Source organism: Rattus rattus, chromosome 18 (assembly GCF_011064425.1).
Source record: "Rattus rattus isolate New Zealand chromosome 18, Rrattus_CSIRO_v1, whole genome shotgun sequence".
Classification (NCBI taxonomy): Eukaryota; Metazoa; Chordata; class Mammalia; order Rodentia; family Muridae; genus Rattus; species Rattus rattus.
This window is the reverse complement of record NC_046171.1, coordinates 1259886-1399230: the sequence shown is the minus strand read 5'-3', so window position 1 is coordinate 1399230 and position 139345 is coordinate 1259886. Positions and strand designations below refer to the sequence as shown.

General features: G+C 51.0%; 5 protein-coding genes across 13 annotated transcripts; 2 read left to right on the top strand and 3 right to left on the bottom strand.

Moving 5' to 3' along the window:
• Positions 1–33686: 33686 nt before the first annotated feature.
• Icoslg (inducible T cell costimulator ligand) lies at positions 33687–43253 on the bottom strand. Of its 2 annotated transcripts, none has more exons than XM_032888889.1 (7): positions 43039–43253; positions 41253–41308; positions 40297–40656; positions 38464–38757; positions 36877–37038; positions 35181–35210; positions 33687–33772 (listed from the first exon to the last, which is right to left on the bottom strand). In XM_032888889.1, exons 1-7 carry the CDS (start codon positions 43047–43049, stop codon positions 33717–33719), a joined length of 969 nt encoding a protein of 322 aa, XP_032744780.1. In that variant the 5' UTR covers positions 43050–43253; the 3' UTR covers positions 33687–33716. The 2 variants fall into 2 exon arrangements, with proteins under 2 accessions (XP_032744780.1, XP_032744781.1); XM_032888890.1 differs by having other exon boundaries at positions 41253–41305.
• Positions 43254–47627: 4374 nt separating this feature from the next.
• Positions 47628–62221, bottom strand: Dnmt3l (DNA methyltransferase 3 like). Its single transcript, XM_032889182.1, has 12 exons — positions 61968–62221; positions 61504–61593; positions 61225–61269; positions 60038–60117; positions 59843–59955; positions 59073–59244; positions 56309–56396; positions 55279–55373; positions 53715–53790; positions 53241–53380; positions 51431–51516; positions 47628–48078 (listed from the first exon to the last, which is right to left on the bottom strand). The coding sequence occupies exons 1-12, from the start codon at positions 62086–62088 to the stop codon at positions 47916–47918; spliced, it is 1269 nt and encodes a 422-aa protein (XP_032745073.1). The 5' UTR covers positions 62089–62221; the 3' UTR covers positions 47628–47915.
• A 6781-nt stretch (positions 62222–69002) lies between these two features.
• On the top strand, positions 69003–84044 carry Aire (autoimmune regulator). Of its 8 annotated transcripts, none has more exons than XM_032888765.1 (14): positions 69003–69189; positions 69482–69656; positions 69891–70046; positions 70432–70506; positions 70962–71075; positions 72577–72713; positions 72906–72986; positions 74768–74883; positions 75928–76027; positions 77109–77285; positions 78903–79024; positions 79120–79225; positions 82024–82092; positions 83775–84044. In XM_032888765.1, the coding sequence occupies exons 1-14, from the start codon at positions 69055–69057 to the stop codon at positions 83853–83855; spliced, it is 1644 nt and encodes a 547-aa protein (XP_032744656.1). In that variant the 5' UTR covers positions 69003–69054; the 3' UTR covers positions 83856–84044. The 8 variants fall into 8 exon arrangements, with proteins under 8 accessions (XP_032744656.1, XP_032744658.1, XP_032744659.1 ...); XM_032888767.1 differs by having other exon boundaries at positions 69055–69189; positions 74771–74883; positions 83775–83855; XM_032888768.1 differs by having other exon boundaries at positions 69055–69189; positions 72577–72725; positions 74771–74883; positions 83775–83855.
• A 14423-nt stretch (positions 84045–98467) lies between these two features.
• Pfkl (phosphofructokinase, liver type) lies at positions 98468–120899 on the top strand. The gene is made up of 22 exons (XM_032888686.1): positions 98468–98651; positions 102693–102766; positions 107524–107601; positions 108167–108356; positions 108838–109003; positions 109419–109463; positions 109690–109798; positions 111634–111729; positions 112802–112894; positions 113862–113987; positions 114679–114743; positions 115394–115457; positions 116267–116413; positions 116828–116898; positions 117346–117433; positions 117976–118128; positions 118496–118660; positions 118829–118890; positions 119159–119270; positions 120089–120188; positions 120272–120377; positions 120588–120899. The coding sequence occupies exons 1-22, from the start codon at positions 98567–98569 to the stop codon at positions 120733–120735; spliced, it is 2343 nt and encodes a 780-aa protein (XP_032744577.1). The 5' UTR covers positions 98468–98566; the 3' UTR covers positions 120736–120899.
• Positions 120900–123961: 3062 nt separating this feature from the next.
• Cfap410 (cilia and flagella associated protein 410) lies at positions 123962–130211 on the bottom strand. The gene is made up of 7 exons (XM_032888866.1): positions 130052–130211; positions 129038–129056; positions 128282–128328; positions 126971–127200; positions 125713–125884; positions 125234–125309; positions 123962–124357 (listed from the first exon to the last, which is right to left on the bottom strand). The coding sequence occupies exons 1-7, from the start codon at positions 130126–130128 to the stop codon at positions 124229–124231; spliced, it is 750 nt and encodes a 249-aa protein (XP_032744757.1). The 5' UTR covers positions 130129–130211; the 3' UTR covers positions 123962–124228.
• Between the last annotated feature and the right edge of the window lie 9134 nt (positions 130212–139345).

Genomic DNA, 139345 nt, shown 5'->3' with positions numbered 1-139345 from the left:
GTTCGCAGACACACCAGGTAGGGACCTGCCTACTGTCCAATGGGCTTTATCTGAGCTGGGGACATTGATCATCCTGCTGACATTACCCTGCCTGTGTTTTACGTTTGGGGGTATCTATCACCTGTGGTCCACATGCCCCGTCACACCCTTTTCCTACCTTTCTATGCTTCCAACAACTTGATGGCTAGAATGTTCTGCCACCTAGAAATTTCACCCCAGGAGCTGCCACAGAGCCCTTGTGGCATGCCATGAAGGCAGAAGCAGCTGAGGCACTCTATTCTGAGGCCTCCTTGGCTCTGTGCTCCTGGTCACTCTCCTTCCTTGAGCTGATCAGTCACATGTGTAAGGATTTCTGTGTCCTCTCTTCTCTGTCTCAGGCATCAATTTCTTCTTTGTGTTGGTATCTTGTTCTGGAATCGCTCTGCATTCCTCAGTAGACCTTGCCTGGGGTGATTTGTGTGGTAGCTATGACACTGGGAGAACCTTTCTAGTACTTTATTTAGCATAGTCCCAGCTGGAATCTGCACAGAAGTGCACCTAAGAAGCTTCGACTGGACAGGAACTGTGTGAGCTGGTAGGAGTCGTGTGGCTAGAGCGCTGGAGTGCTCTCATGGAAGCCCGAGGAGCTGCAGACCAGGAGACTGAGGCAGAAGGATCACAACTTTGAGGTGGCTGAGACTACACAATGAATCCCTGTATCAAGACAAATTTAAATATGTGTTGTGTATGCATGGGTATAACACACATGTATGTATGTATGTGTGTATGTATGTGTGTATGTATGTGTGCTTATATGTATTATGAAATGTATGTATGCTTGTATGTATGTTTGTATGTATGTGTGTATGCATGTATGTTTATATGTATGTATGAATGTATGTTTGTATGTATGTATGTGTGTATGTATGTGTGCTTATATGTATTATGAAATGTATGTATGCTTGTATGTATGTTTGCATGTATGTGTGTATGCATGTATGTTTATATGTATGTATGAATGTATGTTTGTATGTATGTATGTTTGTATGTATGTGTGTATGCATATGTTTATATGTATGTATGAATGTATGTTTGTATGTATGTATGTTTGTATGTGTGTTTATATGTGTGTATGCTTATATGTATTTATGTTTGTATGTATGTGTGTGTATGTTTATATGTATGTATGTATATATGTATGTATGTATACATGCATGTATGTATGTATGCATGTGTTTTGTTTTGTTTTGTTTTGTTTTGTTTTGGTTCTTTTTTTCGGAGCTGGGGACCGAACACAGGGCCTTGGGCTTCCTAGGCAAGCGCTCTACCACTGAGCTAAATCCCCAACCCCGCATGTGTTTTTTTAAGCCAAGTTATCTTGGGCTATCTCTAGTCCTTATAATAACTATTAACTTTCCACCCTGTCATCTATTATCCTTGTAGCAGCCAATTATGCCAGATCAGACCCATGGAATGCATGCCAAGCCCAACAGGCTCTAACATACCAGCCCTCTAGCTAGGAATGCGATAATATCCAGATCCCGTAAAACGCTTTCTCCCTGTGAAAGACAACACCCAGTCTTTAGGAGAGATGTTTGCCTCTTGGTAGAGCATCCCAAGACCTTCATCGGTGCCCAGAGAAGTCACTGAGACCATTGATTATATAGAGAAAAGGTTTCTTCTGGCTCCCAGTTTTGGAGGGCTCAGTCCACAGACAGTTTACCTATGGCAGAGGAGCACATTAGCATGTGAGGGAGTGGCCAAGCAAGATGGCTCCCCTCAGTGACCTCTGACCTCCGCTAGGCTCTACCTCTAAGAAGTTTCATCTCCAGCCAGGTAGTGGTGGCACAGGCCTTTAATCCCAATGCCCGGGAGGCAGAGGCAGTTGGATCTCTGAGTTCAAGGCCAGCCTGGTCTACAGAATTCCAGGACAGCCAGGGCTATACAGAGAAACACTGTCTCAGAAACCAAACCAAACCAGACAGTTCCATCCCCTTCCAATTGTGCCAAGCCTTCAACATTGCAGCCTATAGTGTAAATTGTACTATCATAGGTCAATAGGGGGTCTTCCTCTCTTTTTAACGCCTAGAAAAAAAATTAAGCAAGATGAAAATATCCACTTAAAAGGCAAAAGTCAGGAGCTGGTGAGATGGCTCAGTGGTTAAGGGCACTGTCTGCTCTTCCAGAGGTCCTGAGTTCAATTCCTAGCAACCACATGGTGGCTCACAGCCATCTGTAATGGGATCTGAGGTCCTCTTCTGGTGTGTCGGTGACAGACTGCTCATATACATTAAATGAATGAATGAATGAATGAATGAATAAATAAATAAATTTTTTAAAAAAGGCAAAAGTCAGGCTGGGAATATGGCTTTGTTGGCAGAGTGCTCATCAAGCATGCACCAGATCCTGGATTTAGTCCCCAGGACCTTGTGAAACACGGGACACAGTGGCTCATATTTTTAATCCTAGCTCTAGGGAGGTGGGGACAGGAATGTCAAAGTTATTCTTGGCTCTGCAGGAAGCAAATCATCTCTATAGAGACCCTGGGCACATTCATACACACATGTATACAGGTTCATACACACATGTGTACAGGTTAAAAGTCCGGGTGCAGGAACGAGGAATGGGTTGAGGAGCTGCTGGAGAGTGAACCAGGAGGGGGATAACAACTGGACTGTAAAAAACAAAAGATTAAACAATAATAATAATTTTAAAAATTTTTAAAGAAAAAAGATTTAAAAGCTGGAAAGAAATAACGGTCAGGTGTATGCTCATTAAAGGCAGGCCTCTGCTTGCCTCTGTGGATGCTAGATCACCTTCATGTTGCAATGTCACAGCAGTCTGTCTGGTCATTTCTGTCTCCTTCGTGCATCTATAGGGTAGTCTCACCTGTTGTCACCAAGATCTCAAGAGTCCGATGCTTCTAGCCTGCGTGAGACATTGAGCTGGGTCCCCAACCACCTGTTAGACCAGGTGAGTCATGAGCCATTCATTCTGGGAAGGATGGCCTCACAGGCTAGGAGGAGGTCATCAGTTGCTCAACTTTCACTCAATGAGTACAAGTTGTCACTCGTAAAATTCAGTCAGAGAGATCATAGCTCGTATCACCCAAAAACGTGCTTTATTGAAGCAGCTTGGGAATGTTACCAGAAAGTGTTTCAGTTTAGTTTCCTGTTGCACCCTGACACCACTCTGACAAAAGCAACTTAAAGGAGAAAGGGCTTCCTCTTGGCTCACAGTTCAGGGGCGTACAGTCTTTCACGGTGGAGAAGTCAAAGTGTCAGGAGCTTGAGGCAGCTGTTTGCATGGCATTCACAGTCAGGATGCAGATCGTAATGAATGAAAGCCTTGGATGGAACCATAACTTAATGGCCTACAGGGAGTTGGCAGAAGTCTCCGGAGGCAGGGCCTGGCAGGTGGTCATCCAGGTGTGCTGTTGAGCATGTCCAATCCTGGGCCTTCTTCCTTCCTCCACCCCTTCCCTTCCTCCCTTACTGGAGTTCATATCCAGCACCCACGTGTAAAGCTGGGTGTAGCAGCAAACACTTGTAACCCCAGTAAAGAAGATGCAGAGACAAGAGGATCCCTGGAGCTTGCTGGCCAAATTGATGTGCAGTGAGAGATCGGGTCTCAGAAAACAAGGCAGAGAGCAATCCAGGAAGTCACTGGACATCAACCTCTGGCCTCTATATGCCTGCCATGAATATGCACAAGCACCCCCATCCAACAGAGAGAGAGGGAGGGGGGGGGAAGAGAGACAGAGACAGAGAGACAGAGAGAGACAGAGACGGAGATGGAGACAGAGAGACAGAGACAGAGAGAGACAGAGACAGAGAGACAGAGAGAGACAGAGATGGAGATGGAGATGGAGACAGAGAGACAGAGAGAGACAGAGACAGAGAGACAGAGACAGAGAGACAGAGACAGAGAGACAGAGAGAGACAGAGATAGAGATGGAGACAGAGACAGAGATGGAGACAGAGAGACAGAGACAGAGAGAGACGGAGACAGAGACAGAGAGACAGAGAGACAGAGAGAATGGTCTAAAGATAACCCACATTGTCGGGGCCACTGGGACAGCCTTTGAAGACATAAACACCCATCCTATGATATCCTATGATCCTAGTACTTGGAAGGCTGAGACAAGAAGATTACCGTGAGTTCCAGGCCAGCCTGGGCTACAGCGTGACACCCTGTCTCCCATGTAGAATTCGTCTGCAGCCATGAAGCTGCTTACTGAAGGAGCAATATCTCAGGTTTCACAGGAACAAAGAGTCAGAGCTCAATGACCTAGAAAGCAGAGACCTGATTCTCATTAGGGGAAAACGCAGGGTTTAAGAGATGATAACTCGTTACAATTAACAACAGATGCGCAACATTTAAAAAAAATGAATACAACACTGGGAACATGAGGGCTGAGGTCCAGAAGGAAAGATCAGACCTTGACACTGGAAATGGACAAATGTGTTCTCGGGCAACAATGAGAGCTCAGGTTCCTGTGAGACCCAACCTTCCCCACAGCTAAAGCTGGGATTTCTCATTGAAGGATTCTCTGCTTTGGACTTGAACGAGATCCTTCTCCACCACAGCTCACCCTAGCATTCCCTCCTGCTATTTTAACAGAATTCTAAACCCGACATTTTATTTCTTTCACTACTCCAAGCCACTTGCTCAGAGGAGACTCTGGTGTTAGCTCCTTTTCACATCTGCGGGGCTCCCTCCCTCGGGAACATTCACACGCACAGCCTTTGTGTCAGGTCACGACCATACCTCCTCAGGCAGCTGTCAAGCATCTCTGAGGCAAACCCAGCTTCAGCTCTCACTGTCCTCTCCCCCGAAAACCCCCCATCTGTGATGTCATCTGCAAAGAGCTTCCTCCGTTTCTCTGCTGTAAACCTTCTAGGCTGTAACCTCCTAAACACCCTCAGTCACAATAATGGGTTCTTTTTCCTTTTCTTTTCTCCCTACCTTCCTTCTTTTTTAATTTTGACCCAGCATTGTGTAGCCCAGGCTGGCCTGAAACTTGCTAGGTAGTCAAGAATGATCTTGAGTGTCTGATCCTTCAGCCTCCCGAGAGCTGAGATCACAGATATGTGCTACCTACTTTATCTGGTTTATATGACCTGGGAGCAGAAGGCAGGGTCCAATGTGCTGGGCAAACATTTTACCAACTGAGTCACATCCCCAGCCCTCACTGTTGACAGCTTCTGTCACACACATTTTAATGGCCCATGAGGCAGTCAAGGAAATTATTCGTCCTCCCTATTACCAACACACACACACACACACACACACACACACACACACACACACACACACGTTCTAGAATGTTGTCCAACTTATTATTTGAGCCAAGCTCGGCCGGTCAGGCAAGTTCAGAGCCATTGTCTCGGTGACCCTGAGCTCTGTGTTTTTGCCTACTTCTCCTCAGTAGGCTTTCCTGTAATGTTTTAAATTCTCTTACATATTGATTTCTCAAGGTTTTTAAAGAACTAACAGGACATACCAAACAAACCAGTAGTCCCCTCGAACACTCTGACGGATCCTGCAAACCACTTTTTGACCTGGAGACCACTCCCAGTTCACTTTGCCATCTTAATGTGGCCTTACAAATTACTTAGCCTCCTTCAGTTCAAAGCCACGGTGGCAAGAGAAATAATAGGTAAGTCCTCAACGTGGCTTTAAGATAACACAGGAGGGTTGGCGTATGCATGGTCATGGTAAAATTGTTCGTTTCAGTGTGGCTAGTTTACGCCAACTTTGGATGCCTGCGAGAACTTGTTTTTTTGTTAAGATTTTTTTTTTTTTGTGCATGTATCTCCCCCCCCCCCCGTGTGTGTGTGTGTGTGTGTGTGTGTGTGTGTGTGTGTGTGTGTGTGTGTGTGTGTGTGTGTGTGTGTGTGTGTGTGTGTGTTGTGTGCCTAGTGCCTAGTGCAGAGGCTGGGTCCCCTGAAACTGGAGTTACATACAGTTGTGAGGTGCCACGTAGGTATCGGGAATTGAACCTACATCCTTTGGAAGAATGACCTGTTCTAACTGCGGAGCCATTTCTCCAGCCCTGCCTGTGAGAATTGAACATTTTCAAATGAAAATAATACAAGCTTACACCTAGGTTATTTTCAGTTGTGTCCAAATATGGGAATTTACCACCTTAGAGTGCACGGTTCAGTGGCATCAAATACACTAACGCCAAAACTTCCTTTCCTCCCATCCTGACAGCTGCCCCCTCTCACCTCTCAATGTCCTACTATAGGGGCTTCATGTATGTGGAGTCACAGAACATGTATCCTCTCGTGCCTGACTTATGGCTGGTTCATCTGCGCCAGTGGTTCTCAACCTGTGGGTCGGGACCCCCCCAAACGCCTATCAGAAAACATAGCTTATTTACATCATGATTCCTAACAGTAGCAAAATTACAGTTATAAAGTAGCAACGAAAATAATTTTATGGGTTCGGTGGGTCACCCCACGGTGAAGAACGGTATTAAAGGGTCACAGCATTCGGAAGGTTAAGAACCACCGATCTGTGCCACGGTGCGATGGAATTCCCTTCCTTTACCCGCTGGCTAGCATTCGGCCACTGTCGTTCCGCATTGCGCCTGCTCACTCACCCAGCAGCCGCACCTGCTTGCTTCCCAGCCTTCTGCTACGTGAACAGCCTTGCTGGGAGTGAGGGCTACACGCAACCATTTGAACCCCTGCTTTCAATTCTTCTGGGTCGGTACACAGAAGCGGAAGTGAGTCACATGGGTCTATTTTTATTTTTTTGAGGAACTCTCAGTTTCCATGAGAAGCCAATCTTTACCGATCGCCATCCTGACCTTGTGCAGCCATGCTCGCTGCGACTTGGATTTCCATTTCCCCAATGACTTCCCCGGGTGGGATTTTCACCCTGGTGTTGGCCGTTTGTCTCTGGTCTCTGGAGCTATTCGCATTCAAATCCTCCACCAAGTTTTAAAATTATACGCTACCTGTGAACTCCTTCTCACATATGCGACTCGCAAGCGTTTCCTCCATTCCACAAGATGTTGCTTCACGCCTGTCAGTATGTTCTCTGGTGAACAGGAGTCTAACTTTGCTGGAGTCCAGTTTATCGCTGGCATAGCTTGTACTTTCTGTATCGTATCCAGGAACCATTGCCAAGTTTTTTGTTGTTTTTTTTTTTTTTTTTCCTACGCTTTTCCCAGCCTCCTTGTTCTTCCATTTAAAGGGTTTTTGTTGTTGTTTGGTTTTTTTGTAGGGGTGAGGGGCGTTTGGTTTGATTTCATTTTTCACATGGTCTCTTGTATCCCAGGCTGGCCCCGACTCTCAGTGTAGCCAAGCGTGACCTGAAGCTTATTCTCCTGCTTCTGTCTCTGGAGTGTTGGTATTCCTGACGTGTGTCCCCACGCTCAATTTATATGCCACTGGGTTTGAACTCCGAATCTTGCGCTTGCTAGGAAAGCAACTGGGCTACGTCCCCAACCTTCTATCTAAGAGTTGTACAGCTTCAGCCCATGCACAGAGGACTTAGGTCCATGTTTGTAGTGTGACATAGATTCTGTCTATCCCTTTGGGATAGATTCTATCTATCTGTCCCTCTGGGGACACTGAAAGGCTTGCCAAGCCACAGTGAGCTATATCCCCAGACCCCAGCCTTCTTCTGGAGACTTCTGTGTTATTGTTTTGTTCTGTTTCTGGTTGTGAGTTTCTAGCCAACTATGGAGATGGGATCCAATGAATGTTTCATTTGTCAGAGTGCAGCTTGGTTCTGCAAGTCAACTCACTAGGAGACAGGCAGGGTGCTGGATGGGTGCGTGCCAGAAGCAATAAGAATCCAAACCAGATGGTTATCATCTGGCCTGCCTCGGTCCCTTCTGCTCCTATCATTCTTAATAAAACGGGGAAATGTTACCCATTTGGATTTTATTGCCTTTTGTAAATTCCATCCATTCCAAAGTGTCTTAAGCCTGCCGGCTCCTTCTGCCTGGTTTTCTACTCCTTCATCCCTGTCTGGATAGCTGGCAGCACTGTCCTGTGTCCTTCTCTGCTGCCATGATCGTCTTGTCATGTCTACACATGTGTCTTTATGGTTCCTGCCGGGGAGAGGAGCCAGGCATTCATGAACCTCCACCCTCCCTAGCGTCCCCTACATTAGGTGCAGCAATGAATCTGAGTACAGACCATGGCCTAGGGAGGGGATGGAACCCCAGCCTCGGAAACCAATGGACACCGTGCCTGGGTGAAAACTTTGAGATCTAGAGGGCGGAGCCTAAAGTCCCAAAGATTTGGGGGGCAGATGAGGTAAGCTAAAGTGGCTACCTGAGAGATAAGCCTGTATTGGCCAAACCACTAATGGCTTCCCTGGGGGATGTCCTGTGGTTGTCACTGTGACGGTGGGTGGTCTCCTGAGCTGGTCACGCCCACAGTGACACGCCTACTCCAACAAGGCCACTCCCACTCCAACAAGGCCACACCTCCAAATAGTGCCGCTCCCTGGGCCAAGCATATACAAACCATCACACATACATACATACATACATACATACATACATACATACATACATACGTACGTACGTACACACACATAATTCAAAATAATCTTTTTTAAATGTTTGTGTGTGTGTGTGTGTGTGTGTCTGTATGTGTACACACCCACACACTCACATGAGTTTGCCTGCAGAGCCCAGAGGAGAGCGAGCGAGAGATCCCTGGAGCTGGAGTTACAGGCAGTTGTCTGCTGCCAAACATGGGTGCCAAACAAATTTGAATCCCCTGCAAGAGCAACAAACACTATTAATTGCTCGCCCATCTCTCTGACCTCTACACTTTTTTATTTAAACACACAAAGGAACGTGAAGCTCTTACAGAGACCTGCGCTCTGTATCCCAGCACCTCCTGCCTCAGCCCTGAACCCACAGTAAGGGTTTGCACGGAGGCGCTTCTGCTGGTTATTTCTTGCTCATTCCCACCTTCAGATGTGACTAGGAAACACGGCTTGAAGTGGACAGTGAAATTCATTTGTAGCCGGTGAATCCCACAGTCCACACCTTTACCCCAGTATCTAGGACCCTGCAAAAGAAAAAGGTGCTGTAGATAGGAGTTCCTGGCGATTCGAGGATGGACATTAGCTGGGTAGTCCAAGTGGCTGATATTCTCACGAGAGGAAGGCAGAGAGGCTCGGCACCAGAAAGAATTCATGAGGATTAAAGAGCAAAGGATGCTGGGATGCCGTCCCCAGGGAAGGAGGAAAGGCCACAGAGCCTTGGGACACAGGGGATCCCCGCATGCTGGAGAAGGCACAGCAGTGACTGTCCTGGAAATCTACAGGAGCCCAGCTCGGTCCACAGCATGACTCCCTACGAAGGTTGACTTTGGACATCTGCCCTTGGGAGCTGTTGAATGGTGGCCATTCTCTATGGTTGCAACTAGAAACTAAACTGTTAAAATCTCCGCTAAATGCTCTTCAGCGGCCTGAGGATGATGTCTATGATGTAGCTAGGGGCCGAGCATCTGTCTTTCAGCTGACAGCTTTTGCTTATGAATCCTCAGCAAAACAGTGGCCTCCAGCCCAAACTCCTAGTCGCGTTTATTTGACCACTTGAAAGGTTAAGAGGTTATCGTTGTCGGCTTGCTGTAGAAGGGCCTTCAAACATTGTATTCCTGATGGCTACCGCTGAACCGTCTGGGCAGGGGCTCCTTCCTTGTAACGAAGTCTTCTCAGCTTGGTCACTGCTTAAAGGACTAGAAAACAGCATCTCCCAGCGGTCCAGGCGGATGTCACCCTGGGGATAGGGAAAGCAAACACGGTATTTCTGGGACTAAATGAGTGGGTGGGAGCTGGATTGTAATAGGTTGCCTTAATGCTGCTTTTATTCTAATGCTAATTTGGGTCCCGCAAAAGTGTTTGCACGGGTGGGTCTGCAGGTAGCTTCTGGGAACCTGCCCCCAGTTAATTCTGATTGGTAAGACCAGCAGCCAATAGCTGGGGAGAAGAGAAAGAGAGAGGCGGGGTTTAGGTTTCCTGGGCTTGGGACCCTGAGAAATGAGGAGAGGAAGAGTGGCTATACCTCTGGAGAGTATGCAGGAGAGAAGAGAGCAACCTTGGAACAAGAAGAACCGTTCAGGAGGGAAAACCAGAGCTACCATGGAAAAGGGCTAAGAGAGCGAGGCCCGGAGGGCTTGCACAACTGGGTCAAGAGTAGCCAAAATGGAACATAGAAATTAAGTAATAATGAGGGTTATGGTTAGAAAGTGGATTCTAACAGCATGGAGGGTAGTCAGTTACCCAGCTATTGTGCCGCTTAAGACCTATTAGAATATAAAGGCTGTGTGCGTGTGTGTGTGTGTGTGTGTGTGTGTGTGTTGGTTATCCGGGAACATAAGTGGTCAAAGACGGGAAGGAACCCTCATGCTGTGATTTATTAAAATATTCCAACCACGGTGGTTCATATCCAAGAATCCCTTGACCCGTCTTGTGACCCTCAGGGGAGAGCTCTGCAGAGTACAAGTATCCTGCTCGCAGACCCACTTAACTGCGCCGACCAATGTCCCACACTCCCCTTTTCAGATACAAAATTCCTTGGCATGGTGAGATCCGGTTCATTTGTTATCATTCCCGAGACTTTTAACCAGGAAACAAGAATGGTGCATGGTGGGGCTGGAGAGATGGCTCAGTGGTTAAGAGCACTGACTGCTCTTCCAGAGGTCCTGAGTTCAAATCCCATCAACCACATGGTGGCTCACAACCATCTGTAATGAGACCTGATGCCCTCTTCTGGTGTGTCTGAAGACAGCTACAGTGTACTTATATAATACGTAAATAAATCTTAAAAAAGGAAAAAGAATGGTGCGTGGTGACCTGTAAATCAAAGATAAAAATCTCCCACATGCTCATGGTAGAGAACTTTTCCAGCCTGACTGGGACAGGCACCACCTGTGACGTCCTTCAGCACCCACATGCCCAGCATGTTCACTTTCCCAGACTTGTCTAGAGATCCAGGGAACCCCCAACCGGTATATCTGCACCATCCAGAGTCATCCAGAATGCTATGGTTGCAGGGCAGTGTCCTTCTTCTCCCTATAAACACACAGTCCTAGAGGGTCCGGGTTACCTCACCTCAGCCTGTAAAGACCCTGCTTTAGTGAGTACAGTGCAGCCTCAGCACCCCTTTCCGTCCTACTCTTCTCTTCCCAGAGCCCCAGACCCACTCACCTTCCAGAAAAGGTGTCATCTGGCTTACCTATCTGCCTTAGTTAGGGTTTTGCTGCTGTGAACAGACACCATGACCAAGGCAACTCTTCTAAAGGACAACATTTAATTGGGGCCAGCTTACAGGGTTCAGAGGGTCAGTCCATTACCACCATGGTGGAAGCATGGCAGCATCTAGGCAGACATGGTGCTAGAGAAGGAGTTAACAATTCTAGCTCTTGTTCTAAAGGCAAACAGGAGAAGACTAGTTTCCAGGAAGCCAGGAGGAAGGTCTTAAAGCCCATACCACAAGGCCACACCCACTCCAACAAAGCCACGCCCACTCCAAAAGGCCACACCTCCAAAGAGTGCCACTCCCTGGGCCAAGTGTATTCAAACCACCACACTATCCTTCTTCCTATGGACTTCAAGGCTCATGGCAGCTGTGGTTCCTCTTGCTGTGCTGAACCATGTCCTTAAGCGTTATTTAGAAGAATGTTGGAGGGACATTTTCCCAGTTTGCCGTTGGCTGTTACAGGCCTAAATCTACCATCATCTCTCATAGTGGCTTGGTTGAATTTGAGTGCTTCTTAAGGAGTTCTGAACTGCTACAGCAGCCCTAATTCCGGGGTAATAGTGCCTCCTCTCTCCCAAGCCCAAACCCATTATGGACTGTTTCTTGGAATCTTTCAGCATCTCCTGGCTCCCCCTTACTGCTCTGAAATTTACAGATGTGTCTGGTGGACTTCCATGCATCTGCTTCACCACGGACTGCCTATTCACCCCTTACCTGGAAACCTGATGCTGTCCATGCTTAGAACCCCCCCCTCTGCACAGCTTTGCAGAGCCCCGATACATGTACACTAGGTGCAGGCTTGGGGGGCTTTAATAAAACACTGGGTGCTGCGGTAGGGTGGATCATTGCACAAAGATTTCTTTTGACTTGTTTATCTGGTGGCTTCTTTCTTGCTGCCAGAGACCTAGGGTGGCACAGAGCATTGTGTGGTGAGAGACAGGTGTGTGTGTGTGTGTGTGTGTGTGTGTGTGTGTGTGTGTGTGATCTGTTCTGTCTCTCTGTCTCTGTCTTTCTCTGTCTCTCTCTCTGTCTCTGTCTCTGTCTCTGTGTCTCTCTGTTTCTCTCTCTCTCTCTCTCTGTTTCTGAAACAGGGTTTCATGTGTCCCAACCTGGCCTCCAGCTTAATACATGACTGAGGAGGCCCTGGGTCTTTTGATCCTCCTGAGTGCTGGAATTACCAGCATATGCCACTGTACCCAGTTCATGAAATGCTAAAGATCCCAACCAGGGCCTTCGTGTAAGCTAAGCAAACACCAGGTCAATGAAGCTACATCCCCAGCCCTCTCTATCCCTCCTTTATGAAACCAGTAGGATCAGATCCTGGGCCCTACGCTGATGTTGCTGTTCTATGTCATACTCACAGCCTCTGCTGCAAACTCTCCTATTTCTCTAGCTGGGATGTTTACATGGGGAACATCGGCCTCCTGGACGTATCGTCTCTCCCTTGTTCACGGTGAGCTTGCCTTCACTGTCAGCACATGAGGCTCCATGGAGATTGCACTGTAAGCTTCCCACGTTCTCATCCAGCTTTCTCCCTTTACCCCAACCTCTGCCTTCTTTACAACTCCAGGCAGCCATTGCTGCTGGCTCAATCTGGACCCTGTGGTAAGGACTGCTCTGGGACTTTCTGATGGGGCTGGAAAGAAGAGGGTGCTCTACTTCCCAGAACAAGGATGAAAGGCTCATGAAAAGTGCCTACTGTTAGAGCCCAAAGGTCTATGTCCCCGAAAATCATATGTTGAGATTCTTAACCCCTACAGGGGTAGTGCTAGGAGGTGGGGGGGCCTTGTGAGTGATAGGGTCATAAAGGAGAAGCCCTTCAAGTCGTTAGTGACCTGATCCAAGATCTAGGGCACTTGTTTCTCTCATCTTTGCCAGGACAGGACACAGTGACACATGGTGCACCCTTGCCAGGCACTTGGCCTCCAACTTTTAACCTCCAGAGGTGCAAGATATAAACTCCTGATGTTTGCACACAATCTGTGCGGTGGGGCCAGGATTGTTTCTCGTCTACATCAGATCCAGCTACCTACCCCAAACAAAGCAAAAATAAATAAATAAATAAATAAATAAATAAATAAATAAATAATAAAATAAAAAAATTTTTAACCATCATGGCAATGCAGAAGTGGAGACCACACACTTGGCATTAGTTTTTTTGTTTTTTGTTTTGTTTTGTTTTTGTTTGTTTGTTTCTTTGTTTTTAATTCAGACACCACTAAGGAATGGGGGGCCAAGGGGTCAGAGATGCCTTCATCTTGCGTGGTTGGCTTGATCTCTGTCTTAGTTAGGGTTTCATTGCTGTGAAGAGACGAGGTGACCAAGCAACTCATTTTTTTTTTTTTTTTTTGGTTCTTTTTTTCGGAGCTGGGGACCGAACCCAGGGCCTTGCGCTTCCTAGGTAAGCGCTCTACCACTGAGCTAAATCCCCAGCCCCGACCAAGCAACTCTTATAGAAGACAACATTTAGTTGGTGCTGGCTTACAGTCTCAGAGGTTCAGTCCATTACCATCATCATGGTGGGAGCATGGCCCGTCCAAGCAGGTAAACATGGTTCAGGAGAAGAAGCTGAGAGTCCTACATCTTTATCCAAAGCCAAGAGGAGTCTCTCCTGCAGGCAGCTAGGAGGAGGGTCTTTTCTGCACCAGGAGCCCTCAGAGCCCGCCTACACAGTGACACACTTCCCACAACAAGGCTACACCTATTCCAACAAGGCCGCGTCTCCGAACAGTGCCACTTCCTATGAGCCAAGCATATTCAAACCACCACAATCACCATCCCGGTCCTGTCTCTACAAGGAGATTCTGAGGGACCCTCATTGCCTGAGACTCCACATGTTCTCTGTCCCCCTGAGGCACTTACACAGCTAGAAGATACTTCAGGAGACTTTCAGGTGCCTATGGGACATCTGAAATGGGACACTGACCGTGACGGTCAAGGCCTCAGATCCCTTAGCCTTGAATGGGATGAAATGGTGTCAGCGGTGTCCAGACCACAGATCCTTGTGTGATTAGGAGGCTTGTCAATGCCTCACAGCACCTGTTACAGAGGCTGTACCAAGGTCCACCTAGAGTTCTGGTTCCTTCCACCCCTCGTCATCCCAAGAGACTGGAACACAGTTGAAGCCTTCAGAACTCTAGTCCACACAGGAAGAGGGAGCAGATGCACGAGACCTGCCCACGCAGATGCTTCCTCCGCCGAGGCAGGCTGCAGAGGGACACTGCCGTCATTGTGAGAGCAGAGAAACCCACTCACTTCTCCTAAAGTCAGCTTCCTAATGCCGTCACAGAATTTCCTCTTCCCACACTTCTTTCCACAGCCCTCACTGAGCCCCAGCCTGATCTCTCTTGCAAGGGTTGCAAGGGTTACTGGCCTCGCCTGGGTCTTCCCTTTTCCACCAAGAAGCTGCTCTCCCACAGAGAGCGGAGACTTAGAGCCCCGCTCACAGGCCCTCTGGCCATTGCATAACAAGACTTGCAAATGAGTCTTCAATGATGCAAGCTGTCCCTCTAGGCATCTGGGATTGCTTGAGTGCCTTGGGAGGTGCTAGGACTTTTCCTGCTTCTGCTAGCACTAGACTTTCTCTCAGGACTCTCTAGTTGTGATCTCCCTGAACCAGAGAATTTAAACACCTGCCTCTCAGTCTTCCCTGCCTAGCATGTAGTACATGCTCAATAAATGCCTGTAGATGGGTAGTCAAAGCAGTTAGACTCTCTGCGAGGAGAGTTTTGGGCGTGGTGGACATCAAGCTGTGCAGGGTGGGGGAAGGGTTTTCTGTTTTCTTTATTGGGAGCCATGGACACAAGGCCTTAATAGTCAGGAGAAGCAAGATTGCAAACTTGGAATGCCTTTCTCTGGGGAACAAATCCTTGGCTCTGGTACAAGGGCTTCGAGTCTAGGGAAGGTCACATGCTCTCACAGAGCTCACAATCCTAGGGCATCCTCTGAGCTACTGACTCACTACACAATGCAGTCCCGGATTACTGAGCAAAGCCACCCAGTACCTTGGGTCACACACTTGCTGACCAGACTCTGCTGAGCCCTTGACCACAACCAAGAAGTGTGGCTTATGGTAAGAGCCTCAGAAAAGGAACCCAGGTACTATCTGCTGTCCACTGAGCCCAGGAGAGGTTGATTCCAGGTCATTCTTTTTTTTTTTTTTTTTTTTAAGATTTATTTATTTAATATATACACTGTAGCTGTCTTCAGACACACCAGAAGAGGGCATCAGACCCCATTACAGATGGTTGTGAGCCACCATATGGTTGCTGGGATTTGAACTCAGGACCTCTGGAAGAGCAGTCAGTGCTCTTTTTTTTTTTTTTTTTTTTAAAGATTTATTTCTTATATATAAGTACACTGTAGCTGTCTTCAGACACACCAGAAGAGGGCATCAGATCTCATTACAGATGGCTGTGAGCCACCATGTGGTTGCTGGGATTTGAACTCAGAACCTCTGGAAGAGCAGTCAGTGCTCTTAACCACTGAGCCATCTCTCCAGCCCGATGCCAGGTCATTCTTACCCCTCACCTAGGCCAGCTACAGTTGGGAGTTACAGCCTCAGGAACTGTCACTCACCTGCAATGCCCACTGCAGAGTAGCCATGGAGTTTCCCAGCCCTACAGGACAGACGGTGCCTGTATTAGTTGCTTTTCTCATTGCTATAGCAAAATACCTGACAAATACCTGATGTGAAGCAAGAAGGTTTTTATCCTAGCTCACAGTTCCAATGGATACAGTTCATCATGGAGGGAAAGGCCACTGGCCACATGGCAGCTGCAGTCAGGAAGCAGAGAGAGAGAGAGAGAGAGAGAGAGGGGCTGGCTCTTGGCTTGCTTTTTTTTTTTTTTTTTGAAGTCCAGGACCCCCCAAGTATAGAATAGTGCTGCCCACAGTTAGGGGTGAATATGGGTCTTCTGACATCAAATCTAGAAAAATCCTTCACAGACATTCCCAGAGATTTATCTCCTCATCTGTCAAATGACAGTTAGCCTAAACTATCGCAGAGCTCCAAAACCTGGTGGACCAGTCCAACCCAACTGGTCACATCTGTCTGACAGCTGCTTCGGTACTGACCACTCCCCATCCCCCACCCCATCCCCACACTGTACTTCCTGTCCAGCCTCTTCCACTTTGAGCCACATAAACTTGGGGCTCATTCGTTCCCCCTTCATCTTCATTCATTAGCCCTCCAACAGGTCCACAAAAGTGGGCTGTCCTGGCTGGAGTGAGGCCAGTAGGTCTGCCTTCAGGGCATGGTGGACTTCAGGGAGAATGGCCCATCTATCAAGGCATTGTGGACAGCAGTGTCTGCAAGTGGGTGAGAGGAGATGGAATAGAGTCCCGGCAAGCACAGGGCACTGTGGTTAGGAGTGTCCCCAGAGAATCAAAAGCCTTCCCTCCTGGGGAAGTGGGATAGCATCTCTACCTAACTCTAAGCCAGCCGTCCTCACCCTTCCTCATGCTGAAACCCTTTCACACAGTTCCTCATGTCGTGGTGACCCCCGACCATAAAACTATTTCACTGCTACTTCATAACAATAATGTTGCTACTGTTATGAATCATAATGCAAATATCTAACATGCAGAATAACTTGATATTCAACCCCTATGGAGGATCACAACCCACAGGTTGAGAATCGATACTCTAAGCTAAATACCCATACTCCTTGACTCCATGTAAACTTTTTTTTCACACACCTGACCAGTTTCCTCCCTTAAAATGAACCGAGTGACTACCACAGAACCCTCCTTAGTCTGTCTACCTGGTGGTCACGATTCAGTCTCCTTTCAGAGGTTGTCTTTTAGTGTGAATAGCTTAGGGATGGTTAAGTGGGAACTCCTGGGTCTCCATGTTAAGTGGGAACTCCTGGGTCTCCATGTTAAGTGGGAACTCCTGGGTCTCCATGTTAAGTGGGAACTCCTGGGTCTCCATGTTAAGTGGGAACTCCTGGGTCTCCATGTTAGGTGGGAACTCCTGGGTCTCCATGTTAAGTGGGAACTCCTGGGTCTACATGTAATTGTTAACATTGATTAGCAACTTGACAGGATCAAGAAGCACCTGGAGACAAACCTCTGGGTGTGTCTGTTGGGGAGTTGCTAGATTGGGTTGTAGCTAGATTGGGTTGTAGCTAGATCATGCTACTTTGCAAATTCTTCTTTCTTCTACCCTTTCAGCCCCCTAACACTAGATAAGAGAGAGAAAAAAAGGATAAAGAAGAAAGGAAAGAGACCCTCGCCTAAGTCAGGGGTTGTAAAGGAAACATTATTGTTAGCCTACTTCCTGCTAATTAAGGGTGTTGAGTTCTTTGGGGCAAGTTTGATCTTTGCAATCAGGATATCTAATTTCTTCTTGCTGTTTCCTCTTTGCCCACACCTACTTAACAAACCGTGACCCACAACAACCAACCAAAACCCAGTCCCCTCTCAGGGCTCGAGCATGTATTTATATAATAATGACTCTGAAAAGTTCTCAGAATTCCAAATGTCCCACAATCAAAAGAAACTCTCTGCAGCTGGCAAAGTCACGCCCCTGCTAGAGCCCGAGGCAAATCATAGTCAGCTGCTGTGGACAGTCTGAAGCGGCCCCACATCCCCACACCTGGGATTAAAACGAAAACATATTCTTATCATATTTCTGTGTTTTTTTTTTTTTAAAGAAACCAAAACTTCCAAAATTATCACTACCATTGGGTGAGTTGAGGCACAAAGATATAATAAATTAAGTGTGGGGAGCACCATTCCATGGGCTGGAGTCCTGGACTGTGTAGTAGCTCAGGTCTTGAATTCCAGCACTGGGAAGGCAGATACAGGTAGATCTTCAAGATCAAGGTCAGCCTGGTCTACAGTGAAGTACCAGGACAGACAGGGCTACACAGAGAAACCCTGTCTTGAAAGTTGAGAGAGAGAGAGAGAGAGAGAGAGAGAGAGACTGCCATTCTTTCTCTGCCATGAACTTGAACTGTAAACTAAAAAGCCCCTTTCTAAAAAAAAAAAAAAAAAAAAAACTTCCTTAACTTCCTTAAGTTGCTTTTGCCCATTATTTTGTTTCGTCCATAAAAAAGTAACTAATACATCGCCCAGGCCCTGTCCTGACCTACCCAGGGGACACATCAAACCGAAAGAGATACGGTCCTGTGAACAAGTTGGTTTCGGTCTGGGGAAGCCCCCGGATGTGCGGCCTTAGAGGAGACATGCACGAGTAATCTCAGGAAACATCGGTGACAGGCATGACCAGGTATCAGCTTGGACGGACAGGGTCACTGTTAATATGGCCGGCTCTGTGTTCCTACAGTTAACCTATCGGGTTGACCAAATACTCACTACCCGGACCTCCTGATTGGCTGCTAGCCCCGGGCAGTGACTGGCTACTGTGGCCTCCCCTTAGGGCCTCTGCAGTATGCTCATAGCTGACTGACAGCAGTCCGTCCTTAGATAGTCAGATATTGGCCCATCCTTTCAGGAGGCTCACTCGGTCGCAGGACCTCTCTCTACATCTCCTTGCCTCGACAGACCCCGAGAGCCTTGGGCCGAAATGGACTGGCCATGCAACTGCCCCGTTTGAGCTGCGAGCCAGCATCCCTTGGGAGGTTGCCGCCGCCGCCGCCGCCACCGCCGCCACCCCGTCTGCCTGGCCGCCCACACGCAGATGCGCTGCGGTTGTTTTCTATTTCCTCTTGAGTGCTTGGTGGCACCTGTGCCACATGGATACCATTGACCCGATGTGGGAGGAGGCTTCTAGGGTGAAGAACCTGAGGCAGATTCAGCCTTTGTCTGACAGGAACCTGCCGTCCAGGGTTACCATCCAGGGTACCCCATCTTCCTGACCTTCTCGTAAAACTCAGGTTTGCTCCCGGAGCAGAACACCAAACATGAGCTCATAAAATGCCAGGGTCAACTGCCCCAGCTCTACAATGGCTATGGTTTTGCCCCTAAAGTCATGAACAATTCCAGGCCTGAATGACCTACTGGACCTGAGCTTCCAGCCAAGTGGGACCTGTCACCTCACTCTCTATATAGTAAAGCTGGAGTCACAGGGGAGTTTTCCCAGGGATTCTGAGGCCTGAAGGAGCTGGGTGGGTGTCTCTTGAAAGGGGATCTCAGAGCATTGGGTGAAGGGAAGAGACACCTAAAAAGTTAGGAAGAGGGCCCCCTCCAACAGCACGGGAGGGAGTACGTGCTGATCACCTGCACAACCCTGACATGTTGGCCTTGCCCTACAGAGGAGTGAGCACTGTGCTTTTAGGATGAGAGACAAAGGCAAGACATGAGGACCTCATCCGGGGGAGGTGGCGATGGCAGACAGAAATTGCAGATCCTCAAGGCAGGGATGCCTGGTACAAGGATGGTCAGGTGAAGAAAGCCCACTCGTAGACATGCCCTCCTGTGGAATATCTACTTCCATACCTTCAGAGATGCCCACCTGCAGGATGCACACATGCCCATCTATAAGGTAACCACTCATACAGATGTCCACCTTCATGATGCCCACTTACACAGTTGCTCATCTGCAAGACGCCCACCTGCAGGATGCCCACCTGCACAGACACCCACCTGCAGGATGCCCACCTGCACAGACACCCACCTGCAGGATGCCCACCTGCACAGACACCCACCTGCAGGATGCCCACCTGCACAGACACCCACCTGCAGGATGCCCACCTGCACAGACACCCACCTGCAGGATGCTCACCTGCACAGAATACCTACCTGCTCAGGCACACAGTCTCAGACCTGAGATACTAGCAGGTAGTTTCCAAGCCCACCTGCACAGACACCACCTGCACAGATGCCCACCTGGACAGACACCACCTGCACAGATGCCCACCTGCACAGACACCACCTACACAGAAGCCCACCTGCACAGTCACCTGCACAGACACCAACCTGCACAGACACCCACCTCCACAGATGCCCACCTGCACAGACACCACCCACCTGCAGGCTGCCCACCAGCACTGACACCCACCTGCAAGATGCCCATCTGCACAGAATACCTACCTGCTCAGGTACACAGTCTCAGACCTGAGGTTCTAGCAGGTAGTTTCTAAGCCCACCTACACAGTCAGTCACCTGCAGGAAGCCCAAGTGCTCACACACAGCACCTGCACAGATGCCCACCTACTCACACACACAGTCTCAGACTTAAGGAAATAGCAGGTAGTTTCCATGTCTTGTCTGATCATCAAGAATCAACAGATTTGAGAAAATTCCCAGGCCTCCGGTAAGCCGGAGGCTCTGGGTGCCACCTGTTTTCCAGGAACACAGTGGTTGGCTGGGAGCCTGCCACCACCCACTATAGTGAAGTTCAGTATAGCCCTCTGGTGGGTAGACCTTAAACCATGAGTAATCTGAGTCTTTGGACTTTCTATCAGTGGGATATGGTGACTTCAGAAAGGAACCCAGGGCCTGCTGCGCCCCCCACCACTTCCAGAACCTTGCCAATGTCCTTCCAGAACACAGCACCCATTCCAGAATGCTTAGGAATCTGGAGCCTGCCACTAAACAGCTCAGGTGGGCACAGCACACCCACCACCACCAAGAATTCACACCACCATGGCTGAGGAGACAGCAAAATAAAACTTAATCCAGGAACATGAACAGGAAAAGAGCATTTTACAGTAACCTCATGCCAAGCCGTGGTTGTGGTTAATGGAGCAGATCCATTGCATGGCTGACATTCAGCCCAGGTGGCACTGCCCAACCCCAGCCCAGCCCCCCAGCCCCACGCAAGAACTCTCGCTCCAGCCTCTGAGTCATGTCTGGCCAGCCCTCCTGGAGTCGTCTGTCTGTCTGTCGGTGAGGCTTTTCCCAGATCTCTAGCCAGGCATCCCTCCAAAGCAGAGGGTGTGACTGTCAGACTCCTGACAAGTTCTCATCCCCAGGACTGACAGAAGCTGATGAATGAAGTTTCAACAAACATCAACCCTCAGATAGCCTTACAGAAAACAGAAGCGCTCCATTTCGACCTGCCCTCTGTCCTAGTCTCCAGAGCCCGTGTAATTGATGCTTAGCTGATTTCCTGACTGACCTGACATTTTTATTTGTCCTACATCTCCTATACCTAGAACACTGAGTGAAATGAATGAATGAATTAGACAGAAGAGTGCCAATAAATGGGCAAGCAAATTGGTGTGATGAGTGATGAATGAATGGGATCTGAATGAGTATTATATGAATGAATGACTACTGGATGAACTAATGACCAATTAATTAAAGAGCTCGGGATGAATGAGTGCTGGAGGAATTAATGAATGAACGGAGAGAAGAGAAATATCCTGGATCTTTGGCTCAGGGGAACAAACTGGCGGGGGGGGGCGCCTCCGCGGAGTGTCGGTAGAAACTGTCATAAACAAAAAGGGTTGGGTTTTTTGTCTGTTACTCTTTAATTTTATTTTATGTGTAGGTGTGGATTGTCTGCAAGTATGTATGTGCATGCCATGGGGGTGAGAAAAGAGTGTCAGATGGCCTGAAACTGGAGTTACAGATGGTTTCGAGCTGCAATCTGGGAACCAAACCCAGATTCTCTGGGAGAGCAGCCAGGGCTCGTAACTGATGTGCTATCTCTCCAGCCCCACAAAAACGTTGGGTGGGGTTTTTTTGTTTGTTTGTCGAGGATGGGGGTTGGGTCTTTCATTTATTATTTCTTTTTATCTCACGCGCATCGGTGTTTTGCCTGCATGCGTATCTGTGCGAAGATGTCGGACCCACTGGAACTGGAGTTACAGTTGTGAGCGGCCCTGCGAGTGCTGGGAATTGAACCTGTGTCCTCTGGGAGAGCAACTGGAACTCGTAACTGCTGAGCCATCTCTCCAGCCTGTTTTTGTGTTTTTTTGTTGTTCTTGTTGTTTTAACAGGACTGATGAAAATTCTCTTTTATCAAGCCAGCTGCTGTCATCCAAACCACAGAGTGCCCGCGAGGCCAGAGCCTAAGGCTGTTTCCTGAGAAAACAATAGCATATGGGGCTTCATCCAAGCAAGCGGCCACTTGCAGAAGAACACAGGCATGCTGCTCAGGGAAAGTGGGGCTTTGGAACTGAGCCATTTTTTTTTCTTTTCTTTTTTTTTTTGGAGCTGGGGACCGAACCCAGGGCCTTGCACTTGCTAGGCAAGCGCTCTACCGCTGAGCTAAATCCCCAACCCAGAACTGAACCATTTTTAAAAGTTCATTCAACTACCCAAGTAGAGGGCTCTAATGTAAGAAGACTCCCGGGCCAGTTGTACAGGCGAAGCTTTATGGTCACTGGGACACGCCAAGACCTAGATGCATAGTTGGGGACGTTCTCCAGCCCTGAAGGACCTCAGAGACCAGGGAGCAGGGTGAGCTGGGAAATTTCCAAACCAAAAGGAGAACCCAGCCTGGTTTGCTGTGCCTGACAACTGGAAGCTGCCAGTCAGGTCCTAAGTCCTGTGGCCGATATTGCCATGGTGTGTGTGTGTGTGTGTGTGTGTGTGTGTGTGTGTGTGTGTGTGTGTGTGGTAAGGGGAGCTGAGGAGTGGGGTCAGGCAGGTGCAGGACCATCCTGAACATCACATGCTCTTCATGACTGTCCGCACTTCTCCTACTTAAGGACCAGCATGCTGGGAAGCAGTGTGCTATGACTCGGTCCTTGGTGGTGGTTGCCAATTACATTGGGTCAAAGTCAGGATTCCCCAAATCCAGCCCCGTTGACCTCTGCCTGGGCAACCATTTGTGCCTCTCTGTGACATCAAGATGGGGCTACTCATGAGAAGACAGTCTACTGCCGCACTGTCCTTAGGGTCCTGGGGGGCCCAGCAGAAGAGTGGGTCCCTGGGAGGACACCTGGCCTTCATTTTAATGCCTGGTCCCTCCTGTCAGGGGAGGGAGCGGCCCTAATCTCCTAGCCTTCTAATGCTAGGCTACTGGTAAACCCACTTATGCTGGCACACCTAAGGCCTGGCGTGTTCCCCTGTTCCAGAGCTGGATGCCTTTGACAGGTGGTCTTTGGCCCCAAGCACCTGTGCTCTGCAGGGCTCTTCCTGGGTGCTCCCAAGCTAAACATCTTGTCATTTTTCTGTCACTCAAGGGGCTGAGTTCAGTGGATACAAGAATGGCAGATGCTGGGCTGGAGAGATGGCTCAGAGGTTAAGAGCACTGACTGCAACCAATTCCCAGCAACCACATGGTGGCTCACAACCATCTATGAATAAAATAAATAAATCTTTAAAAAAAAAAAAAAAAGAATGGCAGATGCCAAGAACCCATTCACCCATCTCTGTGTGCCAAACGCCTTCAGAACATCGCCAAGACTCTCCTTGAGCCCTGTCAGATGGAGTTGGTCCCAGCTGGCAATGGGTACCACTGTTCCGAAGACCCTCAAGATTTATTTATTTAAGTACACTGTCACTGTCTTCAGACACACCAGAAGAGGGCATCAGATCCCATTACAAATGGTTGTGAACCACCATGTGGTTGCTGGGATTTGAACTCAGGACCTCTGGAAGAGCAGTCAGTGCTCTTAACCCCTGAACCATCTCTCCAGCCCCTCAAGGGGATTTTGACTCTGTAGATCTTCTCATCCGAGCCCAGGTAAAAGAAGAGGAGCGCTCAAGACTCTCACCCAGGAGTGACCCTGTGTCTGTAAACCTTTCCTCATGGCTTCCCACAGAAAATGAACACTCTGGCCCTACCAGGCCAGTGAGCGTTCTGACACCTTTGACCATTTCCTGATCACTTTTACAGAGATTCCCCAGCTGGGCAAAAGGACACCACCTGGCTGTCCACAAAGGGTCTGTCTTCTGGGATACCCAGCCCCTTGCTGGGTTCAGAACCCTTAGACCTTTGCAGGAAATGAAACTCCCACCAACACCAGCAGGCTTTGAGACCTCAGCAGAAAGATCTTGTCCTACGCGGACCCTGGGTCTGCGAAAGTGCCCACTTCCTCTTTCAGGCCTGAGACGCAGACAGGAACTCAACATCAACTGTGCTCACTCCTGAGTGTCAGGCCCAGAACCACGCGCACACACACACACACACACACACACACACACACACACACACACACACCGCACCCTCCCGCTCTTCCCACCCTACCAAGCCCCAGTGAAGTCCTCAGTGAGGTGCCTCGGGGATCGAAAACATTCTAATGCCGATCCCTTGTCCTGACTTTTCAAAGAGGAAAACAATTCCAGCCATCTCCTTCCACATCGCAAAGGGACCGACCTTTGACCTGTACCCAAAGCATCACGCAGACCTCATCCTGTACACAGCAGTTCCTCAGTGTGCCCTTACTGTCTCATAGTTGCCTTGTCCTTGCTGGGGACCTTAGCGGACGAGTGCTAGAAGATGCCTGGCTTGCCCTATCTCAGTAGGTGCTGCCTGGACCATCCCAGCCTCCAAGAGTCCAGGCTAGTTGCTTCCTCCTGGTCACTTTGAAGCACAGATAAAAGTGGAGATTGTGACATAACCTTTTCCGGAACAGATCACACTGACTCAAAGGAAGTTCCTCCCCTCCCCCCATTAGTTTATGAATGGAGAAGCCAACCAGTTATAAAACAAAAGCTGAGCATCCTGATCAGGACAGCCCCGCCCCCCAGGTGTAAACGGAAACACCCCTCCCAACCCCCCAAGTATGAGGGGGCACAGCTCCTTCAGCAGAACAGTGCCGCAGCCATTCAACGGCTTGGAAAGTCCCTCCAGGTCTCTGATGCTGGTTTTCAAGCCACAGCTCAGCAGCAGTATGACAACCGTCTTTCAGAGCAATAAATAACAGTTGACCTGGAGCCTTCGAAGCCACAACCCAGATCGGCGGAATCACCGCCCCTGGGGTCTAGCCTCATGGTGGCGTCTGCAGCTCCTGGTATGCAGTGACCAAGAAGAAGTGAGAAGGTGGCTCACAGTTTACTGGTGCCAGTTTGGCCCTAGAAGTTCATATCAGGGGGTCCCCATGAGACTGCCACAGAAACCTCCCTCAACCCAGTTCCTCATACTGTTTGTGAGGTGTCACAAAGATAGGGGTGCTCTCGTCCCTGGCTGTACACGCCGCCCTAAGAAAGCCTCGATACAGCTCGCTGGTGGTGACGATTGGTAATCCCAGCACTCAGGAGGCAGAGGCAGGTAGATCTCTGAGTTCCAGGGCAGCCAGGGCTACACAGAGAAACCCTGTCTCAAAATAAAACAAACCCAACCTAACCTTACCAAATCAAACCAAACCGCCTCAGTACCACTGCTCACAGCCCCCAGAGCCCTCGGACACCCAATGGCTACACTTTCCTAGCATGGTTCCGATACACTTTCAAGGCACCGAAGGGACTGGTTACACTCAAGGCCTCGAAAGGCAACAAATGTATCTTGCCATTCGAAAGTTGAGAGTCGGAGGTGTAGGTGGACAAGAAAAACTAAACCCCACCATCTCCAAGATGGCAGCGTCTCATTCCCATAATACATTGTAAGGAGAAACAGCGGAGGGGAGGGGGAGGCGTGGGGCAGGTACCTAAACAGAACCAATAGGAGGAGGGGGAGGACTCAGTTCTATAAAACCTCCCTCGCCAGTGTTTCCAGGCCCCGCCCATTCCAACCGGATAAAACTTTTATTCCCGCATGCTTCAATTCTTTCCTGGAAGGTCGACTCCTTTTCCTTCCCGGGGATGAAGCCTGGACTCCCTAGACGGCCACCAGTATTCCCACTGTGTTTCTCGGGGACTCTCAACTGGGATTTGAGAAGACTTCTACTCAAAGTTTGTATACCTGAGAAAGACTTGGAAGTGGCACTTCTCAGAGGGGGACCCCCTCCAGCCCCTGCCATGAACCCCCAACCAGCCCTACCCCCACCCAGAGTCAGGAGAATCGGAGCTTAGGGTCTGATGGCGTGGGCGCTTTTGATCTCTTCCGACTGGATGGAGATTTCTCTCGTGAGTACCAGAGCAGAGGCTTATGTAGCCACTTCTAAACCAAAGATTTGGTGTTGGTATTCTGTCTAAGCTCTACCCCCACGGCTACCTGGCAATAGCCAGGTATCCTCCGCCCCACAGTTGCCTGGCAACAGCCAACTGTGCCCTACTATAAAGGGGGCTGCTTGCTCTCTCCTCTCCCTCTTACTCCTCTCTTGCTCTCTCTCGCTCTTCCTTTCCTCGTGCCCTCTTTGTCCCTGTCCCTTTTCTCCCCATCTACTCCCTTGCCGCCCACGTGCCCGTGGCCAGCCTTTCCTTTCTTCTTCTACTCTTCTCATTAAACCTTTCCACGTGGAACCATGTTGGCTTGGTGTGTTCTATCTGGGCTTGGGCCGAGCCCAACACATGGCAGACCGGACCCTAGGGAACCAGTCACCTCCTGAGGAGAGTTGGGAGAGGGCAGGCTTCCCACTCAATACATCTGGGAGAGGTCCACTCTGCTCTAGCGCTTCTTCACGCCTCCCCCACTCTTGGACCCTTAAGCTCCGATTAGCTAAATGTGGGCACCTGGGGGCGGGGCGGGTCTGGGGGGAGGACCTATCTAGCTGTTTCTCATTTCTTGAGCCATTTGTTCTAACACTCGTGCAAAACCTGCAGTAGTCGTGAGATTAAAGGTCAACCGAAGCCTGAAATCCAACTGAGGCCACAGGGAGGGAAATGTTCTGTCTCCATATAGGAAGGCTTCCTCGGTGCTGGCAAACCCCCCACCCCCACTCCCCACCCTCAGGGGCTTTAGTTGTTAACGGGGCCCCAATATGGCTCCTGAAGGTTTGTCCTTGCTCTTCCTTTGAATACTCAAGAGGAAAGGTAGGAACTCGTCGCCTCTAAGTGACTTCACCTTGTGTGAACTCTGAGGGAGTGCCTGGGTGGTAGGAACCTGGTCTCCAGATGCTTTGTCAAGGGAGACAGCCCTGGAATCTCTTTTGTCTTACAGAAGGGCAGTCATAAGCTGAAGGGTTTTAAAAGTGGCCTCGAGTAAGAAATACCAGTAGGTAAAAAAACAACATGTCTCCCCCACCCCCCAGCTGTGAGCAGACCCTGGTGTGGGCTAAGACCGAGATGGACTGGTTTCTGGCTGGGTGAAGATTAAGAGTCAGTTCCAGGTCCCCTATGTTTCCTAAGCCCCTCACAGTGCCTGGAAAGTAGCTGGCAATAAAAATAGCATCCTCAGGGAAGCCTCCGGCAGCAAGAGAGTGGTGCATTAGGTGTGACTGAAACACTCACTCCAAAGTCAGAAGAACAAGAAGGGATTGCAGGCCGGGGTTCTGAAGTCAGACTGCTGTGCACCTGTAGGTGGGTCTCTAGATTGCAGAGATCCCACTGCTGCCCAATTCCCTTGCCCTGCCCCTGGCTTGGCCACTATGGCCAGGGGACCTGCAAGAGGTCAGAGGACCTAGACCTAATGACCAAGAGAGCCCTTGTGGATGTCCTCCATTTGCGCGGTGGACCCTTCTATCCTGATGATCCCTGTGTAGGAAAAGTGGGGCAGACAAAACGGTATCTGGATCTCAACAGGCTAAGACCAGTTATTGGAACAGCAAGGGGCCCCAACCTTTCCGCTGATGAAGGTTGAGCGCAGTCTGAAAGGCAGCTGGGTCCCAGCAGACCCAGGGCTAAGTCACAGATGTGAAGCTTGTAAAACCAGGAGTTGTCTCCCCAGAAGGCGAAGGGCCAATCCCGCCCGTCAGCTGTGGTGGTGAGGGGTTGATAATTCTAAATTCTAATTGTTTTCTCTGGGATTTTTGCAAGGGACTCACAGCTAGAGGGATTTCTGAGTTTGGTGGGTGGTTGGAGTTCCAGGGTGAGGCAGAACCCAAATTCTAGACTTTTTTTTTTTTTTTTTTTTGGTTCTTTTTTTTTTTTTTTTGGAGTTGGGGACCGAACCCAGGGCCTTGCGCTTCCTGGGCAGCGCTCTACCACTGAGCTAAATCCCCAACCCCAATTCTAGACTTCTTAGAAGCTATTTGATAGATTATATCTCCTCCATCGGAGAGATGAGCTGATTTGAGACAGATTATATTAATAAGGGCAGGTTTACTGGAAAGCTGCTCTCTGGTGAGCAAGTTCACTGGCCCCAAGGACCGAGGCCAAGGAAGTCACCACAGGGAAAGGAGAGGTAGCGGAGAGAGAGAGAAGTGGACACAGAGAAGGGGGCATGAGTGGAAGGTGGGAGAGACCAAAAGGTCTAGATTATATAGGGAGGAGCCTCTGGGGGAAGGCAGCCCAGCCCCCTGGGCTGGAAAGTTCAGGGTTGGGGACAGAGTGTGCCAGGTAGGGACTGAGGAATGCTGGGAGAACCTGGAAGCCAGGTCTGCTTTGGTTTGTAAAATGTGCACCTCAGGGCTGGGGATTTAGCTCAGTGGTAGAGCGCTTGCCTATCGAGCACAAGGCCCTGGGTTCGGTCCCCAGCTCCGAAAAAAAGAAAACAAAAACAAACAAACAAACAAACAAACAAAAAACCCGTGCACCTCAGTCCCTTGTCCTGAGTCTGAAACCTAACCATTCGTGGTTGATTTGGCACTGGGATCGCCCCAGTGGAGCCTCAGACATCTGTACAATGGGCTGATGTGTTGTAGCAATGTCTCCTTTCCTGCACCTGGTTCTGTCTCCAGCACTGTGAACTTGGTTCGTGCTCATGGGAAACATGGGAAACATCTTAACCCTGGATTTGGGGGTTCTGTGCTGCTGGAACAGGGTAGATATATTACATAGCTTGTGTTCAGTAGACTCAGTAAGTGGGACTTCGGGCACCTGTCTGAGCCTGCGTGGTCTAAACAGACACGACAGTGGCTTTTATGGCAAATTAAGTGTTTTGAGGCATAGTAGCATCAAATATCTTGGACACAAATAGTCCCTGTAGGGGACCTGGGTCCAAGCGTCGGTAGGGAGAGACAAAATGATAACATTGCCCAGAGAAAGACAAAAGAAACAGAGATGGCAGGGCCCCGAGCCATGGGCAGGTGCAAAAATTCCACCACTTAGTCCAGCCTCTCCCCACAGTGGATGTCACTTGCTGAGCCCAGATGCATCAGGGATTGTGGGTAGAGAAATGGCAATCCTGAGCCAACACCTCTTTCTCTCTTTCATTGCAGATGGGGGAGACTGGTTCCAAGATTCCTCCAAAGTCACCATTCAGATGACTTCTTAAACACCACGCAGAAGTAGACTTTTGGACATTTAAAGAAAAACCCTCCTGATTTTCTTTTCATCAGGAAGCAAGGCTCCAGGATCGCCTGGGAGGTTGTATCAGAGGAGTTGGTGAGAGAATTCTTTTTTTTTTCCTTTTCTTTTTTTCGGAGCTGGGGACCGAACCCAGGGCCTTGCACTTGCTAGGCAAGCACTCTACCACTGAGCTAAATCCCCAACCCCTGGTGAGAGAATTCTGATTCACCCACATCCCCAGAGCTTTCTTGTCAGAGAAACCTAAAGAAACAAAGGGGCTGAGAGTGGGGGTACACACCTTTAATCCCAGCACTCAGGAGGCAGAGGCAAGAGGGTCGATCTCTGTGAGTTTGAGGCCAGCCTGGTCTACAGAGCAAGTTCCAGGGCAGCCAGGGCTGCACAGAGAGACCCTATCTCAAAAAACAAACATACAACAACAAACAAAACCTACAAACTTGGTTGTGGCTACAGGCTTCCAAGCAGTTGGTCACCCCAAGCGTCACTAGGGAGGGTGTCAGTAGAAGACATTCTGTCAGCTAGAGCCTCCTTGACTGATGGACGTTCACGGCACATCGCCCAAACTTCCTCATCTGTGGTGACCTCCAACCATAAAATTATCTTCATTGCTACCTCATAACCGTAGGGCTGCTATTATGAACTATAATGTAAATATCTCATAGGTGGGACATCTGATATCAATCCCCGTGAAAGGGTTGTTCAACCCCCAAAGGGACCATGACCCTGGGTGGAGACAAGGCTCATCTGGACAGATCTAAACGGTTCACTAGGGAGAATGGGTGCTTTGGGTTCAGTCAGTAGTGGACAAACTCAAGAGCAAATCTCCTGCCCAGTGTAAAGTGCTGGGTTCTGGTTTATAGAAAAAATAAGTGTGTATATATATATATATATATATATATATATATTTAACTATATATAATTATATATAACTACATAAATGTAACTATATATGTATTTGTGTATGTGTATGTATGTATGTATATGTCACGTGCTGTTTAAGCGTGCTGACTAGCTGTTTCTGAAGATGGGACTTGGCTATCCCACTTCAAAACCAAACACGTTTGTTTCCAAATGGTCTCCAAAGTCCCATGGAGTCAGGCTGGCCCCTGACTCTGCAACAGGGAGAAAGGAGAAGAGGGAAAGGACCAAAGAATAAAGACATTGTGGTTGTTACTTATATCATGGCATAAAGAAAAAGAGACAACCGGGTAAAAATCCCAGCACCAGAGTATTCTACACCATCCAAAACCCACAGCGTGATTATGGTCGTGCTGTGTTCTGTCCGTGTTTGCCACGAGGTCTTACTTTCCTGGTTTGCCACCAGGAACTTACTGAGCCCCATCAGTGAACGGTATGGACACAGTGTTAATTTATTACGTGTGTAGTTTGGATTCAACGTTCTTTTACTAAGGTGACATCACATAGCACACTGGCTTCTAGGCAAACAACTTCGGCTGTGTTAGCTTGCCAGAGTGTCACAGCTACCCTTGTTGATTGTTGATGCTTCCCATGGCGTCTGGATGTTTTTCAGGAATGGAAAAGAAAAAGCCAGAAAACTTCAGTAAGTTACAAAGGTCAGGGCAGGCTTTTTTTTTTTTTTTTGGTTTTGTTTTTTTTTTTTTTTTCAAGACAGGTTTTCTCTGTGTAACCCTTGCTGTCCTGGAACTGGTGGATCCTTAGACCAGGCTGGCCTTGAGCTCACAGAGATCTGACTGCCTGTCCCCTGAGTGCTGGGACCGAAGGCACCAGCCACCTCTGCCTAGCTGTTACTTAAGAAGCCATCTGGGTCAGGCAGTGGCACAGATGCCAACACTCAGGAGACAGAGGCAGGTGGATCTGAGTTCAAGGCCAGCCTGGTCTACAGAACCAGTTCTGGGATAGCCAGGGTTACACAGAGAAACCCTGTCTTGAAAAGACAAACTCGAAAGAAGAGAAGGAGGTGGAGGAGGAGAGGAGGAAGGAAGAAAAAAAAAAAAAAAAAGGAAAAAATAAGCTATCTGGGAGGGACAGTGTGATTCTGGCCACTCCATGCCAATTTTGAGTCTCGTGTGTGTGTGTGTGTGTGTGTGTGTGTGTGTGTGTGTGTGTGTGTGTGTGTATGTATGTATATATGTATGTATATATATATTCATGTGTGTGTGTATATATATATATTCATTCATACAACTACATAAATATAACTATGTACGTATTTACATACGTATATATCAGTTCGAGACAGGCTCTCTCTATGTAGCCCTGGCTGTCCTAGAACTCACTCTGTAGCCCAGGCTAGGAAGAATGGTGTAGAGTAACAGGGTCTGCATGTTTTAAGTGACAATCAGCCCCCATTGCTAAAAGTGGAGTTTTCTTGTGTCCTTACCCAAGTCTGCAGCTTCCCAACTCAACAGCTGCCTCAATGTTAGCAGCGGTGAGGGGTGGGGGGAGCGTCCTAGTTCTTTGGGAAATCAGTTCCTAGAGCCGGCTTCCTACCCACCACAGCTCAAGGAACAGACCCTCCAACTACTCAAACCCTCAGAGGTTGGGTGGAGCCCTTTGGAAAGAGCTCCCCGGTCTGGGACCTAGAAAGGGACGTCAGGGAGGGGGTGAGGGATTGTTTAGCTCTTGTTTTGTCAAGGGGAGGTGGGGACAAGCAGTGAGTGGTGGCCACATGTGACTAAAGGCCTGCTGGGAGGGGGAGGGGAGGGAGGTGGTGAAATCAGGGGGCCACTCTGTTCTGGGCTTGGATTGTGCTGTTTGAGGCCAACAAACCCCAGGAGGACTTGTGGGAATGTCTGAAGGGAGTGTCAGGGATCTTGGGGAAGGGACCGTCTAAAAAGGGGTCAGCATGAAAACCTCACCAGTGATCAGAGGTGGGGTGGGGGCTCCGGGAATTTCTGATTCAGGGAGTCTCAGGGTGGGCCAGGAGGCTTTAATGAGAGCCACCTCAAGGCTACACCTCCTTGGACTCCTGGCGTCCTCTGATCTGTGGGTGGGACAAAGGATGAAATCATTCTGAGTGATTGTCACAGAGGCTGCTGCCTCATCGGAGGCATGGGTTTGTCCTCTGTTTAAATGGTTGGACTGGGAGGGAGATACAGCAGCCAAGATGGTGCTGGACCAGGTGGGGATGGGTACTCTGTCCAGAGCAAGCTGAACTATCCTAGACCCACTGCAGGGCAGGCTATAGTGGAGAAGAGCCATCTTCTCTTGGGGCTGGCCATTCCAGAGCCACAGCTGTTATCCCAGGCCAGGGTCTCTGTCAGGAATGTCTGGACTGAACAGGTGCCTCACTTCAGAGAGGAACCAGAGGCATTGGATGCGATGAGCTCCAGCTGGGGCCACCTGCCCTGTCCACCTACCAGGTGACCCCCTTGGGACATTTTTGGGGTCTACAGGAAGCTGGGAGAGACCTCTGGCTGTAACGAACTGCCCAGAGTGATGACCTATATCCCCTGAGGAATAGAGCCACCCAGAGTGGTAGCAACATCTGGGCGGATGGAACAAGACACACCACACTGACACAAGCCACCAGATGCAAGGCAGATAGCACATCTTATGTTTATTCCCTTGCCGGGTTTCTGGAAGTCACTATGCCCCATCTACAAACTTAGATAAAGAGTGACCGCAAGGTTCTGGGCTGAAGGAGTCAGAGGTTACAGGGCAAGTCTCACGAATGCTGATGTGCTAGGGGTAAGGGAGGGGAGTGTTCTCAGGATTCCACAGGAAGGTGGGGGACTGCTGGGATCAGCAGTGTGATGGTGACTGTAGGGCCAGTGGTCTATAAAGGGTTCTCAGTGTGACATAAGCAGGAGGCATGGGGAAGGGGGGGGTGCAGTGACTGGTGCCCCACGGCAGCTGGCTGGCTCACTGGGTTGACCTCTTCTAACCCTAAACTACCCCTGATGGGGGGTTGGGGGGGAGTGAAAGTAGACAGAAGAGCCCTACAGATGCACCAGAGTTCCTGGGACAGCTGAGACATGGCTGTGTCCCGGAACTATGGGCCTCGGGGAGGCCGCTAATTCCCAAACATCTGTCCTAGGGGCACTGTACCCCAGCTCCTTGCACCCCCAACTGCTCCTTACGGTCGTTTACTGTAGCTGTCAACTCAAGACCCACAAGGACAGTTGCTGTTCTACGGGTTTAAGTAATGCTTTGTTTGCGAGGAGACATTTCACTGAAGAAGTCGACGTGAAGAAGAAAGAGTCCATGTGGACAGGTCTTCATAATACTGGTCCCCTTGAGCCCGAGCCCAGGGTTCTCACTCCTCGTTCCGAAGATCTCATATATCCATCAGCACTGAGCCCCAGCCATATAGCAGGCCCCGACTGTCTAGAATGTCCAGCCTCTGGGTGGGAAGGAACTTGTCCCCGACTAGGGTCAGATGCTGTGTCCCATTGGTGAGTCCATGCTGCCTACTGCGTCAACCTGGAGCTTGTGCACACCTATGTTTCCACGCAGCCAACTTTGCGGAACCATCTGGAAAACAAAACAGCTAGCTCTATTTTGGCCAACGACATGGAGACCCAGGAGGCAGGAGCTGAGGTCTCCATGGGCTGCTGAGACTGAGTGGAGCTGACCTCTCATTTTGTGTTCAGACTGAAAAAGCTCAAGGCTTTCCAGAAGCTTCTGTATCCACCACAAGTCAGGTTTGAGGGCCTTCAATGATGGAGAAGCACTTGTGTGTGGCAGATGGGCCATATTTTGCCTTGAGACATGTCCCGTTGATGTTGCAAGGCCAAGTGCCCAGCCATTTTGTCAGCCAGCAGCAGGTTTTCTGTAGACAGAACCCCATACATATCCTCTAGGAGGCCCAACGAGCTTGAGACTGAAATAAGGTCAAGCTTCCTCCCTCACGGAAGGTCCTGCAGGAAAACAGTCTCCAGTAGATTCTGTAGGTGCTTTCGGAGTGGCTCAAATGCCCTCTTTCAAAGATCCTGGGACTGAGTCTCTGGCAGGAGAAGGATCTTCTCACAAGCTGCTTCCTCTCCACAGTCTGATGACCCCGCCCACTGGAAGAGATCTCCCTCGGGGGTTTCTGGGATCAAGCCTCGGAAAGCCAGGGATTCCTAGCCTTCATCACAGCACGTAAGCAGACAGCTCATTGTCCTCTGTCACCAGGCCTGCAGGAGTCCGTTAGAAACCCTGTCCACATCCTGGGCAGAGTTCTGTCAGGAGTGATCTTGGAGGGAAGAGAGAGAAAGATGAAGGCAGGCCCTGCTTCCTCGTGCCTGCCTGGTAAGCTCACGCTACTGGAACCATGCAAAGTTTTAATTTTGGAGACAATGAAATGATTCTTCCCGGGACTCAGGCTGATAACTAGAAACAGCTGGCTAGTACAGCCTCACGACTGGGTAAGGACGAGGTGGCCCAGAATTCAGGCTTCAAAGGGAGTGGGGGGTGGTGGGTGTCAGCCAACAGGCCCCAGCGCACCGAGGGGACCACACATATCGCCATTTCTACCGTGGAAAAGCTGGGTTCAGGAAGGTACAGTCACTTTGAGGTAGTAAAGATACTTAGAGCCAGGGATATGTATCTCTTAGTGGTCAACGAAAACCTCTGAGGTGTTTTTCTACAATCAGGATGTGAATCCACACCTCTGGAGATTACGGAATCCGCCTGCGACTGTCCTTCCAATCACAGAGTGTACACCTCCACCAAGGGACTCTGGACTGCCAGAGTCACAGTCTATGGGTCTTGCAGAGCAGAGGCAGGAGGGACCCAGGGACCTATGACAGGCTGTCTGCTATGCAGGGTCCAAGAGTTTCCGCCACAGGTTTCTGGGTTTCTGCAACTCTGGAATCATCAAGTATGGAAAACTGCCCACCGGAGGTGTGAAAGGTCACGACCACTCAGCCAACCGGCCTCTCCCCACAGGTACACTCACCTGTGAGTTCAAGCTGTACAGCCCTGGGTCCTGTGGGTCAAAGCAGAGGTTCAGGCTTTGTTGGAGGATGAGCATACAGTAGCTTCATCCCTTCACCCATCATCCTCCCCAAGCTCCCACGGGGGCTCCCCAGAAAACCTTGCTTTTAAGGCAAGATGGATTTCAAGGAGTACGTGTGCAGGGAGCATTTTAGATACTTGGTGTCAGGGCTGGAGAGGGGGCTCAGCCGTTATGGTGGCTGGTTTTGTGTGTCAACTGGATATAAGCTGGGGTTATCACAGAGAAAGGAGCCTCCCTTGAGGAAATGCCTCTATGAGACCCAGCTGTAAGGCATTTTCTCAGTTAGTGATTAAAGTGGGGAGGGCCCAGCCCATTGTGGGTGGAGCCATCCCTGGGCTGGTGGTCCTGGGTTCTAAAAGAAAGCAAGCTGAGCAAGCCAGGGGAGCAAGCCAGTAAGCAACATCCCTCCATGGCCTCTGCATCAGCTCCTGCTTCCTGACCTGCTTGAGTTCCTGTCCTGACTTCCTTTGGTGATGAACAGCAGTGTGGAATTGTAAGCTGAATAAACCTTTTCCTCCCCAACTTGCTTCTTGGTCATGGTGTTTGGTGCAGGAATAGAAAGAAACCCTGAGTAAGAGAGCGGTTAAGAAGACTTGCTGCTCTTGCAAGAGGACCTGGATGCAGTTCCCGGCACACACATGGTGGCTCACAACCACGTATATGTCTAGGTCCAGGGGCTTCAGTGGCCTTGAGCCCTCCATGGACTTCTACACATACATACAAGTAAAAATATTTTTAAAAACGTGAAGGTACTGTCCTTGGCTCAGCCAGGCTGGGGGTTGACCCAGAACTTTATTCCGCTCCCGAGTCCTTCCAGCATTTCTAGACTTTCTGGTCATAGAGCCTGCCCTGGGGCCCACGTGTAAGATGTGTTGACTTTTCTACTTTCTGGGCCCGTCCTTGGAGTGCACAAAACTCCAGGCATATACTTGCCCATAACTTAGAACAGCATCCACAGAAATGGCTTCTCTGGGAACTGTCCCTTGGGGTTTAAGTGTGAGCCTGTACCTTTAAAGGCTGAGTGCTCGCCAGCTCATCCGTCCCACCTCTGGATCTAGGCTCCATCACCCCCTGGAGCCTTGAGTTTCTTGGAGTGTGAGTTTCTTGTCACTAGCTTGACTCTACTGAAAATGGAGGCTGGAGAGATGGCTCGGTGGTTAAGAGCACTGACTGCTCTCCCAGAGGTCCTGAGTTCAAATCCCACCAACCACATAGTGGCTCACAACCATCTGTAATGGGATCCAATGGCCTCTTCTGGTGTGTCTAAAGACAGCTACAGTGTACTCATATATAGTAAATAAATAAATAAATAAGTAAAAGAGAAAAAATGGAGGGCCTAACCCTCTTCTAGGAGGATTCTGGTTGTATCACTAAGTATGCTTATGCTTTTAAAATTGCATTTTTTTTTTCACGACTGAGTTCCTTTGGCTGTCCTGGAATTCACTCTATTGACCAGGCTGGCTTCGAACTCACAGAGATCCACCTGTCTCTGCCTCCCAAGTGCTGAGATCAAAGGCATGCGCCACCACAGGCCTACTTTAAAATAGGACCTTAAATGAAAATCTTCTCAAAGAGCGTGGGAAGCTGCGGAAACCAGTGCGTTCATAGGTAAACAGTGAACAAGTCTCATGCAAACCTGTATAGCTCTGGCAGGGACGACGCCTGCATCTGTACAGCACGATGATGAAAATGACAACCACTACCGCCAGAAGTGCAGCTAGGACGCAGAAAAGGACCTTTGTATCCTCTCTGTGGATTTCCTGTGGCCTCTCTGTGTTCATGCTTCCAGTGAAACTATCTGCGGGAAAGAGAAACTTGGCTGGGGGCGTGGTGGGGGCGTGGCTCGGCAGGCACTGCGCTCGCTCGCTAAGCAAACATTGAGCCCTGGGTTCTCAGCACCACATAAACTGAGCGTGGAAGAACGCTTGGTATCCCATCCCTCCAGAGGCGGAGACAGAGAAGATCAGGAGTTCAGGAGTTCAAAGTCACCATGGCTACATGAGACCCTGTCTAAAGAAAGGAAATGGGACCAGGGTGGTAGTGGCAGATGCTTTTAATTCCAGCGCTGGGGAAGCAGAGGCCAGCTTGGTCCACAGAGAAATCCTGTCAACCCAACCCCCCACCAAAAACAAAAGAAAAGGAAAGGGAAAATGTTCCAGACTTAAGGGCCTTGATAGGGAGAAGTTTTCCCCATGGAAAGAAAGGGTCAGCAGCTTTCAAAAGGCTTCCTGTTATCACCGTGTGAGTTGTAAAATCTCAGGCTGGTATATGGGTACTCTTCCAGGCAAAGGTCCCCTGGTCCTACTATAAGACTTGGTGTCACTGTCTTCAGGCTCAAAAGGGAGGGGCATGAAAGAAATATGGGCTCTTCTGGGGGTGATGCTCGTTTCTACAGCGTACTGGTGCCCACTAAGAATGCCAGTACCATTACTGGCCCCAAAGGAGACAACTAGTCCCCACCCCACCTCACTCCAGTTTCTGGCCGCCTCTTGCCAGCCTTCTCCCTCTGCGGGTCACCTATTTGGGACACCTCTTATTAATACGATCATTCTTCGTATCCAGTGACTGGCTTGGTCCCTTATCTAGACTAAGACAGCTATGGCCTCTGGGGAAGGTCAGGTCTTGGTGTCCATAGAGGACCCAGCCAGTAGCCAAGGCCAGCTGAATTCCCTGGGATGGGATGAGATGGGGGTGGGGTTGGGGGGGGCACATGTTCAAAGGCAGAGAATGTGGGGAAGTGTCCCGGTATCGCCCTCCCTCCTGACCAAGTCCTGTTGCTGCTAAGACTCACTGACTCAGTGTTCCTCACTGGCTGAAGAGCTCAAGAATCAGCTGCTGTAGGTGACAGGAACACTAATCGCTTGCCTGGACAGTGAGTGAAAGATCTTGTGAGAGGCCTGAGCGGCAATCTCTGTCCCCACCTTCAGAAACCAAGAACCTCCCTCATTGCCTCTCTCTGATAGAAATCATCTGCAAGGAGTCTGTTTATCACTATGGACCTCACCTAACCTATGACCTGGAGGCTCCCAGAGTCCCTAGGCACTGACCTGGGCCTCACCTGCCTGGGCTTCACCTGCCTGAGCCTCACCTGCCTGGGCCTCACCTGCCTGGGCTTTACCTGCCTGGGCTTTACCTACCTGGGCTTTACCTGCCTGGGCCTCACCTGCCTGGGCTTCACCTGCCTGGGCTTCACCTGCCTGGGCTTCACCTGCCTGGGCCTCACCTGCCCGGCTGATACTAGTAATGTTCTGGTGGAGAGCCACATTCTCTACACAGCAGATAACATCCACATGGGGTGTCCAAGGGATCCTCAGTGTGCTGACGACGTCATACAGGCCCAACTCGTTCAAGTAGACAGTGTTGTTCTGCAGAGTCTCGTCTATTTGGGTATTGTCCGTCCTGTTGATCCAATACAGGTTGGGCTCTGGGTAGCCATTCTTGGACATGCAAGTGAAGGTGCGTTCCTGGCCAGGATCAGAGCTGCCAGAGGTGCTGATGACAGGCGTACTGAAGTTTGCTGCAGGGAAAGGAGGCAGTGGTGAGGGAGGTTTGACCAGTGGGGAAGTCTAAGCAAGATAGAGCCAGAGAGGTTCATGCCCGCGGTGAGGTGCAATGCCCCACAGATAACTCTTCACTGCCACTCCACTGGCCTGAAACCCATCTAATTAACTGAATTAACTCCCATGGTGCACTGGGAGAATGGATAAGGAGAGAAAATGGGGGAGTGGGGGTAAGAGGAGGTGGTTCAGAGCACTGGCTGTTTGTTCTGCTTGGATTTGATCTTTTTTTTATTATTATTTATTTATTTATCATAGTACACTATGGCTGTCTTCAGACCCACCAGAAAGAGGACATCGGATCCCATTACAGATGGTTGTGAGCCACATTGTGGCTGCTGGGATTTGAACTCAGGACCTCTGGAAGAGCAGTCAGCGCTCTTAACCACTGAGCCATCTCTCCAGCCCCCTTGGATGTGATTCTTAGCACCCACGCGGAAGCTCACAACCACCGGCAACTCCAGTCCCACGAGACTTGATTCGCTCTATGGCCGCCAGACACGCACGCAAACAGAACACCCATACAAATGTTTTCAATGAGGAGAAAAAGAGCTAAGAGAGCCAGCCTGCCCTCTTCTTGGCACCCTGGTCTGTGGGGCACTGAACACCACACGCTCTCTTGTCACACGCTCCTGCCACCCCACCTGCGCTGCCCTGCCATGCCTCTCCCTCCAGGATGGTCTGAAACCTGAAACTGTGGGACATCTCTGTCCCTTGGTTGTCTACATCAGGTATTTTGGTCACGGTGCTGCAAAAGCAATTAATGCGGCTAATGGGGGGTGGAGGTGGGGGTAGGGGTGGGGAGAAAGATACTGAGCCTGGTGGGTAGTGACAGCTCCCACACCAAACTCCTGCTCCCTCAGGTCGGGCTGGTTTTCCTCACTGAACACACATCTGCCCCCCACTAAGTGACCCCGAATCCTTAGTGGACTCTAAGCACTTCCCTAGATTTCTAGCATCCTTTATTCCTTGTGGGCACACACATTTGAGAAGGTGCTGGCTGGGGGGAGGGGGGACCACGTGTGCCCGTGTGTAAGAGTACAAACCTCTAGTGTTTGTTCCACCTTGTTTTGAGGGGCCCAAAGCTCAGTAGGCTAGGCTGGCTAACCGGCGAGCCCCAAGGGTCCACCTATCCGCTTCCCTAGTGTTAGACCTAGAACTGCTTGCTACTATGCCTGACTTTAGGTAGGCGGTGGGATGGAACTAAGGTCCTCACGTGTGCATGGTAAACACTTTATCTAACAAGCCATCACTCCACCACTCCCTATTTACTCAGTTCTCAGTATCTGCTTCGAGCTGAATTAGGCAACTGAAGACAAAGATGGCTTAAAAGGGCAGTTCTCTGAAACCAGGGGGTCTTGAGTTATGGATTCTGCTAAGATCAGAGCTCCACGGATGCACAGAAGCCCACCACCAAGACAGTCGGGATCGGGATTTTTCTCAGGACTTTCCCAGAGCATCACGCTGGGCAAAGCCAATCTCTGCTTTGAGAGTCTTACCTGCCACACGCAGTCTGACCACCTCTTCCAAGGCCTTGCCCAACACTGTGGACATCCTAAAGACCAAGCACTTGAACTCCTGGGTATCCTGAGGGGTGACATTCTCCAGGTGCAGGGAGAAGTCGCCCTCCTTCATGAGGTCCGGTGACAGATGGGCCCTGTTCTTGTAGGAGTTGCTCACATGGATTGTCGAAGACTCGTTAGCACTGGGCAGGTAATACGTCACCACAGTTTTAGCTTCATCGACGATTTGCCAGTAGACATACAGATCATCCAAGCTGAAATTGCTTCTCCGAGGATAAACGCAGCGGAGCTCCACATCGCTCCCCACCATTGCATTGACTTCTTTAACTTCAGCCTCTGCAGAGGTTCAAAAATGATACAATGTATTTACTTAAGATTCAAACACCCATCCTGGCCCAACCCACCAGGGCAAGAAAGGAATTCATTACTAAGGTTCATTAGGAGGGTGGCGGGTGTATAGTACCAGCTCAGGTATAAGGTGCAAGCTTCCACCGAATCCCAAGGCTGCTCCCTCCCTGGCTTTGGCAAGGTCCCACCACACCCCTAACTCTTCTCAAAAGTGATCCACCATGCAAAGAGACCAGGAGGGGCATTCCACTGACCCCCAAGCAAGAAATGCAAAGAGAAGTGTAAAGTTTGGAAAAGCAACTTCCCTTTATGATCACCCACCCTACACATCAAACCTAGGTATGGGGATCCGGCTTTTTTTTTTTTTTTTTTTTTTTTTTTTTCTTTTTTTTCGGAGCTGGGGACCGAACCCAGGGCCTTGCGCTTGCTAGGCAAGCGCTCTACCACTGAGCTAAATCCCCAACCTCTCAGGGATCCGGCTTTCTCCAGTGGGCCTCTGGAGAGGCTGTCGGAAGGGGCAGTGACCAGGGTTTCCCTACTATTCTACATCTATGCTCCACACAGCATGAAGCATCCGAACTTACCGACACAGAGACTGCTAAATAGCAGCAAAAACAGACCAGGACCGGAAAAGAACCTGCTAGAAAGACAAACAAGATAGTGTTTCTTCCAAACAGGCTGGCTGGTTTCTGAGGACACAAAGCAGTAGCACCTAGGAGAGATGTGAACTCCCTTGGAGGAGGATCCTTGGCTGCTTTTCCACTGAGACCTCAGAGAATCCAACCAGGACCGTACACCCCCCACCCCCCCCCCCATCCCCACCCCAAATTTCCAGAGCCCGAGAGCTCCCAAACTCAGGAAGACAGTTGATTTGTGTGAGGAGAAAGGGCTCTGAGAGTCCCCCGCTTTGTAGTCTGTGTCCCCTTCCTGTGACCTAATCTTCTATAGAGGGACATAAGCTGCCTCTGAAAGAGATGGAGACCCCTGACAGCCCCAAAGGAGGCAGGAGAGGGCCATCCGAAACCAAACTTGGTGGGACACCATGTTCCAGACCCTTGGTGATACCCAAAAAGACTGTGTCCTGTGTATCTAAGCCTAACGTCCTCCTCTTACACAGGAGGCCTGGTTGGTGTTGGGAGTGAGGGGGAGAAGGAGAGGCGTGGTGGGAGAGGGGCGCACTTCACCCTACTCTATCTAAAGCAGCCTTAAGCCAGCGCATGCCTAGTCTTCCGAGACCATCTGTTCCATAGAGGCTCTCTCTCCAAAGCGGCTAAGACCCTGCAGCGGGTCACAGACCTTGCACAGCTGCCCACACACCTTTAACAAAACCTCACTCTTTCTCAACAGCAGCTCTGAAATTCTCAGAGATTGTCTCAAGAGAAACCCTTGGGGAGCCACAAGAATGTGTGTGAGCATGGGCGCGTGGGCATGTGCATAAGCGCGCGCGCGAGCGCGCGCGCGCGCACACACACACACACAGAGAGAGAGAGAGAGAGAGAGAGAGAGAGAGAGCTCCGAGAGACAGAGAGAGAAAAAGAGAGGCAGACAGAGACAGAGAGGAGAGAGAGAGAGAGAGAGAGAGAGAGAGAGAGAGAGAGCGGCGAGAGAGAGAGAGAGAGAGAGAGAGAGAGACAGAGAGAGAGACAGAGAGGAGAGAGAGAGCGCGCCCTACAGTTACGGTCAGTGGGCAAACCACAAACTCACGCCAGCCACTCGCCACCAGCCACTCCGTAGCCTGCAAGCGCCCCCCTTTTCTCTCCCTGGAGACTCTGTGGTTAGGACACTTGTGGACTGAGGACTTCACCAAGTACCGTACAAGTGCCTGAGGGAAATATTTTAGCAAAAAGCCGGAGTGCAAAACTGTCACACACACACACACACACACACACACACACACACACACACACACACACACACACACACCCCTCTCACTTCCCCCTGCCCAGCCTGGATCTGTGAGGGAAGTCAAGTGTACAAGGAGGTGCCCCATCCCCATGCACTGGGTATCAGCTGGCCTTTGAGGTAACACACATCCTTCCTTCTGGGAAATCAACAGGGAGAAGGGCGGCGGCGTCTAAGCCAGTGCCCAGGGCTGCTGTGCGTCTTCACCTTCAGCCCCCGCTCTTGCCCTTCCTCCGCCTACAAGCCGCCCACGCGCCCGTTCTCTTCCTAGGGTGCAGCAGGTTAGCACTGCGCCGCCCCCTGCCGTCCAAGCCGGCCGGTCCAGGTGTGGCCGCTAGCCGTCGGGAACCGGGGACAGCGGCGCCGGTACTGGGCCGCTGCGCTACCGTCGGGCGCTCTCAGCCCTAGTTCGGGTGGGTCCCCGGCTCCCCCAACCCACTCACGGGACACAACCGAGAACGGACTCACTTTAGCTGCATAGTGCGAGAGCAGACTTCGGGGTGCTGGACCTCGGAGAGTGGAGAGCTGCAGCTGCTGGGGTTCCGAAGTCCTCGGAGCCCACGGAGAATTTGGGGGGCTTCAAGGATTTGGGGCGCGGAAATCTGGGACTGTTGAGGCTTCGCCGGCAGGAGACAGGCTGTAACTGCGCTCGCAAGCGCTGCGCGCCAGGCCAATTGGGCACAATCGGGATCCCCGCCCTCGGCCCATCCCTAGGGGGCGGAAGGAGGCGGGTAGCTCCGCCTCCGCTCTTCGAGTCGGGAACGCTGCTCAGTCTGATGCTGGGCAGGGTAGGGGATGTGGGCATGAGTTACAGGTGTGAGGGTGTGGGGTGGTTCGTGGATCCCGGCGAGCGCAAAAGGAGGGCCGGCTCCCATGTGGCCGAAAGGCTGGGGGCTGAGGCTTAGGGTGCAGATGGGAAGACACGATACTCAGTCGCTGGCCCCCAACGCTGCCCAGAACAGCCCAGCCTGGTCGCTGCTTCCCTCTTCTAGAGCCCGGTGTCCGGCCCTGTCTTGTAGAGGATGAATCTAGGTTCAAAGCCTGGACCAAGCACGGTAGATAAGCAGAAAACCTAACAATTCGAAATTAAAAACTAGAAGGCAGGCAGGTGGGTGGGGAGAGGGGGAGAAAGGGAGGGGAAGACAAAGTTCCACTCAAGTTCAGCTCTCCCAACCCACAACGTCGAGGGCGATGGGATAAAGGTGGTAAGGGATAAAGTTGAGAAATATGGAGTGAAGTTTCCATTTTCTCTTCCAAAGCCAGACAGACTTGGCAATCCCGTTTCCAACCTCGTGCTCTCTGGTACTCATTCTGGGAGAAGCCTAAGGGTCCAAAGTGCTGAGCCTGTGTCTAAACTAAGGACTCGCTCCTCACCCCCATTTCATGCTCTCCCCCCCACCCACCCCCACGCCCCACCTGCCAGTGAGTTGATTATTCAGAGGCCAGGAGGAGGCAGAGGCAGGTGGATCTCTGAGTTTGAGGCCAGCCTGGTCTACGGAGTGAGTTCGAGGACAGCCAGGGCTACACAGAGAAACCCTGTCTCTAAAAAAAAGAAAAGAATGAGGAGGAGGAAGAGAAGGAAGAAAGGAAAGGAGGGGGGAGGGAGGGAAGGAAGGAAAGAAGGAAGGAAGGAAGGAAGGAAGGAAGGAAGGAAGGAAGGAAGGAAAGAAAGAAAGAAACCCAAAATCTCTGGCTCTTGGCTGTCAACAACAGAGACAAGCGGAAGTGGTGACCAGAGCTGCTGAGGGACACAGCCTGGGAGAGGAGGTTTGCAGACCCTCCTGCAGGGACAGGGGCTACCTTCTTTGTGTGATAGGAAAACCAGAAATATCAGAACTTGACCCCCGGGCTCTGGCCGATAATCCAGGAGTGAGCCCGAAGTCTTGCTAGGTACCACATCAAGGTTGATGGCCTCCCTTGCCCCCCCCCCATCTCCCCACTAGGTTGGCAGCACCTGAAGACTCGGCGGAAGCCCGTGTTGGGGAGTCAATGGGCCCATGGAGCCGATAGGGTAGCACCATATCCTATATTCCAACTCCCCTGGCCACAGACACCCCATCTCCGTTCCACTCCACTCCAGCAGGACAGACAAGTCCGTCACTAACCTCGAGGCTTCTCGGATTGGATAGGCCTGATTTGGCATCAACAAGGCTGATTGATCCTTACCCAGCAGTTCTTCCAGGCAGGCAGAAGGGAGCAAAGGTTGAAGAGGCTTTTGTGGCCGACCTGGACCATGCTCTGGCTGGCAAAGCGACAGGGATTGGAGCTCTGCAAAACTTGCTCCCCAGCCCCCACAATATCTGGGATCCCAGAAAGCCAAATGCTGCTAAGCAGAGGGATCTTAGCCCAGCAAGGAAGTCATTTATATCTTGGCTAGAAGTAGACACTAGGCAGAGTTGGGCAGATGCAGGGGAGGAGCCCCTGGGAAATGGATATCAAAGCAGGAGACAGCAGCAAATGCATGGCTGGGTTCAAATCCCACCTTCGGAAACTACGCACTCCCAAGTAAGTTACTTGACACTGGTGGAAGAGTGGTTCTCAACCTGTAGGTCTCGAACCCTTTGGGATTGAATGATTTATTTACAGGGGTCACTTAAGACCAGCAGAAAACACAGCTGTTTATAACACAAGTCGTAACAGTAACATAATTACAGTTCTGAAGTAGTAACAAAAATAATTCTATGGTTGGGGGTCACCACAACTTGAGGAATTGTATTAAAGGGTCACAGCATTCCAAGGTTGAGAACCAGTGCTATAAGACACCAAGTATTCATCATGAGTTAATATACACCCTGAACTGCACGGATCGCAGATACGGACTTGTGCTTTGGCTTGGTTTTGAGCAGGATTTGTTGTGTTTTATAAAAAGAAAGAACCAGGATATATGATTGGTAGAGGTGCGGTATGGCGAGATGGAAGGGAGGTGCCTCTGCGGTCCATGCTGAGGCATCCCTTCCGTGAGGTACCAGCCATACAATGGATAAAGTATGGAATAGAATTTATTTAGGGGGGGTTGGGGATTTAGCTCAGCAGTAGAGCACTTGCCTAGCAAGTGCAAGGCCCTGGGTTCGGTCCCCAGCTCCGAAAAAAAGAAAAAGAAAAAAAAAAAAAGAATTTATTTAGGGCATGGGGAGGGGAGTTGAGGGAGTAGAGACAGAGAAAGGCAGAAAGGGGGGTGACAGGGAAAGGGAGAGAAGAGAAGAGAAGGGAAGGGAAGGGAAGGGAAGGGAAGGGAAGGGAAGGGAGGGAAGGGAAGGGAAGGGAAGGGAAGGGGAGGGGAGGGGAGGGGAGGGGAGGGGAGAGGAGAGAAGAGAAGGGAAGGGAAGGAGAGGGAAGAGAGGAGAGGGGAGGGGAGGAGGGGAGAGGAGAGGTGAGGTAGGCCAGGAACAAGGGGGAGAGAGAGATGGTGGAGGAGAATGGGGAGAGAGGGGACAAAGAGAATAAGAGAGTGAGGAGGGGGCAAGCAGCCCCTTTTTATAATGAGTCAGGCACACTTGCCTGTTGCCAGGTAACTGAGGGGCGGAGCCTAGAAGGAATGCTAACAGGATCACTCCAGGCTGGCCTCCAGTTTTCAATCCTCCCGCCACTGCCTCCCCAGCGCTGGGATTACAGACACAAACCACTGTGCCCTGCTTGACAGTATTTTAAAGCAAACCATGAGCCAGGAGACTGGCTGGAGCATAGTGTTAGCTTTGCCCTTGATGGCATCTGTTTCTGGCGAGCAGGATGTGGGAAGGCCAATGGTAGGATGTGAGAACCAGTAGGAATTCTATGTCTGCAGACTTAAGGCTCTAAGTGTGATGGAACAAAATGTGGTGTAGCCGGCAGCTTCTAATGGATGCTTCTAGCAGGGCAGCTTGGCCTGCAAACACATAGATGTTTTTGGGGGTTTTTTTTAAGAAAGAGAAAAAAAAAAAAAAAGCCATGTGGTGGTGATGCGTGCCGCCTCTAATCCCAGCACTCAGGAGGCGGGCAGATCTCTGTAAATTCAAGGCCAGCTTGGTCTACAGAGCAAGTTCTAGGATAGCCAGGGCTGTTACACAGAGAAATATTACTGGGGGTTGGGAGTCCCAGTATTTGAGAGGTTGAGGCCAGCCTGGTCTAAAGAGTGAGTTCTCGGAGAGCCAGAGAAACCGTCTCAGAGGAAAAAGAGAGAGAGAGAAAGCATCAACGAATGGGAAGGCATAATGTCATGTAGCAGCCTGGGAGGGGAGCGGCTGCCACTCCATGCAGAGATCTTGCTACCTCTCTGGTCAGTGGGGGTCATGGGTTCACGCTTGAGGCTCCTGCTGCCTCATTAGGCCAACAGGGTGGGTAAACCCTGGCCTAAGCAGGATTCCTGTAATGAGCTCACACATGTCACAACATATGTGGAGACCACATGACTCACAGGAGTGGGTTCTAAGAATCAAACTCAAGTCATTAAGCTTGAGAGCACGTGTACACCAAACCACCCTACTGGCTCCAGACTGCTTGAGACTGAGATATCCTGTTTACTGACCCCCTCACACTTCAGGGTCCAACCTTAGCCCAGTTTCCTTTCAGAGCCCAGAGCCAACATGACCCCAGTGGGTCCTGAGCCCCAACTGTGGCACCCAGGCAGTTTGAATCTCTTTAATGGCTGGGGTCTAGGTCCGAGGTGTGTGTGCGTGTGTGTGCGTGTGTGTGTGTGTGTGTGTGTGTGTTGAGGGCGGAGGTTATAGTTAGTAAGATTCACTATATACTTCAAAACTGACCAGTCCACACACACTTCCCAATGGATTTAGCTTCATTGGAACACCAATTGCCAAAGGCTGTTGGGAACCCACTTCTGCAAACTTGTGTTAGGAAAACCCAAAATGCACCTGGTCTGCTTCAGCAATGGTTTGAGGTGTTTTGTGTAGGGACAGGGAGGATGAGTGGTTTCAAACATCAAAGGAAATAGCTTTAGGTGGCGGTGGCGAAGGCTACATACAGCCATGGCAGGAAGGCAGGCATTCAGTGTCTACGGGAATGTCACCACTGTGACATACAGAAGAAAGGCCTCAGTCTTACACACCACACTGGAACACTACCAGTAACAATTCTATGATATATTTGAAAAACTTCACAACAGGTACACACAGTTTTGTTCGGAAGAAGCATGGCCGGTTACCCCATTGGGATCTTGTCCAGAGCGGTAGGCGCCTCCGGACCCCCACAGTGAGCTGCCCAGAGGCATTCGCATCTCAGATGGATGCCTCAAACAGGAGAGAATCCCAAAGCCCAGCAAGCAAACGGGAGGGAACTCTGCAGAGGGAAAAGGCCACAGGAAGAAGGCTGCCATGGTTCTAGGGAAGACTCTTCGTCGTACGGGTGATTCATTTCTAAAGAGGAAGTGAGTTCTGAGAAAAATACTTGAAGTACTCTCTCAGGGGGAGAAGGCAGTACTTCACTAGGGAGTCAACTTTCTGGGCGGCCAGCTTGCTTCTGGTTCTGACTTGGGTTCGCAGAGACTGCTCTTCCTTAGGGGTCAGGTCCGCGTGCTTGCTACCGAGGAAAGAGACACCTGTTAGAAATGCAGCATTGGATGGGGTACCCGGGGTTGGTGGTGATGCTTGGGGGTGCAACTCAGAGCCTTGATGCCCCCACAAGGTGAAAGGGTTGCCTGTGGTCTCTAGGGACCCTCAAGGAGGACCTGCCAAGTCTCCAACTCTTGAAACAGAGGTATAAATGGCCCTGACCCCTACCTGCCTCTAGATAGATTGGCAACAGGCAGGGTTCCCAAAGATCAAACTTCTAATATCGCTCCCCACCCCTTTTCTCTCTTAAAACACTATCTCACTGTGTGACTCCGGCTGGCCTAGGACCACTGAGATCTACCTGCTTCTGCTGGGGTTAAAAGCAAACGCATGTGTGTTACCACACCCCAGGTGAGACTTCTGATCTTTGATCCAGCCTGGCAGACTCCCTTTTTGGTGTGTAGAGAGAGAGAGCCTAGAAGCTGCCAGGAGCCATCCCAGGCAGTGACCCACATAGAGTAAGGGTAAAGACTAGGTGAGCTAGACAGGCAGGAATACTGGTAAAAGGAGAGGGTCATCAACCCACCCACAAAGCCTTCAACCCAAAATCTGCCCTGCTTACAAGATGGCACAGGGAATGGCTAAGCAATCAATGACTGCCCCAAATTGAGACCCATCCCACGGGCCGGGAGAGAGCCAACCCCTGACGCTATTCATGATGCTCTACTGAGCTTGCAGACAGGAACCTAGCATAACTGTCTCCCGAGAGGCTTCATCCAGCAGTGGACGGAAACTGATTTGGAGACCCACAGACAAACAGGCAGAGCTCTGGGAGTCTTGTGGAAGGATGGGGATAGAATTGTGCAAGCTGGAATCGGTCAAGGGCAACACCAGACCTACACAGTCAACTAACCTGGGCCCATGGGGGCTTACAGAGACTGAATTCCCAAAGAGCATGCAGGAGCTGGACCTTGCCCCACCACACCCCCATTTGTAGCAGATGTACAACTTGGTGTTTATATGGATCCCCTAACAATTGGAGCAGGGGCTGTCTCTGACTCTGTTGCCTGCCATTTGGATACCCTTCCCCTACCTGGACTGCCTGCTTAGACCTCAGTGGGAGAGGATGTATTTAGTCCTGTTGAAACTAGATGTCCCAGGGCGAGGTGGTACCCAAGGAGAGGTTGTCCCTTCTCTCAGAGAAGGGAAGGGGGTAATGGGGAGAAGAAATTTGCAAGGGTGAGACTGGGAAGGGGGGCTTCAATTGGGATGTAATGTGAATTAAAAAGATGTATGTATGTATGTATGTATGTATGTATGTATGTATGTATGTATGTATATATTCCCAGGAGACCTGACAGCTAAGGGCTCCAACTCTTAGAATTTGTGAGCTTCTTCCTGGAGTCCCCCAACTTTGAAGATGTGATACCTAGGGTCCCCTTTCTGTATACCCAGCCCCTGGTGGAGTTAAGGACCACCTCTTTGACGGCAGACAAAATGGCATGTCAGAATACACTGTCAGGCTGGAGAGAGATGGCTCAATGGTTAAGAGCACTGACTGCTCTTCCAGAGGTCCCGAGTTCAATTCCCCAGCAACCACACGGTGGCTCAAATTCAATCCCAAGCCCTCTTCTGGTGAATCTGAAGAAAGCAACAGTGTACTCAAATAAAATAAATAAATAAATCTCTCTTTAAAAAAAAGGGGGGAGGGTTGGGGATTTAGCCCAGTGGCAAATTTCTTCTCCCCATTACCCCCTTCCCTTCTCTGAGAGAAGGGACAACCTCTCCTTGGGTACCACCTCGCCCTGGGACATCTAGTTTCAACAGGACTAAATATATCCTCTCCCACTGAGGTCTAAGCAGGCAGTCCAGGTAGGGGAAGGGTATCCAAATGGCAGGCAACAGAGTCAAGGCCCTGGGTCCAAAAAAAAAAAAAAGGATACACTGTCGTCCAGTTTCCCTACACTCCACCCCCTACCCCTAGGACAGTGGTTGTTTCGAATCTGGTACTGCATGAATGTCCACGACTATGGCAAGATGATTCCTACTTCAGGGGGCAAGTGTCCCTCTCCTCACTATGAAGTCACCCTGAAAGCAAACAGCCTTCAGTTTTCTTTAAGAACCAAGTGACCAGGGGCAGGTGCACATGGCCCTCAACTTCCTTTGGGGTAAGCAGGTACTGGGCTGGAGAGATGGCTCAGCGGTTAAGAGCACTGACTGCTCTTCCAGAGGTCCTGAGTTCAATTCCCAGCAACCACATGGTGGCTTCACAACCATCTGTAATGGGATCTGATGCCCTCTTCTGGTGTTGTCTAAAGACAGCAACAGTGTACTCATAACATGAAAGAAAGAAAGAAAGAAAGAAAGAAAGAAAGAAAGAAAGAAAGAAAGAAAGAAAGAGGGAAAAAAGCTATTCCTACAAGCTTTGAACCTGGCAGGTTCCCATGGTGGGCAGCTCAAAAGAAGGGGGAAAGGCTCTCTTCTATAGCCTCCTGTGCTAGGATTGGCTGCACCCTGATGATTACTTCTAAAGCACGTTTGTTATGGAATAGATGACCTGGTGTGAGACACGCCTGACAGGCCCACGGTTGGCAGGAGTAGAACCTGGCTCCTTTTGCAGATGGCTGAGCTCACACACCGTCCCTCTCCTGCTCTGTCCTATCCCACGGTATCTATCCGGAGGGGCTGCAGTCAGGAGACAACACCTCAGACGCTCCCAAAAGGAAATCTTTGGGAAAGCCATAGCCCCTCCAAAGCATCCGGGTGAGGGAACCTGGTGGTAACTGACTGGCAAGAGTGGCTAGGAGCCAGGAGAATGCTGGGAGGGAAGAAATGAGTGGGAAGTTTCCAGAAACTCAGTGTAGGGCAGGAAAGGACACGACTTAAGTTTCAGGAGATAGAGTTCAAACTGGCTCAATCCATGTCTGTAAGCAAGTGGGCGTCTGTGTGTGTGTGTGTGTGTGTGTGTGTGTGTGTGTGTGTGTGTGTGTGTGTGTGTGTGTTTGGGGAGTTGACTCACCATACATATATGAATGGTTATGAGCCTAGCTAGGTGCGCATTGGGCGGGGGCTTCAGAAGGCTAGGAGTAACTGGTTTGCACAATTTGAGAAAGAGCCAATAGGCCCGTGGTTAGGAGCCTGGACTTTGTCCTGAGGACGAGAGAACTTCTGGCCAGTCGTGAGGCGAGATCAGTAGATAGTGGGTGATCATGACAAGTGTCCCCTCAGTCCAGGACACCCTGAGCACCGCTGTGTCCAGCATTGTGGTAGACAAGTGGTTTCTCAGACCCAGTCAGGTGGAGCATGGGTCTGTACAGGCCTGGCTCTAATAGTTTCCTCTGCCTCAGAATCGTCAATATCCCCCTGCCCTGAGGAGGTACCTCTTCAGCCCTGGAATGTTGCTCCACACCCTCACAGCATTCTGGAGGACTCTGCCGCGGACATCCTGGAGGGTCACAGCCTCTGTCTGTGGGAGAAGAGGGTGGGTCAGCATGACACAGAGGCAATCTCCTCCCATGGGATACACATGGTCACAGGCCATTGAGGCTGGCCATGCTCGCACAGTCTTTGTTTCAGACAGGTAAAATCTAGAGAACCCTTTGATCAACTCTATAAAATTATGTTTTCCAATGGCATTGGAATGCGTTATATTCTAGGATAATGTAACTTTCCAAAACTCTGAAAAGTCAGGAAAAAAAAGTCTCTGGGCAACGGTGGCTGATGCATGCCTTTCTTCTGAGCACTCGGGAGGCAGAGGCAGGCAGATCTCTAAGTTTGAGACCAGCCTGGTCTATACAGTGAGTTCCAGAACAGCCAGGGCTACACACAGAGAAACCCTGTCTTGACAAAACAATAAGAACAAAAAGACAAAATCTGGGGCTGGAGAGATGGCTCGGCGGTTAAGAGCACCCGACTGCTCTCCCAGAGGTCCTGAGTTCAATTCCCAGCAACCACATGGTGGCTCACAACCATCTGTAAAGAGATCCGATGCCCTCTTCTGGTGTATCTGAAGACAGCTACAGTGTACTTATATATAATAAATGAATAAATAAATCTTTAAAAAAAAATCTTCATAGGCTTCAAGAGACTTCTTTCTTTCTTTCTTTCTTTCTTTCTTTCTTTCTTGAGTCAGGGTCTCACCATGTAGCCCTGACTGGCCTGGTACTTACTACCCACATTGGCCTCGTATTACAAAGATCCACCTGCTTCTCACAGGATTCAAAGCAAAAGCATGTGCCACTATGCCCAGCTCACAGATTTTTTTAAAGATTTATTTATTTTATGCACATGAGTACACTATAGCTGTCTTCAGACACACCAGAAGAGGGCATCGGATCCCATTACAGATGGTTGTGAGCTACCATGTGGTTGCTGGGATTTGAACTCAGGACCTCTAGAAGAGCAGTCAGTGCTCTTATCCACTGAGCCACCTCTCCAGCTCCATATATATATGTGTGTGTGTGTGTGTGTGTGTGTGTGTGTGTGTGTAATGTATATATGTATAAATGTATATATATATATATATTTGTTGTACAAAGCAATACAATTTTGTAGAATTCTTTCACCATGTAAAATATTGTCATGAATCAGATTCAACAGAGAAACAAAAACTTGACAAGAAAAAGATCCCGCAATGAGAGTGAGAGAGAGAAAGAGAGAGAGAGAGAGAGAGAGAGAGAGAGAGAGAGAGAATCACAGACCAACCTCCTTTTACACTTGTCAATTCAAGCAGTCCTAGCTTTAAAACCCCTGGAAGGAACTGACCACTGGGGCCCAGGTGGCAGCACCGAAACTCATTGTTCGAATGAAGGAGAAGAACATGGTGGTCTGTGTGAGCGCCCAGGCACACGTGAGTGCATGGAGTGTGCATGTGTGTTGTATGAAACGTGTGTGGTGTGAGCAGATGTGTTCATGTGTGTTCATGAGAGGTGAAGAGGAGGAGGGGACATCAGTCTGGGTGGGTGTGACTTATACACTGCACATTGTAAGCTTAGTGGTATCGGAGAGAGGGTTTGTCCTTCAAGGCTGTCTGTCCCTGTAGGGAGCAGTGTCTTTCCTGAAACTGCAGTCTGTGTCTCAGGTGCCCGATGTCCTTGTAGCCCTGCAAACATCAGGGCAGCAGAGAGGCCTCAAGAAGTGAGAGTCCCAGACCCGGATACAGGCTAAGGCTCCTGCCCCAGGTGCACCCACCTGAAGGAAGCGGACAGTTGTCTCTTGGTCATCTTCAGTCAGCAGCAGATTGTCCACAAATATCCAGAAGAAGGGCTGCTGGCTGTCTTGGCGAGGCCGGGCATACTGCAGGATCCGGTGGAACTGGAACATGTACCAGCCTGCCAATGAACCCGGGGGGAGACAGGTTCAGATGGAGAGGATTGGGGAAGGAGCAGGATGGCTTTTGTGAATGCTGGGTACCTCTGCTCTCCCTTTACGGAGATGGGAGGGCCAATATCCACCTCAGAACTCACCCAACAGCTCACTAAGCATGTGCAAGTTCACCTGGCGGTTAAGAGCCCAGGGAAGCTGGATTTAAAATGCCCTGTCTGAAGGCTAAAACGGTACGAGAGGATGGAGAGACAGGAGAGAGGACAGAGTAGAGGTGGCAGGGTTGAAGACAAGATTCTCAAGTGACCAGAGATGAAAACAGTCCCATTTCTTGAAACTTACCAGGACAGCGGTCACAAGAGTAGCCTAGGGGCTGGGTTGAGCCATACACCAAGTCAAAGGGGCCCCATTTCTCCACCTAGGGAACACACGAGTTTGGCTGAGAGTCAAGTGCTTCCCAACTGGTGACCAGCATCAAGGCCTCTGTACCCCAATCATCTCCCCAGTGATATACCTTGTGGGTGACCCAGACAGACCTCCTAGTTGAGCCTTGGGGCCCACATAGGCAGTGACACCCAGACAACACTCTCAGGACAAGCCCATACAGTGGTAGCCTGAGAGCACTCCATATCTGAGATTCCGTCTCAGATAACTGTTGGCTCTTTCAAAAGGGCCCGTCCTGGAGGGAGCACATAAACTCATTCAGCCTAAGGAACTCCCATGTCCTTCTGGGAAATCACTGACTGTGCTGAGAGCCAGGCAGCTGGGAACAGACAGCAGGGTAGACACTGTGTGGTAGCCATAAACAGTCCCCACTTAGATCAGATGGGGGTCACTTCCAGGACAAGTCAGAGAATGAAAGGATTAGCCTCAAGTGCAGACAAGCAAGGAGTCTTCTGTTTGTACAAGTAGCCCAAGGTCCAGAGCCCAGGAAATCTCTGCTTCAACAATGGCTCCTCTAATCCTGAACCTTCCGCCCCCTCCCCCTCCCAGTTTTTCACAGGATTTTTCTGTGTAGCCCTGGCTTGCTCTGTAGACCAGGCTGGCCCAGAATTCACAGATCCACCTGCCTCTGCCTTCTGAGTGCTGGGATTAAAGTTGTACACCAACACTGCCTGGCTAGCCCCAGACATTCTCTTAGGAAAAAGTTCCTGAGATGCCCACAAGTGAGTTCCCCAATCTAGCTAGGTCCCTACTTTCTTGAGCCTTCCCATTTCTCTTAGAGTAATGGACTGCCACCCAGAGGCTCTTGTGCTCTTCCTCTGTGCCCCAACCTCTTTACCTGATGTGCACCTAGGGTCCTACAGGGCCATGACTGGCTGGGGTCTAGCCGGAAGAAGTAGGCAGGATTCTGGGTTAAAAAGACCAACACCCTAACTGTATAGCTAGATCCTAATGCACTGGCACACTGCCTGCACGCCCACAGGAGGAGCGGAAGAGGTGCCACCACAGGGTCAAGACAGCACCAGATTGGTGTTTGGAAGATGTTTTCAGACAACTGCCTGCCACTCAGTTCAAGACTTGCAGTTATGAGAGGGTGGGGTGGGGTTGAGCCGCCTCTGCCCAATCATATCCCTATATTGTAGAAGACAGAAACCAGCCACACAAATTTCAAGAAGTTTGGCTGCTTGTCCCATCAGGTCTGAGGGCTATACAAAGGCCATAGAAGCATTCTGTCCCCACCTCCCACTGTGAGGCATTGGGAGGGGGGTAATTTTACCCAGGCTGGCTCAAGCTGGGACCCCATGCTGGTCTAGAGACCTCCAGCAATATGCTATCCCCCATTCGCTCTACCCTACCCCTCCAGGGCCCCCTTCCTCTCTTTTTGCCCCTTCCTCCAGGCCCTGTAGTCTCTCCCGGTAGCACATGGAGCCTCGGAAGCCCACCCACCCCTGCCTCAACTCACTTCTCTCCTCACGACATTGGTGACATCTTCCACGTACTTCAGCGTTCCTCCCTCAGAACCAGAACCGCTTTCCAAAAAGCCCAAACTCTTTAGTTCTGGAGTGGGGGGGACAGGGGAAGGAAGGAGAGACAGACAGGATGGATACAGCAGATGTGGGCTCTGTCCCCAGAGTGGGGATCTATGACAGTGCAATTTCCCAGCCACAGACAAGCAGCTTGATCCTTTCAGCAGCAGAGCCCAAGACAAACTTCCTGAGTGTTAACTTGATGAAAATGAAGCAATTTGTTGCAAAACTCTTCGGCCTTTCTAAGCTATGTTCTGGCTGGTTTGCTTAGACAACCAGACAGGCTGGAGACCCCACAGGGCAGGTGGGTTTACCCTCAGTCTCCCGAGAATAAGAGCTTGGGCAAGTGCAGCCCTTGCTAGGTGTCCTTAAAGCATAGTGATACAATTATAGCTATTACATAGGGCACTCGTGACACATTGTGATACAATTTAGCCAGAGACCGGAGCACCTTTGGAACTTCTGTGCTTGCTGGGCACAGTGGGGATCAAAGCAGTCTGACCGACAGGATCACAGGAGAAGTGGCTAGGTTGGGAGGTTCAGGAAGATGGGGGACTGGGGGAGTTTAAGTATGAGAAAGTTAGAGCTACCTTCCCACCAGCAGCTGTTCCCATTGACCCCTGTAGGCTTGTCTCTTCCTCTTGGGGCGCTGGGTCTCTATCTGAGTCCCGGTTCTCCAACCCTTTTCACCCTTCCTCTTGCTTGGAAAGATGAAAATCTCCACAAATGGGAGATTTCTTTCCCCCCTGGCAATCCTGGGATACTGGCTTTCCTGGGACACTCAGTTCTCTCAGTTCAAGGAGTCTGAGGAAGAGGTTTTCTACCATTAATCCCTGCTTCACCTCTCAGGTGCCCAGTGATAGATATCCTAACGGCCAAACAGAGGACACCAGAACACTCTGGCGCCCTCCTAGCCCCTCTTCTGGAAAGTCGTTTTGTTTTTTTTTTTCTTGTGACTCTACTCACCTTTATCAATATTCCCAAAAAGACTCAGCACCCTCACTGGCTGTCTCTTCCATGCAGACACAGTCTTGTATATCTCCACAGGGCTTGCCTGGAAGGGAAGCAGAGGGAAAAAGAGAGAAAGACAAAAGGATGCATGCTGATTGCCCAGTGAACGCCATTATAGTTAAGCGACCCCTGTGACAGTCTTTCCCTGAATGCACAGGACTCACCCAAGAGCCACCTGGGACTTGCTTGCCAAGACCTGGCTGGCCCTGATGTGACCAGTGCTGTCCGTCCCTCCCTGGAGATCAAGTCCACCCATTCCCTGAGTCTAGGACCCCCATAGAGCTACAAAGGGAGTTAGGGTTTCCTTGAAGTTCAAAGGGAATGGATTCCCCTCAGAAAACAACAACTCTGTAGGTCTCCAAGAACTCCCTGAGAGCAAAACCGTTCCAGGAGTCTGAAATCCAGGTAACAGCAGGGATGGTAGCTTCGGAGGCTTCAGGGAACCATCCCAGGCCTTTTCCCAGCAGCTGGGCTCGGCATACAGTGGGTGGCTCCTATTGGCATCGGGGTACCAAAGCCTTCATCATTACATGGTCTTTCCCTGTGCATCTCAATCCCCTCAAACTCCTTCTCTTACATGGGTACCCTCCGTTTTGTACAGTGTCCACAGCAATTCAAATGTTCTCTCATCTCAAGTTCAACTAAGGTGACACCTCAGAGCCCCCACTTCCAAACTGTGTTTGCAGGTCCCTGGCTTATGACCTTGATGGACATCTAGGGAAGGGAAGACTTCAGTTCTTCCCGCCCCACCCAGGAGGCCGCAGTCATGGCAAGGGGATGTTGTGTTGGTTAAGCATTCGAGCCAGTATAATGAACTTATGTGTCTGTGGAGAGGGGGCTCCTGTCCTACTTGTGACCAGTAACCATTCCCAGGCTTTTAAGAAAGATTAGTGACTGGGCTGGAGAAATGGCTCAGCGGTTAAGAGCACTGACTGCTCTTCCAAAGGTCCTGAGTTCAACTCCCAGCAACCACATGGTGGCTCACAACCATCTATAATGAGATCTGGGGTCATCTGGCCTGCAGGCACACATGCAGACAGAAAGCTGTATGATAATAAATATTAAAAAAAAAAAAAAGAAAGATTAGTGACTACGGATATACTCAGTTGGTAAAGAGCTTATGGAGTGGGACAGTGGTGGCACAGGACTTTATTCCTAGCACTCAGGAGATAGAAGCAGGCAGATCTCTGAGTTTGAGGCCATCCTGGTCTACAGAGCTAGTTCCAGGACAGCCAGGGCTATACACAGAGAAACCCTGCCTTAAAAGACTGAAACATGGGCTAGAGAGATAGCTCGGTGGTTAAGAGCACTGACTGCTCTTCCAGAGGTCCTGAGTTCAATTCCCAGCAACCACATGGTGGCTCACAACCATCTGTAATGGGATCCGATGCCCTCTTCTGGTGTGTCTGAAGACAGCTGCAGTGTACTCATAAATAAAAATAAATAAATGTTTAAAAAAAAGACTGAAACGTGTCCCTCAACAGAGGAATGGATACAGAAAATGGGGTACATTTACACAATGGAGTACTACTAAGCTATTAAAAACAATGACTTCATGAAATTCACAGGCAAGTGGATGGAACTAGAAAACACCATCCTGAGTGAGGTAACCCAATCGCAAAAAAACACACACATGGTATTCACTCACTGATAAGTGGATATTAGCCCAAAAGCTCGGATTACCCAATGATACGATCCACACAGATCGCATGAAGCTCAAGAAGAAGGACGACTAAAGTGTGGATGCTTCAGTCCTTCTTGTAAGGGGGAACAAAAATATTAGTAGGAGGAAATATAGAGACAAAGTTTGGAGCAGAGACTGAAGGAAGGACCATCCAGAGACTGCCCCACCTGGGGATCCAGCCCATATACAGTCACCAAACCCAGACAACATTGCTGATGCCAAGAAGTGCATGCTGACAGGAGCCTGATAGAGCCTCTCCTGAGAGGCTCTGCCAGAACCTGACAAATACAGAGGTGAATGCTAGCAGCCAACCATTGAACTGAGAATGGGGTTCCCAATGGAGGAATTAGAGAAAGGTTTGCAGGAGCTGAAGGAGTTTGCAACCCCATAAGAACAACAATACCAACCAACCAGAGCTCCCAGGGACTAAACCACCATCCAAAGAGTACACATGGACAGACTCATGGTTCCAGCTGCATATGTAGCAAAGGATGGCCTTGTTGGGCATCAATGGAGAAGTCCTTAGTCCTGCCAAGGCTGGACCTCCAGTGTAGGGGAATGTCAGGGGGGGGGGTTGGAGAGGGTGAACACCTTCATAGAAGCAGGAGGAGGGAAGACGGGATAGCGGATTTATGGATGGGAAACCGGGAAAGAGGATAGCATTTGAAATGTAAATTTTTAAAAAATCCAATAAAAAAGTCAAAATGAGAAAAAAGAAAAGACCGAAAAGGAAAAAAAGTTTGTGTGAAGCCCTTGGCTTTGGGTTCAGTCCTTATAAATACGGTGCCTGTAATCCCAGCAGAGGATCAGGAGCTCAATCAAAGCCATCCTTGGCTCTACAGTGAGTTTGTGGCCAGCCTGGGCTACCTGAGATCCTATCACAAAACATCAGTGACACCTGCTCTCCCGTAGGAACACACCAGGAGGCATTAAGGCAAAACCTCAGCCCCGTCCAGTGATGAGCGTACACGATGTAAGCGGGCAGCCAGCAGCCGGCGGCAGATCCAGCCCCTCCCCCGCACCGGGTGTCCTCACCCCCTCTCGGTCATGGAAGGCCTTCAGCTGGTGACGCCACTTCTTGCGCCTCTGCAGCAGTCCGCTCCGGGAGAAAGGCAGGCACAGGAAGCAAACCCAGCAGGCCATGGCATTGATGCGCTCCGAGGTCCCGGGGCCCACCAGGATATCCACACACTCGAAACAGTAGCATCTAGAGTCAAACCGAAAAAAAAAAAACCACCATGACCGGAGTCATACTGCTGTCGGGGGACCACAAGCCAGGCCAGCACCTTGTTTTGGAGGGAACCATCTGTTTCCCTCTCTGGCTTTGCTTTTGTGCTGGGTGGGTGGGGCTGGCTGCAGGCCGGGAAAGAGACTTAGTAACAGAAGAGAAGAGGCGGGTGTGGTAGCAATGGCGGACTTGGAAACACTTTAGTCTTTCCACAACTTGGAAGCCTGTACACACATTTTTAAGGGCTCGGAGAAAAAAAACATATGAAGGAGCAGCTGGCCCGGAAGGGGGCACTTAGAAGTCAGGGTCGCAAAGAGAAAGATATCCAAAAGGACAGGGCAGGGGGACCACCATAGATGGAGCTCAGGACAGTGATTTAACTGAGGGTGAATGAGATGCCCGTGCCCTGGACCCACCATATTGCATAAGGATAGAGGGAATGGCTGTGTGGTGGCTGTTGTGTTTGTGAAGAGAGACATCCCAGATGCACGTCCTTCAGCAACGGCTTCCCATGTTGTGGGAAGGTGGGGGGGAGGGGCTTTTGGGAGGAGCAATAGGAAGTTGGGTCCTGCCTCACCTGGTACAGTCGGGGCTCTCACAGATGAACAGGGTATGCCCGGAGCAGCAGATGGTACAGTAGCTCTGGTGTCCATCCTCATCGTATAGGAAGAGGGTCTCCAGGAACTTGTCCTGAGCAGGGAATATAAAGGCTGTGGGTGTGATCTCCCTCTACGGTTCCACGTCAAGGGAGTCCCACCACCTTCCCGCTTACCTTACACGGAGCACAAATTCCCCCCTCAAACAAGGGGTGCTGAGCGTACACCTGGAGAGATCCGCAACAGAGGCAGATGTCTAGAGAGAACACAGAGGGAAAAGCAGGATAGGTGCTTATCAAAAGCAACCCCGTGGGCTGGAGAGATGGCTCAGCGGTTAAGAGCACTGACTGCTCTTCCAGAGGTCCTGAGTTCAATTCCCAGCAACCACATGGTAGCTCACAACCATCTGTAAAGAGATCCGATGCCCTCTTCTGGTGTATCTGAAGACAGCTACAGTGTACTTACATATAATAAATGAATAAATCTTAAAAAATAAATAAATAAACAAAAGCAACCCCGTAGATCCTGAGAGAGATGTGGGAAGCCCCAGCAGGGATGGGTCAGGGTCAGAGACCGGAAGACTTAATGGGAGAACAAGATGTCCCAAATGAAGCATGTAGAGCTTTTTGTGGACTTGGAATGGTGGGGCTAAAAATGCCCATGGAAACCCAAAGAGGTCCAAACCAGCCCAAATCCAGAGAAACAGATCATTGGCTGGGGAGGTCCGGAGTGACCGTTGATGGATACGCATGTTTTCCTCATTTCTTTTTCTGACCAAGTCACATGTGTCTCAAGCTGGCTTCATCCTCACTGGGGACCGTCTGGTTCTTCCACCTCTACCTCCCGGAATGCAGGGATTCCAAAGTCCCACACCCAGTTTATAGGGCACTGGGAACAGGACTCAGGGCTTCTGGCAAGGTAAGTGAACACTTAGCCTAGTCTCAAATTAGATGGTAGTGTGGCTGACGTAAACACAATTTGGAGCGGGGTGGGGAGGGAGCTGGGGTTTGGAGACAGAGGTTTTTTGTGTAGTCCAGGCTGTCCTGGAACTAGCTCTATAGAGCAGGCTGGCTCAAACTCAGAGATCTTCCTGCCTCTGCCTCCTGAGTTCTAAGATTATTGTGTGAGCCACCATGTCCAGCCAAGATATACAAAAAAAAAAAAAAAAAAAAAAAAAAAAAAAATCAAACTACATGCCTTAAGCAAGTCTGGTGCTGGGGTCGAGGTGGGGGTGCAGTAGAGAGAGGACATCCAATGGGGATCAGGATCGTTCCCCACTTTCCGGGATGGCTGAGTGAAGTAAACCTTTCTGGTGGGGCTGGCAACTGTTTCTCTGGGTCACAGGCTAGGTGTGCAAACTTACCTTCGATGTTCCGCTGGTTCACGTTGACTTCGTACCTGATGATCTCTGCAAGAGAAAGACAAGTAATCCCTTCTCTCTCTGGGCTCCTCGTTGGAACACACATGGCAAACTTGTCTTCTGTGGTGATTGGGACACAAGGAATCTCTGCCACTGATGCCCACCAAATGCCTGCCCTTGTAGCTTGGGGTGCCATCCCGAATGATGCAGGAACTTTCCATGCATTGCCTGACTCTAAGGGCCATATCTAAGAGATAAATTCATTACTGGGTAGGGCCTTACCTCTGCCTGTCGGCGGTGAGGAAGGGGTTAGAGGCTCCTTGGAGTCTTCCAGTACCATATCCACGCTGTCTTCCTCTTTCAGATCTGGGGCTAGAGATGAAGAAGCCATCATTACAGAAAGATCTCAAAGGAAACAAGATACATGCAGGAAAACAGCTCCCTGTAGTCCATACAGGAGTCAGGGGAGCCACCAGAACTGCCCAGCTAAGCCACGGTGACATTTCTCCATCCATTGGAGGTTAGGAGGCTGCAACATCAACTTTGAGGTGCCCTGTGGGGGGTACCCTTCATCCATTCAGTCCCAGACAATGTGTATTTTCAGGTGGCCCTGCCTTCCCCTGCTCCTGGCTGAATCTCTAGGACCCATATTCTTGCTTTCTAGTGACCCCTAAGGACCCTGCGGAACTAGAGGAGGCAAAAGAAGAAAGGAGAGGGAAAGGAAGAAAAAGGCCTGAGGATCTTACAAGATTTCGGCCATTGCTCTTCCAGGGGACTGTCAGGGTCAGTGCTAGAGCTCTCCGGAGTCTCCAGGTTCAAGGTTTCATGGGTCTTAGAGCAGGAAGAAGGTGTCTCCCGGGAACCCATGGATGTAATCTGCTAGAAGGGTCTGCGTCCAAGGGATGGCGGGCGTACCAGCAGGGTCCTCAGAACCCTAAAACGCAAGGAGAGAGGTTGAGAGGAGGGTGTGCCCGTTCTCTTAGGGCCTCGCGGGGTAATGTGGGGAGGAACAGAGAGGGCTGGTTAAAAGGGACCTGGTGGGTAAGTAAGATTGAGGACGTAATGCTGGATGGAGCCTATGAGGGCCTGGGATGGTAGGGTTGAGGGGGCGGGTCTTAAGGAGCCCAGCACGTGAGGGGAGGAGTGGGGGTGGGGTGGATGGGGCGGGACTGAAGGGGCTTAGGAAGCCTTGCGAGTGGGAGAGGGGTTCGGGGAAAGGGTGGAGGAGGGAGAGAGAGTTCAGAGGAGCGGGTTATGGAGTACTGTAGGGTTCAGGGCTGAAATGGGGTAGGAGTGAAAGAAGGGAGGCTCTGGGCCTCACACGTTGAGGCTAGGGAGCTGGGAGGTAGGGTTCCTGACGGTGTGGAGGGGGATGGGTAGGGCAAAGGAGCAAATGACCAAGGGTGGGGGAGGAGTAGGAAGTGAGCCTTGGGTGGAGACAAATCTAGGTTAGAGTAGAATTTATTAGAACGAGGTAGGACTATCAGGGTGACACTGTACAAGGTAGCATCTATCTGTGGGTAACTGGAGGAAAACCTGCCAACCTTTCGGGAGGTACTTCATCAATAATCCTTCCTACCTGGTCTAAAAAGCCAATTTATTCATGGCCAGTAATCCCTTCCGGGATACCGCAGTGGCTGGCCTAATCCACCAGCGGTTTTAATGAAGGGCCAAGTTCTGGGCTTTGATTGGCAGAGCCGCTTGACTTACACGAGGTTCGGTATGGAAGTCATTGTACAGTAAAATCACCTGACTGCTCACCTCAGCCCAGTGTTCGAGGCCAGCGCCATGACGACGGCCCAGTCCTGTGGTGTGAAGAACTAAAGAGAGACTGGGCAGAGAGTGGGAGACAGCCAGGTCCTTTGTCCAAATCTCAGTGTTTAAGGAATAGGGACCCTGAGATATTGCACCTGCCCAACTTGTTAGAGGAGCCCTACACCTCGCTGCACACCGATGACGGCTGTGTATGAAGCTGGAGAAACATCTGTTTTGATATATGGCACAAGCTACACATTTCTACCATTTACCCCTCCGCCCGCAGCTAAGGGCAAAGTTCCTTTGCTCCGGTTTTTCCTGGTCTTCTACTTTTTCCTCCTTTTTATCTTTTTTTCTTCCTCCTTTCCTGTTAAGATTTCCCTTATCCCAGGCTGATCTGGAATTCGCCATATAATCAAGACTAACCTTGAGTTTCCCCTCTCCCTGCCCCACCTAGACAGCGCTGAGATTACAGATTAGGAACCGCCCGGATCCAGGGGTGTGGCCCTGGGGACTGCGGGCCTCCAACAACTAAGTTTTATCTTTATCGCCAGACTTCGGTTTATTTTTAACATTTGGGTTGTTCCCCACCCCCATCCCTCACCTAATCCCCCCACCCCCAAGACAAAGTTTCTTTGTGTAGCCAAGGCTGTCCTGGAACTCATATAGTCTAGACTGGCCCCTCAGAGATCTGCTTGCCTCTGCCTCGGGAGTGCTGGGATTAAGGACAAGCACAACTTCCCAGAGTCATTCCGGGTAATTTTTTTTTAAATGCCCAGCAAGAGTTGGTGGCCTTCCTCTTTGTCTTTTTCTTACTGATCTGAAAGTTCTTTTTGTTAAAGGTATATTCTCATGTAAATTATTTGACTGCTTTTTTTTTTTTTTTTTTTTTTTTTTTTTTTTTTTTTTTTTTGAGACTGGTCTCATTGTATACTTGGGCTGGTTTGCCTGGAATTCACAAAGGTCCAGCGCCTTTCCTTCCCAAGGGCTGGAATTAAAGGTATGTGCTACCTCACCTAGCCTTTTTTTCAAGATTGGGCCTCATTCTGTAGCCTAGGCTGACTTAAGGGCGTGGCAACTGGTAGATTCCGGGTATAAGACATCACACCCAATATCACTAATGCCTTTTAATGTTTCTTTTTTTGATATTTCCCGTGGAGATACTTTGTATCAAGACAGACCTATTGCTTTTTTAATTATTATCTTTATTTGAGTATGTATGTGTACACGTGCACTTGCCTGGCATGCTGTACCTATTCGTCAAGTTCTGGTGAGAAAAAAAAAAGCCCAGCAAGATGGCTGGGTAGACACAGATGCAGATGCTTGCAGCCAACCATGGGACTGAGCACGGGGACTCCGATGCAGGAGTTAAGGGAAGGACTGAAGGAGCGGAAGGGGTTTGCAACCCCATAGGAAGAACAACAGTATCAATCACCCAGAGCTCCCTGGGACTAAACCACCAACCAAAGAGTACACATGGAGGGACCCATGGCTCCAGCTGCATGTGTAGCAGAGGATGGCCCTATCTGGCTTCAAAGGGAGGGGAGGACCTTGGTCCTGTGAAGGCTTGATACTCCAGTGTAAGGGAATGCTAGGGTAGTGGGGCAGGAGTGGGTGGGTGGTGGGTGTGAGGGAGCTCCCTCTTGGAGGCAGGGGGAAGGGATGGGATAGGGGGGTGTTGGAGAGGAAACCCGGAAGGGGGATAACATAAAATAACCAAAAAAAAAAAAAAGGTCTCAGTGGCAAAGGTACTTGTATCCAAGCCTAACAACCTGAGTTCAGTCCCTGGAACCCAACACACACACACACACACGCACACGCACACGCACACGCACACACTTTTAAAAATTCTGTGCTGGACCTGGAGATATGGCCCAGCAGTTAAGAACACTTGTTGTTCCAGCAGAGGGCCAGAGTTCGATGTTAATTTAGATGTAACTCTTATATGTCTAGGTTAAGAAACCGCGGAGTGTTTAAGATGCTAAATCCAGGCAGTGGCGTACGTACCCTTCCATTTCTTCTTTTGTGAGAATGAGCTCTGGCCAGACTCTGTGGTCCAGCTACTTAGGAAGGAAAAGTAGGCCTGAGACTGGGGCACAGGAGTCAAGGCCAGACTGGACTACACTGTGGGATTCCATTTGAAGCAACAAGACTTCGGCTACAGATCAGCTACAGATGTCTGTCAGGCAGCCGGCTCTGGGTTCAACCCCCAGCAAATGCCTACTCTCCTATCACTCACAGCAGGAGGATCAGAAGTTTAAGGCCATCCTAGGCTACATAGTGATTTCTGGGCCAGCCTGGGCTACATGAGACTCTAACCCCAGTCCCCCCCCCACAAAATCAGTCAATTAAATTAACAGCAACAAAAAGGGAACGAGGAGTTCCATGGTTGTGAGAATTACACGGTTCTTTTATCATTTTTCTGGCCTTTTGATGTTTTCGTTGGTATTGGGAATATTTTCTATTACGTGTTAACCGGTTCTAACTTAGAGTTAACACGTGGGCATTGTTGGCAGTCAAAGCACACACTTGGCTTACAGATCTGCCAGGCCTGTGGCAGTCCCCCAGGCAGGTCTCTACCCATAGCCACCACAGCAGCACCTGACTCCACTCCACCTCTGCTGAAGATGGTTTGGTGATTTCCATTGCTCCCTGCCCAGAACTGTCAGAGCTCCATCCAGCCCGGACCCAGGCCTTTGTTCTCTGCTCCTCCGTAAGGTGGAGTAGCTGCCCTGGGCTAGCCCCAATGCTGTGGTCAACCTCTTTGTAGGTAAGGACGTTGAGGATCACAGACACAGCCTGCGTGCTGGAGCCTCTGAAAACCTGAGGCGTAGCCCTACCCTGGGCTACTGAGAGGGTATGGCTCTCTCAGGCCACCTCTTCTAAGTTTAGCAGCTACAGACCACCTGCAGGTGTGGACTGTCGCGGAAACCCCCACGTGTGATGGAAAGTCCAAAATTCTACGGGAGTCTTTTCTGTTGATCTCCCCTCAGAGGCTGGGGGACGCCTGCCTACAACAGTCAGTGCTCAACTGACGGTGGATGCTCTCGGTCGGGTTCAGGCTTTTTTTAAATAATGCAGACTTTGGTCTTACACTGCAGTTTTTAGTTCTCCTTTATCTGTTGCCTTTGGCAGAGAAATCCCCGTCTGAGGAGAAGCCCCTAACTGGGGAGGAACCCCCCAAGGCTGCAAGCAAGACAGTAGGAGAGGAGCAATTCTAAGTAAGGGGGCTGGCTGAGCCACAACCGGGTCAGCACCTGATTACCCAAAGATACCCCAAGTGCCTCCGGCATCTTGGGTACCTAATGTGTGTATTCTGGAGCTGGTGGACCCAGAGACTCCGTTAGTACCCTTCGTGTTCTTGAGATCCTGGCAAGGTGTGAGCAGGGAGCAAGGGACTGGGACCTGTGTCCCCTCTGCCATGTCAGTGAGGGATCTCTGTGCTCTGGACAGCAGGAGTCGTGTTTGTTAGGGGCCGGGTTTACAGAGTTGGGGGTTGATGTTTCTATAGGAAATGCATACCTGCTGGAGACAGCGGGAGACGCCAGTGAGCCGCAGCCTCCTTTGGGGATGAGAGAGAGGTGGTGTCTCTCAGGGAGTAAAAGTCCATTTTGGCATCTCCCGACGCTTCCTTCTCAGTATCTGTGGGAGGCATAGCGCAGATGTCATTAACCCCATAGCCATTTCCAAAGACACTATGATTATGGCCCAGAGCCTGGTGAAGGACCATGGGAGGACCCTACCCCCCATTCATGACCTTTAGAACATTCTCCCCTGCCTATCTTGCTATTCACATGCACCCCAGCTCTGAAGTAACTGACCCTTCCAATGAAGCTCTCCCTTCTTCCCCCAGTACCTGGTCCTCATGCTGAAGCCCCTTATCTACTTTCAATACTGATTCTTCACCCCCTCCTTTCCTACCTGATTCCCCCCCACACATACACACAACACACACACACACACACAAACACACACACACACAGTTTTATGGTGACCACCATGTGAGAATACACAAGTGATGCTACTCACTGAATCAGTCTCCAACACAGCCTGAGCTCTCCTCTCACTGTACCACACAGCCCAGTGCTAGGCTAACTGGTCTACCATTGGCTTCTATTCAACTGTCAGTGCTCATATTGGGGACCCCAGTACAGACCTGACCTGACTTTGCTCTAAAAGCTTGTCACCTCCCAGGTCACTGGCAGCCGTATGCTCTCACCTTGCTGGGGGCACAATTTCCATTCATGCCCACCTCTGCTTCCCTTTCCAACTGCCTCCGAGACCCCTCCCTGATTTGCTTGGAGGCCCTATCTTTCAAGCTACACTGCCCTCTGGTCTCTATCAGGAGTTCTAAGACGGCTCCTTAGACTATAGGGAGAATAAGACCGGAACGTGCATGGTCCAGACATCTGTCTAGGGCAGTGGTTCTCAACCTGTAGGTCACGACCCCTTTGGGGATTAAACAACCCTTTGGGGGAGGGGGCTGTTAGATATCCTGCATATCAGATGTTTATATTATGATTCATAACAGTAGCAAAATTACAGTTGTGAAGTAGCAGTTTATGGGGGGCGAGGGGTCACCACAACATGAGGGTATTAAAAGGTCACAGCCCTGGTCTATGGGCTCTCTGCCTTCTTCCCCCTTCCTCTTATATACTATCTGACACACTCCTAGTTCAGCGTGCTCAGAGGTAGGCCATGTGCCATCCTATTCCTCCAGCCCTCAGCCCAGGACAGATGGGCGTTCCCAGCTGGGTCCACTGTCCAGCCAATTGCAAAGGTTTCCTACTGTGGCTACTCAGAGGTGCCAGCACTCTGGGCATTCAGGGAGTAGCCAAAAGCACGATTTTTGACTCCTCCTTCCTCTTCCCTCAGTTATTTCGTTTTCTTTTATTATGTTCTTTTATGTGTATGAGTGGCTTGCTTGCAAGTGTAGGTGGTCACCACGTTCACGCAGTGCCAGTAGTAGCAGAAGAGGGTGCCAGATCCTCTGGAATTGGAGTTTACAAAGGGTTGTGAGCCATCACGTGGGTGTTTGAGAAACAATCCTGGGTCTTCTGCAAGAGCAACAAGTGCTCTTACCGCCGCTGAGCCATCTCTCTAGTCCTAGTCCCTCTCTTTTTAAGTTCAGTGTGTGTGTGTGTGTGTGTGTGTGTGTGTGTGTGTGTGTGTGTGCGCGTGTGTGTGTACACTCTCACTTGCATACGTACACGTGTATGGAGCTAGAGGTGAACATGGGGTGTTTTTTCCAACTGTTCACCTAACTTTTTTTTTTTTGGTTCTTTTTTTCGGAGCTGGGGACTGAACCCAGGGCCTTGTGCTTCCTAGGCAACCGCTCTACCACTGAGCTAAATCCCCAACCCCTCACCTAACGTTTTTAAACTTTATTCTGTTTCTCTGTGTAGCCCTGGCTGTCCTGGAACTCACTTTCTAGACCAAGTTGGCCTCAAATTCACAGAGATCCCCCTCCACCCCCCGCCTCTGTCTCCCTAATGCTGGCCCTAAAGGCACGCATCCCCAAGTCCAGCTTTTCACCTCATTTTTTGAGGCAGGTTCTATCCCTGAACCTGGAGCCTACATCCATTCAGCTAGTTGCCTGGTCAGTGTGCTCTACAGTGGCTCCTGTCTCTGCCTCCCCAGCACTGGTAGGACCTGGCAGGCACTTTGTCCACAGAGCCATCTTCCCAGCTAGCTCTGGTTTTTAACCCATAAACAGATCCTCTGCAGGCAACCTCCGTGCTTCCTCTACTCTGAGCTCAGGCAGCTGTTCTGGATCACACAGGGACGGAGTATCAGAGCCTCCTGAACCCAGCGGTAGGTAGGGCAGTCTCTTTTCCAGCCTTCGGAAGCTGGGCCCTGATTGGCTCCAGGCTAGGTAACAGCCTCTGCTCTTTCCTGGTTGAAAGTATAACAGAGTCGCTGGACAAGGCAAACGTCGCCTTTCCGCGGCTGGGGAGTAAGTATAAACGCTCACAGGTGCCTGCCTCTCCCGATAGCACCTAGACACCCAAGGGAGAAGGGAACGCAAGCGCGCGGGGGGCCAGCAGGGGGCGCCGAAGCGCAGCCCCTGTCTGGACGATGGCTGGTGGGGATGGGATGCTGCGCCGCCTGCTGAGGCTGCACCGCACCGAGATCGCAGTGGCCATAGACAGCGCCTTTCCGTTGCTGCATGCTCTGGCCGACCACGACGTGGTCCCTGAGGACAAGTTCCAGGTGGGCTCCTGCCCTGTCCCCGGCGCCTCTCAGTCTCCCCACTCCTCTACCCACAGCCTAGGTGATCCCTCCCAACCTCTGCCAACGCCCATACTATACCCACACCCTCCCCTACCAGTGGCCCCAAGCCCTCCTCAAGAGACCTCTCCCGGTCAGGTGAGTCCCTTAACCTCACACCCTGACAACCCCAGGGCTCGGGGAATGGCAGGAATAGACAGGTCTCCCTTCTCCCAAAGAGGCAGCAGGGGTTAGAGGAATGGTGTGCACAGGTAGCCCGACGCTGTCCCTGCAGGAGACACTCCGGCTGAAAGAGAAGGAAGGCTGCCCCCAGGCCTTCCACGCCCTGCTGTCCTGGCTCCTGACTCGGGACAGTGGGGCCATCCTGGATTTCTGGAGGGTTCTCTTTAAGGACTACAATCTGGAGCGGTACAGCCGCCTGCATACCATCCTGGACGGCTTTCCAAAAGGTGGGCCTGTACTGATTGATGCTGGCACTGATGCTCAGCCAATGGGTAGCATTGGGACTATGGATATAAGTCCGGACATGTTTTAAGCGAGCCACTAGAACTCGGGCAGATCCTAAGAGGCAAAGGGCAGAGGTCTGCTCGCTCTCTCTCTTCCTCGAGAGTGCCCTGTTCTAGAGCTCGCCCTGAAGATAAGGCTTTAAGACAGGACCATTGTCTTTGCCCCCCGAGCTGCAGATGTGGACCTTAGCCAGCCTCGGAAAGGGAGGAAGCCCCTTGCTGGTCCCAAGGCCTCAGTAGTGCCACCCAGACCCCCCACAAAGAGAAGAGCCCTGGAAGAGCCTCGAGCCACCCCACCAGCAACTCTGGCCTCAAAGAGCATCTCCAGCCCAGGTACTCAAGACGAACTACCCAGGGTTGCTGGGCCCTCCCCGACCGGCTCTCAGGAGCTTCTGTCTTACTGACACCACCGCAGGGCCAGCCTGCCAGAGCTGGAGTCACCTTTGAGTACGCAGACCTGAGCATTGAAGGAAGAGGGCACAGCCTCTCAGCGTCTTACTGTCCTGAAGGCTGGGTTCCAGGGCAGTGGGTGAGGCAGGCAGGTGGTTTTGATTTCCTTTTCTGTTGAAGAAGGAAACACAGCCCAGACCAGCTTAAGAACCCTCAGGGATCCAGGGAATCCTTGATATGACCCTTCCCAGGTGCTTTCTCCCCAACCTTACTTGACACCCTGGACCTGTCAACACCCCCTAACCCAACCTGTACCTCCCCTTCACAGGTTCCCACTCAAAGGCCAAACCCCCTAAGAAGCCAGAGGGCAACTTGGAGTCACAGCGCCTCCCACTGGGAAACGGTGAGCAATGCCAAGAGGAGTGGAGGTTGGAGGGGATCTGATCCCATTGGCCTCAGCTGGGTGGCAAAGTCAGAGAAACATAGGGGCTCCTTACACCCAGCCATCTTGTCAGTAACCCCACCCACACTGCCCTGGGTGTCTCCTCCCAGACCTCTGCCCATTCTAATGCTCCCGACCTTCCAGCCAGCCCAGACACATAGCCACAAGGAAACTAACTATCCCTGCTCCTCAGCTGGTCCCAAACTTGGCCACACCCATCCACCATCCACCATCCACCTGTGCTTCCTGGTCCTCCCTCTCAGGTGCCCCAGGATCCCTGTGCCCCAGAGCAACACAGGTCCCACGCCACCATGTGAATCTTGTCAGTCCACCATTGGGCTCTCTGCGACTAACACTGCAGTCCCCACAGACCTGTGCCCATTCATGTGTGTCTACTTGTGTCGGACCCTCTCCAGGAATCCAGACCATGGCAGCTTCCGTCCAGAGAGCTGTGACTGTGTCCTCCGGGGATGTCCCAGGAACCCGAGGGGCTGTGGAAGGGATCCTTATCCAGCAGGTGTTCGAGTCAGGTAAACGCATGCTAGGGAGACCCAGGCCTTCAAAATGGAAGGAAGTATTTCTAGAGCAACTATGGCCGCAACCGAGGGCAAGGCAGCTAGTGTGCCACATGCAGGTCTGATGGCTTTGGAGCACAGTGCTGATGCTGAGGGCCCTCTACACGGGGGCATCTTTTGTCAGGCTAGTGGTTCATGCTCACATTCAACCATGGAATTCTACCTCTCTACATCAGTGGGTGCTGCTAGTTACAGGTGACTTCCTGGGTTTTACCATGTGCTCCAGTTCTTTCACCATACTGCCTACCCAAGACAACGCACCACATCCTACCGCCCTGCCTCAGGCGTCTATGTCCTGTCCAGTCCCCTCACTCTTTGCCAAGCTCCTCCCACAACTGCCTACCTACTAGGTTGGCTCGCAGGGTCACCTTATTCAACCACCCTAATCATCTGAACAGGTCAGAGCTGGACCAGGCACACTCATCATAGAATCTGCTCCATGGCATCTCCTCTGTCCTGGACACTGGACTTGGATGCTATGGACAGCCAGAATGGCCGGGGAGCTGATGCGAACCCTGGTCAGAGCAGCCCCAAGAATCTTGTCTGACCCTTCTGGGCGGCTTATTATTACAAAAAGTCCCCAGCTTGTAATAACAGATTCCAAAGTCAAGGTGTGGGCAGGGACGCGTCCCTCCGCAGGCTACGAAGGGTCGCTTCCCTTGCCTCTAGCATGAAGTGCTGTTGGGATGCTTTTTTTTTTTTTAAAGATTTATTTATTTATTATATATAAGTACATTGTAGCTGTCTTCAGACACACCAGAAGAGGGCATCAGATCTCATTACAGATGGTTGTGAGCCACCATGTGGTTGCTGGGATTCGAACTCAGGACCTCTGGAAGAGCAGTCAGTGCTCTTAACCACTGAGCCATCTCTCCAGCCCTTGTTGGGATGCTTATTTCTGGGAACAGCCTCTCTCTCCAGTCTCTGATTTCACCATTCTTTGTCAGAACATTGGCTTTTTGTTTGTTTTGTTAAAGATTTATTTATTTTATGTATATGAGTACACTGTAGCTGTCTTCAGACACACCAGAAAAGGGCATCGGATGCCCATTACAGATGGTTGTGAGCCACCATGTTGCTGGGATTTGAACTCAGGACCTCTGGAAGAGCACTCAGTGCTCTTCACCACTGAGCCATCTCTCCAGCCCTGTTTGTTTTTGAGACAGTTTCTCTGTGTAGCTTTGGCTGTTCGGAAACACCCTGTAGTAGACCAGGCTAGCTTCGAACTTGGAGAGATCTGCCTGCCTCTGCCTCCCAAGTGCTGGGATTAAATGTGTGTGCCACCACTCCCAGCTATGACATTATCTTAACTAACTATATGTCCAAAGACCCTGTTTCCTGTAAGGTCCTGTTCTGAGCTTGTGAGGAAGGACACTGTTTTTCTTAGGACAGTCCCCCAGCAAAGAATCCCTAACTGTACCTAGCCCAGACCCCCAGTGTGAGGTCTCTCTCCCAGGAGGATCCAAGAAGTGCATCCAGGTTGGAGGGGAGTTTTATAAACCCAGCAAGTTCGAAGACCCCAGTGGCCATTTGAAGAACAAGACCCGAGGTGGTAGCAGCCTAAAGCCAGTGATCCGAGGAAAGGGAACCCAGGTCACTATACCTGTAAGCCTTACTCAACACGTCCATTTTGGGGGAGCTTGTCTTCCTCCCCTCCCCTGACACAACAGCCAGGCGTTCTTCCTGTGGGTTGGGAGTTGTTCCCAGAGGGACTTGGTACTACTGGTGACCACATAGATCTTCCCTGACCCTGGCTCCTTCATTCTGACCCTGTATCTCTCCTAGGGTAGAGATGAGCAGAAAGTGAGCCAGCAGTGTGGGGTCCCTCCCCTTCCACCTCTTCCCAACGAGCCACAAGTTCACCAGGTAAGTCCCAAGAAGTGGGGTGGGGGGACTGGGGGACAGGGGGAAGACTAGGACCTTCTGTCCCTTGTCCTGGGTATTTAGCTGCCTGGAAGACAAAGACCTGAGACTAACCATGGTACCCACGGAAGGCATCTTCCTTCCCTTCTCTTTCTTCCACTTCCTCTCTCTCTGCTCTTTCTTGGAAGTTTTCCTTTTGATGCATATTGGGAGATCTCAAATTAGTCACAGCGGGTGAGCTGCTTTTAAAATCACACATTCAGCTGGGTGGTGCAGGCCTTTAATCCCAGCCTTTGTGGGGGGGGGGCAGAGGTAGGTAGATCTCTGTGAATTCGAGGCTAGCCTGGTCTACAGAGTTCCAGGACATCTAAGGCTACACAGAGAAATCCTGTCTTGAAAACAAACAAGGCTGGAGAGCTGGCTCAGTGGTTAAGAGCGCCGACTGCTCTTCCAGAGGTCCTGAATTCAATTCCCAGCAACCACATGGTGGCTCACAACCATCTGTAATGGGATCTGATGCCCTCTTCTGGTGTGTCTGAAGACAGCTACAGTGTACTCATATACATAAAATAAATAGATCTTAAAGAAGAAAAAAAAAGAAGCAAAGAAACAAACAAAAAACAGAAAAAAAAAAATCCTACACATTCCATCCAGAGTATAAAAAGTATCTTAGCTGGAGTAGGCTAGAGAGGAGGATAAAGCCTGATTGCTATGACTCTCTGAGAGCATCAAGCTAGCCTCTCCTCCCCAGCACCACTGGTGTGGTTATGTCTGCAGTCATTGACGATAGATCCCAACACCTCAGAGCCAGGTACTCTGAGGTATCTGCTGGCCCCGGACATCAAGGGTTGAAGGGTCCAATTCTGCCCTGCTTCACAAAAGTGCCCTGGTTATTGGGGGCCTGTGGAAGTGTCCCCACGCATGTGGTGGTCACAGTGTGAACCAGCGCGGTCTGGCATCTGGGAACTTCTTGAAGGACTCAGAATTCCTTCCATCCCAATAAAAGCAAAAGGTAGGGCGGAGGGAATGACAGGAGGTAACCAGGGCTAACGGGAAACCCCACAGGCCCATTTACTTACTGTCCTATCAGGTGGGTGGTGGTCAACCTAGGGAACTGTGGGTCTCCCTACTCGTGGATTGTTGGCTGGATGGTCCACGAGGGTAACGGGAGCAGAGAGGTCGAGTGGGAGTGGGGTTTGGAAGTCCTGTGAATGACTGCATGGAGACCAGCTATATCAGGAGGCAGAACAACTTTACTTAGGGCGATTAGGCTTATGACGTTTTGGGTGGGGGGCTGAGGGTAGGAATATCCAGGATGGACAAAGGTCATCAGCTGGGGGCTGAGGGTGCCTGAAATGTCTCATTAGCAAGGGGAAGCATTTTGGGAGTCTCAGGTGCAGGATAAACAGGAATTTTATCAGGAGAAAGGAAGCTGGCCCTGTAATCTTGAGGCTACGTGACATTCCTCAGGTAGAGGCCTATGTAGGGGGCTTAGAATTCCCCAGATAAGGTCAAAGAAGGAAGAATCCTGTTAATGAAGGGAGCCCAGAGGCTATCGGGTCATGTCCGGACTTCGACCTTAATTAGCAGTGTCTGAAACCCAGCACTTCTTCCTGAGAGGGACGCACCCTAGGTCTGTGTGAGAGGCTAGTACTACAGAGACATTGCAGAGGTCAGGCAGAGGCTAAAAGGGCCCAGAGGGAACCTGGGAGTCAGCCCCCAGTGGTGAGCATTGTCCCAAGCAGGTCAAGTCCCAGGCAAGCACTGTGTTCCTTTCTGATCAGAAGAACGAGGATGAATGCGCTGTGTGCCATGACGGAGGCGAGCTCATCTGCTGTGACGGCTGTCCCCGAGCCTTCCACCTGGCTTGCCTGTCCCCACCTCTGCAGGAGATCCCCAGGTGAGCAGACCTCTCCATCCCTGCTTGCTACTTATGTCCTGGCCACCCTGACCCACCACCGTCCTTATCTGCTGACCTTGAGGAAGCCTAGCAGCCTCCACAGACGACAGTAATGGCCCTTCAGGAAGAGCTGGGCAACAGGGCGCTATCTATGGACGTGGTAGGGTGCTCTGGCCATACTGTAATCTATCTCCGTTCCCAGCCTCATGGCCCACTCAGGGTCAGCAGGCCAAAAGGAGCCATAACATGATGTCCCAAGGCAGAGGTGGCCATATTTGGGCACAAGTCTTTTTCCAAGGCACCCCCAGCCCCCCCAAATTTCATTCCCACAAAGATGTACTGTTACCCCCATCGCTGACTGCACGACCCTCTGTTCTGAGGGAGCAGCAGTCTGTGGGGGCTAGCCTGGGCTCTGACCCAGGTCTCTCTGATCCTCTTCCAACAGAGTCCTTCCTCTCCTGCCCTTATCTCCCCTCCCCCACTGGCCCATCCCTAGGGGATGGCAGGCGTATTGAGGATGGAAACAATGTAGCTGAGAGAGGGCCCACAGTTAGGCGGGGCCTCTGACAAGCAGTCATAGGTGCTGAGGGATACTGGGCACAGGATATTCTTAAGAGTTAACAGAGAGGGGCTGGAGAGATGGCTCAGTGGTTAGAGCACGGACTGCTCTTCCAGAGGTCCTGAGTTCAAATCCCAGCAACCACATGGTGGCTCACAACCATCTGTCATGGGATCTGATGCCCTCTTCTGGTGTGACTGAAGATAGTTACAATGTATTATAAATCTTTAAAAAAAAAAAAAAAAGCAGAGAAGCACTCTAGGGACCCTGGCTCTCGGTCCAGAGCCACTCTCCAGGGGTAAATAGCTTACATCCTACTGAACTTCCCGACTCTTTTATTCCTGGGTTTGGCTTCCCCATCTGTGAATGAGCACGGGGACACAGAGAGTCCTCAAGTCATCCCTGCTTTGCAGTTCTTGGGGGGATGGGTGGCCTATGGTCTCTGCTTTGTCCCACACGCCTGTGACTAGTGGTCTTCTACATAGTGGCCTTTGGAGATGTTCGTGCTGCCTCCAGGGCAGAATCCAGCAGAACCTGTCCCAGCCTGAGGAGTCCAGGCCCCTGGAGCCATCTGCAGAGACTCCGGTACGCCCATATTGGGTCACCCCTTTCCTTCTCTCTGTCTGTCTACAGTCCCATCTCCTGGATTTTTCTGTGAGTCCTGCATGCCCCGGGTTTAGCACCATGCTCTGGTCAGGTCTGAGTAGCCTTTCTGGTGAATTCCCTGTGGGATTGAGGGGCCAAGGGATTAAGGACAGCTTTCAGGGCTGGAGAGATGGCTCAGTGGTTAGAGCACTGACTGCTCTTCCAGAGGTCCTGAGTGCAATTCCCAGCAACCACATGGTGGCTCACAGCCATCTGTCATGGGATCCAAGGCCCTCTTCTGATGTGGCTGAAGACAACTATAGTGTATGCATATACATAAAATAAATAAATCTTTAAAAAAAAAAAAAAGAGCAGTATTCTGCTAGCAGCCTTCAGATGAAGATGTAGAAATCTCAGCTCCTCCTGCACCATGCCTGCCTGGATGCTGCCATGTTCCCACCTTGATAATGGACTGAACCTCTGAACTTGTAAGCCAGCCCCAATTAAATGTTATCCTTATTTAAAAAACAAAAACAAAAACAAACAAACAAACAAAAAAGGAGATATTTAAAAAGAAAACCAGAAACCCAGTACTGCTGGCCCTGAGGCCATTGTCACCAGGTCTAAGACGAACCCTTGAGCCAGCCACATCCAGCCTTTTCTTCTGCTTCTTTTTTTAAAACTTTTTTTTTTTTTTTTGGTTCTTTTTTTTCGGAGCTGGGGACCGAACCCAGGGCCTTGCACTTCCTAGGCAAGTGCTCTACCACTGAGCTAAATCCCCAACCCCTTAAAACTTATTTTTATTTTACATGTATTGATATTATGCCTGTGTGTCTGTCTGTCTGAAGGTGTCAGACCCCCTAGAACTGGAGTTACAGACAGTGGTGAGCTATCATGTGGTTGCTAGGACTTGAACCCAGGTCCTTTGGAAGAATAGCCAGTTCTCTTAGCCACTGAGCCAGCTCTTAAGGTTGTACCAAGCCTTTCCAACCTCAGACCCACAAACAGCAGCCCAGTCCTGACTCCTATGTGGTGCAGAGCAGTGCCCTGTGGCCCCTGAGTGCTGACCCTTGAATTCCAGATTCTCCTGGGACTGAGGTCAGCTTCCGAGAAAACCAGGGTCCTGTCCAGGGAGCTGCCAGCCAGCTCAGATGCTGCAGTCACATATGCGAACCTGCTGGCCCCACCTTCCACAGCCCCTGTTCTGGAGCCTTCAGCACTCTGCCCTCTACCGAGTGCTGGGGCTGAAGGGCAGCCGGTGAGTCAGGGAGAGCCTGGGTGCTGTCTTCTGGGAGCTCTGGACCTACAGGACAGTTGTAAGCCCAAATCAGGACCTCTGGTGGACTCGCAGGGGCTAAGAATTAGACGGGCATTCCTGGGGTCAGGGGAGGGCTCTGCCAACTTCCAGTAACAGTAGGCACAGGGGTTGTGGGGAGAGCACGGGGGTGGGGGGCTGCATAGATCTCAGCCCTGCCACACAATTCTGACGGTCCCAAAATCCAGCTGGGCCTCGGAGCGGGCTCACCGGGTGAAAAGGGCTTCCTGCCAAGATGGAAGGCCTGAGTTGGATCCCCAAGACTCATGTGGTACAGAGGGAGACTCAGTCTGCAAGATGGCCTCCGATCTCCACGTGCACAACCACAAGTAATAAATTAGATAGGAAGAAGGGAAGGGGGGCTGGAGAGATGGCTCAGTGGTTAGAGCACTGACTGCTCTTCCAGAGGTCCTGAGTTCAATTCCCAGCAACCACATGGTGGCTCACAACCATCTGTAATGGGATCTGATGCCCTCTTCTGGTGAGTCTGAAGACAGCGACAGTGCACTTATATATAATAAATAAATAAATAAATAAATCTTTAAAAAAAAAAAAGGAGGGAAGACAGGAAGACAGATAGACAGACAGATAGATAGACAGGCTTAGCTTGGTTATCTTGGCAGTATATCCCTCCCCACCATGAGGCAGGACGATAAACTCGGAATCCCTCAGGCCCTGCCCACTTCCCTTGGTTACCTCTCTTTTTTCTTTTTTGGATACCCCCACCTTTTTTATTTTTTCTAAAAAAAAAGATTGATTTTATGTATGTAAGTACAGTGTTGCTGTCTTCAGACACACCAGATGAGGGCATCGGATCCCATTACAGATGGCTGTGAGCCACCATGTGGTTGCTGGGAATTGAACTCAGGACCTCTGGAAGGGCAGTCAGTGCCCTTAACCACTGAGCTATCTCTCCAGTTCCTCCTCCCTTAAATTTAATTTTTTTTTTCCTTTTTCTTGGAGCTGGGGACCGAACCCAGGGCCTTGCGTTTGCTAGGCAAGCACTCTACCACTGAGCTAAATCCTCAACCCCTTAAATTTAATTTTTTTTTTAGATTTATTTATTTATTAAGTACACTGTCGCTGTCTTCAGACACACCAGAAAAGGGCATCAGATTTCATTACAGATGGTTGTGAGCCACCATGTGGTTGCTGGGAATTGAACTCAGGACCTCTAGGAGAGCAGTCGGTGCTCTTAACAGCTGAGCCATCTCTCCAGCCCTTAATTTTCTTTTTTTACTTATTCATTTACATCCTCCTCACTGCCCCCTCCCGGCCACCCCCTCCCCCAACCCTTCCCCACTCCTTCCTCTAAAGCTCTTCTGGAGTCCTACAGTTGGTGGGATCAGAACTGGATGGACTGGCCCATGAAAGGCAGCATGGAAGACTGGTTTCTGACATTTCTTAAGGTCACCCCTCCCGCCTTGGGACATCAAGGCCTCAGAATTTACAGTCCCATTCAGGCGACTTGAAACCATAAAGTTTCCCAGTTACCCCGAGTTGGTAGCATCTAGGGCGAGCAGGACTCAGGCTGGGTTGCCGCCCATGTTGCTCCTTCAGGGCCCGACACTGAGCGCGCGATGCGGTGTGTGCGGCGACTCCACCGACGTGCTGCGGTGCGCACACTGTGCCGCTGCCTTCCACTGGCGCTGCCACTTCCCATCGGCTGCTGTCCGGCCAGGGTGAGTGAGAGGGCACGGGTGGGAGAGTAGCCGGCGACCCCACACACCCCAAAGGTTCTCCGAGTCAGCAAGCTTTCCTCATTCCACTCCGACAGGACCAATCTCCGCTGCAAGTCCTGCTCGGCAGAACCGACCCCCACGCCAGGCGTGCCAGGCGAGGCTGTGCCCACCTCTGTGCGTCCTGCACCCGGGCTTGCCAAGGTCAGTGTATGGTCAGTCCAGGTGGGAGCCTGTGCGAGTGGAAGAGAATTTAAGCCCAACCAATAACCGTGTGCCCCATTACTTTTTGTTTGGTTGGGTTTGGGGGGTTTTGAGGCAGGGCGGTTGTTTGTTGTTTCTTGTTTTATTTTGTTTTGTTTGAGGCGTGGTCTCATTACAGATCTCTGGTGTCTGGAACTCACTCTGTAGACCAGGCTGACCTCAAACTCAGAGATCCACCTGCCTAAGTGCTGGGATTAAAGGCCTGTGACTCTATTCCTGGACTAACTTTTTTGTTTGTTTTTTTAAAAATTAATCCTTTTTAAAAATCTTTTTTTTTTGTATTTTTTTCTTTATTAACTTGAGTATTTTTTTTTCTTTTTTCTTTTTTTCGGAGCTGGGGACCGAACCCAGGGCCTTGCGCTTCCTAGGCAAGGGCTCTACCACTGAGCTAAATCCCCAACCCCAACTTGAGTATTTCTTATTTACATTTCGGTTGTTACTCCCTTTCCCGGTTTCCGGGCCAACATCCCCCTAACCCCTCCCCCTCCCCTTCTATATGGGTGTTCCCCTCCCCATCCTCCCCCCAATTACCGCCCTCCCCCCAACAATCACGTTCACTGGGGGTTCAGTCTTAGCAGGACCAAGGGCTTCCCCTTCCACTGGTGCTCTTACTAGGCTATTCATTGCTATCTATGAGGTTGGAGCCCTTTAAAAATCTTTTAAGATTTATTTTCTTATTTATATGAGTACACTGTCGCTGTCTTCAGACACACCAGAAGAGGGCATCGGATCCCACTACAGCTGGTTGTGAGCCACCGTGTGGTTGCTGGGAATTGAACTCAGGACCTCTGGAAGAGCAGTCAGTGCTCTTAACTACTGATCCACCTCTCCAGCTCTTTTTAGTTTGTTTTTTTTTTTTTTTTGGTTTTTTTTTTCGGAGCTGGGGACCGAACCCAGGGCCTTGTGCTTCCTAGGTAAGCGCTCTACCGCTGAGCTAAATCCCCAGCCCCTTTTTAGTTTGTTTTAAGACTAGTGCTGGGATCAAAGGTATGTGTCACCAATTCCAGCTCCCCGGTTACTTTTATAAAGTGTTTTTCAATAAATAGACAATGTATTTTGATAAGTTGAATCTATTTAAAAGGGAAAGCCTCGCTGTGATAGGTCAGGACTTTAACCCCAGCACCTAGCAATAAGGGTAGGTTGGTCTCTGTAAGTTAGAGTCCAGTCCGGTCTATATAGTGACTTCCAGGTCAGTTGGGGCTACATAGTGAAACCCTTTCTAAACAAAACCAATCTATTTTAAAGGGAAACCTTCCAAATAGCTATAAACTCACTCACTCTTGGTACTGGCTTCCCAGGAGTCTGTGGGCCTCGGAGCTCTGTTCAGGGTGCTCTGGACCTAAGGCCAGTTGGCTTAATTCAAAACAAGACCACTGGGAGACATGTAGAGGCCAGCTCCTCTATTGGAATTGGAGAATAGCTATCTGAATGACAGGGAGCTCCAAGCCAGCCAACTACTGGTCTGGGTAGAGAGAAAGAGAAGGGAGGAGGGGAGACAGAGAGAAAGAGAGAGAGAGAGACAGAGAGAGAGAGAGAGAGAGAGAGAGAGAAAGAGAGAGAGAGAGGGAGGGAGGACTCCAGAGTTAGGTAGGAGAGTCAAACAATGCTGCTAGTTTTTGATGTCCCCAAGAGCCACCTACCCAAGTGCTCTACCCAAGTGGATCTCTATGTCACCTCCACTTTTACTAACTGGGCAGGGACTGAGCTTCGTCTGGAGATCTGAGGCCCAAAGCGGAAAGGGTGGTACCCACCTCCAGTCATTTACCACCCCACAGTACTGCTGAGACAGACCTGGGCCCCAGGCTTGGGCTCCTAGCAGTCCCCTGGTTCAGGGGTAGAAGGAAGAGATTTCATGTAGATGTGTTATACAAGGGTGGCAGAGGGTATTCACAGCTCAGTGCTAGACTCCAGCTCTCCCTGATCAATCTGGACCCCTAGTTGCACGTTGACCTTACATGATTGAGAAATCTGGGAGGCTGCGTCAGAACCTATCCATCCTAGGATTCTGCTGGAGGACCCAGGAGAGCATGGGGCCACCTTTGCTGAGTCCTTAGAGCAGTGGTCCTCAACCTCTGGTGTCAAATGATCTTTTTACAGGATTGCCCAAGACCTTCGGAAATATCTGATATTTGTGATTTGTAACAGTAGCAAAATTACAGTTACCGGAGTACAGTTACAAAATTACAGTTACAAAGTTGTTACAGAGTAGCAACAAAAGGTATTTTATGGGGGGAGGGGGTTCATCACGTCATGAGGACCTGTATTAAAGGGTGGGAGCACTAAGAAGGCTGAGAACCACTGTCCTGGAGCCTAGACACAAAGGGAAGATGGGCAAATGAAAGTCACTTCTAGAAGGATATGTGCAATCCTTCTAGAGGATCGAGTGGTAGAGCCTACACTGGCTTCACTGTGAACTCTTGCCTGGAGCCTGCCACTCCCTGACTGGAGCTCTGTCACTATGGCCAGGGCAGGTCCAACAAAGTACAGCTCACGTGACCAGTGAAAGCAGAGAGAGACACGGTCTAGGTCCTGGCCTTCGAGTCTCTTTGGGGGCCCCAGGCAGTATATAGGACAAGTGGGTTGTTCCCACTCTGCCTGTGTCCCCAGCCTAGGTGTGAGTCTGCTCTGTTGTGGAGTACAGGCTGCCCCCCCCCACAACCTGGAATCCTGTTTCCGGTACCCCACCCCCAACCCCTGCCTGCTGCTGGGTTGGGTTTGACTCTCTGCTTTGGTTCCAGGTAGGGGACGACTCTGCTAGTCATGACCCTGTTCTGCATAGGGATGACCTGGAGTCCCTCCTGAATGAGGTAATATGTCACCTAGTCTGGGCCATGCTCCCAGAGTCTTTGCTGCCCCCAGCTGGCCAGTGTTACCCTGCCCCTATAGCTGCTCCTCCCAGAACAGTGAGTATACATCACTATTTCTATGTAGGGTGCTGGCCTCCTCCTACCTGTTGCCTTCTCCCACCAGGAGCCTCACATCTGGGAGCCCCACTGTCCTCAGGGACTCAGAGCCGGGGTGGAGGGTGTGTGGTGGTGGGGTGTTAAGCCCTTGACTTTTCTGGGAGAGCTGGTCGGGTCTTTGAGGGACCTCTTACCCCTCTCAATTCAGGTTTCTGAAAGATGGACAAGTAGGGCCAAGTGTGTGGGCCAGGTCTTTGATTCCCAGCACTTGGGAGGCAGATGTAGGAGGATTGTGAGGTGGATACTGATCTGGACTACATTATAAAACCCTATCTCAAAAACCTGAGGGGCTAGAGAAATACAAGAGTATTGCTCTCACAGAGGACCCTAGTTTGGTTCCCAGCAGCCATGCCAGGTGGCTTTTAACTGTTTTGAATTTCACTCCAGGCGATCTGAGGTGCCTGTACACACACACACACACACACACACACACACACACACACACACACACACACACACAGAGGCACATACATACACACACACACATACATACACACACAGATAGAAACATACACACACATATGCGCATAGGCACACACACAAATACACACACACAGGCAAACACATAGACAGATATACATGTACATACACACTTCTTTTTTTAAAGATTTATTCATTTATTATATATAAGTACACTGTAGCTGTCTTCAGATACACCAGAAGAGGGCATCGGATCTCTTTACAGATGGTCGTGAGCCCCCATGTGGTTGCTGGGAATTGAACTCAGGACCTCTGGAAGAGTAGTTGGGTGCTCTTAACCGCTGAGCCATCTCTCCAGCCCATACACACTTAAATGTAATAGGAAAACAGACTGACCGCTCCTCCAGAGGTCCTGAGTTCAATTCACAGCAACCACATGGTGGCTCACAACCATCTGTAATGGGATCTGATGCCCTCTTCTGGTGTGTCTGAAAACAGCTACTGTGTGTGTGTGTGTGTGTGTGTGTGTGTGTGTGTGTGTGTGTGTGTTAGAATAAATTTCTTCTAGAACCTGAAATAGGGCCTTGTCTGTTGTAAGGACACAAACTCCTCATTCCCTTTCCCCAGGGAGCCTACATGCCCTTGTCATTATCTGTTGACACTTTGGGAGACTCAACTAGCTGTGGGACAGGGGCCTGCCCTGGAAGTGGGCCATGCACAGGCAAATCTGCAGAAACACGAGAGAGAGAGAGAGAGAGAGAGAGAGAGAGAGAGAGAGAGAGAGAGAGGTGATCTAGCAAGGATGGGCATTGGAAAACTGCGGACTGCCTTCATGACTTCCCAGTCCTGCTGGCAGGTCTGATCCTGAGCAGAGAGAAGGATCTAGCAAAGAAAGCCATCAAGAAGAAGAAGACGCCAGGCCCAGGGCTGACAGGCTGCTCTAGAGTAGTACTGGATAAAGAGTCCTCCCTTCACTGGCATGTCCTGCAGGCCTCAGCTCTCAATCCTCCACCTTGAACTAGAGGGCCAGGTTGGGTGACACCTTCATGTCAGGACAGCTCCGAGGAGGTCCAACGGCTCTAACCTTCTGTGTCACTCTCTCCCAGCACTCCTTTGACGGCATCCTGCAGTGGGCCATCCAGAGCATGTCACGCCCGCTGGCCGAGACACCACCCTTTTCTTCTTGACTCCAGGCAGCATAGCACCGGCCCCCACCCCACCCCATCGGATGACGCCTTCCACCTGCAGCCCCTCCGTTCTGAGAGGACTAGGCTAGTTAGGACCAGGAGCTGCAGGACTCAGCTGGCAGACGGCCCTGGTCTTTGTGGAGACGCAAGGCCACTCTGTGTCTTGAAATTAAAGTCACTTCTGTGTGCTTTGAGGTGCTCCATGGTGGATGTTTGTTTTGGGGGGTACCTATACTCCTGGTGCTTATAACTAGGCCACAGTGGAAGGAGATCGCTATTTTGGGAGACACATTGAGTGAACAGCATCCTGTGCCCTTGTAGCAAAACCTGGGGCCTCGCCGTGGCCCCTAAGGCCCTGTGTGGCTTCTGACCATTTCTATCCCTGCATCAGTCTCCCTGGGCAAGCTCCTCCCCCATCATTCAGTCCCACCCCAGGTCCTGGACACTTGGAATTTCCTGTCCTTCTATGCTACAAGTCTAGCATCCTTGAGACCTCGCCCCCCCCCCAAGTGTCCCTTCATTTACTCATTTTTTTTTTTTTTTAAAGATTTAAGAGGGCATCGGATCTCTTTACAGATGGTTGTGAGCCACCATGTGGTTGCTGGGAATTGAACTCATGACCTCCGGAAGAGCAGTCGGGTGCTCTTAACCGCTGAGCCATCTCTCCAGCCCTCATTATTATTATTATTATTTTTAAATTCCAATCCCGATTACACATCTTTTTCAGAGCATTTTGGCAGGCAGGCTCCAGAGGGGTATCCTCATCGGAGGCACAGAACCTGCTATGACCTTAGATGACCTAACGACTGTGAAGCCAGAAACTGCAGGGAACAAAGGGGGCCAAGGGTGTGCCGGGCCATGACTGGGGACCCTGGAGAAGACAGGGAGCCATGTGCAGAGGTGAAATATAGACACTTGGGCATGGTGAGGTCTGGGGCTATGGTTGCTTTCAGAAAGATGGGTTCCCTGAGAAGCCCGGAAGCCTGCCATGTGCCATGCACACCCTGAGGCAGATTGAAAGGTCCCAGACGTCAGATGTTACCTGTTCCTCATCAGGCCCTTAACTAAGATGCACGAGTGTCTGCCCTGTGTGAGTCCTGAGAGCTGGATCAAGACGCCTAGCCCTGGGCACCGTGGTGTATTGGGGGTCAGCATTCCTGAAGGCTGTGGGTGAGCACAGAGGCAGACCCTAGGGGAGCTGGCCTCTGACCCTTGTCCACACCATTGTGACACACGAGCGAGTGAGCAGCTGTCTGTGCCATGGAGGGCCAGAGGCAGGGGAGAACAGGGGGTGATCTCAATGCCATAGAAGCACTTGATGGTTTCACTATGTAGACCAGGCTAGCCTCAAACTCACAGAGACCCCTGCCTCTGCCTCTCAAATGCTGGGATTAAAGGCATATGCCACAGTAGCACCCAGTTGCATTTGAAAATCTCGGTGTGGAACCAGCGTCCCAGGGGGTAGTTGAGCATCCTGGCTCAGAGACCGAGTGCGGCAGTCCCACTTGACTTTCCAGTGTGGAAGGCGGGTGCGCTGGGAGAGGAAGGACTCAAAGCATGGGTTCGGAACCGCACACTAAAACTCAGACACACAAAGCAGGGCTGTGCCTGAGTGAGTGTGAGTATCTGTGAGCGTGTGTGTGTGTGTGGGCACGCGCATGCACTTGGTCCATGTTTATCATGGAGGGGGAGGGGCGTTCCCAGAGGGAGGGATGGGAGCATCCAGCTACTGTCCTTATGAAATGTTCTGGTGGGGGAAGTCACTGAGGATGAGCGGGAGCCCCCTAGAATCTACCATTCTTGGTGCTGGTGGTTGGCAGGGGCGGGGCCGGAATTTGCAATGAGCTGCTCAGGTGATGCCAGATTCTACCCAATGGACACACTGATATGGGTTCCACACAGTTCTCCCCAGATGACCTCTCTTCCCCAAAATGGAGAGAGGGACCAACTCCAGCCCTTTCCAGCCCTGGACTGGTCTCTCTCACAGGGCAGCTCTGGTGCACTGTGTCTCAGCTTGGGAATCCTGGAAGGACAATAAAGAGTCCATTGGCACCAGGATGCTTCTCTAGACAGGTCCAAGGAGGATCCCAGTCAAGGCCCCACTGCCTTTTACAGCGACCATGGACCTCCATGAAATTGAACCCCTTCTCTTTACTCTAGCTTGCTCCTACCTAGGTCCTGAGCTCAGATCCTGGCCCCTCGAAGCCATCCCCGTAGACAGGCTCTTTGAGGAGACCCTTGGGCTTTTGTTTTGATTGTTGTTGGGGGAGGGAGGTGCCCAGGACAGTCTCCAGCCACCCTTTCCTTCCACTCGCTTGGACTTCCTGTATAACCTCAGCCATCCACCACCCATAGTATTTCTGCTTCACTTTGTCAGTGAGTCTAGCTGGTCTCCTGTCCCTGGAGCCGTCACTCGCCCCACTTTCTGACCCCTCTCACGCGGTTGTCAAGGCATCTCTTTTTCCTGTCTGTCTGTGGGTGGTTTGTCTCCTTCATCAGAATCCACGGACTGCCCACGGTAGTCCTGAACTTAACTGAGTGGCCTTCTTGACCAGGCCATTAGTGCCACCTAGTGGCCATATGAGGAAACATCTGCTTCTGCTGAGCTAGGAAGGTTTGCCTATTCAGGCTTACCTTAATTTTATACAGAGTGTGTTTTGCCTGTATGAAGTTGTAAATGGAACTAACCCCAGAGGTGACTGAACCTTGTCACCTATGACACTTCACTTCTTAATTGCTTGGTGCCCTCCAAGACAGACGACAGGTGCACTTCAGCCAGACTTCCACAAGAATCTGAGGCCTCCAGCTGCCATTCCTTTAACTGGCTTGACATGGGTTTAACCCTGTGCACATGGGAGCAATCCATGGTCAGATTTCTTTTTTTTTTTTCTTTTCTTTTTTTCGGAGCTGGGGACTGAACCCAGGGCCTTGCATTTGCTAGGCAAGCGCTCTACCACTGAGCTAAATCCCCAACCCCCAGATTTCATTTTAAAAAGTGTCTTTAGGGCTGGAGAGATGGCTCAGTGGTTAAGAGCACCGACTGCTCTCCCAGAGGTCCTGAGTTCAAATCCCAGCAACCACATGGTGGCTCACAACCATCTGTAATGAGATCTATGCCCTCTTCTGGTGTGTCTGAAGACAGCGACAGTGTACTCATATAAATACATCTTTGGAAAACAAACAAACAAACCCTTAAAAATAAAATAAAAAATTGAAAGAAAAGAAAGGTTCTTTGGAGCAACTCCCACCTGTGTCGTCTGGAAATCGGCAGTTCGGTTCCCAGGTTAGCAGGCAGAGGCAGCTCGATCCACTCACAAACATTTCACGGATACACCAGCAGTCCAGTTCAGTAGAGTCGGGTTAGCAACAGTGGTGACACGACCTAGCAGAGACAGCCAGGCCTCAGCTTCAGCTTGAGTCAGCAGGAGGGACCAACAGGAACACCAGTTCTTGGCTGTGCTGCTCTCAGAGAAGCAAAGATCAGCTAAGACTCAAGACTCACAAGCGTTGCACAGCTAGCTGTACCAACAAGCCAAGCTCAGCCTCCATCACTCTGTCCAGTCCTATTTGTACCCTCCAAACATCACGTGTCCTCCACTCTCCTTGCCCCAGCACGTGCATCCAGTGTGCCTGAGTTCTTGGAAGCAACAACAAACTGTAGAATGTTTCTCTTCATGGCGTCTCCACAAATGCAGCTCAACCATGCAATGTAAGGTGGACGAATACACGTCGTTAGCAAGAATCCTTCATCACGTGTCCTTTCACATGCTTGCTCTAGCAGAACATTCTCTCTCCCGTGTCTGCTTCAGCTAAACGTTCCTTCACGAGTCTGCTGAGCCTTTCACGCCTGTGTCCACTTTAACAAAACACTCCTTCGTGTGTTTGCCCCAGCAAAACACCATCCAACCCTTCCATTCCCACTTCACTCAGGATTTTTTTTTTGAAAGATCAGTTCATTTATCGTGTAAAATTACTGTACAGGACAATGTGTAGAGTTTCTGTTCCTGTATTAAACTGTAAACTATTTAAATCACAGCTGTCTCCAGACACACCAGAAGAGGGCACTGGATCCTATTAATTACAGATGGTCGTGAAATGTGGTTGCATGGGAAGGATTTGAACTCAGGTCCTCTGGAAGAGCAGTCAGTGCTCTTAACCACTGAGCCACCTCTCCAGGCTGTAAACCGTTTAAAAGGCCGTCATCTCTAAGCTGGATGACAGATAGAGCAGGCCTATAATCGATCACATGGGATGGAGCAGGAGCACAGAGTATTCAGGACAGCATCGACTACAGGAGACCATGTCTCAGAAACAAAGGACAAAATAGCCAAGACTTGACTTTCTCTTGCCTCTGTGTGCCATATTGAGATTAGGACCTCCACACATTTTTTTTTTTTTCGGAGCTGGGGACCGAACCCAGGGCCTTGCGCTTGCTAGGCAAGCGCTCTACCACTGAGCTAAATCCCCAACCCGCACATTTGTTTAGGGCGCAGATTTCCCCAAACTCTAGTCAAGCCCTGGCTCTAGATTTTGCCTCAGCCCTGGCCTCTGTCCCTGACCCTCGTATATTTTAGGTTTTTATTAGTTTGATTTTTCTTTTCAGATTTACTTATTTTTTTGTATGAGTGCTTTATCTGCATGCACACCTGAGTTCCAGAAGAGGGCGTCAGTAGATGCCAGTGTCCATGGCTGTGAGCCACCAAGTGGTTGCTGGGATTTGAACTCAGGACCTCTGGAAGGGCAGCCAGTGCTCTTAGCAGCTGAGCCATTTCTCCAGCCCTTTATTTTGGTTTTTCAATACAGGTTTTCTCTGGGGAGACCTGATGATCCTGGAACTCACTCTATAGACCAGGCTGGCCTTTGCCTCCCAAGTGCTGTGACGGGGAATTCTGTGACAAGAATTCTGCTGAGTTAGTTTAAAGTGTCCCCGCCCCCTCCAGAGTCTGATTGATCTCCCTCCCTCCCTCTCTGTCTCTCTCTCTGTGTCTCTGTCTCTGTCTCTCTTTCTCGCCCCTCCCCACCCCCGTAAATTATCAGTGATGTGAGGATTTGAAGGGAATTTGAAGGGGAGCTGGGTCTGTGCCTCAGGTCCTCAGACTGCTGATTCCCATCTGTTGCTTAGCTACAAGTGCCCCAACCTTCCGGGGTGGTAGTGTTGGTGCTTCCATGAGTCTGTAATTCAGCCAAGCCGAGAGCCACCCTTGGCCTCACTACCAAAGAGGCAAGTATAGGGGAAAGCCTCTTGAGTAAGCGCCTTATCTTTCCCGAGGGTAGGGTGGGGGCAAAAAACAGCGTTCAAGGTCGGCTCACTCTGTAGGCTGCAGTACTAACGGTGAGGGCACAGCGCCACCTGGTGGTTGGTGATTTTAATATTCTATTTATTTTTATGTGAGGTATATAGATGTTTGCCCTGTGTGCTGGCAAGTTTTTTTTTTTTCTCCGGAGCTGGGGACCGAACCCAGGGCCTTGCGCGGCTAGTTTTATATCAACTGGACAGAAGCTACAGTCATTTCGGAAGCGGAGTCCTCAGTTAAGAAAAATGCCTGTGGGAAAGTCATTGGGGACATTTTCTTGATAATGATTGATGTGGGTGACGCCAACTCTGGGCAGGTCGTTCAAGGTTGTAGCAAGCCGTTAATCAACTTTCCTCCTTAGCCTCTGCTTGAGTCCCTGTCCTGATTTCTCCAATGATAGGCTGTAATGTGTGAGATGAGACGAACCCTTTCCTCCCCGACTTGCTTTTAGTCATGGTGTTTTATCTTAGTGATAGAAACCCTTAAGGCGTGGAAACTAAGCTTGGAAAAATGTCTGTGTTTACTGGCCAGTGTTGGCAGACGCCTTAATCTGAGCACTCAAGCCAGCCTGGTCTACAGGAGTCCCAGGACAGCCAGGGGTACACAGAGAAACCCTGCCAAAAAACAAACAAATAAATGGAAATCCCCACAAATGGTTTTGAGTCTTTAAAGATCATTACTACTTTGTGTGTATGAGCATTTTGCCTGCACACACATCTGTATACTACATTTATGCCTGCTGTCCTGGGAATATATATATATATATACACAGATATATATGTGTATATATACATTCATATATATATATATGTGTGTGTATATATATATATATATATATATATATATATATATGAATGATTTTTTATGTATGTGAGTACACTGTCACTGTCTTACCAGAAGAGGGCATCAGATTCCCTTAGAGTTGGTTGTGAGCCACCACGTGTTGGCTGGGAATTGGGACCTCTGGAAGAGCAGCTAGTGCTCCTAATCATGGTGCCTGCGTCTGCAGCTCCATATGTCCGCCTGTCCGGCAGAGGCAGCCTTAGCACACCTCTGCCCAGTGAGCAGCCCAAGCATGCCCTCTTGTGAGCAGGTGGCAGTCAGTCCCGGCTCTCCCGTCAGTACCACTAGACTCATTCTACCCAGGAGGGGCTGGCGATGGTGCCTGGGAAGCAGCCCTGCTTGAGCGACAGGCCTCCAGGACAGAGCCTCCAGCCCTGGCCCCTGCCCTTCTCTATGGGAACTAGTCTGTAGCACGAATATTTTTAATAAATCCTGGTGTGGGGTTCTTTTTTTTTTTTTTTTTTAGATTTATTTATTATATATAAGTACACTGTCTCTGTCTTCAGACACACCAGAAGAGGGCATCAGATCTCATTACAGATGGTTGTGAGCCACCATGTGGTTGCTGGGATTTGAACTCAGGACCTCTGGAAGAGCAGTCAGTGCTCTTAACCGCTGAGCCATCTCTCCAGCCCCTGGTGTGGGGTTCTTACCCTCCTTTGACCATTTATGTGGCCGGATGAAAGACACACAGAGCCTTATACCTTAATAAGCCTTAGGCAGCACGATATCTGGGCAGCTGCCTACCCTCCATGCTGTTAGAATCCACCTCCTATCCATAACCGCATTATCACTTACTATCCTTCATCTGGGCTGCTACTAGCTCCAGAGGCCAGCACACGTCTTATGGCTCAGTTATCCCCTGCCGGGCTCACCTGCACATTATTCTAAGGCATGGCGGCTCTCCCTCTCCTTCCTTGTAGTAGTCCCAAGCCCGGGAAACCTAAGCCCCGCCCACTCTCTTCCCAGTTATTGGCTGCTGGCATCTTTGTTTACCAATCAGAATTAACAGGGGCCAGGGTCTCTCTCGTGCGGTTTTGGGGGACCCAAATTAACATTAGAATACAAGCAGCCTTAGGCTAAACCCACTACGCTAGTCCCTCTGCTTCCTTGCCCAGAAGTATCTCTGGTCCCTGCGTAGACCTACTCTTCGTCACACACACCAGTTGTCTTCTCTCCTTGCCCACTGTCACTTCCCTGGAGCAACCGTCACTGATCCTGTGGCACCTCCGGTCACTTTTCTCTAGCTTCTCTGCCTCTAACCCCGGCCCATCCCTGCTCCCCTTCCTCCTCCCAGAGATGATTCTCGAGGGCCACAAAGTCGTCTTATCACTCACTGCCTCTGATAACCATGCTTATTTTCCCAAAGCAAAATGGAAGACGGGCGAGACCAAGACCAAACCTAGCCGATCTCAAAGGTTGTCCACGTTGCAGAGCAAGGGCAAAGTTTCCCCCGACGTGGCTGGAGGCAGGTATAGCTTCTGTTGTCTGTAGACAGAGCCCTCCTCAATCACCCTGCCTGCCTACCTCTGAGCAGAGCCTCGCCCTGATTGAGTCCTGCACTGATTTTGCAAAGCCTGTGTTTCAGGGTGACCCTTGACTGTATCTTAAGCCAGAAGCTTGGAGACATGCATCTGGTGGGAGTGGACGTGAGGGTCATTGTTGGCAATGGTGGGTGATAGATGGGAATCAGGGGTGTTTCTTCAGTCAAGCAGGTGGCTAAATTTGGCAAGAGCAGACCAGAAAGGGCTCCCCACACACGAACAAGCTAATCTGCCCTCTCCAGAGTTCCAGACTGTGAAGTTACAGTCACAACTACTTGTAACTCCAGTTCCAGGGTTACAGGCATAAATATAGGCTTTCACTAAGCATGGTGTAGCCCTGAGTCTGTGAAGGAGCCTGGTTTTCCCCGACCCAGCAGGTCTGTAGGGATCTGGAGGGTCAGTAATAGAACCAGATCGTGGTGATGTCTGTGGTCTAATCCTAGCCCTGGGAAGACTGAGACAGGAGGGTACAAGATCAAGGCCAGTTTGGGAGTCAACCTTGAGTTCAAGGTTAGTCCGGGCTACGTAGCTCCTCCTTCCCAGATAAAAAGGAACATTCATAGACTAACAGAAATAACTCCAGGCAACAAAGGCATGACGGCAGATAGGAAGGCTATTATGCAAGGTTGGAACATCTTGTAAGGAACATTATTTGAAAGCGTGCAACAGGGAATTAGGAAATAGGCAAGCATGTTAAGAAATGCCAACTCTTGGGCTGGAGAGATGGCTCAGCTGTTAAAGAGCACCAACTGCTCTTCCTGAGGTCATGAGTTCAATTCCCAGCAACCACATGGTGGCTCACAACCATCTGTAAAGAGATCTGATGCCGTCTTCTAGGGTGTCTGAAGACAGCTGCAGTGTACTCATATGAATAAAATCTTAAAAAAAAAAAGAAAAAAGAAAAAGAAATGTCAACTCTTGACCAAGGAAAACCAAGGCAGAAACACTAGGTACCCAGAAAGGCCAGGAGGACACAGAAGGGGGAAGTGACCAGTCAAGAAGTAAGAAAACCGGGGTTGGGGATTTGGCTCAATGGTAGAGTGCTTGCCTAGGAAGCGCAAGGTCCTGGGTTCGGTCCCCAGCCCCGGAAAAAAAAGAAAAGAAAAGAAAAAAAAAAAAGTAAGAAAACCTGTGTTTTCAGTGAGGGAGGCTTGTGTGCTCAGTGAGGGTGTGGGAAGCAGACCTACCCCGCCAGCCTCTTCCGCTATGATTTACAACACCTGGGAGAAGACACGCTACAGCTTCTAGAAAGGAAGTTTTAGGTCATTTGCCAAAGGTACTGGGGCAAAAGGACTGATCGACTCCTTCCCAGCAATACTGGGAATGAGAACGTTTTGAATGACTCTTCCTAACCTTGTGGGCAAACAATTTTAGTTCTCAAGTCTGTGTAGGGTGTTCCTGTGAAGCATCCAGGTAGACAGTTCAGTGGGTCTCTGGAGAAGAAACCCTTACATTGCCGAGGGTGCACTGAATCCCAAATCGGGCAGGAAAGAGAGATCGATCCATGGGGGGAGGACGGATACAATCTAATCAAGGCTAACCCTAAGGAAGCTTCTTCCCTAGTGCCTAGCATTCATGGTACTGGAAGGTACTCTGCACACCACTAGAGGAGAAAGGTGACCCTCAACCAAGCTACAAACCCCGCGATCTACAACATTTACCTGCCTGCACAAAATGTTCTGGGTGTAACCAAGCCACTGAAACAATTTTTTTCCTGAGATTATGATTTATTACAACATGTCTCCCTTACCTTTTCTCCCTCCAAACCCTTCCAAATACCTTCCCCCCCCCCATCTTTAGATTCATAGCCTCTTTATTCCCAACCCCTTTTTGTCGGGCGCCAGCACCGACACATACCGAGAATCGGCTTAAAGCCTGTGGGATGAAACACACACACACACACACACACACACACACACACACACACACACACACACACAGGTTATCGTGTCAAGCCAGGAGAGGAAGAGAGAGAGGAGAGAGAGAGAGAGAGAGAGAGAGAGAGAGAGAGAGAGAGAGAGAGAGCAGAAGAAGAGACTCCTGTAGCTTTATTCAGCACTTATATACCCAAGTTCTCCAGATAGAAAATATCTGGGAAGCACAGTGGGAAACCCTGGCTCATGACTACCTGGCTCGTGACTACCTGGCAACAAAAGACCGACTACAAGACCTGAACTAGTTAGGGAGAAATCCGAGAAGACCAGCCTAAATCTCAAGGATAAAGGCTGAGGAAGCAAAAGGCAGAAGTAAATTGACCACCACCCAGGTGTGGCCCAGGTGTGTCGGTTCCACATGCCTCAGCCAGGCTCAGCAGAGGTCGTGCAGTGGAGACACCGGGTGTTTACTACTTGGTCTTTTCTTCCTGTGCCGTAAATACATGGGAGAGGCCTCTGTCCAACAATCCCATGACTTTTACTGTGGTCATACAGTTACAAAGCGGCCAGGCCCAAATCCAATATGGCTCACTATACCTTTTTGATTGGATTTGTTGCGATGGGATCCACACCGGGCACTGCTAAAGTAGCCAAGAGCCCAAGGCTAAACAGGATGTGGGCCTAGGGGGAAATCCAATGCTATTATCCTGCTAAAGGAGTAGCTATGGAACGAGTGATAAGGACACATTGCTATACCATTAAATCTGTGCTCACCCAGCCCTCGTCAGAGAAGCTTGGTCTTGCTTTGTTGTTGTTGTTGGTTTGTTTTTTTTTTTTTTTTTTTTTTTTTCTATTCTTTTTTTCGGAGCTGGGGACCGAACCCAGAGCCTTGCGCTTGCTAGGCAAGCGCTCTACCACTGAGCTAAATCCCCAACCCCTGTTGGTTTGGTTTTATTGGCCTGTTGTGTGGGTGTGTGTGTGTGTGTGTGTGTGTGTGTGTGTGTGTGTGTGTGTGTGTGTCTGTTTCTTTTGTTGTTTCTTTCCTTTTAAAGGAGAACATATAGGTGGATGTATAGGGAGGTGGGGGGCATCTAGGAAGAGTTGATGGGGGGAAACATGGTCAAAATATGTTGCATAAACATTTTTATTTATTTATGCTTTACTGTTCAAGATAGGGTTTCTCCGCATAGCCATGACCATCCTGGAACTTGCTCTGTAGACAAGACTGGCCTCGAACTCAGAGATCCATCTGCCTCTGCCTTCTGAGTGCTGGGATTAGAGGCATGCACCACAATGACTGGGTTATGAAAAGAAATTAAACAATAAAAAACGGATCTTTTTTTTTTTTTTTTAAAGATTTATTTATTTATTTTATGTAAGTACACTGTAGCTGTCTTCAGACCCACCAGGAGAGAGCATGAGATCTCATTACAGATCGTTGTGAGCCATCATGTGGTTGCTGGGATTTGAACTCAGAACCTCTGGAAGAGCAGTCAGTGTTCATAACCACTGGGCCATCTCTCCAACCCCTCCCCCCCAAAAAAAAGCATTTGTTTAGGGTTTATTTGGCTTACCGTTCCAGGTTACAATCCATCGGTTCCAGAAAGGTATCCTCTCACTGAGGGTGACTTGTGACCTGCCATTAGTTGTGCCACCTCTTCCTCCTTCTTTAGGGATTTAATTTAATTTTATACGTGTGAGCGTTGCTTCACAGATGTCTGGGCGCAGCATATGTGCCTGTTGCGCTCAGAAATCAGAAGAGGGCGTCAGATGCCCTGGAGTTGGAGTTATGAATGGTGATGAGCTTCCCGGTGAATGCTGAGAACCAAGCCTCGGTCCTCTGTAAGAACAGCCAGTGCTCTTAACCACTGAGGCTTCCCTCGGCTGCCTTTCACCTTCAGGACAGGTCAACTCAAGAAAAGAATCTGTCCCTGACTTGTCCTGACTAAAATGGTCTGAAGAACTTCCTCTTGCCTGGCCCTTGTGGGAAAGGATGTGGGTGTTACTCAGAGCCCGGTTGTGACCCCTGACAGTTAGATGATACTTCCCTCCCGTGTTGAAAAGGCTGTTGACTACTCATTCATTCCTAGACCACAATCAGGCCTGACTCTAGAGGTTCAGAACACTCCCCGCCCACACTTCGGCCCCGCCCTCATCTTGACCACACCCTATTTTCACCCCTAGCCCCTCCCTCCCTGTATGGCGGAGTCCAGGACATAGCAAGGACCTGCTCCTTTGACCTTGGCCTGTGTTCCAGGGTCCAAGCAGCCTTGGCACGCGCCTGCCCCAGAAGGGTCTGCTGGTGGTTTTGAAACAGGGCCACACTGCTTCCACTCTGGACTCCCCCAGAGGAGGAGTTTATAACCCTTTTCCCTTGTGGGTTTACTAACTTGGAACTACTGGAGAGTTGGCTGACTGCTAACTCCCAGGAGGCGGCCCATTGCCTTCTAGATATAGCGTAGGCTTCGCTGTGCCAACTGTTACACAGGAGGCCCAATTTCCAGTCCCCTGAACTTTGGGCTGCCGGTTTTACTGATTCCCGAGTCTGCGAGATAGAGTGCACACGCCGCGCAAGTAAAATCAAATATATTCTGGCCTCCATGTGGGCAGCAAGGGATCCTGCCATGCTTCAGAGGGCAGAACCTCACAGCTGGGGCCCCACTAGTATGGAGAACCTGGGACCAAGTGTTGGCAGTGTAGACCTACTTCAGAGGGTTATCCTATGTTTAAGTTTGAAGACTGGGGGTTGGGGATTTAGCTCTGGGTTCTGCCCCCAGCTCCGAAAAAAAGAAAAAAGAAAAAAAAGTTTTGAAGACTGCTAGTTACGGTGTACTCATATACATAAAATAAATACATAAATCTAAAAAAAAAAAAACATACAGGAACTGGAGAGAGGCTCCGCGGTTAAGAGCACTGTCTTCGGGGCTGGGGAGATGGCTCAGCGGTTAAGAAAACTGACTGCTCTTCCAGAGGTCCTGAGTTCAATTCTTCCCAGCAACCACATGGTGGCTCACAACCATCTGTAATGGGATCTGATGCCCTCCTCTTCTGGTGTGTCTGAAAATAGTGACAGTATACTCATATACATTAAATAAATAATTAAAAAAAAAAAAGAGCACTGTCTTCTAGAGGTCCTGAGTTCAAATCCCAGCAACCACATGGTGGCTCACAACCATCTGTAATGGGATCTGCTGCCCTCTTCTGGTGTGTCTGAAGACAGCTACAGTGTACTTACATATAATAAATAAATTTAAAAGAAAAACATACAAGAGCTGCAGTTGTATCTAGGACAATAGCCACAATTCGTCCCATCGAGACTGCTGGATGTAAGGAGAATCGCGTGGCTTCTTCTCATCCTTACTTCAGTGGGGTTTGCTAAACCTGACGCTTTCCTCCACCCTCAGACATAGCAACAGCCTGTTGAGGACCCATCAGACCGTTCATTCGCTTTTGCTCCTCAGTCAGTGCCTAAGCGCTCCAACCAGACCATCCTGGTCAGCACTTGTCATTAATGATGGATAGTGACCTAGTGGCTGTTCTAACGAGTGAGGAGAAATGTCATTGTATTTTCAAGAATAAAAATGGGAGCCGGGGTGGTGACACATGCTTTTGCAGAGGCAAGGGGATCTCTGTGAGTTCATAGGCAGCTTGGTATACATGGTGAATTCCAGGCCAGCCAAAGCTACATAGAGACCCTGTTTCAAGAACAAACAAACAAACAACAACAACAACAACAACAACAAAACAGGAGGGTACCCATGCATATACACATAGGTGCTAAGATTATAAGAAAATAATGACCAAAAATGTTGGTTCAGGGGCTACTGTGAGGGTTTTATAGCTTACATATGACTTTTACGCTCCTCCTTTTTCGATGTTCCTAGTCCATTGTAAGACGCATTAGTATTTTCTATCAAATCCTGTGAAACTTGGGTTTACAGCAAGGAATTAAATCCCCCCACTTTTCTCCCCCAACCTTGTATGCCTTTTAGGTAGGAGTTACAATTTCCCCAACCCAGTTAAACTTTTTTTTTCAACAAAAGCCCTGCTATCTTCTTAGAATTTGAGCTAAACGGCCCGCCCCTTCCTTCTTTCCTTTATTCCTTCCGTCCCCTTGCTTGGTTTCTTTGTATAGCCTTGGCTGTCCTGGAGTTTGTTCTGCAGACCATGCTGACTCTCAGAGATCCACCTGCTTCTACTTCCTGAATTCTGGGATTAAAAGCATGTGACACCACCTCCTAAAAATCTTAACAAAACCAGGCAAAAACCCCACAAATCATCAGGATTAGATGGGGTACCCTCATCCCCTCAGGACCCCCTACCTATGGCACAGTCCAGGGCTCTGGGCTGTGGGTAACTTTCCTTGAGAGTCTGGATCTGACTATTACCCCCACCAGCTTCGAATCCCTCTAACCAATCCTGAGGGGCTGGTTCCCCACTTTGTGCCCCAGACAAAGGTCACTCCCCTAAGCCAGGTTTAGCAAATCCCGCGGAAGTAAGGATGAGCCGATGCCACGTGGTTCTCCTTCCAAATCTGCAACTACAACCAGCGGTCGCGACGGGACAAATCGCTTCTTTTTTTTCTTCAGCTCGAAGGAGACTGTTGCAAGCCTAACTCAACTCAAGGTGCGGTTGAGGAATGCTCATCTAAGCCACACCTGCACCTCCGGGGCAGCTCCAGGATCCTGGCCAAGTGGAATGTAAAATGCCAGTGACACTTGGCTACAGGTTTCCTTTAACAACGCCTGGACAGTTGTAAAATCGGTTTGCTGTAGCATGAACTCCACTTGCTCAGAAACTCAGTCAGGCTCAGGTTGTGTATTCCCTTTGGTGAAGACGTTGATCCTAGCTGCTGGGTGCCTGGGGAGTCCCATGGCGTGCCTGGGGACCCTGGGTTCCCGAACCGCTGCTCAGGCAATTGTAGACAGGAGTGCGCTCCGCCCTTCTAAGCGCACTAGCAGCTACCTATTCCAACAGCCACTAGAGGGGCGACCAGGTCCCCGAGCCTGTCAGTCAAACGTTGTACTGGGGGCGGAGCCAGGTGGGGCGGGACTATCGGGGCGCACTGGCAGCGGCACGGGGCGGGGACAGGCGACAGCGGCGCGGAACGCAGAGCGGCGGGAGAGGAGCTCGGGCTCCTGGTCTCTGCTGCCGCCATGGCTACCGTGGACCTGGAGAAGTTGCGGATGTCGGGGGCTGGCAAGGCCATCGGAGTGCTGACCAGCGGCGGTGACGCGCAAGGTGATGGGGCTCGAAGGCGTGTTTAGGGATGGATCTGGGGTTTCTGCCTATCCTTAGGATCTTTCGAGCTCGTCCACTGCCTCTCGCCTAGGGACCTGGGTATACGTGGCCAGCCAACCTCCTGCGAGCACCGCGGCTCCAAGTCCCTGTCCCTAGACTCCGCCCCGGGTCGCTGGCGTACGTGCTGCAGGCCACGGGCCTTGGCACGCCCCGCCCTCGCGCTGCCTAGGTCCGCCCGGCTTGGGGGTGTGTCCGCGCAGCACGCAGACTTAGGGCACACGGCTGTTCCTTTCTAGGCCACACGTGTCAGGACCTTTGAGAGGGCAGTCGGCCAAGTTTCGCAGCTCAGGAATTTGAAAGGATTAGGGACCCTGTACCCTGCCCGTGCAGCCTCTGATTCCCACCTTGCCTGTACTAGGATGGGGTGAGGGTAAGACAGGCTTGCCCACACGCCTTCGCCTGGGCTGCTTCCTGTCCCTTGGGTGGAGACTTAGGTGGAGAACAGAGTGCATGGAGCTGGGGTTGGGGGTAGGGAACTTTAGGGCATTTCTCACCGCTGTAACCGGGCAAGCACCACACGGCTAATAGTTCAGCGTGCAGAGCCCTCTGCTCGACCTGGTACGGCTAGGGAAACGCCTGGTTTGGGAGGATCTGCTCTCTCCTCAGCCCCTCTCTTAGTGGCCTGGTCGCGTGCTGACTGCTGATATGCAAAGTCTCTGGTTCTAGTTGGGTCCAGCGGAAGAACAATACTACCCAGCTGAGGGTTGAGGAAGACGCGTGGGGCTTCAAGGGGCTTAGCTTCCCGGAGCCCTGCAGTTGGGCTTAGCCATTTCTTTCCAAACATTTCAGGAAATACAGACCCCAGTGCAGGCTCCTGACTACCTGGCCCTTACCTAAGAGAGGGGTGGGAAGGACACAGGATGGCTACATTTTAGAAACATAGTTGCAAGCACAGGAAGGCAGGGGAAAAAAATGTCACGCTGACTTCCAGCATGTTGGAAATCTCAAATCTCTGTTGGGTCTCCTGGGTCTGGTCTAGGCTGGCAGTCAGCAAACCCTTTTTCAGGGCTCTGTATCTTGTACCCTAGAGTACAGCCCCACTGTGACCGACACTGGGCCAGGGACCTGTGGAAGAATCGCCCATGGTAGTGGACCCCAAGAGCGGTCCCTGGCTGGGTCCACCTCACCCGTTAGATAGGCATTTCGTTGAGGCCAGCAGAGTCCTGTATCCCATCGGTAGAGAGGGCTCCTGACTCTGGCAGGCATAGACTATCTCACCTCAGGATCCTGTGTGAGCAACGGAGGGCCCAGTATCTGAGGGATGGGGGATGGTGATATTGAGTGGTCTCTGGGTGAGGAGTTTCAGCTACTCTCCGTGGGCAGCTGCCAGACTAGGGTTACCAAGGTGACAGACATTTGTTTTGGAGGCTGGTGGAGGAACTAGAGGCAGTAGGCCCTTCCTGGTCAGGCGAGGGTAGGCAAAACCTGCTTATGTTTTCGTTCTGGTTTCAGGGCAAGAGCTCTACAGGTTTCCTCAGAATCCTCTTTGTGTAGGGCAGTATCCGCAGGCATCGGGCAACCGGCCTGGGGCAGAGTGGAGCCTTCTGTTGCCTACATTCTGGAAGCTGCCTGTGGGTGTGTTCCTCAGGCCCGTGCTGCTTCTGTGCTCAGTCAGCTGCTGGGTTCCTCATGCCTTCGGTGTGCTCACAGAGCCCCATCCACATGCATTGATCATGTGAACACCAGTCCTCATTTGAGGAGGCAACATGGGCCTAGACCCAGTCCTGGCCTGGCCAGAGAGGACCAGCTCCTTGGCTGGTCCCAAACACTGCCTCTGGCCTATGAAAAGGTTTCTTTTTTCCTTCTAGCCAGGCAGGAAGACCCGTTCTTTTCAGACCAGAGTCTCTCTCCCTTCCTGTTGGCCCAGAGTCATGTTAGCAAGCTGAGGAGGGCTGCTGCTCACCAATGTCTGTTTGGTTGGAGGACTTTGTTTAAAAATAACTACAGGTGGAGAAAAAAAAAAAAAAAAAACCAAAGCAAAACAAAAAAAACCAATGAACCAAACAACCACCACAAAGGAGCCTGACTGACCTCAGTCACATCCCAGACTAGGCAGGGGTCAACTCTGGCTGTTCCTTCCGGCCTCTTCCCCGTACCTAAACTGCCCAGTGACTCTCTCTTCCCTGTAGTCAGGGGAGACACCGATTTCCTGTTTGTGTTGCTGGCTGCCTGCGCTGCAGGATCTAGGATTAGACATGGGTCTTTTAGCTGATGAGTAACTCTCTGGTAGGCCCCGGATCGTCTCTTGGTGTCTGTATAACACCTTGTTTCCCCAAAGGTCATGTCTCTGAGGTAATTTTTGCAGCAAATGCATAAATAGGTCAGCTATGACTATCAGCTGACAGACCAACAGACAATGCTTGCTTTCTGCTGATGGCTCTTTGATTGGGCGAGGTCTTTGCCCTGTTCATTTCTGAGAAGGAAAAGCAAATCAAAGTGCAGTGGAAAAGGTCCTTAGCTGGGTGGGGTGGCTTAGGCCTGTAATCCCAGTAATTGGGATGCTGTGGCGGGAGGATTGCCATGAATTCTGGGCTATAAAATGAATTGTGTGGGGACAGTGGCACACAGAGGGTGGGGCCCAGACCTCTGCCACAGTCTAGCATACACAACAGGAAGGTGACAGCGGCATTGAAGACCATGCTGCCCTCTCTGGCCATCCCCTGACCTCAGGCCCTCAGCACAGTGATCAGCACTCTAGAGTGGTTCAACACTAACAAAAACGTTTGCCAAAGCAGTTTTCTTGCGATCCTCTCACTGGGCATCTGCTCTCCCAGGTCCCCATTGTAACGAGAAGGGCAGTCTCCATGAGGGCTGCCATCTTGTTTCCTGGAGTGCTGAGCCCAGTGCTTGGCTTGGCACCTGTATTGTTTCTAGGGCTCAATGTAGGCTTTGTTTTATGGTGTCCGGGAGGAGTACGATATACATAGCCCTATGGTGTTCTATCCACCCCGCTTCCAGGTTGCCTGGTAAGATACCCTTGACAACTAAGACTGAACTTCACAGGAGTATGTAGCTTCCCCCTGGAGTCAGAGGTGACCAGCGGTTGGATGGTGGGTCGCTGGTCTCTGGCATCTCCAAATTCTATCTCAGCTGCTAGGCCTATCCCCTCTACCAGGATCCTCTGGGCCTGCTGTCATGGGCTAAGGGGAGGAAGGAAGCATGGTGGTGACTGCAGACTGACTAAGCTCATCTCTCCTGTCCTCACCTAGGTGAGAGCAGAGGGAGCCAGCAGCCCATGCCCAGCCTTGGCTGTGGACTCTTCTTTCTAGGCCTTGGTGCTCGGCAATCTGGATGTGTGGGATGTTCCTGGCTCCCTCCAACTTTAGCCTCATCAATACTTTCCATCTGCTTAGGGAATGGGAGGCATTTGCTACTTCTGGAACAGTGACCTTTCCTGCTGTGGGTCCCGGGAAGGTGTGAGGCAGAAAGAAGTAGAATTTCCAGTCTGGGTTAGGAGGAGAAGGGGAGGCACCCCTACAGCTAGGTACAGCCAGTGACCCTTGGTGCTCTGCTCAACTGCTTGCTAAGGCCCAGGGGGAGGTGTATGACCTGAGAGGCAGCATGGTCTTCAATGCCCACATCATCTTCCTGCTCTGTACATTAGCCTACGGCAGAGGTCTGGGCCCTACACTCTGGGTTCCACTGTCCCCATATCTCGTGCCTAGGCCCCATGGTTAGCACCTGGCTCTGGGAATTTGCAAGAGTGAGGACCCTGCTGACTGAGACCAGGGCATTGCTATTGCCATGTGTAGGTTGACACTGGCTGGGAATGGGAGGAAAGCAGGCCCACTCACCCACATTTTTCAAAGTCTTCCGGAGAACAGTTTAATACCAGGCTCTGATTTCCTGGCCCTGAGACCACTGGGATAGGGGTGTTATGCCCTTTGGGGGTGCTATGCTAATTCTCCCTGTCTAGACTGATGGTGTGTCCTAGACTGATGGTGTGCCCTAGACTGATGGTGTGCCCTGATTCCCTCACAGGTATGAATGCTGCTGTCAGGGCTGTGACTCGTATGGGCATATATGTGGGAGCCAAAGTCTTCCTCATCTACGAGGTAAGTCTGGGTGTGGTGGGGGATGTGGGGGTGGGAGTGGCCTATGGTGAGGTAACCTAGGTGTGCTCCTGCACGGAACACATTGTTCTGCGGCACAGGATAGTCTGTTGTGTTCTGGCCACCTTGGAAGCGTTCAGGTGGCTGGGTCTGGACTAGCAGAATGTATGTTGCCTGGGGGGAGGGGATTGAGCCAAGACATCTGCAGATTGGAAACATATTATGAGGTTTGTGCCCACTGATATGTGTTCCACAGTCACTAGAAGACCAGCCAGGACAAGAAGACCAACAAGGAGGGACCAATAGGAGGCACCCTACCTACGCTGTCGAATAGCACAATCTCATCTCCCACCTCACCCTCAGGTCTCTGCCTAGAGCCTTAGGGACATAGGACTGCCCTCCCCTACTCCCTTTCTGGGCCACCCTGTCTGTCCTGGTTTGTTCCGACATTATGGCCTATAAGAAGCAAAGTGGGGGACAGGAGAGGTGGCTCAGAGGTTAAGAGCACTGACTGCTCTTCCAGAAGTCCTGAGTTCAATTCCCAGCAACCACATGGTGACTCACAACCATCCGTAATGGGATCTGATGCCCTCTTCTGGCCTGCAGGCATATGTGCAGGCAGAATGCCATATATGTAAGCAAAATGGGGGATCCAGGCGCTCTCTGATGTAGCTTCCGGCAGGCACTGTAGTAAAAGAGCCATTTTCTTTTTTCTCTCCCCAACCCACTCCCTGGGTTTCTAGTCTCCTTGCCTCACAGGCCCCTGAATTCCCTTGTATTATCTTGAGGTTATATCGTATTCACGTTTTATATACAATGTATCCAGGCCCAGCTCAGTCTCCCATAAGGCCTCTGCTCCTCCCTCTCGAGGCTGGGTGTGTCCTTGTCCCTTTGCCCTGGTCCCAAGTTATGATAGGGCCATACCCAGCCTTCTACTGTACAGATGTAGGGGCGGAAGAGAGAGTGTGTGTGTGGAGGGGGGTGCGGGTGCTAACATATAGGATACTACCTTCTCCCCCTCTGAGTGCAGTCTTCAAGCTTGGATGGGGGTGGTGGGGAGAACCCTGCAAACCCCTCTGTGGAATCTCAGAGATCGGAAGCAAAGGAGTCTGGCAGATGTGGCTGGTGACCCGAGAATATGGGAGCTCCAAATGGGGAGAACCGGGTCCTAGCTCTCTCTATAAGGCCCCATTCCTCAGGATCCTAGCCTCTTCGATTCCCTGGAAATACTGAGAGCCAGGAGTGGGTGGTGAGTGCCTCTTATCCCAGCACTCCAGCTGTAGAGGCAGAAGGATATCTGTGAGTTAAGAGATGAGCCTGGCACTCTGTGCCATTTTTTTTTTAACTTTAAAAAATTAGTTAATCGGGGTTGGGGATTTAGCTCAGTGGTAGAGCGAGCGCAAGGCCCTGGGTTCAGTCCCCAGCTCCGGGAAAAAAAAAGAAAAAAGAAAAAAATTAATTAATTAAAAATTAAGTGTGAAGTGAGTCCTCCCTTATCTCCTAGTGGGTAGTCTTTGAATGACTACGTAAGTAAATGGGGGCTGCACCTTTGAGCTCAGAGACCCAGACCCACAGGAGGAGAGGCTCCTGGATTTTGAGGGTGTCAGCAACTATGGTTGGAGAGAGACTTTTCTTCTGCTGCCAGACCTGCATGCCCTTCCTTTGAAGGGACCTCTGTTGGAAAAATATTATTTTAAAAGAAGTATCATTGTCTTTTACCCCGCTGGGTCCTGCTACCGTGGTGCCCCAAGATATCTGCTAGATAATCTTGGTGGAAAGGCATCCCAGCCGCACACTTTCCTACACTCAAACCCTCACATAAAAGAACACACAACGGGGCTGGAGAGATGGCTCAGCGGTTAAGAGCACCGACTGCTCTTCCAGAGGTCCTGAGTTCAAATCCCAGCAACTACATGGTGGCTCACAACCATCTGTAATGGGGTCTGATGCCCTCTTCTGGTGTGTCTGAAGACAGCTACAGTGTACTCATATATAATAAGATAAATCTTAAAAAAAAGAAAAAAGAACACACAACACAATAATCTTAGATCCAATTGATAAGATATAATTGCCCACTTAAACATACAAAGCCCAGTACCATCCATCCCTTAGGAACATTAATAACAACCTGTAAATACACAGAGCAGAATCTTAACGTCACCTGCCATGGCTTCTCACCCTCCCCTCTCCTGTCTCTCCTTTTTCCTCTAGTCTCCTCCTCTTCCTTCAAACTTCTCCCGCCCATCCTTCCTTCTCCTCCAATGACAGGCCTCCTTCTATCCTGTATCTGCCCCTCACCTGTACTTTACAAATTCAATGGGGAGGTGGTTCTGGTGAAATCACCTGAGTTCTGAGTCCTTGACTAGGCAGCTGTCTTGGGGCAGTGGAATTAGCATCAAAATACAGATAACTTCAAGGCAAACCACAACAGACCTTCATGCATCAAGATTTCCTTATTTTAACAGTGGCCATGTGGGGCCTTGTGGCTTTCCAAGTCCCACTGCTAAGAGTGAACATGCAGGTTTAAAGGTGAAACGGTGAGGTTTAGGACTAGGCGTGAGTGGGGAGAGTTGGAAGCGCTAGGCTATAGAACATCCTGGCCGGAAGTGAGCACTGTTGATCAGCTTTCCTTGATGTCTTTGAGACATTGATAGGTGACACGTGTGTTTTATGTCAATGCAACAAACAAACAAACACAAACTTTCGCTTTAAAGCTTATTCTGAGCCCAGTTTGAGGGGCCATGGCCCAGAAACACAGATTTAAATTACCCCAAATTCCATGTTCCAATGTGGAAACAGTTTTACCAAGTTGTATCGTTTAACAGAACAAAGTCATGAACCAAGGCAAGTTTAAATTATGTTGCTGAGAATATCAGAGAGGTGTTTACAGCACAACGAGATGCTTTTCTATAGGGCCAGGATGCAGTTTGACGACACCCTAAGCTTTTGGGTCAGTGGAAACAAGTGGTCCGCTAAGTTAATAGATTCTAAAAGGTCTGTTATCTCTTAGACTCCGGATGTTAGTTCTGACTCTGGGATGGGCAAGGAGTGGCTCCCCAGGAGCTAAAGGTAGGCCAGATATAGTGATTAACTTCCTGACTTGTCACAGTCCAACCTCTCTGCAGATACCACTTTCTTTGTTTCTTCCTTTCTTCCTTCCTTCCTTCCTTTCTTTCTTTCTTTCTTTCTTTCTTTCTTTCTTTCTTTCTTTCTTTCTTTCTTTCTAGATTTATTTATTTATTATGTGTACTGCATTCTGCCTGCATGTATGCCTGAAGGCCAGAAGAGGGGACCAGATCTCATGACAGATGGTTGTGAGCCACCATGTGGTTGCTGGGAATTGAACTCAGAACCGTCTGGAAGAGCAGCCAGTGCTCTTAACTGCTGAGCCATCTCTCCAGTCCTTTTTTTTGTTTTTGTTCTGTTTTGTTTGCTTATTTGTTTTTAAGCTTATTTCAAGGATTACTTTTGACCATCTAAGTGATTTTGGTTTTTTAGCAGTGGTGTCTGAAGTCTTCCGACTTGCAGTTAATGGTCTTACTTTTCCCTGTCGTGACTAGAGGTCTTGAGTGGCCAGAGGAGCTACCGTTGGTCTAGCTTGAACTAGGAGAGCTAGCTAATCCCCAGACTGGGGTGCCTTGTCTGGGGTTGAAGACAGAGCTGCTGGTGTAGCTGCTGTGCCCCGAGCTGACCCTTCACTGCCCACCCTCTGGGGTCTTACCACTTAGCCAGGAAGGAGCACAGGGAAGAGACAGGGAGGAGCACAGGGAGCACGGAGAGGAGCGGAGTTGGGCAGCCCAGGCTAAGCATAAATGTCCCTTTTCCCTGGTACCCCGCTCCCCCCCAAGGGCTTCGTAGCTTCGTAGTGGAGGCCATCCATCTTGTCATAGCTTTTTTTTTTTTTTTTTTTTTTTTTTCCGGAGCTGGGGACCGTTGTCATAGCTTTTTCCAAAATACCCATATCCCTTATCCGTCTTGTATAAAACCCCACAGGCGGACACCGCAGTGTGGTAGAAATACTTGGCTGGCACCTCGCTGTCTGATGAGCAGCAGCAGAGGCTTGCAAGGAAGCCAAGTTGAATCCCCATTAGGATCCAATTCAAAACCTCCATCTATGAAAGATAGGAGCTGTCTGGTGCTGAGCACCCTGAACTTCCATTGTTTTGCTCTGGGGTGAAGAATTGACCACAAGTTCCTGGGGATACACAGGACATTGTTTTCCATGATTACTCATGGGACTTGTGAGTTCTCCCTTGGGTTTGGGCCTTTTCTATCCAAAACATGTGCTTGTTCCTCTGAGGAGCTGTGTGTGGTGTGTGTTTCTGACAGCTTGACGTCTGCCTTTAAAACTAGGCATTACATATATGCCCGTGGGTAGGGAGGGTGTCATGCTATGCTGTCGTGTAGCAAGGTACACTCTTAGTCCTCTCGGACCACAACCATGTCATTTCCACCACTCATACTGGGCAGATCTCTGAGGGACATCAGCCTTCCCTAGAGGCTTCTGTGTTCTGGCCTCGACTCTCTGACTTGGGTACAAGTGACACGAGCTCAGCTTGGGGACAGTCTTTGGGTGTCTGCTTGCGCCACAAGCACATGCTGTGTGCTTTCCTCTGTAACAAGCAGACTCTTGGGTCTGTAGAGCATGTGTAGGATGCTGGCCCTGCAAGTGTCAGGGCTTGCTGTTAGGTTCCGTGAGCCTGCTCACTGCTTCTGGCCACAATGGGGCTGCTATCTCAAACTTCCTTCTTTGCTTGCAGGGCTACGAGGGCCTCGTGGAAGGAGGCGAGAACATCAAGCCAGCCAACTGGCTTAGTGTCTCCAACATCATCCAGCTGGTGAGGCTCCAAGCCGGGTGGCTCCTTCCCACCCTGAGAGTGTGTGAGCACACGTGGGCGTGCAGTCATGCACAGAGGCCTTCTGGTATAGAGATCTCATGGGTACACAGACACAGAGAGACATATAGAAGTGGCAGATAGATGGACACACACACCAAGACACACCCACAGTCTAGACCAGGGAGGCTGTGGGTGGAGACAGGGAAGGTTCTGTTCTGCCTGGTGGGTGGTGTGTGTGTGTGTGTGTGTGTGTGTGTGTGTGTGTGTGTGTGTGTGTGTGATGTGTGATGTGTGATGTGTATAAGTGTGTGTGTGGGTGTGTTGGGGGTCTGTATTGTATGTATGGGGGGTGGTGCTTTCTAGTTCTAAGACTTGTGGAAACTCCCCAAGGCTTTGGACTCAAGGAGAAAGGCCAGGGTGTGGGAGGAGCTATCCAAGGTTCTAGAGACTCTTTCCCCCTTCTAATTCTATGGGGTCCATCCACCTCATCCAGCCACACTATCTCTCTGATCCCCCCAGAGACCTTTCGCGACCCTACCCAAAGGCTTTTGATTCTTCCATGCAGGGCGGCACCATCATTGGCAGTGCCCGCTGTAAGGCCTTCACTACGAGGGAAGGGCGCCTGGCAGCGGCCTACAATCTGCTCCAACACGGCATCACCAACCTGTGTGTCATCGGTGGGGATGGCAGCCTCACGGGGGCCAACATCTTCCGCAACGAGTGGGGCAGCTTGCTGGAGGAACTGGTGAAGGAAGGTGGGTGGGTCTGTGCAGATCTGGCTTTTACGTGGCTCTGAGGTGATTGGAAGTTAGGTCCGCTCCAGAGCAGCTCCGGACTGTGGAGCCGTCTGCAGGTGGTGAGGTCAGCATGAGGTCAAGGCTTGGAGAAGCCTGGGTGGTACCCTGTGTTCTAGCGCAGTATGCTTCCCGCTGTGTGGTGGTCTTGCTTGTAACTGATTCCGGAGAGAGTTTGATGTGGGGCATAGACAGCTATTCGCAGAAGTGTAGCTATGGGTTGGGTGACAAGTCCCAAGGTTGCTGTGTGGAAGGTGACATCTCAGACATTCCGTGTCTCCTGTGGGGAACCTGGAGCACAGTGCCCCCCACAGTCTTCTGGAGGCCTCTTGCCTGGGCTGTATCCCTTCTTCCAGATGGTGGATGAGGCAGAAAAAGGGGTAGCGGTTGAAGCCGCTGGCCAGGTTGTCATCCTCACCTGGCCTTTGCTTCTCCGACACAGGCAAGATCTCAGAGTCCACAGCTCAGAACTACGCACACTTGAGCATCGCCGGTCTGGTGGGCTCCATCGACAACGACTTCTGCGGCACCGACATGACCATCGGCACGGACTCGGCCCTGCACCGGATCATGGAGGTCATCGACGCCATCACCACCACTGCCCAGAGGTAGGTGAGGACCCGTGCACACTTGCAGTCATGGTAGTAAAGTTGGCCACATGGGGGGGCTGCCACAGCAGGGTACTGGTAGCCAATGCGTTCCACAACTGTATCTTCAACCAATGGCTTGCACCCTAGCTGGCAGAGGCTGTCACATTCCACCGTGGTGGTGTGCCTGAAGGGGGTTCTTGGGTTCCAGCCAGAGATCACCAAGTCTGGATCGGTACCAGGCTCTCAAGATGCTTGAGAGCCGTCTGAAAGACGGATGCCTATTTCCTAGCTCAGGGAGCAGGCAGCCCCAGATAGGAGGAGACAGGCATTTTCCATTTTCAGCACCTCTATCCTTTTGGACTAGTGTGGTGGGCTAAGATGTGTGGCTCCCAGGTCCTGGCATTGATATCTACACCCGTCTTCTAATCCACAGCCACCAGAGGACCTTTGTGTTGGAGGTGATGGGACGGCACTGCGGGTGAGGAGGTCTATCCTAGACGGCAGGGAGAGGTGGGGCACTGGGGGCTGTTGGGGACAGTGGGGAGGGGGGCACATAGTGCCTGGCATATACTAGTTGATCATTTAATGTTATAAGCATGTACTAGTTGATCATTTAATGTTATAAGTATGAGGGAGCCCTGGCAGGCAGCAGGGAAAGAGACAGGGAGGAGGTCCTGAGCAGGCTGGCCCCTCTGCTCCTCCAGGTACCTGGCGCTGGTGTCTGCGCTGGCCTCCGGGGCCGATTGGCTGTTCATCCCTGAAGCGCCCCCGGAGGATGGCTGGGAGAACTTCATGTGTGAGAGGCTGGGGGAGGTGAGTGACCGCCAGGGATTTCAGCCACTCAGAGGCAGGTGTCCCTGGGACCTGTCCTTCCCTTATTGGTTCACTGCATCCATCTGCTTCCTCCGGGGAACTGGGAGGTTCGTAGTGCTGGTGGCTTGACATTCCTGTGGTCCTAGGCACTGTGGCAGAGCCAATGGAGATGTTCAGGACACTGTCTGGGTTCATCTCTATGGCCAGTGCAGGGAGTGTGGTGAATTTGTTTCTTGGAGTGCTGGCCTTTAGGTCTTAGCCTCTGAGAGGTGGCCTTATAAGCTAGGACCCAGAACAAGGACCCTGTAAGATAGGTAACCGTGTAAAGGCCCAAAGGGTAAAGGGTCTGGGGGCTAGCAACTTGTCTACCGGCTCTGTGCTCCTGTGAGGGTGACGGGTTCTAATCTGGGATAGAAGTGTCTGCCGGTGGTATATACCAGGCCCTAACTAGGGGGCCCTGGAAGCAAGAGAAATGGTGTGTCTGGTAGGGGAGGTGCCTCTAAGAGAGCTAGGGTCCCTTGGTTTGGGGCAGGCTACTTGGGACATAGCTCTTGGGATGAAACTGAGGTGATTCTGACAAAAGCAGGTAAATTCTGCCCTGCAGGGCCCCACAGACCAGTCAACCACTCGACCTGTCTGCCCAGTGACTCTTTTATTTCTATATTCTGGGAAGTCTATGTTCTGAAGGAGCCGTAGAAGCATTCGGCCAGCCCCAGGGCACACCTTCCTGGGGTCATGACCTGTTTCTAGAACCTTCCCAAGTGAAGCTACAGGCAGGATGGAGGTGGGCAAGGCCTAGTGGCTTCTGGATAGAGGCTGCAATGCCAAGTGGGGTCTGAGTACCTGGGGTGTACATACCTGGTTCTGTCGTCTGTTAAGGCGATCGGCCTCTGCGAGTTTCAGCTTTTTTCATGAAGAGGCGGGTGTTTCCTGCCTTGTCTGTTGCTCAAGCAGCATTGAGAGAGGGGAGGAGCCCCAGCTCTTACCCTCCACCAGCACCATTGGCCTGGAGGTCGGGCTCCTTGCCAGCAGCGCCCCCCCCCCCGTCCTCTTCCACAAAGCCCTCTCTTTCCCTTTACTATACCTCAGTTTCCTGAGGCAGGAAGAACATGAGTTCTAGGCCAACCTGGGCGCCATACAAATTCTAGGCCAGCCTAGGCTGTGTGACGAGACTCTCACAAGCTGCTTCCACCCTATCCCTACCAAGGCTCTGAGGGTCATTGCTGCCTTGTAGGCTTGTGCGGCAATGCTCATGAAAGTCTGTCTGTCTGTCTGTCAGATCTCTGAGGGAGGTCGTGTAGGTGTGAGAGTGCTCCGTGATGGTTGGATGAGCATGTGACACTGTCATAGTTACAGAGAGCTGGTGTTGGGCCTTATGGGTCCCCTGTGCTACCTGTTGGCCTCCCGCTGGGTAGAGTATGTCCTGGAAGCCCTGGCTGACGGTTGCCATTGGTGGGGATGGGGGGGGATGCATTGAAGGATACAGAAATGCTTGAGACGGGACCTGAGGGTCCTTGGTTAGCTAACTATAGGAATGGCTATTTCTAGTGCGCCCCTTGCAGACACCCTATCCCATACCCGCTCATCCCATCCTCACTATCTGTCCTATTGCTTGTTGTGCCCCCATGGGGACAGTAGGCTCCTAGCTGGCTAGCCTCAGCTCCACTATGTACTCCGGATCTCTTTTCGTCTCCCAGAGGTGGGGGAAAAGCTCACCTTGCTCAAGTGGGTTGTAGATACAGTGTCCTAGATCCCAGTGAGGCTTGCTGTCCACGGTGGCCGTGCACAACGAGGGGTCCATGACTGGAGGGTGATCCCAGTGTCTTCTCTGATAGACTCGAAGCCGGGGGTCGCGACTGAACATCATCATCATCGCGGAGGGTGCCATTGACCGGCATGGAAAGCCTATCTCATCCAGCTACGTGAAAGACGTGAGTGTAGCAGCTTCCCGGGGCACGTCGGGTCCCCCAATTCCAGCAGCATCTCCTAAAGATAGGCACTGGTCCTGGGTTTCCTGGGTCGGCCCCTCCCTGGGCAAAAGTCAGGCACTGGGACATTGCCCCTTGTACGGTGGCTGGCTGGGATCTCCACAGATGTTGAGGATTCAGGTCTGGTCCAAGGCACTGTCCCTCCATATTGCGAACCCAACCAACCCTTTGGGCTCTGACTTTATTCAGTCTGGCGGGGCCCCTCAGCACCCCAAGTATAGGTCTTAGCTCTGTCGGCTCTCCGAGTGATGGAGTATGCCCCTCCCCCTCCACTCCAGACTCAGCACTCAACAGCGTGGAGCTGCTGGATGTGTTGCACACCCGTAATCCCATACTAGGGAGGCTGAGGCAGAAGGAATGTGAGTTCTGTGCCAGCCTGGCATCCGTACAGATTCTAGACCAGCCCTGGCTACATAATGAACTTTTATCTCAAAGCAAAACTAAAGGAACTGAGACATAAGTAGTGGTTAGGACTTGTGAAGAGCTTTTCTCTAGCCTCTGGTGATGGTGATGGGCATCCCTCAGGGAGACATAGCACCTGCCTGGTGCCCCTACCTTTCTTCCCACCCCATCAGCCAGTGATTGTCCTCCCATAGCGTCTGATTCTCTGCTCGGCCTCTACCCTAGTTGCTGTCCTCTCTGTAACTAGAACAGAAAACTAGAACTAAAGGTCCAGCGGACACTGAACAGAGCGGGCCAGAGACTACATTCAGCTTTGAACAGCCAGGGTTGCAGGGCATGAAACACAGCCAGTCCTGTATGCACAGATACACCTCTCTATGCATAAGCACACAGGCCCTCCGTGTACACGCACAGGATCCCACGATCTGCACATATTCATACACAAGCACATGAATCCCATACTTGGATAATGTGGCCTGTTTCTCAGGCTGGTTCTGGGAACCTCAGGGCTGGTTGTAACCCTTAGGCTAATTGGGTGGTGGACCATGGGGACTGGGCCCATGGACGACTGGACTGCAGGAACCTATAGACCCTTTGCTCTCTTGACAAATAGCTGGTGGTTCAGAGGCTGGGCTTCGATACACGAGTGACCGTGCTGGGCCACGTACAGCGAGGAGGGACACCCTCCGCCTTTGACCGAGTCCTGGTATGTTTATAAGCCTCTGCATGGTCTGTGTGTGTGTGCATGCATGCGTGCATGGGGGGGGAGATAGAGGGGGAAGGGGAGAGAGAGGGGAGGGAGGGGGAGAAGGAGAGAGACAGAGAGGGAGATGGAGGGAGACAGAGGGAGGGGGAGAGAGGGGGGAGAGATACAGGAAGGGGAAGAGGGAGGGGGAAGGGAAGAGGGAGGGAGGGGAGGAGGGAGGGGGGGAGACTCACTGACTCATCCAGGCTTCTCCACACCTTATATAAACTCTAGTTTTTAAAGAGGTCAGGGGAGCCCAAGACTTGGCCACAAGGCCAATACTACCCCACCAGGATCTAAAATGTTCTGAGATCACTTTGCCACTGCCCTGGATGTTGGTGGGAGTGCAAGCTTCCTGGGCAGAGGTGAGGGACAAAGGACAGCTCACTACAGTTATCGCCAGAGTGCCAACATTTTTATGCCAGTTCCCAGCCCAGATGTCTACAGGGTTGAGTCAGGGGACACCTGTTCAAGGAGCAGGTCTTCCACGAGTCAGTCCTTCATCTCTGACTGCCTGCCTGTTCTCTCTGTGGTGCCAGAGCCTACCGCTGTGGTCTGTCCCCTGTGACACAGTTCTTGGCATTTTAGTTGTCCCATCCTGTCAGCCCATGTTTATCAGGCGTGTGATGTATATGAGTCTCCCAGTGAGGGATGTTGTAGAAAGAACCTTGGAGCCCTAGCTGACATTTTCGCTCTGAGAGACCTTGGACATGTCCTCTTACCAGGCCTACTAGCCAGGCTGCATGATCTGGGCCAGTGTGGAGGAGGCTCAGAAAGCCGGGGACAGGGGGTGTGTGTGTGTGTGTGTGTGTGTGTGTGTGTGTGTGTGTGTGTGTGTGTGTGTGTGTGCCTGTGTTGGTTTGCAGAGCAAGCGGGCGACTTGGTGCCCCCATGTGCCCTAAGCCGTGCTGCCCTCTCTCCTGAACAGAGTAGCAAGATGGGTATGGAGGCCGTGATGGCGCTGCTGGAGGCCACGCCGGACACGCCGGCCTGCGTGGTCAGCCTCTCCGGGAATCAGTCTGTGCGGCTGCCTCTCATGGAGTGTGTGCAAGTGGTGAGTGCGGCCTCCTTCCAGAAGAACCCTTGCCCTTTCAGGGCCCCCCTCCGAGTCCCACTGCTTATGTATATGTGATAGGGTAGGGGGCAAGGATTGCAGTAGGAGAGGAAGGCAGGAGAAGCTGGCCAGAGGGGTGGACAAGTGGTATCAGGGGCCTGGGGAGGGAGATCTTAGCTTCCTGGGGGTAGTGGTGTTGGGTAGGGGACTAGGTATTTGGGATTCCCAGGGGAGGGAAAGGGCGGTTTACTGGGTAAGGCTCTGGCAGGCAGGGTAGCCACATCAGGGACTTTAGGATCGGGTACAGGTGAGGCCAAACAGGGAGATGCTGGCTTTGGATCAGGTTTGAGGGCTCTGTGGCTGGGGATAAACAGGGGTGCCTGGGATGCTGGGCTGTGGGGAGGGAGAGGCTTGATCCTGACCCTCTCAGGACATCTACCACACCTAGCCCTGCTTCAGGCCATGCTGGGTATTAGTTATGGGCCTGGTAGATGGGGTTGGGGGTCCTCTCATTCCCAAGACTCCGAGGGGTTTGGGGCCCAGTGAAGCACAGGACTGGTTTGTTGCTCATGCTTAGGGCCGGGTGGGCCTCTTGGTCCTCCTGAAAACTGGGCTTATGGCGTGAGCCCAGCAGGCTGTGTCAGCCTGTGCTTCCTGGCCTCCTTGACAACCTGGTTCTTTCCTCTTTAAGACGAAGGATGTGCAGAAGGCCATGGATGAGAAGAGGTTTGACGAGGCCATCCAGCTCCGTGGCAGGTGAGGAGAGCTATCATTTCTGGCAGTGGGGAGTGGGGGCATGAGCATCGATCCTGTGCTCTGGAGGCACTGGGCCGCACTCCCCTCTGTGCCCTGTACTAGTACCCACTGTTGTAGGAGCCGAGGGAGGGAGTCTCTGTGATGACAGTGCTAACTGTGAGGTGTGGAAGGGACTGATGGGCCAGGGAAGGACCTATAGGAAGTGTATGGGGGGCTGGGGGGAGTACTGCAGGACGGACAGGAGTCGTGACCAGCTTCGGATGTTGTGGGTGCACCTTACTGGAGGACAGGGAGGGCCAGCAGGTGTGTGGACTCTAGTCTTTCGGGGCACGGCATGCCACCTCCTGCAGATACCTATCTGGCTCTGAGGCAGGGCTTTGTCACCTGGGAAAACACACCCTTGTGTCCTGTTGGATCTCATGTGGCTACTGAAGATGCCCCGGGGGGGGGTAGCAATAAGACAAACTGACTGCCCAGGATCTGGCTGGTTTTGAGCTGAGTCCTGGCCCTCTGTTGAGAAGTCACTGAGCTCCCAGAGTCACACGCGTGATGCCCACGTGCAGCCGGCCTCGTGTCCCACTGAGTTCCTGGCTGTGTGTGGCTGGAGGCATCATGGCAGGGTTGTGAACAACAGTCTTCTTCCTTTCCAGGAGCTTCGAGAACAACTGGAAAATTTACAAGCTCCTCGCCCACCAGAAGGTGTCTAAGGAGAAGGTAAGGAAGAGGGCAGAGCCCGCGGGTACAATGTAGTGGTTCTGCCATTTTCCCCCTTGCTCCTGCCTTGATGTTACCACCCTGCCATCTGCCTCAAGGGGTGCAGAGTTCAAAATTTGGGGCCGGGGTGTGCACGGTAGGAGCTCCATCCTCCTGCCTCAGGTCTTAGCCATGTACCCAGGCTTGCATTTAGCTTTGCATGTGACTACAGGGCCCAGCTACAAACACAATTTAGTGCTTCTCAAGGACCATTGAGTGAATTTGCCCCTGATATGTGACGAAGGGGTAAGGGCTGGTGCATTGAGCTGTTCTGTTATAGCCGAGATCCTGGGGTAAGATATCTCCAGAGGAAGGGCTGGTTCCTGCTACTCCAGGGACCGGAACAGGGTCCCACCCGATACTCAGAGCTGGCACACTGGCTCCCACAGCTTACGGCTAAATCAACATAGATCCAAAGCCAGTGATGCAGCTCTTGGTACAGTGTAGCTACCCCTCCCCCATCATGGCTGTACCGCTCCTGTCTGAGGATGCCTGGTGCCTGAGGGCTTGGAAGCAGCTGTTGACCCAGCCCATCAGGCCGTGCCTGTGAGCCTGGCTGTCACATGGTGCCCACTTACCGCGCCGGGAGGCCTGGCGATGTATGTAGGACTTGCATTCTCTCATTTAGTCTTTCCCAGGACTTTCCAGAGCGAGCGGGACAGCCATGTTACTCTGTATGAAAGGGAGTTGATCTGGTGGACCGCACTGGGGCTGGCCCCAGGATCCATCTGGCCCTGTGACTTACATTTCCATCCCTTCTATTCCCGAAGTCCAACTTCTCCCTGGCCATCCTGAATGTGGGAGCTCCAGCGGCCGGCATGAACGCAGCCGTGCGCTCCGCGGTACGCACTGGCATCTCCGAGGGACACACAGTGTACGTTGTGCATGATGGCTTTGAGGGCCTGGCCAAGGGTCAGGTAGGTGTCGTGGCGCAGGTGGTGTCGGGGGGGCTGTGGGCTCGGTCACTCACGTTTGCAGATCTGAGGGGCGGGGGATGCGTTAACAGAACAGTCCAGTTCAGGCACTTGAAGAAGCATGATAGATAGACCATGGGAAGGCCTGGCTGCTCCGGGTGTGGAAACTGGGGCTCTGTCCTTTTTTTTTTTTTTTTTTTTTTTTTTTTTTTTTTTTCGGGGCTGGGGGCCGAACCCAGGGCCTTGCGCTTGCTAGGCAAGCGCTCTACCACTGCGCTAAATCCCCAACCCCGAGCTCTGTCCTCTTAATCAGCCCTGAGACCTCCTTTGAGGAGATAGCCAGCTCTGAAAGGGTCTCTGTTACCTGCTGGTAAGAGACCTCGGGCCACCTTCCTGAAGCCATGGTCTTCCTGCCAGGTGCAAGAAGTGGGCTGGCATGATGTGGCAGGTTGGCTGGGACGTGGTGGCTCAATGCTGGGGACCAAGAGGTGAGTAGCTGCTGGATTCTGCACAGCCTGGATGATGGGACAGGTAGAGACTTTAGTCCTGAGGTCTAGGGCTGTAGGCCTAAAGGGTCAGCCCTAGACCTCCCTGCTCAGCAGACAGAGGCCCCATGAGCGGTCAGTATCTCATGCGTGCCCTGCAGTGTGGTGATGCCCAGTGGGATGGCAGCTGGAGCAGAGGTGTCCTTCATGAGAGACGAGCTGTTCCTCCTGCCGGTGGGCTGTGGTTTTTATCCCAAGGCCTGGTGGTTTTGGATTCCAGATGCCCCACAGAGTCGGCCAGGGGTGGTTATGGATGGTCACGTTGTGTACTGGTGGGAAGTTATCCCGTCCAAATCTGTCACCACCTCAGCCAGAAGGGACACCCAGAGTAGACTGACAGGCAGAGGCTTGGGTGCCTCCTATCTAGGCTTGATGTGTCTCTAACCACAGGACCCTGCCCAAGCCCCACCTGGAGGCCATTGTGGAAAATCTCCGTACCTACAACATTCACGCCCTGTTGGTTATCGGTGGCTTTGAGGTGAGGCTCTCTCCTCCTGGGTTACCTGCTGCTGTGCCCCGGGGGCCACAAGTACGGCCTCACACATGGACCTTGGGTAGGGCAGCCAAATGGTCATAGCTGTGAGTGTAGGTTGGGGCTAGGATTTTACCTTCTGAAAGCCTTACAGAGTCCGCCTAGCCTAGCTCTAGGAGATCAGGAGAAATAGAAGGCCCCAAAGGGGAGGGGGAGCAAGGCCTGGGCAGCTCGCTGATAGCACACCCTGGTGCTTGGTGAGTCCTTGCCACATGCTAAACGTGACCATGGGTGGGGTCTGAACGCAGGAGCTTGGCTGCAACCCTCCGGTCCTCATTAGGACCCTGCTTTTCTGGAAGGACGAGTGTCTTTAGACAGACAGCTCCATCCAGGCCTCTCACCCAGCAGCCCCTGGGTGGGAGTAGATTGTGTTAACACAGTACCAGATGTAGTCATCAACAGGGCAGGGCAAGATGGCTCCCTAGCCCTGGCGGAACCCTGCCTCAGAGCCAACCCCCAACCCCCGCACTTCCCTTTCTGCCCTGCAGGCCTACGAGGGTGTGCTGCAGCTGGTGGAGGCTAGGGGGCGCTACGAGGAACTCTGTATCGTCATGTGCGTCATCCCAGCCACCATCAGCAACAATGTCCCTGGCACTGACTTCAGCCTGGGCTCGGACACGGCCGTCAACGCTGCAATGGAGGTGATGTGTCCTGGAGAGTCTAGTCAGGCCACGTGTGGGTTGCTTAGTGGGTCTCCTAGCCCCTGGGTCTGTGCAGTACCCAGAGGAGCTGTCATGTGGAATTGTGGGAGCCCTTGGTACGGAATGCAATTGCTGTTGCCTTGAGATCCTGTCGCGGGTCCTTTGTAGCAGTGTCCTATGGCCCTTGGGGACTGACGACAGCCACAGAGGAGTCTAACTGTCCTCCCCGCATTCTGTAGCCCAGGCTAGATTAGAACTCACTACATAGCTCAAGCCGGCCTTGAACTTGCCTCAACATCCTGACTAAACTGGGATTATTGTAGTGAGCTGCCATGCTGGGCCCTGACTGCCCCCTTGTTCCCTCCAGAGTTGTGACCGCATCAAACAATCGGCCTCGGGGACAAAGCGGCGCGTATTCATTGTAGAAACCATGGGGGGCTACTGTGGCTACCTGGCCACTGTGACAGGCATTGCTGTGGGCGCCGATGCCGCCTACGTCTTTGAGGACCCTTTCAACATCCACGACTTAAAGGTGAGCCCAGCCCCGCCACCCGTGAGTCTCATTAGCCCTCCGAATCACTTAATGGGAGTCAGCAAGTTCCCTCTTTAAGTAGTGCGTTTTAGCTCACGGCCTCGCCCTTGCCCTGAGGCTGCTGGGTCCCGCCTGCCCACCTCTTAGCTTACCGCCTCTCCTTCCCAGGCCAATGTGGAGCATATGACAGAGAAGATGAAGACAGACATCCAGAGGGGCCTGGTGCTCCGGTGAGGCTGCTGCGGGTGATGGGTAGAGCGGGCACAGGGACTGGGAGTTGCTAACCTCATCACTTATCCCACTCTCCCTTTGTCTGGCCTGGGGGCGGGGCGGGGCGGGGCCAGACCTTACCACCTATCCTACACTGTGTTTGGCCTGCGGGGCGGAGTGGGGCGGGGCCAGACCTTATCACCTATCCCACCCTGTGTTTGGCCTGCGGGGCGGAGCGGGGCGGGGCCAGACTTGGGACAGCCCTGACAGCCTTGTGTGTCTCCACAGGAACGAGAAGTGTCACGAACACTACACCACGGAATTCCTATACAACCTATACTCCTCGGAAGGCAGAGGTGTGTTCGACTGCAGGACCAACGTGCTGGGCCACCTGCAGCAGGTACGGCTCTGAGGACCCCTGCGGTACTCATCTGTCAGGGGTTGAGAGGGTGGGGTTTCCCATCTCCATCCTCATTTTCTTCTCTGGGTATTCTGGGAGGACCCTTGAGGGAGAGGCTTCGTGCATGGTCCCGAGAAGGTATTTGCCAAGCTGTTCTTTTTTTTTTTTTTTAATTCTCCAGCACTTTGGGGTATTGACTGTCCCCATTTCTCTTTCATGGAGAGAGGACTGAGGCCCATCTTTTGAGTTCTCATCTTGGGAGGGTGGGGCTGAGACCCAAACCTGGCACTTGAGCACTGGACTGAGACCTCCTCTTCTGGGAAGTGGCCAAGCCCCTGTCATCCTGTGACTGTTTACTCTCTGCCTAGTGTCTCACCTACTAAATAGACCTTGTCTCATGGTGGCTCTCAGGAGGCCAGGGGTGGGGCCATTCCCTATAGATCCTGTGGCCCAGGTGTCATTTCTGGCCTCTGGGCGCTTTGAGGCCCTTAGATGGCCATGCTTATTGCAAGGTACATGGCTCATGTGGCCTAGGACCCCCTTTGTATCTGGTGTCCTCCTCTGGGCCTTGGTCAGCTCCAGGGACATGTTTGTCTTTTTTTTTTTTTTTTAATTAAAAGACTTATTTATTTATTATATATGAATACACTGTAGCTGTCTTCAGACACACCAGAAGAGGGTATCAGATCCCATTACAGATGATTGCGAGCCACCATGTGGTTGCTGGGATTTGAACTCAGGACCTCTGGAAGAGCAGTCAATGCCCTTAACCACTAAGCCGTCCCTCCAAACTGGGATATGTTTTTTTATGTTCCCAGGGTGGCGCTCCAACCCCCTTCGACCGGAACTATGGGACCAAACTGGGGGTGAAGGCCATGTTATGGATGTCAGAGAAGCTGCGTGATGTCTACCGCAAAGGTGGGTGGTGTGGACTGGCCCGACCTGGCTCTCTGAGGGTCTCTGGAGGCTTGGACTTGGGTACCATGTACCTGTTCCCATAGGGCGGGTGTTTGCCAATGCTCCGGACTCAGCCTGTGTGATCGGCCTGAGGAAGAAGGTGGTGGCCTTCAGTTCGGTCACAGAACTCAAGAAAGAGACAGATTTTGAGTAAGTCCTTTTGGAGTTGAGGGGAGAAGGGAGGACGCTGGGAGGCCCGGAACTCCCCTGAACATGGTCCCTACCAGGTTCTGCATGTGTTCAATGGCCGGTGCAGGGCAGTATGGGGAGGGTTTGTGTAGGCAGCCTGGCTAGCATTCGGGGTTTAAGGGGTTGTGGGGTCTGGTTCTGTAACTAACTATCCAACCTTGACCTCCTCAGGCACCGTATGCCGCGGGAGCAGTGGTGGCTGAATCTGCGTCTGATGTTGAAGATGTTGGCACACTACCGCATCAGCATGGCCGACTACGTGTCCGGGGAGCTGGAGCACGTCACACGCCGCACCTTGAGCATAGACAAGGGTTTCTGAGCTTACCGATCACCCTCGTTCCTGCTCTCCCGGACTCTCTCTCCCTCCCAGTGCTAGCCACAGATCCCAGCACTAAGGGGAACTCACATGGAACTCAGAGCCCGTGGTTGGTTGAAGGATTTGGGGGTCTACTGTGCTGCTCTGGGACTCCTCCCTTAGCCACTGCCACCCCTCAGAACAGAGCACCTGTGGTGAAAATTTTTTTTTTTTTTTTTTTTTTTTTTTTTTTTTTTGGTTCTTTTTTTTCAGAGCTGGGGACCGAACCCAGGGCCTTGCGCTTCCTAGGCAAGCGCTCTACCACTGAGCTAAATCCCCAACCCCACCTGTGGGGCCCTTACATTCCAGTTCTGGCTGGGCAGACCCATATCACCACTCCCTCACTGGTCAGCTGGCTGCCTCACCACACGGCCGAACAGAGCCTCATGGTTTTTTTTTTTTTTAGAAATAAAGTCACCTGTTTAGAGCACAGTCACCGGGACAGCATGACCTGAGGAACCCAGAAAGAGGGTCGTCAGGACTTGGGTGCAAACCTTACCTACCCATGGCTATTCTGCAAGACCAGAGTTTAGGGAACCTTCCTGGGAAGGGGCTAGGGAAGCCTGAGTCCTTAACTCTGCCTGAAGGGCTGAGGAGAGCTACTGAGCCTCATGTGGGCCCCATACCTGCTCCCTGAATGGCTGGGGTATCGACCTGTGGGCGATGGGCCCGGGTCTGTATATGGTCTTGGCTGGTTGCTGACACCCAGGAAATTCTTGAGACCAGGAAGCTGGCTCCTCAGAGAAGTCTGTGAAGGGCTGAGCCCTGGCCAACCCCACCTCAGATCCCTCTCTAAGCTACTTATCAGGGTTTCTTGTCGCCGCTAGGTCCATCCTCTACAGTGCCTGGATTTTTACAATATTTACAACAGGTGGAGGCTGTTTCTGGTCTCTGGGTATGTGGAGGTCAAGGGTTGTGACTTTGGCTTTGAGGGCCTGAAGGCCAAGTTGGGACAGTGGTTTCCCTGGGTAGGAGTCTCCTTGTGGGTCACTGTAAGGCTGCTGTGGGGGTATCCCAGTCAATGTAACCAGCTGCTTCATCTAGCTGGAGCCCCCAAAGCTGCTGGGAGAAGAGTCCTGGAGTGATTAATGTTATCACAGCATCCTGGAGGGTTTGGCCTTGAGCACAAAGCCTGTATTAGAGATCGAGAGAAACAGAACCAGGAGAATGTATATATGCACTGTAAATGTGGGTTCGCCAGTCTGGCTTACACAAGTGGGCTCGGCAGCCTAATTGTCTTAGGGCTTTACTGCTGCGAATAGAGTAGACGCCACGGCCACAGTGGCTCTTAGGAAGGGTTGAACATCTGAGACATCGAGGCCCTGCCCCACAGTAGCACACTTCTCCAACAAGGCCACACCTACCAGCAGTGCCACTCCCTATGGGTCTGTGGGGGTCATTTTTATCCAGACCACACCAGTAATGGCCATCTGCTTGCTGGGGAAGCTGAGGGCCCAGGAGCTGCTAAATTCACAAGCTGGGGTCGTCTTAGCAGTTCCATTCTAGTGCTTAGGGCCTGGAGGATCTTCTGTCCACGCTGGAAAGTCAGAGTTGGCTCCTGACGTCAGCAGAGGGTGGTGACAGCGGCGAGAAGGGCTGGCCGGCGGTATTGCCTTTTACCTGGACCCCCTAATATCTGGGCTGCCTGCTAGGTGCTGATACCCTGAGGAGGGTCTTCCCCATCACTAAACCTTCCTGGAAATAACCTAATAGGCCATCGTAACTGTTCAGGTCCTAAACTGACAGGCGCAGGATGCCCTGCCAGGGGACACCTGTTCCTCCAGAGTCACCATCAATGTCCACAACTGTCAGGGTGTTCTCCTTCCATCCAAAGCAGCTCAGGGTCTGGGGACAACAGCAGGCTGTTGAAGACAGCCTGACATCCGAAGATTAGAGTAGTACTCACCCTTGCTCAGTCTGGGCCCCTGCTACACAGGGGCTTCTGCAATGGGGAGGCAGGAAGGGCAGGAGATCCAGACATGGGACCTGTGTGGTTCACTTTGTTCATGGCCGGGTGGGGTCGGGTCACTGTCCTGTGCCCTGGTCCTCCAGCATAGACTCAGTTCTCAGTGTGGAACCCCTGCTAGATTCGGGGTCTACCTGCTTGGCTGCAAGGCACCTTTGGGCCCTGGTGAGGGCAGCGGCTTCAGGTACAGAGCAGCCATGTCTTTCCTCCCGTACCACATCCAGCCCTGCTGGGAGTTGGATGGGAGGGCACTCGACCCTTGAGATCCCAACTCCTGCTCCAGGGCCTAGATCTTGAAGATTTAGAAGAGGCTGAACGTCCCACGCTCGGCTCCAGGTTAGGGATACATGCTGCGCTCTAGTTTGTCCCCAGCCTGGCAGAGGCTGGGGGTGGGGGTCAGGGATTGGAGGCTCAGCGGAGCTGGTAGTTTGACCATCCCTGAGGTATATGTGAGTGTGTCACAGGGAGATGGAAAGTTAGGTTGTTACAGGCATGGGGTGTGATCCTGGGGGAACCTGCTGGCATTTGACTCTTATGTCCTGGGACGAGGAACTGGACCTGGGACACAGGCACTGGTAGAAATAGTTTATTAAGGGAGAAAGTATTCCCATGTTTGGAAGGGGGCCAGTGGTGGAGCCGAGCCAAGGGCCCAGCTGCCCTGACCCTTCAGCATTAAGACCCTTACAGGTCACCTACACAGCCGGCTACTGGATGCAGCAGGCTTCTTCACACGCTGCTCTACCTGTCCCTTGGCCCTTCTAGGCTTTTTTTCCTCAGGTCGTTTTACATATGTTAACCTTGATACCTTCCTTGTGGCAGGTGTAAGGTCACCCCAGAGTGGCACTAAGGTGGCCCTGCCTGGGTAAGCTACGGGGCCTCCCCAAATTGCTCTAACAAACACAGCTTTGTTGATGGTATCTGGAACCTCAGAATGATGAGCGACCCTGGATGTCCCCAACAGTCCCTCTACCTAGGTGACATCCCTCTCCTGAAGAAGAAAGAAACAGGACAGTGTCCTGCCGGCCTTGTCCTGAAAGAAATCCATTCTCCCAGGCTATGTCTAAGGACACCTGGGACATAGTGCCCCATAGGATATTCCAGGCAGTTCCCAGGGAGGCTTGCTACAGGGATACCAGGGCTCCCCCTAGTGGCTGAGAAACAGCATAACCCTGGGGTCAAGGCCCTGCCCGCCGCTGAGATGCTTCCTGCCCCAGACCTTCCAGCCCAGACAGACAGTGCTTTATTGGAGGGTATGGCTTGTACAGTCCTCCCCTCAGGCAGGGTCAGACGGTGCCCAGGGTGTCGAGGCCTCAGCAGGTAAGTCCCAGGGGCCATGTTGGTGGGCAGCACCTCTGCCAGCTCTAAGCACAGAAAAAGGGTCAGCCTGGCCGGCAGCCACTGCATCTGCACTGGGAACCCAGAGGGAGGCTTTCCAGGCAGAGCTGTATTTCCTCAGGATGTAACAGGGTCCAGATCCTGGCGCATGTGAAGTCACTCCATGTCCTCCTGGGGCTCCAGTCTGTGCAGTGCCTGTAGCCGGTTGCCCACAGTCTGCTGGACGGTCTCTAGCCCCTCCGTGTCCAGCTCCCGCAGCAGCAGCAATATGGCGGTCAGGATGTTCTGGGGACAGAAAGAATGACCTAGAACCTGGCTGGTGGCATCCTTCCTAGGGTAAACAGTCTGAGGCCTACCAGGCAGTCACAGCGCAGACATTGATTGGTACAATTTCCTATCCAGTTACAGCCAGGCTTGGGTCTGAGGGTCCTACGCCCTTCAGAGTGGGATCCTCTCATACAAAGGGGTGGAAAGGGGTGAGAGACATGAGTGGCTGAGGGGCAGCACCCGTGGCTCACTGGGAGGAACAGGCCAGAAGTGAATAACTTACTTCAGCTTCTGACCCCTGACCTCTGCAGCACACTACGGCCTCTGCAAACCCCTGTGTGTGCCCTTGTTCTACAGATGCAGGTCCAGGGGCGACCAGCTGGAAGGCGGACCTTGTTCTGGGACAGGAGTGCCTATTGCCTATTCTAGCTGCAGGGAGGAGGACGCCTGGTAGGCAGGGGGTAGACAAGTGCCTTCTGACAATTCTCTGTGGGGCAACTGAGGGTCTGGAGTCTGTGAGCACAGCCCTGCTCCTGGAATTGAGTGGTGTGTGTGTGTGTGTGTGTGTGTGTGTGTGTGTGTGTGTAACTCTTTTTTTTTTTTTTTTTTTTAAAGATTTATTTATTTATTTTATGTACAGCATTCTGTCTGCATATGTGACTGCAGGCCAGAAGAGGGCACCAGATCTCATTACAGATGGTTGTGAGCCACCATGTGGTTGCTGGGAATTGAACTCATGACCTCTGGAAGAACAGTCAGTGCTCTTAACCACTGAGCCATCTCTCCAGCGTGTGTGCACTCTTGCCTCATGTACCCCACTCTTCCTATGAGCTCTGACCTGACTCCATGTTATCTCCACCCTTTCTCTGGATGGAGGGGGCAGTGGTCACTCACCCTATTCTTGGGATTCTTCATAGTGTCCCTTGGTGAGAAGGAAGGAGATTGGTCTGAGGCAGTCTGGCCCTGGACTCTGTTGGTGAGAGGGAGACACTGAGGGTACGGCAGTCAGAAGGCTCTGAGCACCACTATCAAGTCACACTGACAAGTGGTCCCAGCCCAGAGTGGGAGACAGATGGCAGGTGCCTTCTATGCCTTTATAATGGCACAGGAGCTCAGCGTGAAGAATAGGGGCCCAGAGCCACCAAGAGCAACTTCTCTGTGCCCAGGGCTCCCCCTGGCAATGCTTTCTGCTCAGGGCCTCCGGGAAGGCACAGAAGTGACCCTGGTGGGATTCAGAGCCCAATGGTGGGCTGTGGCCACGCCCGCAGAGCTCAGCTCCTCTAGAGGACCCACGCACGGCCTGGTGTGCACACGCAGGCTCCTGAGGTCGCTCCCCTCCCTCTCATGCCCGAGGTGCCCCCCTGCAGGCTCACTCTGTCTCCTCTGTGTAGCTCAGCAGGTGCTGGCTGGTCTCAGTGGCAGAGCCAACAGAGCTGAGGGTGTACGGGGGCTTGGGACAGCCATTGCCTGCGCCTTCTCTGCTGGGGGCGGCGGTGATCTCATCGCCTTCCATCAGTGCTCGGGTCAGCTCTTCCTCCGTCACGGCTTGTGGAGAAGGACAGGAAGGTAATGGTGTCAGGGGGCCTGGGCAGCATGGGCTCCACACAGTGCCTCCTCGGGGCGTCAGCTTGTCTACTGCTGTGTGCACCCTGTGGTGGGGAGGGCAGGGTTGCTGTCCCTGGGGACAGTTAGTCCTGCTCCTTCCGATCCCCAGTCCCAGAATGTGTGGGACGCCTGGCAGGAGGGCAAGGGGTACTTGTGAACCTCGGGTGTGGCCTCTTCTAAGGGCAAAAACGCCAAGCCAGATCAGTCTGTGTGGTGCTGGGGTTGGACGCCCGGGCCTTGCACATACCGGTGGGCTCTCTGCCATCAGACTACATTTCTAGTCACCCGGACAAACTTTAAAAGTGAAATGGATTTCACACATATACCCTACTTCACTTCTTGTTTAGTGAGCTTCTGGGAGAAGACAGCTGCTTAGATGTAACAGAGGAGGATCAGAAACTGTTCAGAGGAGGATCAGAAACCGTTCAGAGCATCACCTCCCCTGGAAAGATGGTTTAGCGGTTAAGAGCACGGACTGCTCTCCCAGAGGTCCTGAGTTCAATTCCCAGCAACCACTTGGTGGCTCTCACCCATCTGTAGTGGGATCTGATGCCCTCTTCTGGTGTGTCTGAGGGCAGTGACAGTGTACTCATACATTAAATAAAATAAATACATCTTTAAAAAAAAAAACAAACAAACCATCATCCCATGGAGTCAGTGAGATGAACCCTGCCAAGAGCCCAGGGCAGGGCTCTCCACCATGATAGAGGGGCCTGTAGCCACACAGCATAGGTGGGCATGGTGTGGGAGCAGTAGGATTGTCCTCTGTGTGGTTCGAGGCCTGGCTACCACATGCTGCCCGGTCACTGCACATCCTTGCCTCGGCACAAGGGTTTTCCTCATGGAGGGAGGCAGAGGGAGGGGACTGTTGAGGGACAGAAGCCCAGGTGCCCTGAGGGTACTGAACCCTGCAATGGCACCTCAGAAAGGGAACACGCTCACAGGGACCGCTCCCGATGATACTGAACAATGGGTGTGCTGGGGGGGTGCGGCCTCAGTGGCCAGTGGGTGGGTGTGCGAGCCTACCTTGGTTGTCCAGCTTCTGCAGGTGGGGCAGGTTACGCAGCACGGTCATGCGGTAGAGGTGCGGGCTGGCGCCGCAGCACGGGTTCTCGGCCAGCCATAGCACCCGGAGGTGTGGCAAGTCCTTCAGGTAGAAGAGCTCGTTCAGGCTGGGGATGCGGTTCCTCCTCAGGTACAGCTCGCTCAGGCGTCGGCAGCCTCGCACGGGTTCCAGGGTGGAGACGCTGTTGACACTGCAGGGGGTGGGGGGGCAGCACACTGTCAGGGACCCACACAGACCGGGTCTCCACGGGCCAGTGGCCTCCGCCTGTGGATCTGCCTCCCCCACGAGTACCATGAGAAGGTGTCTCCGTCTTAGAGATGGGTCAGAACCAAATATCTTGGGTTGGTCAAGGGGCAGCATCAGCAGGAGCCCCTCTACCTGAGATGCAGCTGGCGTGGGCAGCTCCTCGGCCTGGGGCTCTGCTGCATTTACTGTGGCAGACAGGACGCCCCGCCCTCCTTCAGAGACAGCACTGAGCTCCCAGGGGACACACTTAGCCCCAGGGCAGGCTAAGAATGAAGAATGCTCACACATTCGCAAAGAAACCAAATCAGATTTCCACAATCCCAGGCTAGAGACAAACAGGATTTTAGGGTGATTCCCATCCCACAGAAAAAGTGTGCAGACACAGGAAGGGAAAACAGCATCCAGTAAGTAACCCCCAAAGTCCCCATCAACTCAACATACCAAGTCTTTACCCACGGGGTTCTTCTCAACACTAGCCAAACACTCTACCTCCCAGCCAGAGCCAGGGCCTGGCCTGTTGAGCCAGCCCTATCCATGGTCCCTCCTGCGAGGATGCCCTGGCGGGTAACACGCTCCAGGAAAAGCCACCAGCACCATGCTGACACGCACTGGGCAGGCAGTGGTAGGGGCCGTAAGATCAGTCCTATCCTGGGTCTTAGGATGGGCAGGAGAGGCTTAGAGTATTGGGGGAGCTCCTAGAGGTGGTGAGATCAGGAAGGCAGGGGAGGTAGGGTACTAGGAGTTTTGGGGGACAGATGTGGCCTCAGGGAGAACTACTGCTCATTATTAGGGGGCCTGCTACAAGCACACAGATGACTTCCTGGGGTGAATATGAGTGGGCAAGCAGAGGGGAGCCTTGGGAGACCCAGGTAAGCTCCCGAGAAGGCTGAGAGGAGCTGCAGGAGGACCAGGCTCTTGAAGTCCCATTCCCTAGATGGGAATGTTTTCCCATACCCCACATGAAAGACATGAGGTTCCCCATTGCCTCCATGCCCCAGGACTACAGCAACATAGCAGTCACATACCTGAGTGTGATCACCTCCAGGCTGGGCATCTCCCGGCATATAGAAATCTAGGGAGGGAAGAACAGGGCTGGTGAGTTGACAAGAGTGTCTTGTAGTCACTTCTCAGGACAGTGGGCACATCTGTCCTGCGTCCTGTCACCTGCACTAACGGGGCCAAGGGGTACAGCCTTGCACACAACCAGGGCGCTCAGAAGAAATCAGCTGCATGCTGGTGTCTGTGGCCCAGCCTGCCCTTGGGGTGTTCTGCCCTGGGTGTTTCTACCTGACAGTTTACGACAGTTTTAGACACAGGACATTATAGTCAGTGTCTTCTGAGGACGCCTGGCCAGGGATCTTACGGTTTCCTACCCTGAGAAACACAACCTTTTCTTTTGCTGCTCAGGCACAGAGAAAGGACGGACACTCTCCCTGCCGTTGGAGCTGGGCCCAAGACGGACAGAACTGCAGCTAAGCTTTGGTCACAACACACCTTCTGTGGATCAGACCTGGGCTGTGGGCTCCACAGTCCCAGGTGCCTGCCATTTAGGGTGGGGTTGGGGTGTAGCCTCCAGAAGCTGAGGGGAGGCCAGGCACAGTGCCTCTGTTGATGTCTTTGAGGAAAATCACCACCCAGGACTCCTCCCAGTGCAGAGTTTTGGCTCTGCTCTCCTCTGTGCAGGACAAGGCACTGAGCTGGTGACCACAGTTCTGTAACTTTAGCTATTCTTCTGGGGGTAAGGGACATCTGGGAGATGATCCAATCAAGGCAGAACTTACATCTGTGAGCTGGCTGCCCCTGGAGAAGAAAAGAAATATACTTTAATTTGTCGAATGAAAATATTAAACAAAACAAAACCTCCCCAGAGAAATCTAAAGGTTGTATGATCAGAAGGGCACAGTAAGGAAGCTTGGTTGCCCAGGTAACAGGGGAAGGTATCACAAATAGTTAAGTTGGTTTCTGCCAATACTAACGCACTTGGTGCATGGGGGTACCCGGTTTACTCAGGCTCCCCATAGCAGAAAGCTGTTTCGTCATACACATAAACAAAGGGGATCTTCATGAGAGGCCAAGCGCAAAGGCTGATCATGCAACTTATGAAGCAGACTTCACAGGCCTGCAATGTGGCTGTTGTTTCTGCTCGCACAGAGGGAGCCCTAATGGGCTTGCTGGCTCCACAAAGAAGGACATTATTGAAAACCCAGGACAGAGAGGATTGTGGCCCTGACACCAGATGTGCCAGGGCGGAGAAAGGCTTTTAATTAACAGAGCTCATTCCTTCCGCTACTGACCCCACTAGAAGCAAGGGTCTGCACTTGCTCTGCCCCTTCTAGAGGTTCTGGTCGCAGCGTCCCACCTGAGTCCCCAGAGACGCCTGTAGCTCTTTCACCCCCCCACTAATACAAACTCCTTCAGAAGCCCAGGGCTTTCAGTATTAGTGTGACCAGGCCATGCAACGTTGAGTGCATCATCCATATAATAACATTTAAGTTACAGGCTGTCACCCACACCAGGTCACCCTCTCCAGCATCTAGTGACTGTTTATGGATTCACGACTTTACAACCTCAGTCTCTCCCAGTAGATATGCCACTAAACACCTTTGTCTTCAGATACCATACACGGTCACAGAGGTTAGTGAAAACCCCTCAGCGAGATTAGAGAGAAATTCTAGTTATCCTGAGAGGACCGTAACCCTGAGGCAGTGCCCCAGTGTGAGCCTGCAACCTAGCTAGCCTGGGGCAGCAGGCGCTCAGCGCGGCCTCTGCTCCCTCCCGCGCCTGGCTGGCCTCACCAGCAGTTGAGCTTCCGCACGCTGTGCAGCTCTGAAGCCTTGGCTCGGGACAGAACCATCTTTCGTGTCAGCTTCATGGTGGCCGCAGGGCCACCGGCCCGGCGCCCCTCAGCTGTACACGCTACTGGCGGGAGAGGCCTGCGCCGTAGCGCGTCTCCAGGGGCGGGGCCCGCGTCTCTAGGGGAGGAGCCTGGGATCCCATTGGCAGCCAGGAGAGAGGGCGGAAGCGCGCGAGCGCAGCGGGACGGCCTGACTTCCGGGATCGAGAATCCGCCTCGCCCCTTTGGCCGCCCGCAGGCCCTCAGCGTGCGCGAGACTCCGGGTTTTGCTGCCTGGGGACCTCTGATTCCGCCTGCATCTTGTGTGCGCGTGCGCGGGAAGGACGGCCCTTAGGATTCTTGGGTGCTAGAGGCCGAAATGGGCTGCCTCGGGTGGGAAAGGTATGGGTGTGAGAGACTCAGGACGCCTGGCAGGTCTCGGGAACATCGAGAAGGACAAACCTCTCCGGGACCGCTTGCTCGGGATCCTGCCATAGCCCTGGTCACCACTACGCCCTCGCCCATTTCTGCTGAGCTCAAAGCAGGGATTTTGTGTTACAAAACAGCTAATCCACCATCAGGCAATGGCTCGCACTTGTAGTTGCTGCACTCAGAGGCTGAAGCAGGAGGATTGCCTGAACCAAACAGTTTCCCGCAAGACTGGGTTAATGAGAGAGGTATTATCTCAAAACACAATGCCGAGAAGTGGGGGCTTGGGGGAGGGTCTGAAGGAACAGTTAAGAGCGCTGGCTGCAGGGCTTGGGGATTTAGCTCAGTTAGGGCGCAAGGCCCTGGGTTCAGTCCCCAGCTCCGGAAAAAAAAAGAAGAAGAAGAAGAAAAAAAAGCGCTGGCTGCTTTTCCAGGGCACTCATATGGCCGGCTCACAACGTTCTGTAAACTCTAGTTCCAGGAGACAGGTCATTTACGTTGCAGACATACATGCAAAGCACAACACTAATGCAGAAAAGCAAAACGAACAAAACAAAAACCTTAAAAAAAATAGAAAATAGACTTTATCCTTTTGAAAGCCTTCCAATTCTGTGACTGTGGTTGTCAGTGTGCATCTTAAGTAATCACAAATGAATTTTTGCTTTTTATTTTTATTTATTTATTTATTTATTTATTTTAACCTAGCTCTGTGTTTATTTTTTGGTTGAAAACGTCTTATCTTTTCCTAGTCTAAGATTACACCAGGAAATTACACAGGTATTGAGTAACTCCAAGCCCTTTAGGTAATAAACTGCCCTTGATGAAATATTCTAGGGTTCTTTTTTCCGTCTGATCACCCTGATCTGCCTTTACCAAAAACGACTGAAATGGTTCAGTCTGTAGTACTGGTCACGCAGGCCTAAAAACCCAAGTTTTCTCCCTGGAACCCACAATGGAGAGAGAGAGCTGACTCTGAAGAGTTGTCCTAAGGCCCCCACAGGTGCGCCATTTATTACCATTAGGAACAATAAAGTCTGAGCTGAGACATACAGGGAACAGCTCAGCCTAGCCAATGTGGTGGGAGGAGTTTTATAGGCTCAGTTCAGCTGAGTTTAAAGAGGTCCTCTAGCCGCTCCAATGGAGGGCATACTAGAAAGACATGGGTGATAAAAAAGGGACTAAGATTTGAAGAGTGTCTGACAGGAGATGAGCTTCTCCCGTTTCACCTTTTGTCCTGGAGAGAATTGTAGTGGAACTGTATCACTTTGTATTAAGCGGAAAGACCTGGGCTAGAATTGTAACACATTGTATCAAGTCTACAACACATTGTATTTAGTGGCGAGCTAAAGGCAGATGGAAAAGTGTGGAGTTGCTACCCTGTTCAGTTGGGTTTGTCTTCCCTAGCTCTCCCCTCTTCTACCTAGACACGAGTAGCCAAGGTGCACGGGTGGTACCGGTAGAGAGTGGGCCAGGGCAGGATGTGGGGTGGGCCCTGGTTCTGCAGCTCTTCCAGACTTAGTATCTGCCTCTTGACCACTGATATCTCCAGGGAAACGTCCCTGCAGATGGCTTTATTCCTGGAGATTTTTGGAAGAGGAGGGGCCTGAGGAAAGAGGCTCTCCCGCTGAATCGTGGTACTTGGTAGGTTTGACGGAAGCCCATATCCAATGGAAACATCGAGAGTCAAGAAGCCAGCAAAGCTGTCTGACACAGTTCCAGAGAAGCAAGCTGAGCAGATTGCTGCAGTCGCTGTCCTGTCTCTAACTTTTGTGTTTTGGTCTCCGCCGCATGTTGCATTCTTAGGGGCTTTCTGCATTATGATTCATTTTATGGCTTTTCCTGAGAAAAATGATGTCTGAGTCTTTTTAGAAGAATCCTAAAATTAACTGTATCTGGCCACTATTTGGACGTGTTCCTTATGCCCTGGAGATCATTAAGCACAGATAAACACATAGCTAGATGATGTCACCACTCTGGAAATCTGCTTGGAGTATCTGCCCCTGAGCAAACTCAAGCAGCACAATTTATATAAGGTAAACAGAGACTTTAGATAAACTGACTGGCCAGGAGGATATGTTACAGATTCAAGGTCTCTTTTTTAATAGGGTCTATTAATAATAATGATAATGATAATAATAATAATAATAATTATTATTATTGTAGTTTAAAGATGGGGAGAAATAGAACTCAAAAAGAGAGATTGACCAAAATCAACTTTTTCTACTTTATAGCCTAGATGATGAAACATATACTCATAGAAGTTTGATATTTTCTGTTTGTCTGGGGTGTTTTCAAACTGCAAACAGTCTAATAATAATAATAATAATAATAGTTTAAAAAATAGGGGTACACCCTGGAGAAATAGAACTCAAAAAGAGAGATTGGCCAAAATCAACTTTTCCTACTTTATAGCCTAGATGATGAAACATATACTCATAGAAGTTAGATATTTTCTGTTTGTCTGGGGCGTTTTCAAACTGCAAACACCGCCAGCCTAAAAGCAGGCTGTCATATAGTAAATGTGTTTGCTTGGGAGGAGACAGTCCTTAGATTCTTTACATTGGACTTACAGGGAATAAAACATTCTGTTTGTATTTTCTAATTGTAACTGAGCTTGTAACCCTGGACATGGAATAAAAAAAAAAAATCGAACACATATTCTGTACCCCTTGGGTAATCATTAGTCTGCCTTTGTTCCGTGAAACCTATATAAATAAATAAAGGAGTCAGAGCCACAGAAGAAGCCTAGTTGCTAGCCAGTCAGAGCAGCCGAGTTCCCCTGACCATCGCCCGACTCCCTCCCTCCCCTCCCCGCTTCTCTTCTGAAGGCTGTCTTGTCAGCAACGACCCTAAGACTATCGGCCAGGGAAGGTCCTCCTGCCACCGGGAAGACGTCCCACTGCCACTCTGCCACTGGCAAGACATCCCGCCCTCACCAATCCTCCGGGTCTCCTACACAGCAGTGGGAGCCTTGACTTTGAGGGCTTGTGGCTTTTCCTGCATTAAGGAGTCTTAGGCAGCCGAGCTAAAACAGCGCCCCCTTGAGTTCCTGAAGTAGTATACCATCTACCTGGAAACTGTGCTCTCCGGGTTTCTCCGGGTTTAGAAAGACATATCATACAGCCCCAGGGGCTTCTGCAGATTGTGTCATATTTGGTGGCTGTAGGAGAGACTGCGGGTTAGTGGAAGGACCTGATGGCTACAGCTGAGATTTTAAACGAAGGAATCTCAAGCACATGCCATCGGAATGCACTGTCGGGGCTCAGCTGTGTTCCTAGAACTCCCTTCCCCCACAACTCCAGGCTAGGTTTGACCCAAAGAGAAGCTACCAGCAAACATGTGATCTGGAAGGTGGAGGAGCAGCAGCTGTGACCACATGAGAAGGGCATTGTGGCGAGGGATGACAGTGTCTCCCCCCTCCCCACCCCCCCCACCCCCGGAGCTGAGGACCGAACTCAGGGGCCTTGCGCTTGCTAGGCAAGCGCTCTACCACTGAGCTAAATCCCCAACCCCGACAGTGTCTCCTTACGATGCATCCAACAATCCAACAGTCTACCTATCTTCACTGCCGTCCTGCATGCGGTCCCAGAAGCACCCAGACATTACTTGGTGCAAACTCAGAGTAAGAACCCTCTATTCTCTCAGCTTTGCCTGTCTGGCCCTGTATCTATAGTGGGGGCTGGGGGGACACTTAGCTCCCGGTATCCCATAAATGCTCTTGTCCCATTTCAAGAGGACTGCCAAGGGGCTTCCCTAAACTCTGCAATTTCTGCTTTCAGACTTCCACTTCCGTACTCTGTAACAATTGCATAAAGTTTGCCACCTATAACAAAGGTCTCATTTCAAACACAGAACGGTGTTTCTTCTTGCAAAGACCCTGGCACAGACAGGAAAAGTAACCACATCTTATGTAAATCAAAACTGAAACACCACCTCTCATGCCTGAGAAAGTAGAGTAGTGGCTTCTCATCTGGGGGCAACCAGGGCTCTCAGGACATGGCCTCATCCTGTGTTCTACTGGCCCGAGACCGCTGTGGTTGGCCTCCAACTCTAGGTATGAAGTTGGCAGTTTCACATCTGGCAGGAAGAGGGTTTCTTGAACTTCCTCAAGGCCCCATGTGGAAACTGGCCCTGTTTGGGTCATGTGCTGTCCATGAACTGAGTGTGCACTACCTCAGCTGCAGTCTGTAGTCCTTCAGAGGGATTATAATGTCGGGATACTAAGGGACCAGGCTGCTGCGAGCCTTGCATTGGTGTGAACAGGGAGGTCCTTCTCTGTGCTACTGCTTGGTTTCCTTAGAACTGACACTTCATTTTTTTTTAAAGATATATTTATTTATTTTATGTATGTGAGTGCATTGTCCATCTCTTCAGACACAATAGAAGAGGACATCAGATCCCATTACAGATGGTTGTGAGCCACCATGTGGTTGCTGGGATTTGAACTCAGGACCTCTGGGAGAGCACTCAGTGCTCTTAACCACTGAGCCATCTCTCCAGCCTATACTGACACTTCTTGCTGCTGCTGTTCCCTCTCTGTGGGGCCAAGGCTCATTTTCTAGTGTTGTGTGGCTTTTCCTATAGAGACACAAGCAAATATCTATAGAGTGATAACAACAGACCTGAGAAACAATTCTCCATTCAGCTGATGAACCAATGAGTTTACTGGGGTTCATTACAGGAGCATGGGTGACAATTCACCAAAGCAGTATCCATCAAGCTCCCTGAATGACTTGCAGGCAGTGGGTGCTCAGAGAGTCTCCTCTCCTCAGCAATTCTAGCTGTTTATCTAACCTTTGGGAGGATCCTTGTGAGTCTTGTAATTTTCTGAATTTCCTGAGCCTTGTGAGTTTCCTTTGCTTTTTTCTCAATCTTATAACCCCCTACCAACGCCCCACATTCTCCCTTAACAAACAAAAATTTCAGAGGAAATTGCTACCCAACACTTAAAGCCTACCTCTTCTTCTGCTCCCGCAGAAGAGGAACATAGCTGTTGTAAAATGCCATCGCCATCAGATTAACTGTGCCAACTTTCAAGAGGCCATTCAGAGTAGCCTGGTTGCCTATTGATGTTCTCCGATAGAACGAGGGGTTGGGGGAGGGGCATTGGACCCTTGCCTGAGAGTTTAGTCTGCCCCCCACCCCCAGCCATTTGTATTCAACTTTGCCCTTGTTTCACGAGGTCTTGGTTGTATGTGGTCTTGGGATGTGAGAGAGAGAGAGTAAATAAGCAGGAAAGGTTAATGGAAGGGGGCTGCATCTACGAGGCTGTTGGGGAAGACTTTCCAGTGTAGCTTCTATGGTGTCTTCCTCCCCCCCCACCAAGATCCCACCAGTAATGTCTTACATAGTTTCCGTAAACAAGCCCAGTAAAGTCATTGGTTCTCCAGGGTGAACTTTGGTGCAATCTCACTTTGGTTTGTGGTTAGAACCATAGGAGAAGGTGTGTGTGTGTGTGTGTGAGTGTGTGTGTGTGTGTGTGTGTGTGTGTCTGTCAGAGAGAGAGAGAGAGAGAGAGAGAGAGAGAGAGAGAGAGAGAGAGAGAGATTGTTTACATCTCCCCAGGGAAGGAATTAATGGAGCTGGAAGACCCCAGGCCGAGTGGGGCACAGAGCCAGACCCTGGTGAGAGCCGTTATCTGTGAGGAAATTGACACCAGGGCAGGTTTTCATTTGGCTTCCTGTTGGCCACTTCTTGGTGGCTCAGAGCTGGAAACCTCTCTGATTTGCCTTCTGACCTCAGCCTCTGCTCACCCTAGGCCATGCTCCTTTCTAGTCACTGGATGAAGATTGGATGGGCACCCAGTCAGGTCTCGGGCCTCCAGGTTACAAAACCACGAAGGCTGTAGCCTCGCTCTCAGTCACACCTACATCACAGTGTGTGTGGATCATTCTGTCCAGCCCTGTCCCTTCCTCCTCTATTTGATAGTCCTCTCAAAGATGAAACTCAGAGGCAGCTCTTGGGAAGTTGCCAACAGAGGCCAGAAGAGGGCATCAGATCTCCTGGAAATGGAGTTCGAAGTGGTTGTGTAGTTGTGACAAGTAAATCCTGAGAACTGAACTAGAGTCTCTGAAAAAGTAGTGGGGGCTCTTACAGCCTGAGCCAGCTCTCCAGCCCCTCACAGCGGCTTTTGTTCTGAATTAGAGACTATCTCCATTCTAAATGGTTACACGGTCCATGTACCCCTTATGGTTTTAACCCCCTGAAGGAGGTGTTTGGGGCACTTATAGTTAGTGTGCTGACACACAGCCATAGTCTGCTGTTCCTTTTTTTTTTTTTTCTTTTTTTTCGGAGCTGGGGACCGAACCCAGGGCCTTGCGCTTGCTAGGCAAGCGCTCTACCACTGAGCTAAATCCCCAACCCCTAGTCTGCTGTTTCTAATACAGCCACCTATGTTGGCTCCTGCTCTAGAGTCTTTACTGGGGCTTCACAGGGCAGGACATTTGGCAGCGTTGCCTTAGCTGTTCTCTCCTCTAAAGAACCAGTTCAGACTTTGCTGTGGCGGTTTCCTGGCCTCTCGCAGCTCCACTGTGAGACATCCATCTCAGAGGGGAGGCAGGTACAGCGAATGCCAGCACATGGGTTCCCTGGACAGTGTGCAGGGCTCTGTGTGTGCAGTTGTGAGTCTCACAACACAGCAAAGAGTAATCTCATCCCATTATAGGTTGCGTGTTCGCATCTCCACGCATCTTTAGAGGTGGTTTTTATTTTTTAATCTTGTTAAAAGACAGGTTTTGTTTTTGGTTAGATTCTGTTTCATTTTTTTTTTTTTTTTTTTGGTTTTTTTTTTTTGGAGCTGGGGGCCGAACCCCGGGCCTTGCGCTTCCTAGGTAAGCGCTCTACCACTGAGCTAAATCCCCAGCCCCCTGTTTCAATTTTTTAATTATGTGCCTATGTGTGGGTGTACACTGTTGATTTTTATTCAAAATGTCATGTTACCTTTGGAAGCCGGGGTCCACTCAGCTCTCAGGATGATGTTGTATCCCAGGTAGCATTCGACAGTACGTAGTGAATGGGCAGTCCTCAGGGTGACACCAGCTGCTTTTGTTACAACTTCCTATAGTGTCTTCCCACCACCGAGTTTTCAGGAGCAGTCCTTTCGCTACAATGTTTCTGGGACTCTGGAGCCGAGCCTCAGCTGCAAGTCTGGCCCGCTGCCTGTTTTTGTAATTAAAGTGGATTTTTTTTTTTTTGGTTGTTGTTGTTGTTGTTTTTTTTTTTTTTTAAATAGCACACAGCCATTCCGGTCCACTTACACACCCCATAGTCTGCTGTTCCTAATACGAAGGCACAAAGGCAGACAGAGTTAGCCCTGGACCAGAGCAGTTACTCTGTAGAGCAAATGTCTGTGCTCTGCCCCAAGACTTCTCCTTCCTCGGCTTCCTTCATCATGTTTCTCACTCATGACTCCCATGCAGAGAGCCATCCGATCACCACATTTCTGTGGTTTTCTTTTTGCTACCCAAGCAGGGGCTTTTTTATCTTGGGCCTAATGTCCTTTAAAAAAAATAAAAATTAAAATTAAAAAAAAAAAAAACTTCTTGTGCTGAATTATTTCCTTCGTCAGAATTGAGGCGACTTTCTGGCGAGATCAGCACATGCTGCATCTGAGTTTTATGGCTGGTGCCCATCATTTTTAATGGACGGATATTTCATAAAATGCCGCTGTAATGTATCTTGGAAGATGCAATGTGGCCTTCCTGTAACCTGTGGTTCTTCTCTAGAAAGGAAGGAGTCACTCGGGGCCACACAGCACAGACACTTCATGGGGATGCACAGTTCACTGACCGGTTCACCTTAGATGATGGCCCACAGGGGGCCTGGGCTACTTGGAACCAGAGGCCAGTCTGCTTATCAGCTGGCCATGCTGCAATTACTGTCTTATGAAATATTAACTACCCACGGTGATTTCAGTTAATGAGATAGTTTAGGGAAGGAGCATGCGCACACAGCACGAGGGTGGGGTGTGTGTCCCCACTTCCTTAACTGTTACCACCGGTCTGGGTATCTCTCCTGGGAGTGGCAGCTCATTCCCTAACCTACCACTCCAGGAGCCCTAGTTGCCGGACACCGGGAACACAGCAGTGGACAGGGAAGCCATCGGGATGCCCGTGAAGCATGCAGCCTAATAGACCAGAGCCGCTGCACCGGTGAGCACGAGCACGTTTGTCTGGCCTGTGACCCTCCTTACCACTGTTCTGGATGAGAGGCAGCCCCCTCCCCCTATGACATTATTTCTAACAGCATTTCATGAGTGCTATCCCTGCAAATCATGCATCTTTGTCGTGGATCCATCCAGACTGGGGAGATGTTAGGCATGGTGAGCATCCGTAGGCTAGTCCACTCATCTGGGGTGGGGAAGCCACAGGGCAGCTGTAGAAGGGCCTTCAATAGTATGTGCTGAATCAGGGTCTGCTCAGAGGACTAGTACCCTGGGGAGGAAATGAGGAAGGAAGTTGCTGGCCAGCCATGACTTTCTGGGCAGATCCCCTACTAAATACATCTGAGGTCACAGACCAATCCTCTCCGAGTTCCTGGCACTGAGGCCAATGGCTCAGGAATTCTGTCAGGCATTGTCTATTGATGTTGGGAATGGAGAGGAATGCGATTTGGGGAGGAAGAAAGTCTCGACCGTCTCCCCAGGAGTTGATATAGTTCTTGTCACTTTTAGGAACCAGGCACAACACATTCAGGATAACTGGGGTGGGATGAATAGAATAGGTAGGCATCTTTGAAACCAACCCAGTTGTAGGTTCAATTTAGGATCGATCCTTCTGGCTTTTCCTGTCCCCTCTGTTGTGTGATACATTTGGAGGGACCCTGAGAC

What these genes read in the sequence shown, in the direction of transcription:
- Dnmt3l (XM_032889182.1), bottom strand. Translation starts at nt 62,088, where the DNA reads ATGGGTTCCCGGGAGACACCTTCTTCCTGCTCTAAGACCCATGAAACC. An exon ending in GAGAGCCCCGACTGTACCAG is followed by an intron (nt 59,245 to 59,842) that starts GTGAGGCAGGAC and finishes GTTTGACTCTAG; the next exon opens with ATGCTACTGTTTCGAGTGTG. An exon ending in AACATTCCAGGGCTGAAGAG is followed by an intron (nt 48,079 to 51,430) that starts GTACCTCCTCAG and finishes TTTCCTCGGTAG; the next exon opens with CAAGCACGCGGACCTGACCC.
- Pfkl (XM_032888686.1), top strand. Translation starts at nt 98,567, where the DNA reads ATGGCTACCGTGGACCTGGAGAAGTTGCGGATGTCGGGGGCTGGCAAG. An exon ending in AGAAGGTGTCTAAGGAGAAG is followed by an intron (nt 115,458 to 116,266) that starts GTAAGGAAGAGG and finishes CTATTCCCGAAG; the next exon opens with TCCAACTTCTCCCTGGCCAT. An exon ending in CAGAGGGGCCTGGTGCTCCG is followed by an intron (nt 118,891 to 119,158) that starts GTGAGGCTGCTG and finishes GTGTCTCCACAG; the next exon opens with GAACGAGAAGTGTCACGAAC.
- Aire (XM_032888766.1), top strand. Translation starts at nt 69,055, where the DNA reads ATGGCTGGTGGGGATGGGATGCTGCGCCGCCTGCTGAGGCTGCACCGC. An exon ending in GCGCCTCCCACTGGGAAACG is followed by an intron (nt 70,507 to 70,961) that starts GTGAGCAATGCC and finishes GACCCTCTCCAG; the next exon opens with GAATCCAGACCATGGCAGCT. An exon ending in ACGAGCCACAAGTTCACCAG is followed by an intron (nt 72,987 to 74,767) that starts GTAAGTCCCAAG and finishes CTTTCTGATCAG; the next exon opens with AAGAACGAGGATGAATGCGC.
- Icoslg (XM_032888889.1), bottom strand. An exon ending in GGTCAGACTGCGTGTGGCAG is followed by an intron (nt 38,758 to 40,296) that starts GTAAGACTCTCA and finishes CTTTCCCTGCAG; the next exon opens with CAAACTTCAGTACGCCTGTC. An exon ending in TCCCTGCCAGAGCTATACAG is followed by an intron (nt 35,211 to 36,876) that starts GTTTGCATGAGA and finishes TTTGACCCACAG; the next exon opens with GACCCAGGGCTGTACAGCTT.
- Cfap410 (XM_032888866.1), bottom strand. Translation starts at nt 130,128, where the DNA reads ATGAAGCTGACACGAAAGATGGTTCTGTCCCGAGCCAAGGCTTCAGAG. An exon ending in CTGGAGGTGATCACACTCAG is followed by an intron (nt 127,201 to 128,281) that starts GTATGTGACTGC and finishes CACCCCCTGCAG; the next exon opens with TGTCAACAGCGTCTCCACCC. An exon ending in TGAAGAATCCCAAGAATAGG is followed by an intron (nt 124,358 to 125,233) that starts GTGAGTGACCAC and finishes TTCTGTCCCCAG; the next exon opens with AACATCCTGACCGCCATATT.